Source organism: Oncorhynchus mykiss, chromosome 12 (genome assembly GCF_013265735.2).
Source record: "Oncorhynchus mykiss isolate Arlee chromosome 12, USDA_OmykA_1.1, whole genome shotgun sequence".
Classification (NCBI taxonomy): Eukaryota; Metazoa; Chordata; class Actinopteri; order Salmoniformes; family Salmonidae; genus Oncorhynchus; species Oncorhynchus mykiss.
In genome coordinates, this window is record NC_048576.1 from 81,036,028 (window position 1) to 81,180,206 (window position 144,179).

The 144,179-nt window shown below is 42.4% G+C and overlaps 1 protein-coding gene across 1 annotated transcript; it reads left to right on the forward strand.

Annotated features, from left to right (window-relative positions):
• The first annotated feature begins 6,415 nt into the window (after positions 1-6,415).
• Positions 6,416-83,565, forward strand: cacng2a (calcium channel, voltage-dependent, gamma subunit 2a). Its single transcript, XM_021625502.2, has 4 exons — positions 6,416-8,505; positions 56,214-56,297; positions 78,317-78,457; positions 81,566-83,565. Exons 1-4 carry the CDS (start codon positions 8,280-8,282, stop codon positions 82,096-82,098), a joined length of 984 nt encoding a protein of 327 aa, XP_021481177.1. The 5' UTR covers positions 6,416-8,279; the 3' UTR covers positions 82,099-83,565.
• The last annotated feature ends 60,614 nt before the right edge of the window (positions 83,566-144,179 follow it).

Below are 144,179 nucleotides of genomic sequence, written 5' to 3' on the forward strand. Positions count from 1 at the left end.
ATTTTATTTGAATGCTTTTCTGTTTTTTTGTGTAAATGTTGCCAGCTGAATGCTAATGCTAAATGCTACGTTAGCCATCAATACTGTTACACAAATGCTTGTTTTGCAATGGTTGAGAAGCATATTTTGAAAATCTGAGATGACAGTGTTGTTAACAAAAGGCTAAGCTTGAGAGCTAGCATATTTATTTCATTTCATTTGCGATTTTCATGAATAGTTAACGTTGCGTTATGGTAATGAGCTTGAGTCTGTATTCACGATCCCGGATCCGGGATGGGGAGATCAGAAAGGTTAACCAACACAAAAACATCCTATGGCGTTCTGCATTAGCATCGAACAGCCCCTGTGATATGCCGCTTTTCAGGGAAGCTAGAAACCAATATACACAGGCAGTTAGAGAAGCCAAGCAAGCTTTTTCAAGCAGAAATTTGCTTCCTGCAACACAAACTCAAAAAAGTTCTGGGACACTGTAAAGTCCATGGAGAATAAGAACACCTCCTCCCAGCTGCCCACTGCACGGAGGATAGGAAACACTGTCACCACCAATAAATCCACTATAATTGAGAATTTCAATAAGCATTTTTCTACGGCTGGCCATGCTTTCCACCTGGCTACCCCTACCCCGGTCAACAGCACTGCACCCCCCACAGCAACTCGCCCAAGCCTTCCCCATTTCTCCTTCTCCCAAATCCAGTCAGCTGATGTTCTGAAAGAGCTGCAAAATCTGGACCCATACAAATCAGCCGGGCTAGACAATCTGGACCCTTTCTTTCTAAAATTATCTGCCGAAATTGTTGCAACCCCTATTATTAGCCTGTTCAACCTCTCTTTCGTGTCGTCTGAGATTCCCAAAGATTGGAAAGCAGCTGCGGTCATCCCCCTCTTCAAAGGGGGGGGACACTCTTGACACAAACTGCTACAGACCTACATCTATCCTACCCTGCCTTTCTAAGGTATTCGAAAGCCAAGTAAACAAACAGATTACCGACCATTTCGAATCCCACCATACCTTCTCCGCTATGCAATCTGGTTTCAGAGCTGGTCATGGGTGCACCTCAGCCACACTCAAGGTCCTAAACGATATGTTAATAAGAAACAATACTGTGCAGCCGTATTCATTGACCTGGCCAAGGCTTTCGACTCTATCAATCACCACATCCTCATCGGCAGACTCGATAGCCTTGGTTTCTCAAATGATTGCCTCGCCTGGTTCACCAACTACTTCTCTGACAGAGTTCAGTGTGTCAAATCTGTTGTCCAGGCCTCTGGCAGTCTCTATGGGGGTGCCACAGGGTTCAATTCTTGGACCGACTCTCTTCTCTGTATACATCAATGATGTCGCTCTTGCTGCTGGTGAGTCTCTGATCCACCTCTACGCAGACGACACCATTCTGTATACTTCTGGCCCTTCTTTGGACACTGTGTTAACAACCCTCCAGACGAGCTTCAATGCCTTACAACTCTCCTTCCGTGGCCTCCAATTGCTCTTAAATAAAAGTAAAACTAAATGCATGCTCTTCAACCGATCGCTGCCTGCACCTGCCCGCCCGTCCAACATCACTACTCTGGATGATTGTGACTTAGAATATGTGGACAACTACAAATACCTGGGTGTCTGGTTAGACTGGAAACTCTCCTTCCAGACTCACATCAAACATCTCCAATCCAAAGTTAAATCTAGAATTGGCTTCCTATTTCGCAACAAAGCATCCTTCACTCATGCTGCCAAACATACCCTTGTAAAACTGACCATCCTACCGATCCTCGACTTCGACAATGTCATTTACAAAATAGCCTCCAATAACCTACTCAACAAATTGGATGCAGTCTATCACAGTGCAATCCGTTTTGTCACCAAAGCCCCATATACTACCCACCACTGCGACCTGTACGCTCTCATTGGCTGGCCCTAGCTTCATACTCGTCGCCAAACCCACTGGCTCCAGGTCATCTACAAGACCCTGCTAGGTAAAGTCCCCCCTTATCTCTGCTCGCTCGGTACCATAGCAGCACCCACCTATAGCACGCGCTCCAGCAAGTATATCTCTCTGGTCACCCCCAAAACCAATTCTTACTTTGGCCGCCTCTCCTTCCAGTTCTCTGCTGTCAATGACTGGAACGAACTACAAAAATCTCTGAAACTGGAAACACTTATCTCCCTCACTAGCTTTAAGCACAAGCTGTCAGAGCAGTTCACAGATTACTGCACCTGTACATAGCCCATCTATAATTTAGCCTAAACAACTACCTCTCCCCCTACTGTATTTATTTATTTTGCTCCTTTGCACCCCATTATTTCTATCTCTACTTTGCACATTCCTCCACTGCACTCCACTCCAGTGTTTACTTGCTATATTGTATTTACCTTGCCACCATGGCCTTTTTTTTGCCTTTACCTCCCTTATCACACCTCATTTGTTCACATTGTATATAGACTTATTTTTCTACTGTATTATTGACTGTATGTTTGTTTTACTCCATTTGTAACTCTGTGTTGTTGTATGTGTCAAACTGCTTTGCTTTATCTTGGCCAGGTCGCAATTGTAAATTAGAACTTGTTCTCAACTTGCCTACCTGGTTATATAAAGGTGAAATAAAAATAAATAAATAAATAAAAAATATAGACTACAGAAGCACATGATGCACTGTACTGTTAGCCCCTATGGCAGCAGTGCAGCCCTGTCTCTGGGGTCCCTTCCTCCCTGCCTCAGAGCAGAGCTGTAGAGACTAGAGAGATTGGCCCCAGAGACCAAATGGCTCCAGGGGAGAACCTCGCCCAGAGACTCCCACTTAACAGGGATCCCCTTCATTTAACAGGGATTGAGACTAGCGTTTAAAAGGCTGCTGCCTCCTTCAAAGTGGGCCAACACTTTTCTTCCCTCTCCTCCCTCTCCTCCATCTTTTTTTACTCCAGAGCACAATTTACTTAAAGCATTCCTTAAGCCAATGCTCCAGGGGTGCTTTACCAAGGCCCTGATTAGGCCGGACCTACAGAGTCCATTTGGGAGTTGTGTGGGTGCGGAACTGGGCTCCCTCTGATTGGTGTAGGCTCGCCTGTCAGGGGTAATTGTTTAATAAACGCGAGGGTGTCCCAAATCCTGGCCGCGGCGGCGAATCAGAGAGGTCTTTAGTCAGAGCACAAGGCCCCCCTCCCAGCTGGGTAGTGGTAGTGTGAGTGAGTGAGGGATCCAGATTGGATGAAGAGAGGGGAAGGGCAAGCAAAAGAAGACACAGAAAGACAGATGAAAAATACACACAAATATGAGGGTGAAATGAAGGTGCTGTTTATTGACTTAGGAAAAATTGCATTTTCCACAGGACTAGGGATTGCAAAGACTAAGCATTTTTCATCTTGACCCAGATGAGGGGAATGGAGGAAGAAATAAGTAAAGGAGAGAGAGGACACAGTGAGCTGAGAAAAAAGTATGTGAGGTTTCCATTCAGAGCAAGACTCCGATGAAAATTGTTAATCTCAGTCGCACATTAAAGACCTACAGTGTGAGGGAGTGTTTCTCTGTTCAGAACTGATAAATGCTGAAGTAAGAGAAACACACATCACCTTGTCCAAACGTGTCACGGAGACATTGGCCACAGCTCATAACCTAATGCTCGGGAAGAAGATGATGATGACTTTTCTTTTATGATGAAACTCCCAGCTATTCAACCTGCACAGACCAGATGACAGAGCCAGTGGTATATGTGTGTGCCAGGGCCAGGTTTCTGCTCACCTTATAGGCTCAAGTGTTTATTTGATAATAAAATTAATTGCCCAGGAAAGTCTCTTGGCCCAGTTAGGTTGTACCTAAAACTAGGCCCAGAGTTTTTCCAGATCATGTCGATCTTGTGTTGACATCTCACTCCAACCCTATGCAACAGTCGCTGTGTACCCAATACCCAGTTCCCAGTCCCCAGCTCCCAGTCCCCAGCTCCCAGCTCCCAGTCCCCAGCTCCCAGCTCCCAGCTCCCAGCTCCCAGTCCCAATCCATTGTTCATGCATCAGTTTATTTGCTCCATCGGTTTGTTGAGATCACAGAGTCCCTGGCCAAAACTAGCAGTGCTATTTGTTTGCTAATTGCTCGGTAAAGCCACTGCGACACGGGCTAATGGGCCCCCAGATCTGTGTACATGGCTGGGTTGGGTAAACATTAGAGATGAGTGATGGAGGGAGAAGCCTGCCATAGTTGAAGAGTTGAACTGAAGAATCACCAGGAAGATCAAATGAATGGGCCTTATTGCGAGGAGCAAGAGTCGACACGACTCCACCCTAATGGAATGGCAGAAAAATATCCATACGCAAACTATAGCCATACATTGCATGAGTTAATTGCACAAATGTATGGTAGGCCTATGGTTGGTTCTCTAAGGCAGTCCAGAGAGCACATATTAATACAACAATTATTGCATTGTTATGTCGAGATCACAACTTATTTATCTTCTGATCACGACATAACCAAAGTTGTTTTGTCGAGATCACAAGATAAACTCTATAAATATGAGTGGATTTCTTGACGATAGATTGACAGCAGTGTCATAGTGGACCAAAGGCAGTAAGACTACAAAGATCTAAGATCTTTGATTAGAGCACAACTGTTGTCAGTATCCTATAGGCCTGAGCCTTTTTATCAAAGCTCCAGCAATATAAGACAAACTGAGGAATTACAAACTGTACATGTTACAGTATGGAAATTGGATACCTAGTCAGTAGGACAACTGAATGCATTCAACCGAAATGGGTCTTCCGAATTCAACCCAACCCCTCTGAATCAGAGAGAGATGCCTGGGGCTGCCTTGATCAATGCCATCTGCACAGTGGTTTTTGGGGGTAAACTGCTTTTCTCAAGCGCAGAACAGCAGTTTTTTCCTACCTTGCCAGCTCGGGGATTCAAACAATATGACCTTTCAGTTACTGGCCCAACGCTCTTAACTGGTAGGCTACCTGCCGCCCGAAATGTGTCAGTGAGATCATTTTTATAACAGGTCCTTCAGTAACACAACATTTTGCCCACCATTTAAGGCTGAATTGAGAATGTTTGAGTATTTAGAAACCTCAACATGTGATTCACTTCACCTGTTTTACTAGTTGTATTTTTCTGTACTAGTTTTTAATTGTTGTTTGTGACTGTGTTTGGCTGCCATTGACAGGACAACCTCCCTGTTAAAACTATTCAAGAAATTCAAATAAACTTTCATTGGTAGTCTGCAACCACAAACCTCAATGTTAACTTTTCTTGCCATAAACATTCAACATTCAATTTAAAACAGTAGTGCAACATCACTTTTACATCTTTAAAATTGGGTTGTACTGTAGCCAAAACTGGAAGCAATATATAACCGCCAGACAAAATGCTATTTCTGCCTGGGTTAATCCCTTATCAATATAAAAATAGATGCATTGATCCACCCTTGGCTCTGCCTTAGCCATATTGTCAAGCTATCGTCAATACATCCACTCCTATGTATAGAGTTCATCTCGTGAACTCGACAGAACAACGTTTGTTATGTAATGATTCACTAAAAAATGACCTTGTGAACTCGACAAAACAACGTCTGATATTTCATGATCACAAGAAAATATCTTCACAATAGGAGGGAATATTTTTTTTATTCATATGTCCTCTCTGGATTTCCGTAGTTCTTTCTTTTGCTGTTGGAATGAAAAGCTCAATTGCAGTTACGGCACATGATAGCTAGGGGGAGACACGCTCCTGAACACTGAACGACGATTACGGCGCGCGGAGAGAGCTGTCCTTTCAGCACTTTGAGAGTGGACCACACATTCAAGAGCAGTGGCGGACAACCCGCGCGCGTTTCTCTGGCTTCCTACTGCATAGTTCCCCATTCAGAGTTATTGCAGTAAAGGTGCATGGAGTAATTACATGTATTGGACCGAAAAAATATTTTGCTGGCAGTGGCAGGAGCTAATAAATCTGATTGCTTTGCAATGATAAATGACACTGTGATTGTTTGGATCAAAATAGCCAAGTCTGAAAACAGCCCAAAAGCGAGTCCAAAAGCGTCAAAATATGGAAATGTTATTTGGTAATTAAACAAATTATAATAGATGGAGAGAAACCAAAATCTGAGAAATTGGCACCCAAAATCCAATCCAAGCGAGCATGAAAAATAGTAGAGTCACGCAATTCAGGCTCAATCCAATAAATCATTTTGGGGGATTATTTTAGGAACATTATGGGCACCATGAATAGACTATCATAAAAACCTGGGGTGGCGATAACCCAAAGCACGTCGGGGTTTATAATGCTAATGCATTAATATAAAATACAGTCCTCCATAATCCTTCAACCAGTTCCAACTAACCCCACCCCCTCTGTTCACACACACACACACACACACACACACATACACAAAACCAGCCCGAAACCCTCGCACCCCCTACTCACCCCTCCCTCCACTCCAGAAATGGAATTAAAATCTTTAATAGGCTGTCTTTCCAGCATCGGTGGACGAGCACTGTAGCCTACTAAAGCCAGAGTATAGCATCAGTCAATGTGGGAAGAAAATATACTCATAATCTTCAGCACTACAATCAGCATTCAAACACTGACATTAACCATCGTTTTAGAGGAGAAAACCTCAATTAAATGCATAGCGCTGACACTGACATCCAGAATATACGGACTCCAATTTGCACCCCTCTCAAAGGCTCTGTGGATCTGTGCTGTTGGGTCGGCGTGGCGTGCTGTCGGTCTCTTCCTCCGGTTGTGTAATATTTTTCTAGCCCAGCTACACACTCCTACACCCTCAGAAGAAAAACTCCGCTGTCATCTGAACGAACAACGGAAGGAACAAGGATTGGAACATATACTGTCGTTTTTTGCTTTGATTTGCTACTGAGTTTTCTATCAGATTATTTTCGATTTACATGGCGCAAGGGCTATGCAAGTGGGAAGGTTCTGGTTCCGGTTCTGGGTGTGATACAACCGTGCATTTGGATATCCAAGTAACTACAGTATTAACAGTGGTACTAAAACGGATCAGTTCCAGCGGCATACCCAACTCCTCTTTCTCCTCTTCCCGGCTCTATGTCGAGTAATGGTCGGCTTGCCTTGCTGGATGCACCCCGCTCTCTCCGGATGGTCGACTGCACCCTTTCCAACCGCAAATCCCCATTTTCAGCGGAAACCTTCAAAGAGCTAAGGGCTACATATGGAAACTGGGGATCAGAATTTTAGGAAAAAGGAAATCTAGCGCTTGTTTAATTTGTTTTCGACCCGATTTATCGGTTTCTTTACTAATTAATGAATGAATTAATTGGGCATGATTTCTTCATTCCATTGATGGTTGATATATCAAATTGATGCAATCCCTATAGTATTTTACTTTCTTATATAATATAGACCCCAGGGTTATTTTCATTTGTTTCCACTGGACTTAAATCGTCCATTTATTTACAATTGCTTTTCTTATTTTCCCTGTCCTTCATTTCCCGTCCCTGTTTCTCTCCTTGCTTTTCCATCTTGACTATAATAGCCCTGACATAGGGTTATTCAAACATAACTAAACATAAAATATATACAAATTCAGCATTATATGCCAACAATAATTGTCATTAATTTCGCATCTAAGAGACGTATTGACTTGCCAGGCAGGATTGTTGTAAGCCTACCATTACTCTAACACCACCCCCACCCTATTTTCTTCATCCATTTCAGCTCATATTCATTCAGTGCTGTCCATAGAATAGTACTTATTTTTAAAACCTTGCATATCAAGAAACACATTGCCAGCGATCTACATGTGTTGAATGCTACATTGTAAAGCACGAGACAAAAGCTAGTCTCAAAGCGTAATAGCCTACTGAATTTTGATTGACGCTATCCCCTTTTCCATTTATATTACAGTCTCTCTCTACCTATCACTTACGGTGATTGTATAGTATACATAATATTATCTTTACATTAGTAGGTTTATGCTGCAACTGCCAGTGTAGGCTAGTTGTAGTCATAGGGATAACAGTTGACGCTATAGTCCATTTTAGAGGCCATTACCTTGTCCATAATTCTTATATTTGGGGTAACATTTAGTAAGAACCCATCTGGGGAGAGAGACACTGCGTCCTCCTCCCCAAACTACCCTAAAAGGAAACCCAATTTCTCTTAGTCAGTCCTCAACCAAACGCAACCATAAGGTTCCTACCGCATCCACCTCCTTCCCCCTCCTTTCGTTCAAATATATCCCATTTTTTTAGTTTGGTTTGGTCCCGTAAATTTTCAAATATTTATTTCCTATATATCAAGAGGAAAGGGGGTCCCCCTTTCATGGAATGCGGAAATATGGGTCTGTTTGACCGCGGAGTTCAGATGCTATTGACCACGGTCGGCGCATTTGCCGCCTTCAGTCTCATGACCATCGCGGTTGGCACGGACTACTGGCTGTACTCGCGCGGCACGTGCAAGTCAAAGTCGGTCAGCGATAACGAGACCAGCAAGAAGAACGAAGAGGTGATGACCCATTCGGGATTGTGGAGGACGTGTTGCTTAGAAGGTAATTGAGCCACATGCGTTTTGCAGTCACTTTATTTTCTCCATGTCAGTATACCATAGTGAACCTTTTAACCTTTAGCTACATGTAGTAAAACCTATCCCACTCGTTGACGTTATAACTTTTATCCCTTTCTTTGCTTTTCTACTGACATATGCCATGTGGATCAGGTTTATCTTAAGCCCCATACAGTGTATCAAATACAGAATTGGGCCAATGAACTACTGTAAGAACCCTCCATTTCACACCTCTTAGGCCTATACACAATCCCCAAGCCACACCATCAAAACATGACTTTTCTACATTCTTTGCCACCAGTCGATTGTATTGTTCAAAACAGCACTAAGTGACCATGCCATTCTTCAAACATTTCTAATTGTGAAAACATATGATAATGACCAGTGCACAAGAGCAACAGAGAGTCAGCCATTCCTGTCAAAGGTCTATTTCCATTTGACCTCGGTTTGATGGGGTACCTTAACAGTGCTTGTCATTTACCCTTTGACCTGGCAGTGCTTAGTATTTTCTGAGTTGTCAAACACAGTCACCTCTCAAGCGCAGGTTCAAGACCACCTCCCACGTCTTGACTTGACACACAGCGGGGTCTTGTTTCCTGTCATGCTCTGGCGGAGGCGTCAGATGCTGACTTTGAGCGTAACCTTGTGAGGTTACGCAGCGTTACATCTTCTTAGCAGAGAGATTCACACAGGCCTCCTGTCTCTCTGCACACTCCTCTGTCATTTGATAAGCAGTAAGCAGTCAGTCTCAGGTCAGATCTCTGCTCTAACAGCCTGAGGTGAAGTCAGCCCCAGGAAGTGGTTGATGAAAATAATGTCAGTGCCACTCAACTGTAAAGATCTGATGATTTGAACTCTTCAAAATGTGAATGTTTGCACAGAATAAAGTTGTGCTTTTTGGCATGTTAAATTCACATAGGCAAAAATGTATAAAAAATTGGAAATTACAGGGATGTATTTTTATTTAGAGAGTTTCCTGGGCAATAAAAGTACTGTTGTATGTTCATTTATTCATCGACATTACTGGGTGATTTTGACCAAGGTAGGATGGCTGACGTTGGCCATATCTGTCAGGGCGTCTTAAGCATCTGCTTAAGGTTTGTTCAAGGACTGTCTGACACCCTGCAGCTACCCTTTCCAGGAGCTCTCTGCACCTGTTCTCCAGTGCTAGCCAGGACATACAGTGGGAGAGCCATTTTATGTCACAATTTGACCCATCACTGGTTAACTACAGCTGTGAAGAGGTTTTCAAAGACTAGAGGTTTTTAACATTGGTTGAAAATTCACACTTATCTGTGAAGGTGGAGAAAATCAGTGGTGTGATATGACTGGCCTTTGCCTTAGTCAGGCTGTTATGTAATTAACAGACAGTTGTTCATAGTCCAGACCTGACCAAAATCTCCTATACTTGGCACAAGGTGAATTACAATTACAAAGCCCATATGCCGCAGCTTCTCTTTTGTGGCAAGATAACAGCCACCCTCCTTTGAATTGGTGATCCAAATAGCAGGAAATGAACACTGATTTGTAATTTGCGATTCATGAATGGTCTCAGGCCTTGATGAGGGGAGGAAGCGGAGAACGGCACCATCGCATTTACACATCGAGGTCAGATTCATTTGAATACCAATCCAAACGACTTCCTGCTGTGGAAATTGGGCTTAAAAAAACGCAATCGGGTAAATTTATTCATGGGTAATTAGCACAATTTATACCGAAATCTGTGATATTGAAAAATAGGAAGTAAACTGCAGAGCCGGATCCAGCTGCAGTGGAGTGTAAGCAGCAGCTCAGCCACAAGAAGCTCCTGCTACAGACCAGGTGTGGTGCTGCTCTGTCTGCCATCTCAGGTGGATACTGTAACTACAGCATGAAGAGGTTCATGCCAATGCTGAAATCAAGTGGGTACTTTGTATGGAAAATCATCATCCTACACCTTGTGTCTCATATATCGGTAGCTGCCTTGTTGCGATGGATGATGATGCATCCTGTCTGTATCACAACTGACAATGCAGACAGTGATTTGCTGTAGCCCAGCTCTGGCCCAATCATACAGCTCATGTTGTGTGCCCAGGTGGGCGAGGGGTTGTGTTTGTTTAATCAGCTCCTGGAGAGGAGAGCCACTGATCACAGAGGGGAATGCCCACACAGCCATATACCATTCTACTGCTCACTCCAGTCACTGTAATACCATACATAGCCTCACCCATGAGAAAGTAACCATACAGGCTGAGTGTGAGTGTGAGTGTGAGTGTGAGTGTGAGTGCGTGCGTGTTTAAAGGTAGAGGCACTTCTCACTGATCTCTCCAGTCACTGTAATACCATACATAGCCTCACCCATGAGAAAGTAACCATACAGGCTGAGTGTGAGTGTGAGTGTGAGTGTGAGTGTGAGTGTGTGCGTGTTTAAAGGTAGAGGCACTTCTCACTGATCTCTCCTCCGGTGAACATTCAGGTCCTTTTCCCTCTCCAGCACTGGAAAGAGACTGGAGCACTTCGATGGTTCCAGAAAATATGGTTTATATAGATGTTGTACATTTACACTTGTTTTCACTAGTTGCCTGTGCTATCAGTCGTACAATAGCATATGCCATTGCCAAAGCATGCAATTCATTTGTGAAATCTCACATTGCCCTTGGAGCTGGTTCATATGAATGCTGAGTCCCTTGATCTGTTGCAGTATTTGATTCAATTGTCCTGACATCAGAGAAACCAAAAGATGTGTGCTATCAGCAAAAATCCCTCCACAAGATTTGGCAACAATGTGCCCCTGGCTTACTATTTGGGCAAACAACATCTAACAGGAGTAACACAGTCCATTACGAGGAATGTCAAAGATTAGAGTTCAGCATACATCACAGTTCTATGCTTGCTTCACTCATTCACATCAAATGAGACGCAGTCATTTTAATATGTTTTGTATTGTAATGTGCACTGTATTATACAGTATATTGTATTATGTAGGTGGGTGGCCTTGTGAGAGCGTGAGGTAGAGGCAGGAGGTTATGTAGTACTATGTAGTGTTAAGTATGTTATTCACATTTACATGTTAGTCAGTTAGCAGACGCTCTTATCCACAGTGACTTACAGTACATATATGTTCATACATTTTCGTACGGGTCCCCAAGGGAATCGAACCCACAAGCCATGCTCTACCAACAGGGGGATTATGTATATTATATTATGAATTTTAGGTATTTTATTTGTTGTTTTGTTTCCTGTTTGGACCCGAGGAAGAGTAATTAGGGATCCCAATACAATACGAAATACTAAATTCCTCTTCTATAGTGAGAAATACATTTCCAAGACTACATTTTAAACAGAGTTAAATCCTTTGGAACCTCTATTGTAATAGTTTAAACTTCTTCACAACAGTATCTCGGACCTGCCTGGTGTGTTCCTTGTTCTTCATGATGCTCTCTGCGCTTTTAACGGACCTCTGAGACTATCACAGTGCAGGTGCATTTATACGGAGACTTGATTACACACAGGTGGATTGTATTTATCATCATTAGTCATTTAGGTCAACATTGGATCATTCAGAGATCCTCACTGAACTTCTGGAGAGAGTTTGCTTCACTGAAAGTAAAGGGGCTGAATCATTTTGCACGCCCAATTTTTCAGTTTTTGATTTGTTAAAAAAGTTTGAAATATCCAATAAATGTCGTTCCACTTCATGATTGTGTCCCACTTGTTGTTGATTCTTCACAAAAAAAATAAAGTTTTATATCTTTATGTTTGAAGCCTGAAATGTGGAAAAAGGTTGCAAAGTTCAAGGGGGCCGAATACTTTCGCAAGGCACTGTATACTGGCAGTTATACTGGCAGTTATACTGGCCTATGCTTTGGAAGTCCTAGTCTGTGCAAACTAGTCTGTGTATTATTGTCATACTAAGGCAGAGCCATACAAAGGGGATGAGGTAATGGGATTTGTCTGGGTCTATGTTCTGTGTGTGTTAAGCATTCAGTAAACATGTGTGGTGCTAATGGATTGAGCCCCAGAGGGAGGGGGGAACACTGCTCCATTCTGTCTGGGCTGGACGACTGCCTACCGGAGCATCCACGTCGGTCGGCACGGCCTCCTCTCCTCACATCCAGGTATAGCACACCGCCACGCCTCGCTCCAAGCTAATCTGCCCCATTCATCTTCATTACAGCGCCCCCCTCTGCCTCAGCTATAGGAGGAGAAACGGAGGAAGGGAGGAGGAGGGGGTGCGGGCAGGAGGTGCAAAAGAAGATGGGAAAATCCTTTGACAAAAGAGGGCTACTTTGGTGGCTGTGTTTCCCCCCCTTTCCCCGTATCACCTGTTGTATGAGTGGTTTTCTTCAGTAAGACCAATAATTCACCCCCTGCCTCGGGGTTCACTGGCAGAGCCGTTTCCCATGAAGGACTTTCAGCAATAGAGGGAATACATGCTTTCTTTGCTACCTCGATGCCGCTTGGAAGAGTAGTCCAATACTTTGTGATGCCATATGAATGAAAATATATGGGGGCCAGCTCTACTCTCTGCATGAAAAAAACTTGAAATCCATCCACTTAGTACCCTTTCCTGGTTTTTCAGTTGTGGAAATGGACTGGTGCTGAAGAGAATGGATGTAGGATGGTTGAGGAAATGAATGACCAAACTCCAGGACTTGTTTGTGTGGCCTCCCTCGGTTCCTTACTGTCAATCACCCTGAGACTATACCCGTGTGTGTGTACAGGCACTGTATCTTATGGTTTTCTACATGAGTAAGTGGGTGTAGCGTTTTGAACAGGTGGGAGTAATCTACGAGTGTTTTCTCCATGTGTATGTTTTTGTTGGTGTATGTGTGTTTGAGCCTGAGCACTTGTTTGTGTGTGTGTACATGTTTGTGTGTGTGTCTGTGTGTGTGTGGGTGTGCGTGTGAATGTTTACACGCGCGTGTGCGTACATGCATGTGTATATATCCGGCATATGTGTGTGTGTGTGTGTGTGTGTGTGTGTGTGTGTGTGTGTTTGTGTGTGTGTGTAAGAGAGAGACACAGAATGAGAGATAGTGCAGAGATTGTTGGGCTGGGCAGTGCCAGTGCTCCAGGATTAGTCTCATAGTCCAATCAGATAAGGATTACACCGGCTGGCACAGGCCCACCCAGGCTAATGACCCGACCCTAAAGTGACATTAGGCTGTATTATGACACAGCTCCACTGTACACCCAGCTGCATGAACAGGATAACATGCCCGCATATCCGCCATCAAGGAACCCAAGCGTAGCCACGCACACCAGTGTACTGGATGGCATATCAAGTTGAATACAGAGTACTATATCCGTGGCAATTCAGAGTGGTCTGGTCTTCAACCACTTGTTGAGATAGGGGCAATAGGGGTTCATGGACAATCCCTCTCTTAGTGTTTCATTGGACTGGCTATCCACACTCGGAGGGTTGTGGAATGACATCTGCCCCAGTCACATCCCTCCTCTAAGCTGCTATCTAAGTGACTGGGCTCTATTGCACTGTCACCTCTCCCAGAGCCCATAGATAGATGTGATTCATTTAGCTCTGACCTGTCTGCCGCTGTGGCTACAGTAGCTCTGCTCTGCTGGGACTGCAGACAGACACTACTGGTCTGGACTGTTTTATTGGTCTGTACACTGGTCCGTTCTATTGGCCACTAAGGCCTGATTATTACAGTACAGTCATTACTAGATGGGGCTGTGTGAGACTCAATCACCTTCATTACAGTAGTACAGTGTCTGTGGCGTCAGTCTGTGTCAGTCTGTCTGTCATTGTCCCACTGTGGAGATGGCCATGTACTGTAGTTCTACTCCTTTATAATGTACTGTCCATTGCCTTGGGGTTTCCACTTATTGGAGAGAGAGTGAATAGTGGGAGTGATTATGGTTCAGTACAGTCTTATATGCTGTTGCAGTGTTTTGGTCATGTGTAGGTCAATCACTAAGCCCCTCCTTTCTGATGTTATAACATGCTTTAGTACAGTGAAGGTTATATCACTTTCCTATCTGGTTTTCTCATTCTCATTCTATGCTCCAGTATAGTGGAGGTGTGTAGTATGTAGGAGTCTCCATGCTATTCTGAATCTCGCCTCCCCCACACTTAGCTAACTGTACCTGCCAGAGAAGGCCTCTCCTGGCTTGGCAGTGGTGTGAAGCGGCATAATCCTCATCTTCTTCTCCTCTATGTGCCCGTGTTTTGTGATGGGCTATGGAGATAACATAGGAATTGGATTAGGGTATGATTAATGGCACTGATGGCTTTGATCGATGGGAGATGTGCTGTAAACTTTGGTAGCCCTGTCCCATAAAAGCCGTTGTCGTGTCTTTGGCTATGCCGGATTAAGTGATATGACATGCTATTCCATAAAATAATTTCTCCGTAATTAATATCACCTGATTGTGCTAATCATGTAAATGTAATTAACTAGAGAGTCGGGCACCACAAAATAATATTTATAGAGCTGTTATCTTCCGAATAAACTCTTAAAGACCTAGTAATATTTTACATCAGTAGCAGTCAATATTTATCGTCCTCTTAATTCAGTCTCATCTGAAAGTTGTAAATTCTTCGTTATCTGCACAAACCCTGGCTAACAATTTGAATCAGTAATACAAAATTGGGTTTAATCATTTATTTACTAAATACCTAACTAATCACACAGAATTACACATACCCATAATTAAATCATAACTTGATTACAAATTACGTCATAAAGGAAAACGTCCCTAGCGGGCGGAACAGATATGACAGCTTGTTACACAAAGGAAAAGGGCTGGGGTTGAGTGAAAGAGCGGGAAGACTGAGGAACAAAGGAAAGAAGCTGTGCTATCGTAAATACAGTATCTTATGCATTCTAAATTACCGCCCATTTGGAAAAGGAATATTTACTCTGAGCTGGGAGTAGATGGCCATGTTGCCAAACCGAGTCCATTGATCCATCTGGTTCTCAATTGGATACGTTGTAGTAACATCGTTGGGTGATAGATGGGATACTCTGTCTGTTCCTTCCTAACCCTCGTTGCATCTGCTGTTGCTAACTCAACGGCTAGGAGGTATCACTTCTGTAGTGAATAAGAGTTCAAAGTTCATACCATCAGCAAACCAAAGCTCACGCTGATGTTGGCTTCATTCTGTAGTTATTATATGAACCATTTTGACATAGGACCATCGTCCTACATCCTCGGAACAGATAGTTATATTGTCGTCAAGGGCTTATATAGGAAGGGAGAGGAGGGCGTGTTTGAAATTTTTTATAGCCCATGTCCCTTCACAGGGCGGGCCACTGATTGAGCAGCCCTATCTTATGAAAACTCAAATCTCACATTTTAGAAGCTAAAATCACATTTCATCCCATCACAAATAATTTCATATTCAAACATTTAAATTGAACAACAATTCCATGTGAATCCGATAACTCTGATGTGTAGACTTTCCACTGTAGAGTTTATGTCATCTGATCATTGATGAGAATGTCTCAGATGACAAACGAACTGACATCATATTCATTAAGTACCATATGTTCAATTGGTCGCATTACCAGAATATAGTTCATTTCCCCCCACCTTCTGATGTTCCCCGAATCTCTATGTTAACCAAGGGTTTTGCAAATGTAACCTCAGTAGGGTAGAGAGAGGAAAAAGGGGGGAAGAGGTATTTATGACTGTCATAAACCTACCCCCCAGGCCAAAGTCATGACAATGCCCTCCTGCACGCCCACCTGCCTGCCCGCCTGCCTGTCCGCCTGCCTGCCCGCCTGCCTGCCCGCCTGCCTGCCTGCCTGCCCGCCTGCCTGCCTGCCCACCTGCCTGCCCACCTACCTGCCTGCCCGCCTGCCTGCCCACCTGCCTGCGCACCTACCTGCCTGCCTGCCCACCTGCCTGCCCACTTGCCCACTCAGCATGTAGGAGTCCCCCTGCTCCACTAAACGAGAGGGCCAGTCGTAAATTAGAAAAAAAGGACACATGTCAAAGAGAGGACGGCGTCCGGGTCACCACATGATAATTACATCAGTCCTCTCCAGTCACTGAAACTTGCGTGTGTGTGTGTGTGTGTGTGTGTGTGTGTGTGTGTGTGTGTGTGTGTGTGTGTGTGTGTGTGTGTGTGTGCGTGTGTGTGTGTGTGTGTGTGTGTGTGTGTGTGTGTGTGTGTGTGTGTGTGTGTGTGTGTGTGTGTGGGGCTCTCGCCTTCATTTACACATGTTATTTTTAGCTGCAGTCAGTTGTGTTGAGGGGGAGTCTATCTTTATCCTGCATGGCCAGGGAACAAATCAGTAGTGCATATGGGCTGGGCAGCTGGGCCAGACATACCCTGGGCCAGTCATACCCTGGGACAGTCATAGTCTGGGCCAGTCATACCCTGGGACAGTCATTATACCCTGGGACAGTCATCATATCCTGGGATAGTCATACCCTGTGTCAGTCATACCCTGTGCCAGTCACACCCTAGGCCAGTCATACCCTGTGCCAGTCACACCGTGGGCCATTCACACCCTGGGCTAGTCTCTGTAACACTATTGAGTGGACAGGGGGCACTAGACTCTGGCTGCCAATATAGATGTTATTGTACCGATTACAGTTGACTGTTATAGTACACAAACTTGATGAAAATACATGTGATGCACTGGCACCAGAAACAGTGAGATGAGACTGAAAGAAATGAATGTATCCTGGCAGGATATTGCATGGTTACAGGCACAAATGAATAGTTCACTGCTCCTAACAACACAGTAGTCTCTTACCTTGGTTCCACATCAGCCATTTCCTTAAGCAGTGGAAATCTCCTAAAGAGACCCAATAGTAAATAATAATTAACCTCAGATACAATCCATTCATTTTAAGGAGGTGAGATCCACTCCTTTTTCCTGCGATAGTGAGGAGAAACTACAGCAATCTGCCTTTTGATTAATTGGTGGTGTCCACAGCGCAGTTCATTTGCCATCTATTACACCGTATTTGCTTTGTGTCAGCGCGGAGCCCAAACACACTGCATCATCCCAGAGAGTGGGAGTGGGTAGACTTCTGTCTGCTCCCCAACACCCTGCCATACTGTATGGGGTGTGAGGTGAGCCTGCACCTGCACCTGGATCCAGTAAGACCAAGGCCCCGGTCCTTCACGGGGTTACGACTCCAGCCCTAGCACAACAGGCTCTCAGTGTTGCTGTGGAGAGGAGAATGAGATATTCCCATATTCCCACCTGACAGCTCCACTCCCTGCCTGGTCCAGGTATATTTACTGTAGATAGCGTAACTCCAGTTTCATATACTCTGCAATCAATGTGTTTTAGGTATAACAATACAATGGAGCTAGACAGAGTTGTAATATGAGATGTACAGAGTTTTGAGGGTATTGGATTTCTGCACAGCTAAAGAGTTGAGTCCTGACTGCAGGGCAGATAGAGTCATGATTTTGTTGTACTCACCTGAGCCCCTCGTTTCTTTTTTCATTGTCTATCGACCCGGGTCAGAGAGAGTAATGTCACATTTTGACAACGTTATTGACAAGTAACATTTGAGGTTGCAAAGGCAAATGGAAATCTTTCTCACAGCACACTGACTGAAGGTATCCTGTGCCTTACCTCCTTTAAGGGGATGTCGGTGGCCATGTTTGTATGGGGGCCTGCAGAGGCGATACTTAGCTCTGACTGTGTGTCAATCTCCAAAGACGGGACTGGCCACTGTATGTGTAAGACTGTGTGTGTGTGTGTGTGTGTGTGTGTGTGTGTGTGTGTGTGTGTGTGTGTGTGTGTGTGTGCGTGCGTGCGCGCGCGCGCGTGTGTGTGTGTGTGTGTGTGTGTGTGTGTGTGTGTGTGTACTCACGCATGTGTGTGCAAGGCTAATCTGAAAACAAGACTCCCCAAATTTTATCAGCATATCGATTGCGCAACCAGGGGAGGAAAGACCTTGGATCATTGTTACTCTAACTTCCGCGACGCATATAAGGCCCTGCCCCGCCCCCCTTTCGGAAAAGCTGACCACGACTCCATTTTGTTGATCCCTGCCTACAGACAGAAACTAAAACAAGAGGCTCCCACGCTGAGGTCTGTCCAACGCTGGTCCGACCAAGCTGACTCCACACTCCAAGACTGCTTCCATCACGTGGACTGGGAGATGTTTCGTATTGCGTCAGATAACAACATTGACGAATACGCTGATTCGGTGTGCGAGTTCATTAGAACTTGCGTTGAAGATGTCGTTCCCATAGCAACGATTAAAACATTCCCTAACCAGAAACCGTGGATTGATGGCAGCATTCGTGTGAAACTGAAAGCGCGAACCACTGCTTTTAATCAGGGCAAGGTGTCTGGTAACATGACCGAATACAAACAGTGCAGCTATTCCCTCCGCAAGGCTATCAAACAAGCTAAGCGCCAGTACAGAGACAAAGTAGAATCTCAATTCAACGGCTCAGACACAAGAGGCATGTGGCAGGGTCTACAGTCAATCACGGACTACAGGAAGAAATCCAGCCCAGTCACGGACCAGGATGTCTTGCTCCCAGGCAGACTAAATAACTTTTTTGCCCGCTTTGAGGACAATACAGTGCCACTGACACGGCCTGCAACGAAAACGTGCGGTCTCTCCTTCACTGCAGCCGAGGTGAGTAAGACATTTAAACGTGTTAACCCTCGCAAGGCTGCAGGCCCAGACGGCATCCCCAGCCGCGCCCTCAGAGCATGCGCAGACCAGCTGGCCGGTGTGTTTACGGACATATTCAATCAATCCCTATACCAGTCTGCTGTTCCCACATGCTTCAAGAGGGCCACCATTGTTCCTGTTCCCAAGAAAGCTAAGGTAACTGAGCTAAACGACTACCGCCCCGTAGCACTCACATCCGTCATCATGAAGTGCTTTGAGAGACTAGTCAAGGACCATATCACCTCCACCCTACCTGACACCCTAGACCCACTCCAATTTGCTTACCGCCCAAATAGGTCCACAGACGATGCAATCTCAACCACACTGCACACTGCCCTAACCCATCTGGACAAGAGGAATACCTATGTGAGAATGCTGTTCATCGACTACAGCTCGGCATTCAACACCATAGTACCCTCCAAGCTCGTCATCAAGCTCGAGACCCTGGGTCTCGACCCCGCCCTGTGCAACTGGGTACTGGACTTCCTGACGGGCCGCCCCCAGGTGGTGAGGGTAGGCAACAACATCTCCTCCCCGCTGATCCTCAACACTGGGGCCCCACAAGGGTGCGTTCTGAGCCCTCTCCTGTACTCCCTGTTCACCCACGACTGCGTGGCCACGCACGCCTCCAACTCAATCATCAAGTTTGCAGGCGACAAAACAGTGGTAGGCTTGATTACCAACAACGATGAGACGGCCTACAGGGAGGAGGTGAGGGCCCTCGGAGTGTGGTGTCAGGAAAATAACCTCACACTCAACGTCAACAAAACTAAGGAGATGATTGTGGACTTCAGGAAACAGCAGAGGGAACACCCCCCTATCCACACCGATGGAACAGTAGTGGAGAGGGTAGCAAGTTTTAAGTTCCTCGGCGTACACATCACAGACAAACTGAATTGGTCCACTCACACAGACAGCATCGTGAAGAAGGCGCAGCAGCGCCTCTTCAACCTCAGGAGGCTGAAGAAATTCGGCTTGTCACCAAAAGCACTCACAAACTTCTACAGATGCACAATCGAGAGCATCCTGGCGGGCTGTATCACCGCCTGGTATGGCAACTGCACCGCCCTCAACCGTAAGGCTCTCCAGAGGGTAGTGAGGTCTGCACAACGCATCATCGGGGGCAAACTACCTGCCCTCCAGGACACCTACACCACCCGATGTCACAGGAAGGCCATAAAGATCATCAAGGACATCAACCACCCGAGCCACTGCCTGTTCACCCCGCTATCATCCAGAAGGCGAGGTCAGTACAGGTGCATCAAAGCTGGGACCGAGAGACTGAAAAACAGCTTCTATCTCAAGGCCATCAGACTGTTAAACAGCCACCACTAACACTGACACTGACTCAACTCCAGCCACTTTAATAATGGGAATTAATGGGAAATGACGTAAATATATCACTAGCCACTTTAAACAATGCTACCTTATATAAATGTTACTTACCCTACATTATTCATCTCATATGCATACGTATATACTGTACTCTATATCATCGACGGTATCCTTATGTAATACATGTATCACTAGCCACTTTATACTATACTATGCCACTTTGTTTACATACTCATCTCATTTGTACATACTGTACTCGATACCATCTACTGTATCTTGCCTATGCTGCTCTGTACCATCACTCATTCATATATCCTTATGTACATATTCTTTATCCCCTTACACTGTGTACAAGACAGTAGTTTTGGAATTGTTAGTTAGATTACTTGTTATTACTGCATTGTCGGAACTAGAAGCACAAGCATTTCGCTACACTCGCACTAACATCTGCTAACCATGTGTATGTGACAAATAAAATTTGATTTGATTTGATTTGATTTGATAAGCATGTGGGGCTGTTCAGATGGTCCTGTTAACTACACCCCAGAGTGAGTTTTTACTGTAGCCGACAGAGCTGGCAGACCCCACTGTCACAGCAAATGGTGCTGTTGGGAAAACAAACACTTGTAATGAGACTCTATCTGTCAAATGAGACCATCAGAAACTGCTCCAAGCTAAGAAAAAAATGGAAGGTGGTGATGTCACCGGCTGACTTGTGTGGGAGTAATGATGTTGACAAGGTCAAAGGGAGACTGCTGAACATTTGATTATTGGTCAAAAAAAGATATATATATATTTATAGTTATGCAATCCAAATATTTATTTTTAAACAGATAAACATTATTAAAGCCATCCCATTTTAACCTACACAAACTTTGTGTAAGTTACACTCAATGTTATTTCATAATGAATCTTACCTGTGAACTGTAGCTTTAGCAGTGACGGAGTGAGTCGGGGGTTAATCTGAAGGCTGATGATGGAATATGTTCTCTACAGGAAATGATGTAAACCTGGTGTCCAGGTATGGCTGACACTCGATTATTCATGTCTATGGAGGGATAATGTATGTGTTCTGACTCTGAAGCTCAGCCACAGCCTTAGCCAAAATGCTGACAACGCATCTGATTTTCCTGAAGATGAAAGACAATGCTACGGTAATCTCCAGATCAGGTCGAATCAGGAAGATTGTCAAAATTAAGGTGCTACATACTGATGTAGCTGGGGATAAGGCTCTGCTAAATCACAGAGGAAGATGATGCAACACTTCCTGTCCAGCCCATCACGTTTAACCCCTTCTGTCCCACTCCTTTGTGTGTGTGTGTGTGTGTGTGTGTGTGTGTGTGTGTGTGTGTGTGTGTGTGTGTATGCTCATTGCCTGTGTGCAGTAAGGAACAGTATGAATTTTTAATGGCGAGCAGCGTGGCTTTTCTTTGCTCTCTCAGATCGTTTTCCAGGACAGGAGTCTCTCATGAGTTCACAACAGCATGCACATGGACTGCTCCTGTGCCATAACACACACACACATTCACAACCAGGGTCAGGAAGGAATTATTCTCTATCCCAGCTAGTGTGCACCGCTACTCTTACTGACACGCATACCTGACAAACACATGCATACAGAGAGGGAGAAATACAGCAGCCTGTGCTTGAACCAGCCTAAAGGTAACCACCATACCCCAGACCTGCTGGTCTCATGTTGCTGTAACCACCATACCCCAGACCTGCTGGTCTCATGTTGCTGTAACCACCATACCCCAGACCTGCTGGTCTCATGTTGCTGTAACCACCATACCCCAGACCTGCTGGTCTCATGTTGCTGTAACCACCATACCTCATACCTGCTGGTCTCATGTTGCTGTAACCACCATACCCCAGACCTGCTGGTCTCATGTTGCTGTAACCACCATACCCCAGACCTGCTGGTCTCATGTTGCTGTAACCACCATACCCCAGACCTGCTGGTCTCATGTTGCTGTAACCACCATACCCCAGACCTGCTGGTCTCATGTTGCTGTAACCACCATACCTCATACCTGCTGGTCTCATGTTGCTGTAACCACCATACCCCAGACCTGCTGGTCTCATGTTGCTGTAACCACCATACCCCAGACCTGCTGGTCTCATGTTGCTGTAACCACCATACCCCAGACCTGCTGGTCTCATGGTGCTGTAACCACCATACCCCAGACCTGCTGGTCTCATGGTGCTGTAACCACCATACCCCAGACCTGCTGGTCTCATGGTGCTGTAACCACCATACCCCAGACCTGCTGGTCTCATGTTGCTGTAACCACCATACCCCAGACCTGCTGGTCTCATGTTGCTGTAACCACCATACCCCAGACCTGCTGCTCTCATGTTGCTGTAACCACCATACCCCAGACCTGCTGGTCTCATGTTGCTGTAACCACCATACCCCAGACCTGCTGGTCTCATGTTGCTGTAACCACCATACCCCAGACCTGCTGCTCTCATGTTGCTGTAACCACCATACCCCAGACCTGCTGGTCTCATGGTGCTGTAACCACCATACCCCAGACCTGCTGGTCTCATGGTGCTGTAACCACCATACCCCAGACCTGATGGTCTCATGGTGCTGTAACCACCATACCCCAGACCTGCTGGTCTCATGGTGCTGTAACCACCATACCCCAGACCTGCTGGTCTCATGGTGCTGTAACCACCATACCCCAGACCTGCTGGTCTCATGTTGCTGTAACCACCATACCCCAGACCTGCTGGTCTCATGTTGCTGTAACCACCATACCCCAGACCTGCTGGTCTCATGGTGCTGTAACCACCATACCCCAGACCTGCTGGTCTCATGTTGCTGTAACCACCATACCCCAGACCTGCTGGTCTCATGGTGCTGTAACCACCATACCCCAGACCTGCTGCTCTCATGTTGCTGTAACCACCATACCCCAGACCTGCTGGTCTCATGGTGCTGTAACCACCATACCCCAGACCTGCTGGTCTCATGGTGCTGTAACCACCATACCCCAGACCTGATGGTCTCATGGTGCTGTAACCACCATACCCCAGACCTGCTGGTCTCATGGTGCTGTAACCACCATACCCCAGACCTGCTGGTCTCATGGTGCTGTAACCACCATACCCCAGACTTGCTGGTCTCATGGGGTTGCACAAGTCAAAACTGAACATATTGTATCAAAATTAAGCTAAGTTGCGATGATGGGCTGTAAGGAGCCTGGCTTTTATATTTTGTTTCCCCTCAGTACGCCTCATACCACCTGTTGGAGAACTCCGCGGCAGATGGCAGACCAAGGCTCAGAACACAACACTGTATTACTGTCGGCCTCAGTGTCTGCTACTGACAATGTCAGTATCACTTATACAATTGACTGAATATTTCACTGGCTCACTATATCTGTGTAGGAATGACATCCTATGGCAACCCTGTAACCAAGTTAGCCATTGTCATATGTGTCTACAGTGGAAAGGTGAGACTCTCACAAACACATACATGTTGGTTGTTTTGCTCTAGGACGCCCACAGGCCTCACAAGGCCCCCGGTATCGGTTGGAAACATTAATGGAAAAACAGTATACTGTATATTGAGACTGTTTGCTGTCAAAAATAAGGGGTTAAATATATGTAAAAAAAAAAAATACAAAAGTGATGGTCATTATATTTCTTATATCTCTCAGATAAGACAGACACTTCAGAACAAACTGCCTTTAGATTTTTTGGGGGGGATTATCTGTTGTTCCATGCAGTGAATCTGTTATTCAATGCATTTGTATGGGCTAATAGCAGTAAGGCCAAATGACATTTTTTATCAAATACATTATTATATACTGTATATTGATTTTTTTATACTTCAAGGGGTCTTAAAATCAAATAGCTAAATGATCCTTGGTATGACCTTCTTAAAACAATTCCATATACAGTGCATTCGGGAAGTGTTCAGATCCCTTGGCTTTTTTCACATTTTGGAAGGGTACCAAAACATTTCTGCAGCATTGAAGGTGCCCAAGAACACAGTGGCCTCCATCATTCTTAAATGGAAGAAGTTTGGAACCACCAAGACTCTTCCTAGAGCTGGCCGCCAGCCAAACTGAGCACTCTGGGCAGAAGGGCCTTGGTCAGGGATCTGACCTAGAACCCGAAGGTCAGTCTGACAGAGCTCCAGAGTTCCGCTGTGGAGATGGGAGAACCTTTCAGAAGGACAACCATCTCTACAGCACTCCACCAATCAGGCCTTTATGGTAGAGTGGCCAGACGGAAGCCACTCCTCAGTAAAAGGCACATGACAGCCCGCTTGGTGTTTGCCAAAAGGCACCTAGAGGACTCTCAGACCACGAGAAACAAGATTATCTGGTCTGATGAAACCAAGATTGAACTCTTTGGCCTGAATGCCATCCCTACTGTGAAGCAGGTGGTGGCAGCATCATGCTGTGGGGATGTTTTTCTGCGACAGGGACTGGGAGAGTAGTCAGGATCGAGTGAAAGAGAGATCCTTGATGAAAACCTGCTCCAGAGTGCTCAGGACCTCAGACTGGGGTGGAGGCTCACCTTCCAACAGGACAACAACCCTAAGCACACAGCCAATAGAACACAGGAGTGGCATCAGGACAAGTCTCGGAATGTCCTTAAGTGGCCCAGCCAGAGCCCAGCCAGAGCCCAAAAACCTGTTTTTTCTTTGTCATTATGATGTATTGTGTGTAGATTGATGGGAAAAAAACGATTAAATACATTTTAGAACAAGGCTGTAACGTAACAAAATGTGGAAAAAGTCAAGGGGTCTGAATACTTTCCGAATGCACTGTAGCTTAGTGGATCCCTTAGACAGGGCTTAGACTTTATAGTGTTAACCCTAATTGCTCCAGGTTTGCCGTTGATAATGGCAGACCCTGGCTGTGAGGGTGTCTCAGGTAGAGTTGGGATATGCCAAAAACACATTTCTAATTCACACATGTGAAGTGTGTGAAATAGGAAAAATATAAGCACCCACCAAATTATTATTATTACTATTATAATAAAATGTGCTTATACTATGTGAAGTGTTTTCACACACAGGAAGTGTTACCCAGAGGCCTAATTAAAACATTAATCAAGTAAATTAAGTAGAGATCACACACAGCCTTACCATTGCCCCCCGGGCCAAATGCTGACCATTGCTAGACTACTTTTCTGCTCTAATGCTAATGCTAACCGCACACTGCTTGCTCTTGCTCCTTTGCTAGCCTCGTTTCCTTATGTCTGTCTGATTTTGATCAATGTTGGTGCTAATGCTGTTTGCCCTCTGTGTTTCGAAGATAAGCGGTGTGTAACAAACTCTAGAGCTGGAGTCAGAAGCTTAGCCCATCATGTTGTGTGACTTGCTGCAGGGCCCCCATGTTTGTTCACAGTACAGAATAATTGAATTGGTTCGCAAGGCTGCAGTGCTATGCTATCCGGATAGCTAGAGGCTAAAGGCTCCCGCATACTGGATTTGGTTTGCTCCTAGCAGAACTCGGCTAGGCGAAGTGAACGTCTGTAACTCGCATACTCCCTTAAAAGACCTTCGCTTCAAAAACTAGAAAAAATGGCAATGTTACTGTTTGTCCCCTTTGAGACGCTGTAGCATCAACAAAGCCAGTATACACGTCCTCAAAAAAGTCTGAATTAATCTAAGATAAACCAAGAAATCTGTAATTCCTTTTGACGTTTTTGCTGAGGTCTCAAGCCACATTTCAAACCACCTTCATTGGTGGTTTAAAGTCAGATACAAATCTGATCCCCAGCCATGCAACTTGTGTCTGAATAGTCAAATCTGATCCCCAGCCATGCAACTTGTGTCTGAATAGTCAAATCTGATCCCCAGCCATGCAACTTGTGTCTGAATAGTCAAATCTGATCCCCAGCCATGCAACTTGTGTCTGAATAGTCAAATCTGATCCCCAGCCATGCAACTTGTGTCTGAATAGTCAAATCTGATCCCCAGCCATGCAACTTGTGTCTGAATAGTCAAATCTGATCCCCAGCCATGCAACTTGTGTCTGAATAGTCAAATCTGATCCCCAGCCATGCAACTTGTGTCTGAATAGTCAAATCTGATCCCCAGCCATGCAACTTGTGTCTGAATAGTCAAATCTGATCCCCAGCCATGCAACTTGTGTCTGAATAGTCAAATCTGATCCCCAGCCATGCAACTTGTGTCTGAATAGTCAAATCTGATCCCCAGCCATGCAACTTGTGTCTGAATAGTCAAATCTGATATATTTGCCCTTGCAGGGTTTTTAGACTGTTATTTGGCATATCTTGTTGCTTGCTAGCAACTCTGTTGACAGTTTTACAAGAACATGTGGTAGCTAACTAGCTTGTTAATTGTTTACTTGGCTCATCGCGCTCTAGCGACTCCTTGTGGCGGGCCGGACGCCTGCAGGCTGACGTCGGTTGTCAGTTGAACAGTGTTTCCTCGGACACATTGGTGCGGCTGGCTTCCGGGTTAAGCAGGGGATTGTTAACCTGTTATGGCTGCAATCCCGATATCGCGATTGATATGACAACTACCAGTGAAAATAGAGGGCGCCAAATTCAAACCACAGAAATCTCATAATTACAATTCCTAAAACATACATGTGTCTTATATCATTTTAAAGCTATTCTCGTTGTTAATCCCACCAAAGTGTCCGATTTCAAATAGGCTTTTCAGCGAAAGCACTACAAACGATTGTGTTAGGTCTCCACCAAACCACAATAAGCACAGCCATTTTCTGGCAAAATATAGCATTCACAAAAAGCATAAATAAAGATAAAATGAATCACTAACCTTGAATTATCTTCATCAGATGACACTCATAGGCCTTCATGTTACACAATACATGCATGTTTTGTTTGATAAAGTTCAAATTTATATAAAAAATCTGAGTTTACATTGGCTATTTAGATTCACTAGTTCCAAAAACATCAAGTGATTTTGCATAGCCACATCCTTTCAACAGAAATACTCATCATAAATGTAGATGATAATACAAGTTATACACATGGAATTATAGATATATCTCTCCTTAATGCAACCGCTGTGTCAGATTTCAAAAAAAGTTTACGGAAAAAGCAACCCATGCAATAATCTGAGACGGCACTCAGAACAGTAGCCAAATTAGCCTCCATGTTGGAGTCAACAGAAACCAGAAAATACATGCTAAATATTTCCTTACCTTTGATGAACTTCATCAGAATACAGTCCTAGAAATCCCAGGTAAATGCTTGATTTGTTCGAAAATGGCCGTTATTTATGTCCAATTAGCTACTTTGGTTAGCGAGTTTGGTAAACAATTCCAAAGTCACAAAGCGCGTCCACTATAACGTGACGAAATGTCCAAAAGTTCCGTAACAGTCAGTAGAAACATGTCAAACGATATACTGAATCAATCTTTAGAATGTTGTTTACATATGTCTTGATTAACGTTCCAACCGGAGAATTAGAATTACTTGAGATGAGCGGTGGAACGCAAGTCCTTCCCCTGTGAACGCGCCTGGTGAAAGCATGGTCCACTCATGGCTGTGGTGACTATTTCCTGTGTCAGTCGATCCTCCTTCACATTAGAGTCATCAGACAAAGTTCTATTGACTGCTGACATCTAGTGGAAGGCGTAGGAAGTGAAAACTCATCCATATCTCGCTGTAATTTCAATGAGACCTTGGTTGAAAATCTGCCACCTCCAGAAAAAAAATAACAGGAAGTGGAATTTCTCAGCTTTTTGCCTGCTATATGAGTTCTGTTATACTCACAGACATAATTCAAACAGTTTTAGAAACTTCAGAGTGTTTTCTATCCAATACTAATAATAATATGCAAATATTAGCAACTATGACTGAGGAGCAGGCCGTTTGATATGGGCACCTTTCATCCAAGCTACTCAATACTGCCCCTGCAGCCATAAAAAGTTAAGAAGCGTGGTTTGCCAGGGGGGGCTTTACTTGGCTCATCATGCTCTAGCGACTTCTTGTGGCGGGCCCGGCGCCTGCAGGCTGACCTAGGTCGTTAGTTGAACGGTGTTTCCTCCGACACATTGGTGTGGATAGCTTCCGGGTTAGGCAGGTGGGTGTTAAGAAGTGCGGTTTGGCGGGTCATGTTTCAGAAGACACATGACTCGACCTTCGCCTCCCGTGAGCGTTGGTGAGTTGCAGTGATGAGACAGATCAACATTGGAGAGAAAAAGGGGGTGCATTTTTTAAAATAAATAAATACTGATTTGAGCATTAAGGCCTGCAGTGTGAACAACGCTTTAGTCGTGCAATCTAACTAAGATGTTTGGTGCAGTATGTCTCAAGTGAAAACATTTGCATGAAAACTAGTCATCTCTCGATGAATGACAACAAACACTTCCTTGAAGAATCCCCTTTGAGTAGTACTGTCGACCAATCACTGACGAAGCGGTGTAGACTTCAGTTACCAAATTTCGACTTGCCTCAACAAAATAATTTGTGTGCGTGAAAAACTGCCAAACACCAAAACAAACAAAAATATCACAACATTTTGTCATAATATATGCACAAACTGTTTCGACTGGGATCAAGAGAACAGGTCATATGGCTGCTGCTTCCCTCTGCCAAGCTACATTTTGATGAGAAGACAGTGTCATATGGGTTCATAGCAACACTGTCAGCGCAGAAAGAGGAACAGAGACACTGATAGGTGGAATGAAACACTGTATTACAGCCAATTAAGATATTATATTCCCCTGTAAAAGATTCATACGGACTTTTGGGGGATTCGGTTGAAGGCAAAGCGGCAAAAGAAAAGAGAAAGGGGGAGAGAAAGAACAACAGCAAGAAAGACAGAGAGAGACAGGGAGTGATATATCAGAGAGCACTGATGTGTCTGAGAAGCTGCTTGTCTTGTATGTGTTTGGGGACTCAAGGAGGGAGAAAGCAAACACAAATCCAGCGACATTTACATAGATGTAATAAAACAGGGAAATAGATTAATACCCTCCTCCACCCACCCCGCCATCTTGCCTGCCCTAACCCACCCTCCCTACTCCCCATCCCTCGCTCTCCCTTCCGCTGCAGCAGGGCAGAAGATGACATGTGGACACTCAGTGAATTGCCAATTGCCAGAGAGAGGAGAAAGGAGAGAGAGAGAGAGGGAGAGAGAGAGAGAGAGAGAGAGAGAGAGAGAGAGGAGGTGGTTTGACGCATCCAGACTGCAACCATTGGCTTTTTTTCCTACATTAAAGATCAGAAAAAAAGAACTGCAGAGAAGCACTACACTGAATACTGGATGTATTCTTCTCTCTCTCACACACTCTCTCTGTCCCTCACTCTCTCTCACACACACAAACACACACTCTTTCTCTGTCTTACACACACCCACATTTTTTTTCATTCTCTCTCAGCCTCTCTCACACGTGCTCTCACTCTCTCACTCTCTCCCACTCTCTCTCTCTCTCGCTCACATACTTTCAGCTCAGAAAGAGAAATCAATAGCCACAAATTAATCATTGTGCCTTAGGCAGTCCGTGAGATAGGGGGAGGGGATGAGCCAGGGAGAGAGAGTGTGTCATTTAGAGAATTGAGGGGTAGAGAATTGAGGGTTTTTTGGACCACACACACATACACATGTGAACAAACACACACACCCTTATGTCAGTGAATTTGATCATCAGGGTCCAGATTTGTCAAGGCTTAGTTAATAACAAGGTATTTCAATGAAACTGTCACACCCTGATCTGTTTCACCTGTCGTTGTGCTTGTCTGCACCCCCCTCCAGGTGTCACCCATCTTCCCCATTGTACCCAGTGTATTTATACATGTGTTCTCTGTTTGTCTGTTGCCAGTTCGTCTTGTCAAGACTACCAGCGTGTTTTGCCATGCTTCTGGATTTCCTAGTCTCTGTTTTCTTTCTCCCGGTTCCGACCTGTTCTGCCTGCCCTGACACTGAGCCCACCTGCCTGACCATTCAGCCTGCCCTGACACTGAGCCCACCTGCCTGACCATTCAGCCTGCCCTGACACTGAGCCCACCTGCCTGACCATTCAGCCTGCCCTGACCTCTAGCCTGCCTGCATCTCCTGTACCTTTCGGACTCTGATCTAGTTAATGAACTTCTGCCTGTCCTTGACCTGCCTATTGCCTGCCCCTTGTATTTTAATAAATATCAGACTCAAACCATCTGCCTCATGTGTCTGCATCTGGGTCTCGCCCTGTGCCGTTATAGAAACATTAGAGGTAGCACACATTTTTGCTATTTGAATTAGCTACTGTATTGAATATAATCTTGCTCATTGCTGAAAACTGGTTAACAATTCAATGTCCATGTAGCTGCCTGAAAGCACGTCTTCACCAAGACTCACCATTAGTTAAATATGTAGAGACGTACCTGAATTCACCTGATAGAATATATATTTTTCATTTTAGCATGACTCTATAGTGCTCCATTTTTCCTCCTGCAAAGACTTTGTTATCTACGCTGAATAACCTTATCTTCCAAACTACACAAGTGTTGCTGAGGAATGCAATTTTAAGGAGCAAGGGAATTTTGATGGAATTATTTAAATTCAATGAGACTTCGATTTAAATCTTGATTTTTTGACGCCAGTGTATTAAGTACTTAGACACACTGGAATGTACTGCGCATAGACAGATACACTTGCCTGCATACAGGTAAGCATATGTCACCGCGTGTGCATGCAACCACACACACACACAAACACACACACACATGATCCTCTGACACTTTCATAACATTTACCCTGCACATAGCCTAGTGACCTGGGGTGCACATAGCCTAGTGACCTGGGATGCACATAGCCTAGTGACCTGGGGTGCACATAGCCTAGTGACTTGGGGTGCACATAGCCTAGTGACTTGGGGTGCACATAGCCTAGTGACCTGGGGTGCACATAGCCTAGTGACTTGGGGTGCACATAGCCTAGTGACTTGGGGTGCACATAGCCTAGTGACTTGGGGTGCACATAGCCTAGTGACCTGGGGTGCACATAGCCTAGTGACTTGGGGTGCACATAGCCTAGTGACTTGGGGTGCACATAGCCTAGTGACCTGGGGTGCACATAGCCTAGTGACCTGGGATGCACATAGCCTAGTGACCTGGGGTGCACATAGCCTAGTGACCTGGGGTGCACATAGCCTAGTGACTTGGGGTGCACATAGCCTAGTGACCTGGGGTGCACATAGCCTAGTGACCTGGGGTGCACATAGCCTAGTGACCTGGGGTGCACATAGCCTAGTGACTTGGGGTGCACGTAGCCTAGTGACCTGGGGTGCACGTAGCCTAGTGACCTGGGGTGTACGTAGCCTAGTGACCTGGGGTGCACGTAGCCTAGTGACTTGGGGTGCACGTAGCCTAGTGACCTGGGGTGCACGTAGCCTAGTGACCTGGGGTGCACGTAGCCTAGTGACCTGGGGTGCACGTAGCCTAGTGACCTGGGGTGCACATAGCCTAGTGACCTGGGGTGCACATAGCCTAGTGACTTGGGGTGCACATAGCCTAGTGACTTGGGGTGCACATAGCCTAGTGACCTGGGATGCACATAGCCTAGTGGCCTGGGGTGCACATAGCCTAGTGACTTGGGGTGCACATAGCCTAGTGACTTGGGGTGCACATAGCCTAGTGACCTGGGATGCACATAGCCTAGTGGCCTGGGGTGCACATAGCCTAGTGACCTGGGGTGCACATAGCCTAGTGACTTGGGGTGCACATAGCCTAGTGACCTGGGATGCACATAGCCTAGTGACCTGGGGTGCACATAGCCTAGTGACCTGGGGTGCACATAGCCTAGTGACCTGGGGTGCACATAGCCTAGTGACTTGGGGTGCACATAGCCTAGTGACTTGGGGTGCACATAGCCTAGTGACTTGGGGTGCACATAGCCTAGTGACCTGGGGTGCACATAGCCTAGTGACCTGGGGTGCACATAGCCTAGTGACCTGGGGTGCACGTAGCCTAGTGACCTGGGGTGCACATAGCCTAGTGACCTGGGGTGCACATAGCCTAGTGACCTGGGGTGCACATAGCCTAGTGACCTGGGGTGCACGTAGCCTAGTGACCTGGGGTGCACATAGCCTAGTGACCTGGGGTGCACGTAGCCTAGTGACCTGGGGTTGGTGCTTGAAGCGGTGGTACTGTCTCCACCACCACAGTGTGTAGATGTGACCTGGGGTCTCACGTACAGAGAACACCTCTCAAGACATAACCCTTGAGAAATCTGCATGAAATTTCCCCAGCTAGACCTGAAGCCGGCGTCCAAAACGGGTGTTCCCCATCTGCCAGTTCTCACTCCACTCAAAACCACAAGTACTTATTTCGCCTGGGGAAATGCTTCGCTTCTCTCTCACTGTGTTGGTGGGAGTGATCTTTTACCAGACACTTCTGAGAGGAAGAGAAAGAGGGGAAGGGGAGAGGAATGGGGAGGTAGAGAGGCCATTTGAGAGAGGGGGAAGGGGATTTAAGATTAAAAAGAGGGAAAGATTCATATCATATCTGTGCAGAAAGAGGAGAAAGCAGGAAAGAGAGACAGAAAGAGGAGAAAGCAGGAAAGAGAGACAGAAAGAGTGGGAGAGAGAAGGCGAGTGAAGAAGACCAACAGATGTATATGTTTATAATGCCTCATGCTTGTAACATGTATCTATTTGCGTCATATACATACAGTATGTGGATGGAGGTATATATATATGAGATATGATTTATGAGAGACATATGAGTGATGTATAGAAGACAACAGGTCTCAACAGTGATTCATTTAGCTTTGTGCTATTCTGAAAACAATGTGGCCTCCTCACACAGGTAGCATACGTGCTTGCATACATGACTGTTTGTGTGTGTTTGTGTGTAATGCATGCATGATGGATAGGGAGTAATTGCTCATGTTGAAGGTATGGCATACAGGCCTTTATTATACACAGTTAACAGTTTTCTTTCACCCTCTCAAGCTGTTGGCAGCCATCCATGTCTTTATGAGATCTCTTCAATACGATGTAATTGATGATGACTTATTAGTGAAGGAGAGAATACCAAACACCACCCCTCACGGACATGAAGGAGTCACTGCCTACTCGGTCTAGAATGTTACTTTTGTGAAAAAAGTAAACGTGCTGAAGCTAATATTGGCCGATGGTTCTGCTATACAGAAATTATATGTTTTAGGAATAGATTGCTGATTCCTGCAAAATGCATAAATGTACTGTATTACACTGTATTACTGGTGTCATCACTCCCAGTGAAATAACATGGTATACGCCATCCTTTCTAAAGCCAGTCACTCTACATGTGAGCTCAGCCCTGTTTTACAACATAGTATATTGGCCTACATAGGGAAAGGGAAAGGGGATACCTAGTCAGTTCAGCAACTGAATGCATTCAACCAGAATGTGTCTTCCACATTGAACCCCTATGAATCAGCGCATGAAGTGAAGTGCTTTCTCAGCCGTGTGGGTCCCAGTGTCACCCAATGGTCTTTCTGGCAACCAACCTAAAGAGGTCTACAGTAACAACATCAACAGCTACAACAAATCAACACTGTGTTCTGCACCATTAGCTCCGTCAGCTGAATGGCGTGACTCGGCTTGGCCGGGCTTGGCTCTGTGTGCAGCGTGGGGATAACCGGATATGTCACTGGTGCTGTTGCTGGCAGAAGCCTAACTGAGGAGACGAGGCAAGTGGGAGAATGGAGGCTTCCTAGAGTATACTGGCAGACAAGACAAGTAGGCTCTGGAGAGTTGAGTCTGGAGCAAGATCTCGGTTCTCAACCCTGTCTAGCAGCACCTTGCAGTTGGATGGGAGAGTATTTGTGTGTGAATAGTGGTAATAGTTGGTGTTATTTTATTATTTTGTAGGTGTATAGGTTGAGTTAGGTACTGTGTGTGTGTGCGTGTGTGTGTATGTGTGTGTGTGTGTGTGCGTGTGCGTGTGCGTGTGTGTGTGTGTTGATTTATGTGTGTATGGGTGTATTTGGGTAGCATCCATCCCTGACAGCAGTGCTGAAATGTGTGAAGCAGGAGAGTGTACTGAACCCAGGAGTCCCAGCGCAGTGACTCACTCTACTGCTGTGTTCCTCTCCTGCACTGAGTCAATGAAGATGCTCATGGACACACACACACGAATGGACACAGACACAAACATCACACACACATTACCGCGCACACACACACACACACACACACACACACACACACACACACACACACACACACACACACACATCTTATGCAATTACAGAAATAAACATTCACATAGAAATGAACATAAACAAAGCCCAAGTCCACATTGAGGACGACTTAATTGGCAAATCACACTCTGACATCAATCTGTATTTGTCCCACTCACATAGTGATGGCAGGCAGTGTGATCGTAGTGATGTCATCATCAGTTCAGTAATCAGGGGGATTCAGGGGGCAGGAAGTCTCCCATGATGACACACCAGTGGTGACTGCTGAGGGGAGGACGGCTCATAATATTGTTTGGAATGGAGTCATTGGAAAGGTATTCAACACATCAAACGTCAAAGGAATGGTTGATACCTTTCCATTGACTCCATTCCAGATGATATTATGAGCCGTCCTCCCCTCTCTCCCTCCCTCTCTCTTTCACTCTCTCCCTCTCTCTTTCACTCTCTCCCTCTCTCTTTCTCTCTCTCGCTCTCTCTCTCTCTCTCTCTCTCTCTCTCTCTCTCTCTTTAATCCTCCCTCTCTTTCTTTAACCCGTCCCTTCCATACTTCTCCCATCTTCACATGCCCCCAGCTCTCTATCATTCTCCCTCCCTCTCTCTCTTTCGCTTTCTCTCTCTGTGGGTCAGTGCTCATACAGTCATCTTTATAATCTAGTGAAACAGCTGCATCGACCGCCTTTGATTTGTGATCTTTTATAGTCTCTAGTAAAAGTAACCCCCCCGCCCAGATCTATCCTGAAGTGTTCACACTCTTATTAATGTTGGTTGGAAATCCAATTGATTTAGATAAGAGTACGGCACGTCCTAAGATCAATGGCCAGCTGTTTTAAGGGTGAATTTATGATGCTCAGCCACTGCCTCGCTGTGCTCACTGTGCAGATTTTACACTGATAGCATGAGCTCACTTCCACAGCGATAATGTAAATCATAGCAAAGGGTGGCAGAGGGGTCAAATCGCTTAGGTTTTCATGAGAGTATATGAGCCTCGGCCACAGCTTTATCACCTCTGTAGCACAGCGAACAATCTGCCTTGTAGATTGGGTTCTGTTACCAGCTGTTTATTAAATGAAATTGCCTTTGTGTGTTAACATGACTGGGCTGTGAACACATTGGTTAATGTGCGTCTTGCAGAAAAAAGTCTTATACAATACAGGCTTTTTATCACTTTGTATGTGCTACATTTTCACAACTCTAAGCACAGAAATCTAAACAGATCATTAACGTGGCTCATGTTTCACAACTCTAAGCACACAAATCTTAACAGATCATTAACGTGGCTCATGACTGAGTAGAACAAAAACTCACAAATCACTCGATCAGTTTGGATACATATTCAATCTGTATCTGCTTTTCACTTGACTTTTGACCTTCACATCACCCTGCTCCAAACAGATAACTACTGAGCTTATTTACTCTACATGTTCAAAAGTATGTGGACACCTGCTCGTCGAACATCTCATTCCAAAATCATGGGCATTATTAGGAAGTTGGTCCCCCCTTTGCTGCTATAACATTCTCCACTCTTCTGGGAAGGCTTTCCACTAGATGTTGGAACATTGCTGCAGGGACCATTCAGCCACAAGAGCATAAGTGAGGTCGGGCACTGATGTTGGGCGATTAGGCCTGGCTCACAATCGGCTTTCCAATTCATCCCAAAGGTGTTCGATGGGGTTGAGGTCAGCGCTCTGTGCAGGACAGTCAAGTTCTTCCACACTGATCTCGGCAAACCATTTCTGTATGGACATTGCCTTGTGCACGGGGCCATTGCCATTCTGAAACAGGAAAGCACCTTCCCCAAACTGTTGCCACAAAGTTGGAAGCACAGAATCGTCTAGAATGTCATTGTATGCTGTAGCGTTAAGACTACCCTTCACTGGAACTAAGGGGCCTAGCCCAAACCATGAAAAACAGCCCCAGACCACTGCTTGGCCATGGAAACCCATTTGAATGAAGCTCCTGACAAGCAGTTATTGTGCCAACGTTGCTTCCAGAGGCAGTTTGGAACTCGGTAGTGAGTGTTGCAACCGAGGACAGACCATTTTTACGCGCTATGCGTTTCAGCACTCAGCAGTCCTGTTCTGTGAGCTTGTGTGGCCTACCATTTCGCGGCTGAGCCGTTGTTACTCTGAGACTTTTCCACTTCACAATAACAACACTTACAGTTAACCAGGGCAGCTCTAGCAGGGCAGGAATTTTACGAACTGACTTGATGAAAATGTGGCATCCTATGACGGTGCCACATTGAAAATCACTGAGCTCTTCAGTAAGGCCGTTCTACTGCCAATGTTTGTCTACGGAGATTACATGGCTGTGTGCTCGATAGCAGAATCCAATCATTTGAAGGTGTGTCCACATACTTTTGTATATATAATGCATGTAATTTGATACCTGCTGAACACTGTGCATTTTTATATTTTTACCTCAGAAATGTGTCAATTTGAAATCAATTTATGTTGGAAGTTAAAACCAAATCTTATATGGATGTGGCTGTAACTACTACATCATCATTCTCCATCAGCCAGTGTGCTTGAATAGAACAAAGTGGAAAGAGTCACTCTATGTGCTACATATATTGGTGACCAAACTTAATGTTCTCATGGTATTTCACAGAAAACTTAGATTTTACATGGATGACTCAGGGGTGAAAGATGTGTGAAACCCCAATGAATGCACAAGATTCTGAACATAAAATAGGGGCATTACAAGTGTTTAGTTTAGAGTTTTGCACTTAGAGTTTTGAAAATATACCACTTACACCTGAAAAATGGGCCTAACTGATTGAAAAAAATGAACAGTGTTGTGAGTAAATGTGTGTGTAGACGTGTGTGTGTGTGTGTTGTGTGTGCATGCGTCCGTGCGTACATGCACGTGTTACTTTAATGTGTGTGTACACTTAATTGTGTGTTTACACAATATGACATCCATGCTGGATAGAGGCATCACGCGGGATAAAGCGGTTGTCCAATGGGGAAGGCAGCACTGCTACTGTATAATGCTAATCAATTAGCCCTGCTAGGGACTTGGCCAGGTCTTAGCCTTCTAATGAGAGCAGCACAGCCACTCACCTGCTGGCTTAACAAATAACTGGCTATAGCCAGATGACATCACAGCCCCAGAGATGCCCTCTGTGTGTGTGTGTGTGTGTGTGTGTGTGTGTGTGTGTGTGTGTGTGTGTGTGTGTGTGTGTGTGTGTGTGTGTGTGTGTGTGTGTGTGTGTGTGTGTGTGTGTGTGTGTGTGTGTGTGTGTGTGTGTGTGTGTGTGTGCTCTGACCACGATGCTGTGTGTATCTGAGTTCACAGACTATGCTCAATAGGGGCCAAATGTACACTTTTATTAAAACATCCCCAAAAGGCTCTGACTGCATATGTGGATGTGGATACGCAGAACCGCCAGCTACTGCGGCCCCTCATGACGAGTTCAGATTTTTTGTGGCCCCCACCCCCATCAAAGTTGTCCATCCCTGATGTAGGCCCTGTGTGCATGTAGGTGTAATAATTTGCATTCTGTGTATCAGATGAGGGAGCTGAATGTATCACTGGTGCCCAAGTCACTTCTGGACCATTAACTCAGGGATTAGTCTGTGTGGGTATGGTTGAGCTTGGTTCCATGCTCCAAGCTTCAGCCTACTCATGCAGAGGGGAGTGTTTGGGTCCTGTGGCGGAGCAGGGAGGAGGGCCTAACGGCAGAACCTAGCCCAGACTCAGAGCTCCATCTCCTGCCTGTTGACACAGAGACAGCAGGGATAGGGACAGAGGCAGACAGGGCCAAGGACAGAGAAAGAGACAGACAGGGACAGAGACAGACAGGGACAGAGACAGCAGGGATAGGGACAGAGGCAGACAGGGCCAAGGACAGAGAAAGAGACAGACAGGGACAGATACAGAGACAGACAGGGACAGAGACAAAGACAAAGAGAAAGGGACTGAGACAGAGACAGGGACAGAGACAGACAGGGAAAGACAGGGACAGAGACAGAGAAAGACAGGGACAGAGACAGGGATATGGACAGAGACAGAGACAAAGACAAATAGAAAGGGACCAAGACAGAGACAGGGACAGAGATAGAGACAGACAGAGACAGACAGGGCCAGGGACAGAGACAGAAACAGAAACAAAGACAGAGACATGGACAGGGGACAGAGACAGGGATAGAGGCATTGTCATGCTGAAACAGGAAAAGGCCTTCCCCAAACTGTTGCCACAAAGTTGGAAGCTCAGAATCATCTAGAATGTCATTGTATGCTGTAGCGTTAAGATTTCCCTTCACTGGAACTAATGGACTTAGCCCAAACCATGATAAACAGCCCCAGAGACAGATAGGGCCAGGGACATGGTCAGAGACAGATAGGGCCAGGGACATGGACATGGACAGAGACAGATAGGGCCAGGGACATGGACAGAGACAGATAGGGCCAGGGACATGGACAGAGACAGATAGGACCAGGGACATGGACAGAGACAGATAGGACCAGGGACATGGACAGAGACAGAGACAGATAGGGCCAGGGACATGGACAGAGACAGATAGGGCCAGGGACATGGACAGAGACAGATAAGGCCAGGGACATGGACAGAGACAGAGACAGAGACAGGGATAGGGACTGAGACAGAGATAGACACAGGGATAGGGACTGAGATAGAGACAGAGACAGAGACATGGACCGATACAGAGACAGAGAGAGACAGAGACAGACAGAGACAGAGGGACCGATACAGAGATGGGAAAATAGACAGGGACATAGACAGAGACAGAGACAGAGGAACATAGACAGGGACAGAGACAGGAACAGAGACAGGGACAGAGATAGGAACAGACAGGGACAGAGACTGAGAAAGGGACAGAGAGACAGAGACCCTTCACTCTTCTCTCTCGCCTCTATTTCTACCTCTCCCTCACCAGCTGTTTTTAGAACGCCCTACAGTCCCTGTTGACTGTGTGCTCCTCTTCCTCTCCTCCCAGTCCTGGAATCCCCTTTCTGTCTCTCTCTCTCTCTACAGTTCCTTCCTAACTCTGTACTATTGTGTTGAAGGTGAGAAATGAATCGGGGGCGACCTAAAAAAGTTTCCATCCTAACTGGGATACAAGTAGTTGTTGGATTTAGAATGTGTCTGTCTACAGAAGACTATGATCGAGGAGTCTGCTTTAAAACAAGCTAGATAAAACCACATATAAAAACCGGGTTGATATGACATGCCCTATTTTGTCTGCACATTTGACTCAGAGGAAAATAGAACAGTAGAGCTCCATCCTATTTAGTCTAATATGCATACTGGCTCAGATAGTACACTATATATACAAAAGTATGTGGACAACCCTTCAAATTAGTGGATTCGGCTATTTCAGCCTGTCGTGTCTTTGGCTATGCCGGATTAAGTGAGATGACATGCTATTCCAAAAAATAATTTATCCGTAATTAATATTACCTGATTGAGCTACTCATCTAAATGTAATTAACTAGAGAGTTTGGCACCACAAAAGAATATCTATAGAGATGTTATCTTCCGAATAAACTCTTAAAGACCTAGTAATATTTGACATCAATAGCAGTCAATATTTATCGTCATCTTAATTCAGTCTCATCTGAAAGTTGTAAATTCTTGGTTATCTGCACGAACCCTTGCTAACAATTTGAATCAGCAATACAAAATTGGGTTTAATCATTTTATTTACTAAATACCTAACTAATCACACAGAATTACACATACACATAATAAAATCATAACTTGATTACAAATTACGTCATAAAGGAAATGTCCCTAGCGGGCGGAACAAATATGACAGCTTGTTACACAAAAGAAAAGGGGCTGGGTTTGAGTGAAGGAGTGGGAAGACTGAAGAACAAAGGCCGAAGCTGTGCTATCGTAAATACAGTATCTTATGCATTCTAAATTACCGCCCATTTGGAAAAGGAAAATGCAATAAATATTTACTCTGAGCTGCGCTTCGGTAGGTTGGTGGTAGATGGAAGGCCGTGTTGCCAAACCGAGTCCTTTGAAGAATGTCTCTGGTTGTCAATTGGATACGTTGTAGTAACGTCGTTGTGTGGTAGACAGGATACTCTGTCTGTTCCTTCCTAACCTGCGTTTGCAGCTGCTGTTGCTAAATCAACAGCTAGGAGGTATCATTTCTGTAGTGAATAAGAGTTCAAAGTTCATACCATTCGCAACCAAAGCTCACGCTGATGTTGGCTTCATTCTGTAGTTATTATCTGAACCATTCTGACATCGAACCGTTGTCCTACATCCTTGGAACAGGAGGTTACATTGTCGTCAAGGGCTTATATAGGAAGGGAGAGGAGGGCGTGTTTGAAAAGTTTTATAGCCCATGTCCCTTCACAGGGCGGGCCACTGATTGAGCAGCCCTATCTTATGAAAACTCAAATCTCACATTTTAGAAGCAAAAATCACATTTCATCCCATCACAAATAATTTCATATTCAAACATTTAAATTGAACAACAATTCCATGTGAATCCGGTAACTCTGATGTGTAGACTTTCCACTGTTGAGTTTCAGATGACAACCGAACTGACATCATATTCATATTCATATTCATTAAGTACCACCTCATGGTTTCCATGGCAGCCGCACACAAGCCTTAGATCACCATGTGCAATGCCAAGCGTCAGCAGGAGTGGTGTAAAGCTCACCGCCATTGTACTCTGGAGCAGTGGAAACACGTTCTCTGGAGTGATGAATCACACTTCACCATCTGGCAGTCAGACAGACGAATCTGGGTTTGGCGGATGCCAGGGGGACAGTACCTGCCCCAATGCATTATTCCAACTTTAAAGTTTGGTGGAGGAGGAATAATGGTCTGGGGCTGTTTTTCATGGTTCGGACTAGGCTCCTTAGTTCCAGTGAATGGAAATATTAATGCTACAGCGTACAATGAGATTCTAGACGATTCTGTGCTTCCAACTTTGTGGCAACAGTTTGGGGAAGGCCTTTTCCTGTTTCAGCATCAAAATTCCCCGGTGCACAAAGCGAGGTGCCTACAGAAATGGTTTGTTGATATCGGTGTGGAAGAACTTGACTGGCCTGCACAGAGCCTTGATCTCAACCCCATCGAACACCGTTGGGATCAATTGAAACGCTGACTGCGAGCCAAGCCTAATCGCCTAACATCAGTGCCCGACCTCACTAATGCTCTTGTGGCTGAATGGAAGCAAGTCCCTGCAGCAATGTTGCAACATCTAGTGGAAAGCCTTCCCAGAAGAGGAGGCTGTTCCAGCAGCAAAGGGGGGACCAATTCCATATTCATTCCATGGTTTTGGAATGAGATCTTCCATGTACTTTGATCATCTAGTGTATTAATTGACTTTGCACATGGATAATAATAGACACAAGTCTCCCATGTGGAGATAATGAGATGGTTGTGATTGGCATAGGTGGGTTGTCGTTGATAGTGTTGTTGTTGTTTACTCTGATCTTTGTTCCGAGAATGTCCTTGTCTCTCTCTGTGTGCTAGCCAGCGTTGAAGGACTCTTCTTCTGAGAAAGGGACGTCTGTGGCTCTGACTTTGTCTGACCAGAATGCAGTGACGCACCCCACTTAGACACCCGTTACTCACTGACTCACTGTTCCTGGATCTGTGAAATCTCATCACTCACTCTCTCTCTCAGCTCCCATCATGCCCCTTCATGACCTCACTTCCCCCAAAAGTGTCAAGATTCTCAGCTGGGCTCAGTCATCATGGAGTCCTATGGGCAGTCAGGAGGAATCCGTCACTCCACTCTCTCACTTCTCTCCCCTCTTTCCCTTCTCTCCCTCTCTCCCCTCTCTCCCCCTCTCTCCCTCTCTCCCCTCTCTCCCTCTCTCTCCCTCTCTCCCCTCTCTCACCTCTCTCCCTCGCTCCCTTCTCCCCCCTCTCTCAGCTCTTTCCCATCTCTCTCCTCTCTCTCCCTCTCTCCCCTCTCTCCCTCTCTCCTCTCTCTCATAGGGGCAGACACAAAAGAGTCGGAAAAGAGGGGAGAGAAAAACTTGATAGGTTGAGGAGACTATAAATCATTGTATTTGTATTTGTATTTTGTATTTATTATGGATCCCCATTCAGCTCCTCTTCCTGGGGTCCAGCAAAATTAAGGCAGTTTATACCATTTAAAAACAAATACAATACAATACATACCTCAGGCCCCTTCTCCTTCACTACCACATATATACAGTACACAATCCATGTGTATGTGTGTATGGTACATATGCTCTAGTGTGTGTGTGTGTGTGTATGCTTCACATTCCCCGCTGTTCCATAAGGTGTTTTTTATCTGTTTTTTAAATCTAATTTTACTGCTTGCATGAGTTACTTGATGTGGAATAGAGTTCCATGTAGTCATGGCTCCTTTTAGTACTGTGTGCCTCCCAAAGTATGTTCTGGACTTGGGGACTGTGAAGAGACCTCTTGTGGCATGTCTTGTGGGGTATGCATGGGTGTCTGAGCTGTGTGCCAGTAGTTTAGACAGACAGCTCGATGCAACCAATATGTCAATACCTCTCATAAATACAAGTATCCCCCCTATATCCCCCTGTATCCCCCCTGTATCCTCCCATGTATCCCCCTATATACACCTGTATCCCCCCTATATACCCCTGTATCCCCCCATATACCCATATATACCACTGTATCCTCCCTATATACCCCTATATACCCCTGTATCCCCCCTATATACCCCTGTATCCCCCTATATACCCATATATACCCTGTATCCCCCCTATATACCCTTATATTCCCCTGTATCCCCCCTATATACCCCTGTATCCCCCTATATACCCATATATACCCCTGTATCCCCCCTATATACCCATATATACCCCTGTGTCCCCCCTATATACCCCTATATACCCCTGTACCCCCCCCCCCTATATACCCCTATATACACCTGGATCCCCCCTATATATCCTTGTATCCCCCCATATACCCATATATACCCCTGTATCCCCCCTATATACCCATATATACCCCTGTGTCCCCCCTATATACCCATATATACCCCTGTATCCCCCCTATATACCCATATATACCCCTGTGTCCCCCCTATATACCCCTATATACCCCTGTACCCCCCCCCCCTATATACCCCTATATACACCTGTATCCCCCCTATATATCCTTGTATCCCCCCATATACCCATATATACCCCTGTATCCCCCCTATATACCCATATATACCCCTGTGTCCCCCCTATATACCCATATATACCCCTGTATCCCCCTATATACCCATATATATCCCTGTATCCCCCCTATATACCCTTATATACCCCTGTATTCCCCTATATACCTATATATCCCCCTGTATCCCCCCTGTATCCCACCTTGTATCCCCCTGTATCCCCCCTATATACCCATATATCCCCTTGTATTCCCCCTGTATACCCATGTATACCCCTGTATCCCCCCTATATACCCTTATATACCCCTGTATCCCCCCTATATACCCATATATACCCCTGTATCCCCCCTATATACCTTTATATACCCCTGTATCCCCTCTATATACCCTTAATACCCTTGTATCCCCCCTATATACCCCTGTATCCCCCCTATATACCCTTAAATACCCCTGTATCCCCCCTATATACCCTTGTACCCCCCTGTATCCCCCTATATACCCTTATATACCCCTGTATCCCACCTTGTATCTCCCTGTATCCCCGCTATATTCTCCCTGTATCCCCGCTATATCCCCCCTGTATCCCCTTTGTCCCCCTATATCCCCCCTGTATTCCCCCGTATCCCCCTTTTACCCCCCTACATCCCCCCTACATCCACTTGTATCCCCCTTGTATCCCATGTATCCCCTCTACACTACCTCCATCAACACATCATCACACAAGTAAACACTGAGACACAACCCGTCTTCAAGTCCCTACACGTTCCTCCATCTTCTACTGTACAGATAGTGTATAACTACTGTGTCTGTACATCAGAAACACTTCCAATCCCACAGCTAAGGGCAGGAATCACAGATTCTGAAAGACAGTCTGTAGGAAAATATCTGCCTAAATGTATAGTCAGCGTTCTTCAAAGAGGATGATATGTAGATGTTTTGCAAAGAGAAGCCAGGATTGTCAAATCAGTCTGATCAATCCATCAAACATCAAGCAGTATTAGCACAGTAGAGAGAGCTATAGCTTATCCACAGCATACTGACTTGTATTCCATTGCAGATTAGCAGCTACAACAGTCAAATATGTATTTACAGTATGCTTTATCCAACACAATCATTATCATCCCCATGTCGCTCCCTTTCCTGTGTGTGTGTGTTTTGTGTTTGTTTGTGTGTGCGCGCCTGAATGCCTGTGTGTGCATGAGTGTATGTGCACGTATGTGTGCGTCTGTGTGACGCTGCACTAGGCTCCCACCTTAGCAGGGTCATTATGAAGATGAATAGCGTGATTATAAGGATGAATAGTGTGATTATAAGAATGAATACAGTGATTAGGCCTGTTGTCCTTGCTGCTGGGTGCTGGGGCTGCCTACACCTCATTAAGGAGGGACGTAAGCGTGCCTACCATGCCCCGCACACATTAACCACCTTACCCAGTCATCCTTGGGTACACATCCATTGGGTATATATCCATAGGGTACACATCCATAGGGTACACATCCATAGGGTACACATCCATAGGGTACATATCCATAGGGTACACATCCATAGGGTACATATCCACAGGGTACACATCCATAGGGTACACATCCATAGGGTACATATCCATAGGGTACGCCTCCATAGGGTACACATCCATAGGGTACATATCCATAGGGTACACATCCATAGGGTACATATCCATAGGGTACACATCCATAGGATACACATCCATAGGGTACACATCCATAGGGTACACAGCCATAGGGTACACATCCATAGAGTACACAGCCATAGGGTACATATCCATAGGGTACACATCCATAGGGTACACATCCATAGGGTGCACAGCCATAGGGTACATATCCATAGGGTACATATCCATAGGGTACACATCCATAGGGTACATATCCATAGGGTACACAGCCATAGGGTACATATCCATAGGGTACACAGCCATAGGGTACATATCCATAGGGTACATATCCATAGCGTAGACTTTAAAGACTTTTGAAAGACTAGCCCTTGGGTTTAAAGAGATCCTAATAAAATCTAAATCAAATTAAACTACGGTTTGGGGATGCCTCCCTCTGTCAGTGTGATACCAGGACAAGGGAGATTCATTATGTTCAGCTGAGTGCTGAGCTCTAGTCATGTCCTTAGTAGCTGTTTTGTATGTTTGCTGCTAAATAATACTACAGTGAGCTCCAAAAGTATTGGGACAGTGACATGTTTTGTTGTTGTTTTGTCTCTGTACTCCAGAACTATGGATTTGAAATGATACATTGACTATGAGGTTAAAGTGCAGACTGTCAGCTTTAATCTGAGGGTATTGTTATCCATATTGGGTGAACTGTTTAGAAATTACAGCACTTTTTGTACATAGTCCCACCATTTTAGGGGACTAAAAGTAATGGGACAAATTCACTTACATGTGTATTAAAGTTGTCAGAAGTTTAGTATTTGATCCAATATTCATGGCATGCAATGACTACATCAAGCTTTGATTCTACAAATTAGCTGTTTGTTTTGGTTGAGTTTCAGATTATTTTGTGCCCAATAGAAATTAATGGTTAATAATGTATTGTGTCATTTTGGAGTCACTTTTATTGTAAATAAGTGTAGAATATGTGACTAAACACTTCTACATTCACGTGAATGCTACCATGGTTACGGATAATCCTGAATGAATCGTGAATAATGATATTTGTGAGTTTATAACTTTCTCAGTCATCATTATTTACAATTCATTCAGGATTATCTGTAACCATGGTAGCATCCACATTAATGTGTGGTAGCATCCAACACATCTGTAGAGTCACAAGCGTGATGTAGTCCAAAGTGCAGGAGAAGAAAGACAAAACTGTATATGTTATTGTAAGTTGTAAACAACTTGTAAACAACTTACAATAACATATACAGTGAGCTCCAAAAGTATTGGAATAGTGACACATTTTTGGTTGTTTTGTCTTTGTACTCCAGCAGTCGACAGACATTATTCCAAATGTGTTCTTTCATAGTTTTGATGTCTTCACTTTTATTCTACAATGTAGAAAATAGTAAAAATAAAGGAAAACCCTTGAATGAGTAGCTGTGTCCAAACGTTTGACTGGTACTGTATATTATGTTAAACAAATCAAAATATATTTTATACTTTTGATTCTTCAAAGTAGCCACCCTTCGCCTTGATGATATGCTTTTCCAACAGTCCTGAAGGACTTCCTTCACTCTGCAGTCCAACTCATCCCAAACCATCTCAATTGGGTTGAGGTCAAGTGATTGTGGAGGCCAGGTCGTCTGATGCAGCACCATCACTCTCCTTCTACGTCAAATAGCCCTTACACAGCCTGGAGGTGTGTTGGGTCATTATCCTGTTGAAAAACAGTGATAGCCTCCCAGGTGGCGCAATGGTCTAGGGCACTGCATCGCAGCACTAGCTGTGCCACCAGAGACTCTGGGTTCGCGCCCAGGCTCTGTCGCAGCCGGCCGCGACTGGGAGGTCCGTGGGGCGACGCACAATTGGCCTAGCGTCGTCCGGGTTAGGGAGGGTTTGGCCGGTAGGGATATCCTTGTCTCATCGCGCACCAGCGACTCCTGTGGCGGGCCGGGTGCAGTGCGCGCTAACCAAGGTCGCCAGGTGCACAGTGTTTCCTCATTGGTGTGGCTGGCTTGTGGCCAGCCACAAGAAGCATTGTGGCTTGGTTGGGTTGTGTTTCGGAGGACGCATGACTTTCAACCTTCGTCTCTCCCGAGCCCGTACGAGAGTTGTAGCGATGAGACAAGATAGTAACTAATAATAATTCGATACTATGAAATTGGGGAGAAAAAGGGGGTAAAAAATAAAATAAATAAAAACAAATGATAGTCCCACTAAGCTCAAACCAGATGGGATGGTGTATTGCTGAAGAATCCTGTGGTAGCCAGAGTCTCTGATGTGCCTTGAATTCTAAATAAATCACTGGCAGTGAGTGTCACCAGCAAAGCACCCCCACACCATCACACCTCCTCCTCCATGCTTCACGGTGGGAACCACACATGCGGAGATCATCCGTTCACCTGCTCTGCGTCTCACAAAGACACAGTGGTTGGAACAAAAAAGCTCAAATTTAGACTCATCAGACCAAAGGACAAATTTCCACTGGTCTAATTGCTCGTGTTTCCTGGCCAAAGCAAGTCTCTTCTTCTTATTGGTGTCCTTTAGTAATGGTTTCTTTGCAGCAATTCAACCATGAAGGCTTGATGTTGAGATGTGTCAGTTACTTGAACTCTGTGAAGCATTTATTTGGGCTGCAATTTCTGAGGCTGGTAGCTCTAATAAACTTATCCTCTGCAGCAAAGGTAACTCTGGGCCTTCCTTTCCTGTGGCGGTCCTTATGGGAGCCAGTTTAATCATAGTGCTTGATGGTTTTTGTGACTCCACTTGAAGAAACTTTCAAAGTTCTTGAACTTTTCCGTATTGGCTGACCTTCATGTCTTAAAGTAACGATGGACTATCCAGGATGTGGGGGATGTGTGGGGGATGTGTGGGGGTGGCTGCTGCTGACGCACTAGGTGGCTGCCTACAAACTTTTCCAAAATTCCGCCCACCGACTCAGTAGTAAGCACTCGGCTGAAATCCGGTGCACCAAGCTGCGTTTCCTCTCTCTTTTTCTCTCTGTCTGTCTCTCAACCTCGAACAACGCCTCCTACTTGAACCAGGCCTGTTGACCCTCCCTTCTTCATCCAACCACAGTACCTCATAGCACCTCCTCCATGGTTATGTCCCAGAACAACAAACTACTGCCTGTGTTTCGGGAGCTGTGGTGGTGACACTACTGTTAGGAGGTCAGTGTGTGTGGGCGGGCCCTCCTGTGTGTCTGTCTGTGGCTAGGGGTCTGGGGATTGGCCGGTTCTCTATGTTCTGTTCTGTTGTGTCCTAAGGGAATCTCTGGAGTCTTAGACACCACTGATGGATGACAGCAGCAGCAGCAGCAGTAGAGGGGGTGGTTAAGGAAGAGGAGGAATGCTTAGCTCTCTCACCTGTGTCCATACACACCCACACACACACATTTACTCCCATATTGTCAAGGATGAGTGTTTTAGTCTTTCTTTAACAGGACTAAGCTGACAGTTTCAAGATCCTGTCTAGACATTGTTGTTTTTGTTTGGGCACAAGTGTCACATCCAAAATGTATTACACATGTAGTAGGGAGAGCATTTCCAGATGTCATATTAGTTGAGGAAGTTGAGGGGGGAGGTGGGAGGAGGTGGGTCAGTTGGTAATTGAACACTCCCAATTATCTTGAATAATCCCTCAGTAATCTTTTCCTGTGAATGGAAATTGTGTGGAAAGAAAATGTGTTGGGAGTCAAAGATTATAATGAAAATAAAAATCACCATTTCTTCTGTCGTAATTTGGCCCATTGTATCTGGTGGCTCCCCGGGTTTTATGGGCCAGTGCTTATTTCTATCAGCCGGACGTTGGGAGAGAGAGCGAAAAAGAGAGAGAGGGGGAAAGAGAGTAAGAGAGAGGGGAGAGACAGAGAGAGAGAAAAAGAGAGAGAGGGGGAAAGAGAGTAAGAGAGAGGGGAGAGACAGAGAGAGAGAAAAAGAGAGAGAGGGGGAAAGAGAGTAAGAGATAGGGGAGAGACAGAGAGAGAGAAAAAGAGAGAGAGGGGGAAAGAGAGTAAGAGAGAGGGGAGAGACAGAGAGAGAGAAAAAGAGAGAGAGGGGGAAAGAGAGTAAGAGAGAGGGGAGAGACAGAGAGAGAGAAAAAGAGAGAGAGGGGGAAAGAGAGTAAGAGAGAGGGGAGAGACAGAGAGAGAGAAAAAGAGAGAGAGGGGGAAAGAGAGTAAGAGAGAGGGGAGAGACAGAGAGAGAGAAAAAAGAGAGAGAGGGGGAAAGAGAGTAAGAGAGAGGGGAGAGACAGAGAGAGAGAAAGAGAGAGAGAGGGGGAAAGAGAGTAAGAGAGAGGGGAGAGACAGAGAGAGAGAAAAAGAGAGAGGGGGGAAGAGAGTAAGAGAGAGGGGAGAGACAGAGAGAGAGAAAAAGAGAGAGAGGGGGAAAGAGAGTAAGAGAGAGGGGAGAGACAGAGAGAGAGAAAAAGAGAGAGAGGGGGAAAGAGAGTAAGAGAGAGGGGAGAGACAGAGAGAGAGAAAAAGAGAGAGAGGGGGAAAGAGAGTAAGAGAGAGGGGAGAGACAGAGAGAGAGGGGGGGAAAGAGAGTAAGAGAGAGGGGAGAGACAGAGAGAGAGAAAAAGAGAGAGAGGGGAGAGACAGAGAGAGAGAAAAAGAGAGAGAGGGGGAAAGAGAGTAAGCGAGAGGGGAGAGACAGAGAGAGAGAAAAAGAGAGAGAGGGGGAAAGAGAGTAAGAGAGAGGGGAGAGACAGAGAGAGAGAGAAAGAGAGAGAGGGGGAAAGAGAGTAAGAGATAGGGGAGAGACAGAGAGAGAGAAAAAGAGAGAGAGGGGGAAAGAGAGTAAGAGATAGGGGAGAGACAGAGAGAGAGAAAAAGAGAGAGAGGGGGAAAGAGAGTAAGAGAGAGGGGAGAGACAGAGAGAGAGAAAAAGAGAGAGAGGGGGAAAGAGAGTAAGAGAGAGGGGAGAGACAGAGAGAGAGAAAGAGAGAGAGAGGGGGAAAGAGAGTAAGAGAGAGGGGAGAGACAGAGAGAGAGAAAAAGAGAGAGGGGGGAAGAGAGTAAGAGAGAGGGGAGAGACAGAGAGAGAGAAAAAGAGAGAGAGGGGGAAAGAGAGTAAGAGAGAGGGGAGAGACAGAGAGAGAGAAAAAAGAGAGAGAGGGGGAAAGAGAGTAAGAGAGAGGGGAGAGACAGAGAGAGAGAAAAAGAGAGAGAGGGGGAAAGAGAGTAAGAGAGAGGGGAGAGACAGAGAAAGAGAAAAAGAGAGAGAGGGGGAAAGAGAGTAAGAGAGAGGGGAGAGACAGAGAGAGAGAAAAAGAGAGAGAGAGGGAAAGAGAGTAAGAGAGAGGGGAGAGACAGAGAGAGAGAAAAAGAGAGAGAGGGGAAAGAGAGTAAGAGAGAGGGGAGAGACAGAGAGAGAGAAAAATAGAGAGAGAGGGAAAGAGAGTAAGAGAGAGGGGAGAGACAGAGAGAGAGAAAAAGAGAGAGAGGGGGAAAGAGAGTAAGAGAGAGGGGAGAGACAGAGAGAGAGAAAAAGAGAGAGAGGGGGAAAGAGAGTAAGAGAGAGGGGAGAGACAGAGAGAGAGATAAAGGAGTGTGAGAGTACGGTTTCCGTCCAAGTGGGGAAAGTCACAGCCGACTTAAACCGTCAAAAAATCCAAAGCACCGGGGCCAAGAATCCTCTCCTCAGTGAAAGCCAGAGAGAAAAATGGAACTTTTCTCACTCTAGCTTGAGCCCAGCAGGGGTTGTGTTTGTGGCTTCAGTAGCATTGGAAAAAGTGCCTCTGTGTGATTCTTAAACAGTTAACCCCGACCTTGGAATGTATTGATTTCAATATGAATATTTTTATTCAGAATGTTGATCCCAACATGACGGTCTTGCCAATAGAGTAGGACTCCCCAGAGCAGAGGCCAATTTACAACTCACAGCCTCATCACTGGAATCTCCCCATGAAGACACAACCTTGGAGACATACTATACAGCCATCTCGAGGGAACAGAAAATGGGGGAACATCGACCGGAAAATCCAGGTGCTGAGCAGACCAGGAGCCTCTGTGGGATGGGCGATTGTAAATCTACACCCACCCACCAGCCCCACTCACTTGACCTTGTCCACCTCCCTCTTACCTTCTTCTGGATCTCAGTCTCATCCTGGTCTGCTCTAGTATTAAAGTGCTTTATGGTAGTGTGGGGCAGGGAGGACAGGAAAGGACCTAGGTTTTAGGCCATAGCTCATCCCCACAGTAGGGGTCATGGTGGCCAGTGGTCGTTAGGGGGATTGAGAAAGTCCAGCGCTGATCCCTAGTATGGAGCCAGTTGATGGGACCCAGTGGGTCGGTCCCATGGCCTGGTGCTGCTCTTAATGCTAACTGCTTTATAAATTATTAGCACAAGACTTATACACCCAGCTAGAAGGCTACCTATACTTACAATGCCTTGGTTGCTTTTTAACACCAAGCACTTTCAACAGGGCTGAGTATGTACTGACATGATGCTATTGTAGTACTACAGCTTGCTATAGTGAGCAACCCTCAGATAGAGGTAACATAGTGGATACTATGGCCTGTCTGTAAACGCTGAATGAAGATGTCGTGACACACCAGACCCACCTGTTGTGGGTCCCCTGCCAGATGGGCCTCCCCCTCTGCCCCCTACTCTCCCCCCTCCGCCCTCCTCCCTTCCTCCCCCTCTCCCCCCTCCACCCTCCTCCACCCTTCCTCCCCCCTCCCCCTCCTCCCTCCCCCTCCCTTCCTCCCCCTCTCCCCACTCCACCCTCCTCCACCCTTCCCTTCCCTCCCCTTCTCCCCCCTCTGCTCTCCTCCTCCCTTCTCTCCCCCTCTCCCCCCTCCACCCTTCACCTTTCCCACGGTCACACACTTTTGTACGGGAGGTTTCTGAAAAATAATAATGTTAGTATAAAACATTTACCAGCGTGCTGAGTTGACATGTCTGACAAGAACATTACAGTTTGGAGCGGCTAAGTGTCACATAAGTCTTTCAGCGCACTAATTGAAGTGGTTCCCCCAATAGGCTACTCTCTGCAGCTGCATGAACAAGTGACACAACTGTGGACGGGACAGGCAGCTAACTATACCATTCTCCCACTCTGTGATGTCAGCTGTTTTTTTATTTATTTTATTTTGATTTCACCTTTATTTAACCAGGTAGGAGAACAAATTTGCAATTGCGACCTGGCCAAGATAAAGCGTAGCAATTCGACACATACAACAACACAGACTTACACATGGAATAAACTAAACATACAGTCAATAATACAGTGGAACAAAAGAAGACAAAAAGTCTATATACAGTGAGTGCAAATGAGGTAAGTTAAGGAAATAAATAGGCCATGCTGGCGAAGTAATTACAATATAGCAATTAAACACTGGAATGGTAGATCGGCAGAAGATGAATGTGCAGGTAGAGATACTGGGGTGCAAAGGAGCAAAATAAATAAATAAATTAATAAATACCAGTATGGGGATGAGGTAGGTAGATAGATGGGCTGTTTACAGATAGGCTATGTACAGGTGCAGTGATCTGTGAGCTGCTCTGACAGCTGGTGCTTAAAGCAAGTGAGGGAGATATGAGTCTCCAGCTTCAGAGATTTTTGCAATTCGTTCCAGTCATGGGCAGCAGAGACTTGGAAGGAAAGACGACCAAAGGAGGAATTGGCTTTGGGGGTGACCAGTGAGATATACCTGCTGGAGCGCATGCTACGAGTGGGTGCTGCTATGGTGACCAGTGAGCTGAGATAAGGCGGGGCTTTACCTAGCAGGGACTTGTAGATAACCTGTAGCCAGTGGGTTTGGCGACGAGTATGAAGCGAGGGCCAACCAACGAGAGCGTACAGGTCGCAATGGTGGGTAGTGTATGGGGCTTTGGTGACAAGGCGGATGGCACTGTGATAGACTGCATCCAGTTTGTTGAGTAGAGTGTTGGAGGCTATTTTATAGATGACATCACCGAAGTCGAGGATCGGTAGGATGGTCAGTTTTACGAGGGTATGTTTGGCAGCATGAGTGAAGGATGCTTTGTTGCGATATAGGAAGCCAATTCTAGATTTAATTTTGAATTGGAGATGCTTAATGTGAGTCTGGAAGGAGAGTTTACAGTCTAACCAGACACCCAGGTATTTGTAGTTGTCCACGTATTCTAAGTCAGAGCCGTCCAGAGTAGTGATGTTGGACGGGCGAGCAGGTGCGGGCAGTGATCGATTGAAAAGCATGCATGAAAAGCTGTTGATAAGACAGACACGTGGTGCACTGTGGGTGGATGCTGTGTTCTCAATGTTATACGTTTTGTTCCGACAACTCCGTGGCGACTGTGCTGTGTAACTACATAAACGTATCCTTGTTGAAATGGATTTGAAATGAAAGAGTTCAGGATATTCCTTATTTTTCTCCTTCACTGCTTCACTGCATTTGACCCACTTCTTGATAGATGTTATTTATTGTGGAGGCTCAGTGGCTGTACTGTGGTGTCAGTGGTGGTAAGAGTCGCACACTGAGTTTGATATGCTTTTTAGGCCTATGAGTTTCGATCCAACAATGATGAAAGTGTGACAATGGAAGCAGATCTATCCCCCTGTCTTCTGGACTTCAACCTTCTCTCTGTTCATTGCCCTTCCTCTGCCTCTCCCTCTTTCCCATATATTCCTCCCTGTCTCTTGTTAATTGCCGCAGAGCTTGTTGATGGAAATCAATGAGTGCTTTTTGATTATGAGCCAGAGCTGGGGAAGGTGAGAGAGAAGTGGACACACACACACACCGTCAGCACTTTGGACTCTGTCCACCGAGGAAGGATTAGTGTGTGTTTCACACGGAGGTTCCCACATTCCTCTGCTGCGGCCCAAATCTAGGCCTCTGCCAACCGCTCGGTCAAAACTCAATGACATTGGAACAATCACAACAAACTCTCCTCTGATGAAACCTTAACTACCCTCAGACAGTTAACAGACAGTTACCTCTGTGGTATTAAACACTGTCTCCCCTCAGCCTTCTGTGAGCCCTACCACACACAGTGTGCACAGAAGGAAGAGCAGTGTTAAGTCTGTCTTATAGCTCTTCCTTCAGACACCAGTCGCTCTCATATCCGAGCGGTTCTCGCCGGGGGTCCATTCTCCGTACGTGGGGTCCATTCACAGAACCAGCACCCCACCCAGCCGCACCCGCAGCACCCATCCTGCCTTCCCGCCATCTTCACCTCGGCAACACCTGGCACCCGGCTAACAAACACCTGTTCACCTAATTAGACAGACACTGGAGGGAGAAGGAGATGAATAAGTTAATGAGACAGTAATCTGGCCCAATCACAAGCCCCGGCGTCTGCTTCCTCCTCGTCTGTTTCCTCCTCGGCAGCAGGGGTGCAGTAATGACCTCTGTATTGGGTATTGGTATTCCTTCGCCGTGCGACCTTGAGTGACCCCATCACGGATGGACCTTCTGTGGTACCACAGCATGGAGGAATGGAGGGATGAAGGTTTAGAGAAAAGTGGGAAGTGGGAAGAAGGACAGGCCAGGCAGGATGCTTCCTGAAAGGACAGAGTGAGTGACTTGGCAGCCTGGGCACTGAGGCGTCAGCCAAATGAATGAGCATTAGGAGATGAGGTTCCCACTGCACAGCAGTTGGAGCCGCTCCAGGTCTCACCAGCTGTGCCACTCTTGTTTACAAGCCGCCACCTGCTGCCGGAGAGGCTTCCATTCTGACTAGCAACCTCAGGCTCGCATGACCACCAAAGCCAGACCAGGGCATGTGCTGCCTGGGCTAGGGAAACCCAGTCCCTGGTGCTTATGAGAAGGGCAGAGCGCCCACTCCTCTGTGGAGTTTCATCCTCATGTTTCCTAACATCGCTGTGTGTTACATTTACATACATACATACATACATACATACAGGCAGGGGTGCAACTTTGGTTTTAGAAGTGAGTGGGACATATTATTATCCAGGCAGATAAAAAAACGTGACCGGGAGACCCATGGGGCAGCGCACAATTGGCCCAGCATCATCCGGGTTAGAGGAGGGTTTGGCTGGCAGGGATGTCCTTGTCCCATCGCGCTCTAGCGCCTCCTGTGGCGGGCATGCGCTGACACGGTCGCCAGGTGTACGGTGTTTCCTCCAACACATTGGTGTGGCTGGCTTCCGGCTTAAGTGGGCATTGTGTCAAGAAGCAGTTTTGCTTGGTTGGATCGGCTTGGTTGTATCGTGTTTCGGAGGACGCATGGCTCTCGACCTTCTCATCTCCCGAGTCCGTACGCGAGTTGCAGCGATGAGACAAGACTGTAACTACCAATTGGATACCATGAAATTGGGTAGAAAAATATTATGTTATATTATATATACAAAAAAAAATCACAAAATAGCTAAGTTGGGTCGGAGCTTGCAAAACGGCAGCCATCTAGAACGGATGTAATGACTAAATGTCCAGGAGCCTATCACTCATTATATATTCATCTCTCTGCTGCCCACACAAACAAATCACTGGCCCATATGTTTCACACACCGGAACTGGATCCACATCCTCCTCCATTCCTCTGTGCTCCAGGTATCCCCAAAACACGCATCCATTCATCCATCCCTCCCTCCCTTCATCACTTGACCTCCTCCCGTGTCTCACCATCCCTTCCTTCCTGCAGGTGTACAATACCTTCACTTAAGTGCTGTGTTGCTCCATAATAATTCATCTGTTCTATTCAAATCTTCCTGTGGATCTCACAAGCCCTTTCTTTATGTTGTTATGTTATGGTGGTGTTTCCTTTATTTTGGCAGTTACCTGTACACTCATAACTACATGGGTTTGAACTGACTCGGGTCACTCTTTGTGTTGCCATGGCGTTTCTCTTGGTTCTATTATTATTTTTCCTCTGTGACTGCTTTTCTGACCCTGTGTGTTTTCTCTCTTGTTTCTCCTCCAGGGAACTTTAAAGGGATGTGTAAACAGATAGATCACTTTCCTGAGGACACGGACTATGAAGCGGACACCTCTGAGTACTTCTTACGTGAGTCTCCTCTCTTTGGCTTTCACTTTTACAGTACAGAGGAACCAGTGAGCCTCAAGGGATAGTGTGGTCTGGGCATCCCATCTGCGCATTTGATACTGTATTGTAGTGAATAGTGTAAATACTACACAAAACTACACAAATGTACAACTGTGTACTTTCTAATCTTGTTAAGAGAGGGTCGTATTTAATATGAGGTAACCAATCAGGTGACAAGGTGGGACAGAAATCAGCCAGCAACGCCTCCTCTTACTTCCACTGACAACTTGTTCATATTTAATACCTGAGTCCACTTTCCCCACCCAGCCCCTGACAGTCAATACAGTGACAGTAGTTCTGGTGGGCCTGTGTGTTATTTTAGATATCTCTAAACTGTATCCTGCTTTTAGTGAGTGCCTGTCTGTCTGGTCTGAACTCCTCCTCTCCTGGCTGTTTTTACTGCCTGCCATGTGTAACGTAACGTGCAGTATTACAGTCCACTGTGTACCCTGTAAACTCACCACATTGATTTGTGCTCTGTTTTCCTCACTGCTAGCAAGACAAATAATCCTAAAATTACATGATTTCTATGCCAACAGAAATTGTATTTGAATTCCATAATTTATTCATATTTTAGAATTTGTAATGCACATACTTGTATTTCATGATTTGAAACCGAATTGAGTGAATATTGCATTCAGTTTTAAAATTAAATGTACATGTAATTGAATATTCAAATTCAATATTTATATATTCAGTTTCAATATGATAGATATTGCATACATTGTCTGTGTATTAAGTTACCAAACTATCATTTCAAGTTTACAAAAGTTTTATATATGAAACTTCTCAGATGCTTTTAGATTCAGTTTTTAAGTTCATGTCTCTAAATTCAGATTCAAAACCAGAGACAACATCCTGATCCTTTGCCAGCCAGGAAAACAGATAGATTGAAACGCTCAATGTGATTACAGTTTTTTACGATTGCTTACACACTAAAATTGTACTTTTCCCACAATTAGCAAAACCTTACACTCAAGGAGCAAAACACAAGGCTAGATTTGCACAACTGTAAGCACATTGTCAGCTTCACACTATTTGTAAAACATTACACACAGGGATTTGCAAAACACTAAACACACTTGTATACATCAGACACAGAAGTACAGTGGGGTAAAAAAGTATTTAGTCAGCCACCAATTGTGCAAGTTCTCCCACTTAAAAAGATGAGAGAGGCCTGTAATTTTCATCATAGGTACACTTCAACTATGACAGACAAAATAGGGAAAAGAAATCCAGAAAATCACATTGTAGGATTTTTAATGAATTTATTTGCAAATGATGGTGGAAAATAAGTATTTGGTCACCTTCAAACAAGCAAGATTTATGGCTCTCACAGGCCTGTAACTTCTTCTTTAAGAGGCTCCTCTGTCCTCCACTCGTTACCTGTATTAATGGCACCTGTTTGAACTTATTATCAGTATTAAAGACACCTGTCCACAACCTCAAAAAGTCACACTCCAAACTCCACTATGGCCAAGACCAAAGAGCTGTCAAAGGACACCAGAAACAAAATTGTAGACCTGCACCAGGCTGGGAAGACTGAATCTGCAATAGGTAAGCAGCTTGGTTTGAAGAAATCAACTGTGGGAGCAATTATTAGAAAATGGAAGACATACAAGACCACTGATAATCTCCCTCGATCTGGGGCTCCACGCAAGATCTCACCCCGTGGGGTCAAAATGATCACAAGAACGGTGAGCAAAAATCCCAGAACCACACAGGGGGACCAAGTGAATGACCTACAGAGAGCTGGGACCAAAGTAACAAGGCCTACCATCAGTAACACACTACGTCGCCAGGGACTCAAATCCTGCAGTGCCAGACGTGTTCCCCTGCTTAAGCCAGTACAGATCCAGGCCCATCTGAAGTTTGCTAGAGAGCATTTGGATGATCCAGAAAAAGATTGGGAGAATGTCATATGGTCAGATGAAACCAAAATATTACTTTTTGGTAAAAACTCAACTCGTTGTGTTTGGAGGACAAAGAATGCTGAGTTGCATCCAAAGAACACCATACCTACTGTGAAGCATGGGGGTGGAAACAAGATGCTTTGGGGCTGTTTTTCTGCAAAGGGACCAGGACGACTGATCCGTGTAAAGGAAATAATGAATGGGGCCATGTATCGTGAGATTTTGAGTGAAAAGCCCCTTCCATCAGCAAGGGCATTGAAGATGAAACGTGGCTGGGTCTTTCAGCATGACAATGATCCCAAACACACCGCCCGGGCAACGAAGGACTGGCTTTGTAAGAAGCATTTCAAGGTCCTGGAGTGGCCTAGCCAGTCTCCAGATCTCAACCCCATAGAAAATCTTTGGAGGGAGTTGAAAGTCCGTGTTGCCCAGCAACAGCCCCAAAACATCACTGCTCTAGAGGAGATCTGCATGGAGGAATGGGCCAAAATACCAGCAACAGTGTGTGAAAACCTTGTGAAGACTTACAGAAAACGTTTGACCTCTGCCATTGCCAACAAAGGGTATATAACAAAGTATTGAGATAAACTTTTGTTATTGACCAAATACTTATTTTCCACCATAATTTGCAAATAAATTCATTAAAAATCCTACAATGTGATTTTCTGGATTTTTTTTCTCATTTTGTCTGTCATAGTTGAAGTGTACCTATGATGAAAATTACAGGCCTCTCTCATATTTTTAAGTGGGAGAACTTGCACAATTTGTGGCTGACTAAATACTTTTTTGCCCCACTGTATATCATGGTGTCACTTCCTTGCAATTCTAAAGCACTGACTGTCAAATTACCACACCTATGAGCCAATCTGTTAAACACAGCCATCAGGTGCACAAACACATGATTGCTAAATTGTAGACACACCAATCAGGTTTAAGCACTATAAAAATGCAGCAGGTAGGTTCACCTGCCTTCAACCAAAATGGAAGGAGTCAGAAGAAGAGTGAGGGTGAGAGGAGAAGTACACAGAGAAGGAGGTAGAGGCAGAGGCCGAGCCAGAGGTCGGGGAAGACCTGAAGCAAAAGGAGAACGTGCACAAAGAAGAGGACCAAACTTATCAAATGACATTCGTGCAACACTAGTGGACCATGTTGTGAACCACGGATTGACGCTGAGGCAGGCTGGACTGAGAGTTCAGCCAAATCTTAGCAGATATACAGTGGCATCTGTCATAAGGACTTTTCGACAGGAAAACAGGTAGAAGATCTGTCTACAGTTACAGTGATCAGCCGCTTATTGTCAGCACCATATCAGCACTTGTGATACCCCTTCCTGTGACATTGTACAGTAAGTTACATGTATTATTCTCTACATAGGATTGAGGGTCAGGAACAACAAGGTGGAATGGGGCCCATATTCACGCAAGAACAAGAGAGAGAGATAATAAACAGCATTATTGGCCAAAACCAAATCAGGCTCAGAACTACAAGCCAACATTATCGGTGACCATGCCATTTTCAATAATGTCCATCAGGTCTCTCAGTCAACACTGGCAACCACCCTGAAAAGACATCAGGTTCAAATGAAACAACTTTATCGAGTGCCTTTTGAGCGGAATTGAGGGTCAAACGGCTGCGGCATTAGTATGTGGAGGTTTGTATTGTTCACTTTAGCACTGTGATGTTGCATACTGCACACATGACTTTTTTTACATTGACGTTATACTAGACCTATCCTGAACTACACAATCTTGTCTTTCACTGTATTTCAGGGAGTTTTGCAGATGGATGCTGAGGAAATCCTGCATGAATCATATATATTGATGAGGCAGGGTTCAACCTCACAAAAGCAAGTAGGCGAGGCAGAAATATCATTGGCCACAGGGCTATAATCAATGTCCCAGGGCAACGTGGGGGTAACATCACCCTTTGCGCTGCCATTTCACAGCATGGGGTTGTCCTCCGTCATGCCAACATGGGCCCTTACAACACACCTCACATTCTCACATTTTTGGACCGATTGCACCACATCGTCACAGCAGGTAATGAAATGCACCAGATGCAATACATGGTCATCTGGGACAATGTGTCATTCCACCGCTCTGCTTTGGTCCAGAACTGGTTTCAACACCATCCACAGTTGACAGTACTATACCTTCCACCATACTCTCCGTTTCTAAACCCTATCGAAGACTGTTCTCTGCATGGTGGTGGAAGGTTTACGATCTCCAGCCCCAGGCTCAGGTACCCCTCATTCAGGACATGGAGGACGCCTGTGACCAAGTCGACGCCTCAGCTGTTGGATTCGACATTCAAGACACTTCTTCCCGCGTTGTCTTGCTAATGACGATATTGCTTGTGATGTTGAAATTCTCTGGCCAGATCCAGCTAGGCGAAGAGATAATGTATAGTATGTTTACTGTAGTATTTTCTGTACAATATTGTCAGTTTTTTTCAGATGATTTTTTATGTTGTTATTTACTGTAATTGTAACCTGTACTGGATACAGTATTTTACGTTTGTCTGTTTGCTGAGCTAACAGTGTTATACACACTACTGTAGTAGCATGGAAACTGACATGTTTTGTTGTGATTCTCCATGTTGGCATGTTGACTGATTTGGGTATATGGAGAGAAATAAATGATGTTTTCCTCAGTCTGCAGCATTGGTCTTGTGTATAGTTGCACTTTCTCTGTGCACTTCATTTACAGCACTCTAATCACTGACAATTAGACTTGCTAAAAGTGTTTTAGGTTAGCAACAGCAGTGTGTAACTGGTTCAAAAAGATTGAAGTCATAAGAAATGTTTCGTATGGTAACAAAATATTGTTTGTATGAAGTCATGAATAGTTTTGACAAGTGTTCCATTTTGCAAATGATCTGAAGTGTTGTGCTACTTTGGTGTAAGGTTGTGCTAATTGTGTGTAGTGTTTTGACAAACTGGGCCCTGTTTTCAAAATTGTGCTTCTGAAGTCAATGTGGCATGTTGAATTTATTTTTTCCTATGAATTTGGCTCTAGCATTTGAAACGTTTTGGCTGAGCTCTTATGACCCCATTCCTGAAAGACTCTGGAACATGGTCATGCCTTCTGTTTCCCTCTATGATTGCAGGCCTTGTTAGAAGGGAGTGTCACAAGAACTGCAATTTGGCCCCAATAAGAACATACTGTAGTTGAATAGCCCTCAATAGTCCTATCCTTCTAAGGATAGGATCCCTATTTAATGTTTCTCTTGGGACTAACTGGGATCAAAACATGTCTCCTGCATCTCACAAGATTCCTGTGACTGTGACTTTGAAGTGTACAGTATTGAAAGTTTCAAACAAATGAGTTAAACTAACACTACCTCTGCATATTGACCTAGTACATTCAAAAAGACCTGCAAGGTCCCCTCCTTTTTCCCCTGAACACTTCTCTCAAAGTATAGGAAAAGGAATTGATTAGCACACATTTCCATGTTACGAGCAGTGCCTCGGCCCCACGCCTGTTTAACAATGCTCCAGACATTTGACCCCTCCCTTCCCCCACCCAGTGATGCTCAGCTGAACTGGATTCAGGTTGTGTTCATCTCCTGGTCTCCATCAGAACAGACAGTAATTGAAGCCCACTCTGACAGAAGAGGAGAACGGAGCAGTGTGTGTTACTGCCAGTCCTGGAGATGAAGCCTAACCAATTAGGCTGTGTTTGACTTAACGCTCTGAGCGACTGTGCTCGTCCATATGTGCCGGAGAGGATGGTTATGGTTATGGCCTCAGACCATGTACCCAAGTGTGTGTGTGTGTGCGTGCGTGCGTGCATGGCTGTGTGCGTGCGTGTTTGTGTGCTTTAACCGCTTCCTGCTCTGTGATTGGACGAGAGGGCCGCAGTGCTCCCAGTTGCTTGCCAATTAGGACACTCACATCCATAAATATTTCAGCCTCCTTCCTATATAGGTCAGGCCTCTATCACTCTCTCTCTCTTTCTCCCTCTCTCTCCCCGAACACCCGTCTGTGACTGGCATGTCTTTTTAGTCTGGAGTTGTACCTCTGTACTTTAGTGACAAAGTGAGCCCCCATTCAGGCCACTCAGTGTGTCTGTGTGTCTGCGTTTTTATGTTTGCGTTACATTTGTGTGTTCTTTTATGTGAAGGTCGGGCAGGGTGAGGTCATGAGGGTACAGTAGGCCACATTGGGACAGGTTCAGAGAGAGGTGGATGTCATACTGTAGCTTTACTATCTCCGCTGCCTGTTTCATCGTAGCCAGGATGATGTGGTCTGTGAAGGGAATTTGTTTATATACTTAGCCCATTTGACTTTGGTGGAGGACACACAGCTGGTATTTCCATAATGAGGTGTTGCACAGAGCATCTGGAGAGAGACCAAAGAGAGAGAGAGTATGCCAGCCACTTACAGGGTAGAACGAGAGGGGAAGGGTTATTACCTCAGGTAAAAACCCACCGGAAGTGGCATCAGAGGGAGTTCACACTCAGACTGAGGGGACTCGTATATGATGTATGTAATCCTGTGATTCAGCACCTGCTAGCTCACAGTACACCAGCCTACACCAGTATTGGAAGTGAGCAAATCTGACATATGCAGAAGAAAGGCACAGAATGTTCTTGAATACGTACGTACACCACCCCTCCCCCATACTTGAACACACACAGACAGACACAGACACACACAGACACACACATAGCACAGACAGACATCCCCAAACGCACACACTGTAGTGACTGTGATTCCTCGGCTCTCCCCGTAGCCAGGCGGTTCACACATCCACACACGGTTATATAACCCAGCTGAGGCATACTAAAGCGCCAGTGGGTTTTTAGAACATGCCTGGTCCGGGCTCCCAGCATCCACTACTGTACTGGGCGCTAAGCAGCAGAGAGAGAAAGAGAGAGAAGAGAGGAGTAAAAGAAAACACCCAGTTATGCAAGAAACGGTTGATGCAGGAGGAATTAGAACACCTAAATACATTACTGTGATAACCACACTTACACATAGAGAGAGATAAAGAGAGAGATACAGAAAGAGAGAGATACAGAGCGAGAGAGAGATACAGAAAGAGAGCAATACAGAGAGAGGGAGATACAGAAAGAGAGAGAGATCGATACAGAGAGAGAGATACAGAGAGAGAGAGATACAGAAAGAGAGAGAGAGATACAGAGAGAGATACAGAAAGAGAGAGATACAGAGAGAGATACAGAAAGAGAACAAGAGAGATACAGAGAGAGATACAGAGAGAGAGATACAGAAAGAGAGCAATACAGAGAGCGAGAGATACAGAAAGAGAGAGATCGATACAGAGAGAGAGATACAGAAAGAGAGAGAGAGAGATACAGAGAGAGAGATACAGAAAGAGAGAGCGAGATACAGAGAGAGAGATACAGAGAGAGAGGATACAGAAAGCGAGAGAGAGAGAGATACAGAGAGAGAGAGAGATACAGAAAGAGAGTGATACAGAGTTAGAGAGATACAGAAAGAGAGAGAGAGAGAGAGATACAGAGAGAGAAACAGAAAGAGAGAAACAGAGATACAGAAAGAGAGAGAGCGATACAGAGAGAGATACAGAGGGAGAAAGAGAGATACACAGAGAGAGAGATAGAGATACAGAGAGAGAGATACAGAAAGAGAGAGAGAGATACAGAGAGAGAGAGATACAGACGGAGCGATACAGACAAAGCGATACAGAGAGAGAGAGAGAGATACTGAGCGAGAGAGATACTGAGAGAGAGATATATTGAGAGAGAGTGAGAGAGACAGAGACAGAGAGTCAGATTGAGTAGAACATTGTAGTCTTGTTGTAGCTATAGTGGATGTTCTGCCAGTAGTGACAACGATGGCAGTCTGTGGTAAAGATGTCTCATGTTTGTGGATCCTAGCCAGGGTTCACTAGGGGTCAGAGTATGGTGTGATGAGCTACATAGTTAATACAGAGAGGGGGGCCGGATTCTGGCCTGATCTGTCCCAATAAAATCAATGGGTCTGGGGTAGGACACACACAGGGGGCTTGCATGTGTGGGACAGTGGGAACGATGGGGCGATGGGGGGTGTAGGCGACATTGGGGAGATCATTGGTTGTGGCCCAGCATGGGAGTTCCAGACCAGCTCCAAGGGGGGATGGACAGCCGGTCGCTCGGCCCTGAGCCCTGGTGGGTCACACCGGTTCCACCTGAGGCCAGGACCATGGACCATGGTCACAGCCATTGGACCAGAGGGAGGGTCACACCACATAACCTCCACTGCCTCGGTAGAGGATAGTCATCAGGATAATGTGTTAATCATGAGTGACACACTTAAAGGGATTCTATTACAGACTATTATTACTATGACTGTCCATTTGGATTTACTGTGTGGTGTTAGGTAGCTGGAGAGAGATGTCACAGTGTAGCTGTCTAACAGTGGTGGCCTAGGCGACAGATATGGAGTCCATCGATAGATACGTAAACACATACAGGCCCATAAAGGAAAAGGCAATCATTTTAGTGGCCTGGTGGAGCGAGCAAGTACCAGCGCTCTGACTACACATCTCATTAAGGCTGGAAATATGGAAGACTCCTCTTATAAACTCAGAGGTGAGAGAATGTACAGTATCTCGTAAACAAAAGGACAGTAACACAGAGATTACACAACCGTTATTTGTGACTGCATATGGACACTTGTTAGCCTTCCTTCACACACACATTGACATATCCACATTGAATACTGACCCATGTTAGTCTGTGCTGTGGTACTATGCTAACAGTGGCGTATCGTGACATAAACCACAGTATTACCAGTCTTATCCATATGTATTGGAGCATCTCTCTGTGCTATCATGCTGTTGTACCAAGCTAATTTTAAATTGAGCTTCCTCTGCCCTGTGCTCTGGGCTACTAATCAGCTTTTCTGGCTACTAAGCTAGCTAACAGACAAAGCAAGGTTACTGTTCAGTTTGTTCAAACCTCTACCCTGTGTTAGTCTATGGGCTACTATGCTGTTTGTGTAAACGCTAAGGCTAAGCTAACACAGACAGCAGTGATTATGTAGGCTACTGTGTCAATGCTAAGCTAACAGAGAGGGAGTAGTGATTCTGGGCTGTTGGTGCTAAGCTAACCCAGAGCAGCTAGCTATGGCACCGTGCTGTCAGGCAGGCAGGCAGATGGGCAGGCCTGATCTATGGGGACATCAGCAGTGGAGTGGAGGGTAATTACAGTAATTGAAATGTGGTCTTTAATTGTCTGAGCAGTCCTGTCATGTGAAGGAACTTCAATGTGTCGGGTGGCCCAGATTCTTTTCCACCGTGCTCCAGTGACCAGTCTGTGTGTGGATGAGTGTGTGAGGGGTGTGTGGGGATAGGGATTTTGCTGTGTGATATGTTATGTTAGTATGACAGAGTGATATTCAGTGGGGGACTGCAGTGTCAGAGAGCATGCAGCCCACTTTAGGCCTATGTCGTACAGTACTTTTCTGTGTTAGACAAAAATGGAGAAAATTAAACTTTGGTTGTGTGCATATAGAGAGTGTACGTGTATAGTGGCTGTGTGCATATAGAGAGTGTACGTGTATAGTGGCTGTGTGCATATAGAGAGTGTACGTGTATAGTGGCTGTGTGCATATAGAGAGTGTACGTGTATAGTGGCTGTGTGGATATAGAGAGTGTACGTGTATAGTGGCTGTGTGCATATAGAGAGTGTACGTGTATAGTGGCTGTGTGCATATAGAGAGTGTACGTGTATAGTGGCTGTGTGCATATAGAGAGTGTACGTGTATAGTGGCTGTGTGCATATAGAGAGTGTACGTGTATAGTGGCTGTGTGCATATATAGAGTGTACGTGTATAGTGGCTGTGTGCATATAGAGAGCGTACGTGTATAGTGGCTGTGTGCATATAGAGAGTGTACGTGTATAGTGGCTGTGTGCATATAGAGAGTGTACGTGTATAGTGGCTGTGTGCATATAGAGAGTGTACGTGTATAGTGGCTGTGTGCATATAGAGAGTGTACGTGTATAGTGGCTGTGTGCATATAGAGAGTGTACGTGTATAGTGGCTGTGTGCATATAGAGAGTGTACGTGTATAGTGGTTGTGTGCATATAGAGAGTGTACGTGTATAGTGGCTGTGTGTGGCTGTGTGCATATAGAGAGTGTATGTGTATAGTGGCTGTGTGCATATAGAGAGTGTACGTGTATAGTGACTGTGTGCATATAGAGAGTGTACGTGTATAGTGGCTGTGTGCATATAGAGAGTGTACGTGTATAGTGGCTGTGTGCATATAGAGAGTGTACGTGTATAGTGGCTGTGTGCATATAGAGAGTGTACGTGTATAGTGGCTGTGTGCATATAGAGAGTGTACGTGTATAGTGGCTGTGTGCATATAGAGAGTGTACGTGTATAGTGGCTGTGTGCATATAGAGAGTGTACGTGTATAGTGGCTGTGTGCATATAGAGAGTGTACGTGTATAGTGGCTGTGTGCATATAGAGAGTGTACGTGTATAGTGGCTGTGTGCATATAGAGAGTGTACGTGTATAGTGGCTGTGTGCATATAGAGAGTGTACGTGTATAGTGGCTGTGTGCATATAGAGAGTGTACGTGTATAGTGGCTGTGTGCATATAGAGAGTGTACGTGTATAGTGGCTGTGTGCATATAGAGAGTGTACGTGTATAGTGGCTGTGTGCATATAGAGAGTGTACGTGTATAGTGGAAAGTCTATATACAATCTGAGCAAATGAGGTGAGATAAGGGAGGTAAAGGCAATAAATAGGCCATGGCGGTGAAGTAAAAACAATATAGCAATTAAAACACTGGAATGGTAGATTTGACAGTATATGAGTTTGCAAAGTAGAAATAATGGGTGCAAAGGAGCAAAATAAATAAATACAGTAGGGGGAGAGGTAGTTGTTTGGGCTAAATTATAGATGGGCTATGTACAGGTGCAGTGATCTGTGAGCTGCTCTGACAGCTGTTGCTTAAAGCTAGTGAGGGAGATATGAGTCTCCAGTTTCAGAGATTTTTGTAGTTTGTTCCAATCAATGGCAGCAGAGAACTGGAAGGAGAGGCGGCTAAAGTAAGAATTGGTTTTGGGGATGACCAGAGAGATATACCTGCTGGAGCACGTGCTGCGGGTGGGTGCTGCTATGGTGACCAGCGAGCAGAGATAAGGCGGGACTTTACCTAGCAGGGTCTTGTAGATGACCTGGAGCCAGTGAGTTTGGCGACAAGTATGAAGCGAGGGCCAGCCAACAAGAGCGTACAGGTCACATGATAACTTTGTGTGCATATGTGTGTCACGGGCGGCGGGTGGCACCGTAATTTGGAAGGACAGGAGGATAGTAATGGCTGGAACGGCGTAAATGGAATGGTATTAAACACAGCAAACACGCTGTTTCCATGTGTTTGATACCATTCCATTTCAGGCATTAATATGAGCCATCCTCCCCTCACCTCCTGCAGGAGGCTTCTTGGTTGAGGAGTATTGAGGAGGAGGAGGGCGAGGCTGGATTAATAAGTGTTTGTAGTTTTAAATCAATGTGCCTGGGAGCTGAGGCACCTGATTAGCATGACCCTGTCCTGCACATCAGCACATTCAGTGCTGGGGGAGGCTGATTAAGAGCCAATGCTAATTTCCTCTCACAATGCTGTCAATGAGAGAGAAGAGAGAAGAGAAGAAGGTTCAAAGAGATGCCTTTGTCAAGAGAACTCTGCATATTCATTGGTATATGTACATGTGTGTGTGTGTGTGTGTGTGTGTGTGTGTGTGTGTGCGTTCATGCATACATGCGTTTTTCTGTGTGTATACAACCTACTATTTGGTTTATATGCTGAAGCCATAAACTGGAAATGTACTGGTAAATGGACATGATGTTAAGTGTGAATATGTGTTATGTGGCATTAATGCAATAGAGTGATCCCTGGTTGTGAGTCACTGTGAGTCACTCTGGAGCTGTGTTGGGTAGTGTTGGTAGGGGACAATGTGGTAAGCTGGCTGTGAGTCACTGTGAGTCACTCTGGAGCTGTGTTGGGTAGTGTTGGTAGGGGAGAATGGGGTAAGCTGGCTGTGAGTCACTGTGAGTCACTCTGGAGCTGTGTTGGGTAGTGTTGGTAGGGGAGAATGGGGTAAGCTGGCTGTGAGTCACTGTGAGTCACTCTGGAGCTGTGTTGGGTAGTGTTGGTAGGGGACAATGTGGTAAGCTGGCTGTGAGTCACTGTGAGTCACTATGGAGCTGTGTTGGGTAGTGTTGGTAGGGGAGAATGGGGTAAGCTGGCTGTGAGTCACTGTGAGTCACTCTGGAGCTGTGTTGGGTAGTGTTGGTAGGGGAGAATGGGGTAAGCTGGCTGTGAGTCACTGTGAGTCACTGTGAGTCACTCTGGAGCTGTGTTGGGTAGTGTTGGTAGGGGAGAATGGGGTAAGCTGGCTGTGAGTCACTGTGAGTCACTCTGGAGCTGTGTTGGGTAGTGTTGGTAGGGGAGAATGGGGTAAGCTGGCTGTGAGTCACTGTGAGTCACTCTGGAGCTGTGTTGGGTAGTGTTGGTAGGGGAGAATGGGGTAAGCTGGCTGTGAGTCACTGTGAGTCACTCTGGAGCTGTGTTGGGTAGTGTTGGTAGGGGAGAATGGGGTAAGCTGGCTGTGAGTCACTGTGAGTCACTGTGAGTCACTCTGGAGCTGTGTTGGGTAGTGTTGGTAGGGGAGAATGGGGTAAGCTGGCTGTGAGTCACTGTGAGTCACTCTGGAGCTGTGTTGGGTAGTGTTGGTAGGGGAGAATGGGGTAAGCTGGCTGTGAGTCACTGTGAGTCACTCTGGAGCTGTGTTGGGTAGTGTTGGTAGGGGAGAATGGGGTAAGCTGGCTGTGAGTCACTGTGAGTCACTCTGGAGCTGTGTTGGGTAGTGTTGGTAGGGGAGAGTGGGGTAAGCTGGCTGTGAGTCACTGTGAGTCACTCTGGAGCTGTGTTGGGTAGTGTTGGTAGGGGAGAGTGGGGTAAGCTGGCTGTGAGTCACTGTGAGTCACTCTGGAGCTGTGTTGGGTAGTGTTGGTAGGGGAGAGTGGGGTAAGCTGGCTGTGAGTCACTGTGAGTCACTCTGGAGCTGTGTTGGGTAGTGTTGGTAGGGGAGAGTGGGGTAAGCTGGCTGTGAGTCACTGTGAGTCACTCTGGAGCTGTGTTGGGTAGTGTTGGTAGGGGAGAGTGGGGTAAGCTGGCTGTGACTCACTGTGAGTCACTCTGGAGCTGTGTTGGGTAGTGTTGGTAGGGGAGAATGGGGTAAGCTGGCTGTGAGTCACTGTGAGTCACTGTGAGTCACTCTGGAGCTGTGTTGGGTAGTGTTGGTAGGGGAGAATGGGGTAAGCTGGCTGTGAGTCACTGTGAGACACTGTGAGTCACTCTGGAGCTGTGTTGGGTAGTGTTGGTAGGGGAGAATGGGGTAAGCTGGCTGTGAGTCACTGTGAGTCACTCTGGAGCTGTGTTGGGTAGTGTTGGTAGGGGAGAGTGGGGTAAGCTGGCTGTGAGTCACTGTGAGTCACTCTGGAGCTGTGTTGGGTAGTGTTGGTAGGGGAGAATGGGGTAAGCTGGCTGTGAGTCACTGTGAGTCACTGTGAGTCACTCTGGAGCTGTGTTGGGTAGTGTTGGTAGGGGAGAATGTGGTAAGCTGGCTGTGAGTCACTGTGAGTCACTCTGGAGCTGTGTTGGGTAGTGTTGGTAGGGGAGAATGGGGTAAGCTGGCTGTGAGTCACTGTGAGTCACTCTGGAGCTGTGTTGGGTAGTGTTGGTAGGGGAGAATGGGGTAAGCTGGCTGTGAGTCACTGTGAGTCACTCTGGAGCTGTGTTGGGTAGTGTTGGTAGGGGAGAATGGGGTAAGCTGGCTGTGAGTCACTGTGAGTCACTGTGAGTCACTCTGGAGCTGTGTTGGGTAGTGTTGGTAGGGGAGAATGGGGTAAGCTGGCTGTGAGTCACTGTGAGTCACTCTGGAGCTGTGTTGGGTAGTGTTGGTAGGGGAGAATGGGGTAAGCTGGCTGTGAGTCACTGTGAGTCACTCTGGAGCTGTGTTGGGTAGTGTTGGTAGGGGAGAATGTGGTAAGCTGGCTGTGAGTCACTGTGAGTCACTCTGGAGCTGTGTTGGGTAGTGTTGGTAGGGGAGAATGGGGTAAGCTGGCTGTGAGTCACTGTGAGTCACTCTGGAGCTGTGTTGGGTAGTGTTGGTAGGGGAGAATGGGGTAAGCTGGCTGTGAGTCACTGTGAGTCACTGTGAGTCACTCTGGAGCTGTGTTGGGTAGTGTTGGTAGGGGAGAATGGGGTAAGCTGGCTGTGAGTCACTGTGAGTCACTGTGAGTCACTCTGGAGCTGTGTTGGGTAGTGTTGGTAGGGGAGAATGGGGTAAGCTGGCTGTGAGTCACTGTGAGTCACTCTGGAGCTGTGTTGGGTAGTGTTGGTAGGGGAGAGTGGGGTAAGTTGAGCCACCATTGTTTCTAAGACACCATACACAAAATGTCTCATTTGACCAAACATTTAGGAAGAGGTCATAATTTCATGGAGTCTGTGAAGGAAAAAAACACACGGAAAAAGTGGTAAGCAAGTTCGGTCCAAAAAACAGATTTTCACCAAGTCAAATCTATTTATTGTGTTAGGGGTTTGTAGCTGTGTGGGCTAATATAGTCATGTTTGCCTTGGGGTAAGTTGAGCCAATGGTAAATTGAGCAAATGGAAGTGTTTTCTTTCCAGGCATAATGCAAGGAATTATGGCTTGGATATGAAGTAGGGCCTATGTTAAACATGTTTGTTAGGCGTTCAGCCTGTCTTAAAAGATGCTTAAAATGATTCAAATACAAAAAAAGTGATTGGGGTCATGTTGAATTGTGTTTGGGAAATAAAGATAGACCTGGTTTTAAAAAGGTAGTGGTAATATTTCATTCAGTACAGACATTTGTAGCAGCTAAATTTACCCCACGTTTTGTTTTCACTACTGTAAAGTTTACATGAATTCTAATTATTTCTAGGGATACGCAACATCCTGAAATATATGTAGATATCTTTATTAGAATGAATACTATATTTCCCTTGATGGAGAGATGCTGAATGTAAACAAAAGCTCACCTTACCCCCCTCTCCCCTACTACTTCATTATGAGGTGATTAGATACTGTAAAGACACTGATGTGTTATATATGTGTACAATAGGCTGTGTGAAGTCCTGTGTATGAACGGGGTGAGTCAGTGTTCAGGACTGCCACTGCCGCTGCCCAGGTGCCAGCCTAAATTGTAGTTGTGCCAATCAATACAGAGCACACCAGCTCTGTATCTCTGCGGACAGCCTGGCACGCACACTGGCACGCACACTGGCACACACACTGGCACGCACACTGGCACGCACACTGGCACTCACAGACAGGCGGCAAAGCGGGGAAGGGCAGCTCTAACAAGCCACTATCAGTCATCACTACGCCTTTCCCATCCTAATAGGAGCAATGACAGGCAGGGACAGGGACACATCCATCCCAGGCAGGACTGCTTTCTGTCTGTCTAATGAGGCAGGATGGAGGGTATGTGGTAGTGGAGCTGATAAAGGACAGGATAGCATAGGGCTGCTGTGTGTCATTACTTTAATAACCAGCCTGACGGGTAACGCTTTGGGCTTAGCAAGAACACAGGGAGGGGACGAGGTGAGGAGGCAGAGATGCCTCTCCCCAAATAGATCCCAGGCAGAACACAGACAGAAGTGGGCCCTGGCGAGGCTCTTTGTGATAATGACCTCGACCCAAATCAAAACGGTGACCTGACTGATAATCACAGGGTTCCAGAGCGCATTCTCGATTAGCGCTCCGCCTTTCATGTGCCACGTCGCCAAGAGGGACTTCGGAAACACAAGAGGTCGCCGCTGTCTCTGGCTATCAGCAGAGAGGTCAACGCTTTCATTTAGGCAGGGTCATTGTTTTCCAGCTTGATAGATTTCTGAGACACAAGACTCCCCAAAGCCTCCCTCCCAGGACAGGGTCCATAGTCCACCTCCCAGCAGCCCAAAGTCAGAATAATGTGCCGCAGTAGGATAACTAATCACAGGACACATAGTCGGCATACGGTGTGTTGTTGGTTCATAGATTATGTTGAGCTGTTACAGTGAGTGTTACAGTGAGTGTTACAGTGAGTGTACTGTATGTGTTTCATTACACCTGGGAAGTTTAGGGAAAGCTTATTAGAAGTTATGCTCTGAATTGAGCTGTTCAAACACAACTGCTCTTTCTCAATCCGAAACCATCTACTCTCACTCACACAAATCTTACTACTGTCCACTAAAGCCCACTGTTAGCCACACATCACACTGGCATGACTGTGGAGAGGAACCTTCACTTACTGTGATAATCAATCCTATACTCAGCTGGAGAACACGGTCTGTCTGTCCAGCGTCCCGCGGATTATCTGCCATGTTAAAACACACCCCTCCAGGCAGGAGCCAAACCCCTGACAGACGCTTACAAGAACCAAAGAAGATGTGAAACTTCCTATATTTGGCAACACTGAGGTATTTTTCACTGGGTGGAGGTAGCAGCACTCACTGCCTTGGGGCATAGTTATCTCTCCGTCTCCCTCCGAGAATTTCCATCTCCAGCCCTCACTCATGCCCTCACTGGAACGAAGGAACAGGAGCCATCATAGAAACGCCTGTCTGAATTGCATACATCCACTAAGCGAACACTTCACCCACATATTCAACATTATAGTAAAATAGAGTGAGTTCTGGCGTAAGATATCTGCAGGGACCCCAGCCTTTCTTCGTTTCGGAGGTAGAGCGTGCTCAGCCAAACCCAGGGGCACTTGGCGCAGTAAACGGCAGCCTGAACTGAGGGAAGGCACAGCATGCTGGGAGGTTACTGTGAAGGTCAGTGCACTTTGGAGTGCGCTGCTAAGCATGGTGGGTAATATAAAGAGAATACATAGGCACTCTGGGCTGACTGATACCATTATCTTGCCCTTGAAAAGCTCCCCATCAAAAGTCTATACTATAGTTGCTTTCAAGATTTCCCCCTGCGGTCATAACCTAGGGAGTTCTGCCTGGGAGTCCAGCTGCTTCTCAGTCCTGTAAGTGATTCTTAAATCTTTGACTCAAAGCACATTAAATGTAGCAATGCATTTAATAAAGAATGACATTTTTAACAAGGCCCAAATGATAGCTGAACATACCAAAGAACTAAATTATTCAACTCAGCCTAATGTGCAGTTTTTTTTACGCAACGTGGCAAACTTACCCAGCAACCACTGAGCTGACTCTTCTATCTCTCTTTCTCACTTCATCTCTCTCTCTCTCTCTCTCTCTCTCTCTCTCTCTCTCTCTCTCTCTGACTATCTCTCTCTCCCTCTCTCTCTCTCTCTCTCTCTCTCTCTCTCACTCTCTCTCTCCCTCTCTCTCTCTCTCTCACTATCTCTCTCTCTCTCTCTCTCTCTCTCTCTCTCTCTCTCTGACTATCTCTCTCTCCCTCTCTCTCTCTCTCTCTCTCTCTCTCTCACTCTCTCTCTCTCTCTCCCTCTCTCTCTCTCTCTCACTATCTCTCTCTCTCTCTCTCTCTCTCTCTCTCTCATTCTCTCTCTCTCTCACTATCTCTCTCTCCCTCTCTCTCTCTCTCTCTCTCTCTCTCACTATATCTCTCTCTCTCTCTCTCTCTCTCTCTCTCTCTCTCTCTCTCTCTCTCTCTCTCACTCTCTCTCTGAGCTTTCCTTCACATTGGCGTCACCTTGAGAGCTGCAGTATTAAAAACTCTCTCTGTCAACAATCAATACAATTTGTCTGGCCCTTTATCCCTCTTTTGTCGGTGAAAATGAAGCTGATGGATGAGAAAGAGCCCCTCTGCCCTCTCCCAGGTAATGTAGAGTGACTGGCCATTTTAATATCTCCAGGGTTAACGTGAGCCGGATTGGAGGGATGGAGGGAGGAGGGGGAGGTGTGAGAAGGGGGACAAAAGAGCAGGGTCAACTCCCAGGACAACTTCATATTTAATCACCACGCCACCTGTAACTCTACACCCCACTACTCCCTCTGCTCCAAGGACAGGGAGAGGAGGAGGATGAAGGGATGGAGAGAGAGAAAGAAGGGGAAAGGGAGAGAGAGAGCGGGAGAGGGTAAGAGAGGGAGAGAGAGAGAGAGAGAGAGAGAGAGAGAGAGAGAGAGAGAGAGAGAGAGATGAAGAAAGAGATACAGCACTTCAACTAATAATGGCATAAAACACAAATTACACTTCCTACGAGTAATACATAACTCCACAACCACATACAGTATCAATACAGTCTTGATGAACATCCATCCTCAGTACCCTACAGGGCCTTCTCAGTCTCTCCTGTCTCCAGTCTTACTGTAGTTACTGTTGTGGGCCCAGTGGAGGGTGAGTGAGTGATGGTGACCAAGCCAGCCGTGGCCACCACTTGGCCCAGTCCTCCTCAGCTGTCGGCCTGCTGCTGCTACTGCCATCTCCCAGGGTGCCTGTGGGCTCACCGTGGTTCTCCTCTCCCCTACCGTGCATGGAGGGGATTGGAGGCTGTGTGATGTGTGATGTGGCGCGTTAGGGCATGGGGGAAGGATGAGAGGGGAAGGGAGGGAGGCGGGCAGCAGGTAGGCAGGGAAGGCAGTTGGGCCGCCAGGAGCCCTGGGTCCCCGCGGAGGTGCAGGCGGCAGAGTTCAGCGCGCAGCCACCCAGCCCTGACGACTGCGTCAGCATTTTAGGGAGAAGCTGGGGAAAGTGCTGAGGTGGCAGCCGCGCGGAGAGGCAAGGTGAAGTAGTGAAAAACTGGTGGAAAAAATGTGACCAGCCTGATGAAAGTTTAAGTGTGCAAGTTAAACAGGAGAGAGAGAATATGAGGAGAGGGAGGATGGCGGAGTGAGAGAGGAGGGAGGCATAAGGAAGAAGGAAGGAAGGACACGGGTGACCTGAGGAGGTTGAAGTATTGACCTCAGCACCACATTCAGTCTCACTTGTGAGTTCCATCCTCAACACCTTAATGCTCCTCAGTACCTCACCCTTCAGTTCTAGCCCTGTCATCAGTACCTCAACCCTTCAGTTCTAGCCCTGTCATCAGTACCTCAACCCTTCAGTTCTTGCCCTGTCATCAGTACCTCAACCCTTCAGTTCTAGCCCTGTCATCAGTACCTCAACCCTTTCAGTTCTTGCCCTGTCATCAGTACCTCAACCCTTCAGTTCTTGCCCTGTCATCAGTACCTCAACCCTTCAGTTATAGCCCTGTCATCAGTACCTCAACCCTTCAGTTATTGCCCTGTCATCAGTACCTCAACCCTTCAGTTCTAGCTCTGTCATCAGTACCTCAACCCTTCAGTTATAGCTCTGTCATCAGTACCTCAACCCTTCAGTTCTAGCTCTGTCATCAGTACCTCAACCCTTCAGTTCTAGCTCTGTCATCAGTACCTCAACCCTTCAGTTATAGCTCTGTCATCAGTACCTCAACCCTTCAGTTCTTGCCCTGTCATCAGTACCTCAACCCTTCAGTTATAGCCCTGTCATCAGTACCTCAACCCTTCAGTTCTTTCCCTGTCATCAGTACCTCAACCCTTCAGTTCTTGCCCTGTCATCAGTACCTCAACCCTTCAGTTCTTGCCCTGTCATCAGTACCTCAACCCTTCAGTTCTTGCCCTGTCATCAGTACCTCAACCCTTCAGTTATAGCCCTGTCATCAGTACCTCAACCCTTCAGTTATAGCCCTGTCATCAGTACCTCAACCCTTCAGTTCTTGCTCTGGCATCCGTACCTCAACCCTTCAGTTCTAGCTCTGTCATCAGTACCTCAACCCTTCAGTTCTTTCCCTGTCATCAGTACCTCAACCCTTCAGTTCTTGCTCTGGCATCCGTACCTCAACCCTTCAGTTATAGCTCTGTCATCAGTACCTCAACCCTTCAGTTATTGCTCTGTCATCAGTACCTCAACCCTTCAGTTCTTGCCCTGTCATCAGTACCTCAACCCTTCAGTTATAGCTCTGTCATCAGTACCTCAACCCTTCAGTTATAGCCCTGTCATCAGTACCTCAACCCTTCAGTTCTTGCCCTGTCATCAGTACCTCAATCCTTCAGTTCTTTCCCTGTCATCAGTACCTCAACCCTTCAGTTATTGCTCTGTCATCAGTACCTCAACCCTTCAGTTATAGCCCTGTCATCAGTACCTCAACCCTTCAGTTCTTGCCCTGTCATCAGTACCTCAACCCTTCAGTTCTTGCCCTGTCATCAGTACCTCAACCCTTCAGTTATAGCTCTGTCATCAGTACCTCAACCCTTCAGTTATAGCCCTGTCATCAGTACCTCAACCCTTCAGTTCTTGCCCTGTCATCAGTACCTCAACCCTTCAGTTCTAGCTCTGTCATCAGTACCTCAACCCTTCAGTTCTTGCCCTGTCATCAGTACCTCAACCCTTCAGTTCTTGCTCTGGCATCCGTACCTCAACCCTTCAGTTCTAGCCCTGTCATCAGTACCTCAACCCTTCAGTTCTTTCCCTGTCATCAGTACCTCAACCCTTCAGTTCTTCCCCTGTCATCAGTACCTCAACCCTTCAGTTATAGCTCTGTCATCAGTACCTCAACCCTTCAGTTCTAGCCCTGTCATCAGTACCTCAACCCTTCAGTTCTTGCTCTGTCATCAGTACCTCAACCCTTCAGTTCTTGCCCTGTCATCAGTACCTCAACCCTTCAGTTCTTGCTCTGTCATCAGTACCTCAACCCTTCAGTTCTTGCTCTGTCATCAGTACCTCAACCCTTCAGTTCTTGCCCTGTCATCAGTACCTCAACCCTTCAGTTCTTGCTCTGTCATCAGTACCTCAACCCTTCAGTTCTTGCCCTGTCATCAGTACCTCAACCCTTCAGTTCTTTCCCTGTCATCAGTACCTCAACCCTTCAGTTCTTGCTCTGTCATCAGTACCTCAACCCTTCAGTTCTTGCCCTGTCATCAGTACCTCAACCCTTCAGTTCTAGCTCTGTCATCAGTACCTCAACCCTTCAGTTATAGCCCTGTCATCAGTACCTCAACCCTTCAGTTCTTGCCCTGTCATCAGTACCTCAACCCTTCAGTTCTTGCCCTGTCATCAGTACCTCAACCCTTCAGTTATAGCCCTGTCATCAGTACCTCAACCCTTCAGTTCTTTCCCTGTCATCAGTACCTCAACCCTTCAGTTCTAGCCCTGTCATCAGTACCTCAACCCTTCAGTTATAGCCCTGTCATCAGTACCTCAACCCTTCAGTTATAGCCCTGTCATCAGTACCTCAACCCTTCAGTTCTTGCTCTGGCATCCGTACCAGTATCAGCTAAGGACATGAGCTTGGTTTGAAGAGCTTCCCCCCCCCCCCCCCCCCCCCCATCACCCAACATGCTAGGCCCCTGTAACGATCCTCTTCCTGTGAATGACTGGACCAAGGCGCAGCGTGAGACGTGTTCATGATATTTTATTAAAATCAGAACACTAGAACAAAAAATAACAAAGAGGAAAATGAACAGTTCTGTAAGGAAACTAACAATACAGAAAACAACTACCCACAAAACCCATGTGGGCAAGAGCTACCTAAGTATGGTTCCCAATCGGAGACAACGATAGACAGCTGTCCCTGATTGAGAACCATACCCGGCCAAAAACAAAGAAATACAAAAACATAGAAAAAAGAATATAGAAAGCCCACCCTAGTCACTCTCTATGGCCAGGGTGTGACAGCCCCTGGAGCTCTGGTGGAGTTCATGTCATTTGCACTACATGACATGGTGTAATGCAACGCTCCAATCTGGGGAGCTGTGTGTGCTAACTGAGTGTTGTGTTGTGTGTAGTCAGGTGGCGTGATTACATGAAGTTGGGTAACAGAGGCTCACTGAGGGGATACACTCACTGGCTGGTGTTGATCAAGACTTTCACAGCGCTGATGGAGTGTTGATTATGATGTGGCTCAGATAGGGAGCTGATGTTGGGAGTCTAATTTACATTCTCTCTTCTCTCTCCCTCATTTTTCACTGTTCCCCACTCTTATTCTTCCTCACCTATCTCTCTCTCTATATTTACCATTTTATTTAACCTATCTCTCTCTTCTTCTCTATCCCTATATAACCCCCCCTCTCTTTTATTTTCCTCCTCTCCTGTCCTCTATCTGTTCTCAGGTGCTGTGCGAGCTTCCAGCATCTTCCCCATCCTCAGTGTCATTCTGCTCTTCATGGGAGGCCTGTGTATAGCTGCCAGCGAGTTCTACAAGTCACGCCACAACATCATCCTCAGCGCAGGGATCTTCTTTGTGTCTGCAGGTGAGTCTAGAGAGGGAGAGAGAGAGGGGAAGAAAGAGGGGAAGGGAGAAAGGAAGAGAGAGAGGAAAAGAGAGAAGAAGAAAAAGAGGAAGAGAGAGAGGAAGAAAGAGGGGAAGGGAGAAAGGAAGAGAGAGAAGAAGAGAGGAAGAGAGAGATGAAGATAAAGAGGAAGAGAGAGAGGAAGAGATAGAGGGGAAGAGAGAGGAAGAGAGAGTGGAAGAAAGAAAGAAAGAAAGAGAGAGAGTAAAAGAGAGGAAGAGAGAGAAGAAGAAAGAGAGGAAGAGAGGAAGATATAGAGAGGAAGAAAGAGGGGAAGAGAGGAAGAGATAGAGAGGAAGAAAGAAGGGAAGGGAGAAATGAAGAGAGGGAGAGGAATAGAGAGAGGAAGAGAGAGAGGAAGAAAGAGGGGAAGGGAGAAAGGAAGAGAGAGAGGAAGAGAGAGAGGGAGAGAGAGTGGAAGAAAGAGGGGAAGGGAGAAAGGAAGAGAGAGAGGAAGAGAGAGAGGGAGAGAGAGCGGAAAAGAGAGAGGAAGAGAGAGATGAAGAGAGAGAGGAAGAGAGAGAGGAACAAAGAGTGGCAGATAGAGAGGAAGAGAGAGTGGAAGAAAGAAAGGAAGAGAAAGAGGAAGAGAGAGAGGGAGAGAGAGTGGAAGAAAGAAAGGAAGAGAAAGAGGAAGAGAGAGAGTGGAAGAAAGAAAGGAAGAGAAAGAGGAAGAGAGAGAGGGAGAGAGAGTGGAAGAAAGAAAGGAAGAGAAAGAGGAAGAGAGAGAGGGAGAGAGAGTGGAAGAAAGAAAGGAAGAGAAAGAGGAAGAGTGAGAGGGAGAGAGAGTGGAAGAAAGAAAGGAAGAGAAAGAGGAAGAGAGAGAGGGAGAGAGAGTGGAAGAAAGAAAGGAAGAGAAAGAGGAAGAGAGAGAGAGAGTGGAAGAAAGAAAGGAAGAGAAAGAGGAAGAGAGAGAGGGAGAGAGAGTGGAAGAAAGAAAGGAAGAGAAAGAGGAAGAGAGAGAGGGAGAGAGAGTGGAAGAAAGAAAGGAAGAGAAAGAGGAAGAGAGAGGGAGAGAGAGTGGAAGAAAGAAAGGAAGAGAAAGAGGAAGAGAGAGAGGGAGAGAGAGTGGAAGAAAGAAAGGAAGAGAAAGAGGAAGAGAGAGAGGGAGAGAGAGTGGAAGAAAGAAAGGAAGAGAAAGAGGAAGAGAGAGAGGGAGAGAGAGTGGAAGAAAGAAAGGAAGAGAAAGAGGAAGAGAGAGAGGGAGAGAGAGTGGAAGAAAGAAAGGAAGAGAAAGAGGAAGAGAGAGAGGGAGAGAGAGTGGAAGAAAGAAAGGAAGAGAAAGAGGAAGAGAGAGAGGGAGAGAGAGTGGAAGAAAGAAAGGAAGAGAAAGAGGAAGAGAGAGAGGGAGAGAGAGTGGAAGAAAGAAAGGAAGAGAAAGAGGAAGAGAGAGAGGGAGAGAGAGTGGAAGAAAGAAATGCAAAGTGTACACAAATGCAAATGTTTTCAGTCACTACTTTTTAGTCACTAACATGCAATGTTATTATGGTTCACTTATATAGAACAGTTGTACAGATGGATGTAAGTCCAGCAAAGAAGAGACTGTTGACTAATCCAGCTAAGGTGCAGTGCACAAGCAGTCTCTCTCTCTCTGCTGGTCATCCCCAGTACTGCAAGTCCTCAGTCAGCTCTCAGCCTCCACTCAGCAGCAGCCACAAGTCACGCACTCCATTCTTCCCTCTTTATCCACTTATTTTCTCCTGATCTGGGTGCTGGGTTAGAAGCTACCCATTGGGATTCAACTCTATAAATATGGTGTCCCTGACATACTTTCCCAATGATCCATCATCCCAGCTCTACTAAGTCACACACTTCTCTCTCTCCGTGACTAAACTCTACAGTTAAAGTAGATATATATACACTGAGTGTACAAAACATTAGACATCAACATCAGAACAGCCTCAATTTGATGGGGCATGGACTTTACAAGATGTCAAAAGTGCCCTACAGGAATTCTGGCCCATGTTGGCTCCAGTGAGTCACACAGTTCTGTCATGTTGGCTGGTCCCTTGGGTGATGGACCATTCTTGATACACAGAGGAAACTGTTGAGTGTGAAAAACCCAACAGCGTTGTAGCTCTTGAAACACTCAAACCGGTGAGTCTGGCACCTACTACTGTACCCCATTCAAAGGTACTTAAGTATTTTGTCTTTCCCATTCACCCTCTGCATGGCACACATACACAATCCATGTCTAAACTGTCTCAAGGCTTAAAAATACTTATTTAAACTGACTCCTCTCCTTCATCTACACTGATTGAAGTGGATTTAACAAGTGACATCAATAAGGGATCATTGCTTTCACCTGGATTCACCTGGTCAGTCTATGTCATGGAAAGACCAGGTGTTCCTAATGTTTTGAACACTCAGTGTATTTGAGTCTATTATTATTATCCCTATCATAGGATGTGATCCCTATGTGAATCAGATGTATGATCATGTTATGTGCTGTCCCAACTGATCTGACTCAGGATCTCAGTCTTTGTTCTTAAACACTATAAGGGCAGAGGCTCAGGCTTGGGTCATATTTCTGGTTTATATTCAGTCATATTTCTGGTTTATATTCAGTCATATTTCTGGTTTGTATTCAGTCATATTTCTGGTTTGTATTCAGTCATATTTCTGGTTCGTATTCAGTCATATTTCTGGTTTGTATTCAGTCATATTTCTGGTTCGTATTCAGTCATATTTCTGGTTCGTATTCAGTCATATTTCTGGTTCGTATTCAGTCATATTTCTGGTTCGTATTCAGTCATATTTCTGGTTTATATTCAGTCATATTTCTGGTTTGTATTCAGTCATATTTCTGGTTTGTATTCAGTCATATTTCTTGACAGTGAGAAGTACAGTATGTATGTACATTATCCTTTGGTGAGTCCGTGGTACTTGTCTGAAAAGGTTTGTCTTGGTAATGGCGTATTCACTGTGGTGGATAGATGCACTCAGACTACTGCGTATGTGGTATGCCCAGAGAAGGTAAATGTCCTGTCTTAACCGATTGCATAATTCCTGCTCTCTCATCTCGCCCCTCCAACCCCCCAACCCCCCCCTCCCCTCCTCATCCCTCAGGCCTGAGCAACATCATCGGGATCATCGTGTACATATCAGCCAACGCAGGGGACCCCTCTAAGAGCGACTCGAAGAAGAACAGCTACTCCTACGGCTGGTCCTTCTACTTCGGAGCCCTGTCCTTCATAATGGCCGAGATGGTGGGCGTCCTGGCAGCCCACATGTTCATCGACCGCCATCGGCAGCTCCGGGCAGGGGCCAGGGCTGCCGACTACCTCCAGGCCTCGGCCATCACACGCATCCCATCCTACCGTTACCGCTACCGACGCCGCTCGCGCTCCTCCTCCCGGTCCACAGACCCCTCGCACTCCCGCGACACCTCGCCTGTGGGCCTCAAGGGCTTCAGCGCGCTACCCTCTACAGAGATCTCCATGTACACGCTGCCCCGGGACACCCTGAAGGCCGGGGGCACGCCGACTGCCACCTACAACTCGGAGAGGGACCATACCTTCCTGCAGGTCCACAACTGTATTCAGAAGGAAAAAGACTCGGCCAACACCAACACAGCCAACCGCCGCACCACACCAGTATGAGGGAGCCCTGAGAGCAGAGCCCGGGGGAGCGAAGGCAGGGAGGCCCCCACCCAGGTCTCTAATATACCATAGGCCAGGATGAGTTTCCATCTTTATAGAGATTGATGATTTTATTTCATTCAACTGCATGATTTTCCCATCTACCATTGTTGAGAGAGTCCTAAAGAGGTTTGTTGAGTTCCTTTGGAGTAAATGGTTGTACTGGGAGAATGGGGCAGATTGTCCTTAGAGACTGAGTCATTTTAATGGGTGGGGATGGGTAATGAGGGTGGAGCACTTAAAGGGAGGGTTTTGATTTAAATTTGATTCATGATTTCATAACCCTTTGGTTTTGACAGTTTGGCTCCACAGTTTTGGTGGTGCAACATGCTGCTGTACTTTCCCATCATACCACCTGCCATATGCTTCTGATTCGTTGTCATATTTATTCATTTATTTATTTTCTGTATTAAAACTGTGAATTTTTGCAGCTTGGGGTTCAGTAAGAATTAGCCCAGTCTGTAAACTCTAACAAAGGTACTATATGTGTATTACATTTATAAATAAATGATTAAGTTAATAATCAAGAGATACAGACTTTACTGAAGCAAAAAAACTAACAAGTAAACTAAACTAAGTGCTGTTGGTAACACGAGAAAAGACTCTTTTAGGATCTGCTGGAAGGATGACAGAGCCAGAGAGAATGTGCTGTAGGTACACTACACTACGGAGCTGCTGAGACATGGCGAGGGACAGACGCACACAGCCAACAGTAGAAAAATAGAGATTATTTTAATAGAACCTTCTCGCCTTTTTCTGAGTCCCTGTTCGCTTTCTTTTGGGGCTGGGGGGGTCGTCATGGGAGTGTTGAACCCCTCAAGAGAAGCCACCAACAACAACAAGAGGGGTCAAAGTTCAAACCAAGAAAAAAAGACGAAAAAGGAAGGAGGAGAGGGGGAGGAAAAGAAGAGGACGCCAAATACAAAAATAAATACTTGCGTAAAAGGCAAGCAACAAGATAAATATGAAATAGTACAAGAGAAGCTAAGTGAATCAACTTTTCTGAAATTAAATGCATGCTATAAAATTGCAGCAAATCTGCTCTCGAGAAACTGAAGTTTTAAAGGATAATGATAATTAGAAGGGGGAAAAAGTGATGACGCTAACGTTGAAACTAGTAATGTTTCATGAGTATTTTCTCTCTTATGTTTTTTTATTTACTTCATTTTATCTTATGCTTTTGTGAAAGAAACCAAACAATCGACATTGAACATTTAAATGGTTTGGTTTAATTCTTTATATAAATATATATATGTATGTATTTTATTTTTCAAATTCACACAGCCTTAGTCATTTCTTTGTTTCTTTTGATTGTCAATGTGTTGTTCAAATTGAAAATGAAATCTTTAAAGGTGCCAAAACCGAATGATCCTTTACTTGGATGCATCAAGTCCTGATGAATAAAATACCAATCCTAGGGAGAACAAATCAGCCTGTTTCACTGTGTCTCTAACCTACTGTATCCTTACACTTAACCCCCTTGTTCTATGTTTCTGATACCCTCTCACACTGTCTCTCTGTGTGTCTCTACTCTCTACCATGTACTAACACTTGTGTTAACAAGCATGTTTCTGTCTTCAGGCTACAGAATGGGAGAAACCATGATTGTAAAGATAAAACAGCACATAAGACACATCACCGCATGGTGTCTTTCTAGGACATGACATTCCTGGAAAAGGAACACAGGTTTGCAATAAAACCAGGACTCTGTAGGTGGAGCTATCCATGTAGAAATGATATACGACACCTTTCTACACGACCGCCCTAAAAGCATCACTTTCAGGACCTGATGCACCCCTTTTTCTCTGCAATGAGGTGAGAGTGTGTGTGTGTGTGTGTGTGTGTGTGTGTGTGTGTGTGTGTGTGTGTGTGTGTGTGTGTGTGTGTGTGTGTGTGTGTGTGTGTGTGTGTGTGTGTGTGTGTGTGTGTGTGTGTGTGTGTGTGTGTGTGTGTGTGTGTGTGGCAAGCATGAACGTGTGTGTGTTTATGCGAGCACACGTGAGTGTGTGAGGCAGACACGTAATGTCAGGGTCTGAGGCTGTGGCAACATTGGCTGTGTTTGTGTATTTTTAATTTGGAGGGAGCAATAGAGTGATCTCTCTGTCCAGCATGGCTCATGAAGAGGGAGTAATATAGTGGTCTCTGTCCAGCATGGCTCTTGAAGAGGGAGTAAAATTGTGGTCTCTCTGTCCAGCATGGCTCATGAAGAGGGAGCAATAGAGTTATCTCTCTGTCCAGCATGGCTCATGAAGAGGGAGTAATATAGTGGTCTCTGTCCAGCATGGCTCATGAAGGGGGAGTAAAATTGTGGTCTCTCTGTCCAGCATGGCTCATGAAGAGGGAGCAATAGAGTTATCTCTCTGTCCAGCATGGCTCATGAAGAGGGAGCAATAGAGTGATCTCTCTGTCCAGCATGGCTCATGAAGAGGGAGCAATAGAGTGATCTCTCTGTCCAGCATGGCTCATGAAGAGGGAGTAATATAGTGGTCTCTGTTCAGCATGGCTCATGAAGGGGGAGTAAAATTGTGGTCTCTCTGTCCAGCATGGCTCATGAAGAGGGAGCAATAGAGTTATCTCTCTGTCCAGCATGGCTCATGAAGAGGGAGCAATAGAGTGATCTCTCTGTCCAGCATGGCTCATGAAGAGGGAGCAATAGAGTGATCTCTCTGTCCAGCATGGCTCATGAAGAGGGAGTAATAGAGTGATCTCTCTGTCCAGCATGGCTGATGAAGAGGGAGTAATATAATGGTCTCTCTGTCCAGCATGGCTCATGAAGAGGGAGCAATATAGTGGTCTCTCTGTCCAGCATGGCTCATGAAGAGGGAGTAATATAGTGGTCTCTGTCCAGCATGGCTCATGAAGAGGAAGCAATATAGTGGTCTCTGTCCAGCATGGCTCATGAAGAGGGAGTAATATAGTGGTCTCTGTCCAGCATGGCTCATGAAGAGGGAGTAATATAGTGGTCTCTGTCCAGCATGGCTCATAAAGAGGGAGTAATATAGTGGTCTCTCTGTCCAGCATGGCTCATGAAGAGGGAGAAATATAGTGGTCTCTGTCCAGCATGGCTCATGAAGAGGGAGCAATAGAGTGGTCTCTCTGTCCAGCATAGCTAATGAAGATGGAGCAATAGAGTGGTCTCTCTCTCCAGCATGGCTCACGAAGAGGGAGTACTGTAGTGGTCTCTCTGTCCAGCAAGGCTCATGAAGAGGGAGAAATATAGTGATCTCTGTCCAGCATGGCTCATGAAGAGGGAGTAATATAGTGGTCTCTGTCCAGCATGGCTCATGAAGAGGGAGTAATATAGTGGTCTCTCTATCCAGCATGGCTCATGAAGAGGGAGTAATATAGTGGTCTCTGTCCAGCATGGCTCATAAAGAGGGAGTACTGTAGTGGTCTCTGTTCTACATGGCTCATGAAGAGGGAGTAATATAGTGGTCTATGTCCAGCATGGCTCATGAAGAGGGAGTAATATAGTAGTCTCTGTCCAGGATGGCTCATGAAGAGGGTGTAATATAGGAGGGGTCTCTCTGTCCAGCATGGCTCATGAAGAGGTTGTAATATAGTGGTCTCTGTCCAGCATGGCTCATAAAGAGGGAGTAATATTGTGGTCTCTGTCCAGCATGGCTCATTAAGAGGTAGTAATATAGTGGTCTCTGTCCAACATGGCTCATAAATAGGGAGTAATATAGTGGTCTCTGTCCAGCATGACTCATGAAGAGGGAGTAATATAGTGGTCTCTGTCCAGCATGGCTCATAAAGAGGGAGTAATATTGTGGTCTCTGTCCAGCATGGCTCATTAAGAGGGAGTAATATAGTGGTCTCTCTGTCCAGCATGGCTCATAAATAGGGAGTAATATAGTGGTCTCTGTCCAGCATGGCTCATAAAGAGGGAGTAATATTGTGGTCTCTGTCCAGCATGGCTCATTAAGAGGGAGTAATATAGGGGTATCTCTGTCCATCATGGCTCATAAAGAGAGAGTAATGTAGTGGTCTCTGACCAGCATGACTCATGAAGAGGGAGTAATATAGTGGTCTCTGTCCAGCATGGCTCATGAAGTTGGAGTAATATAGTGAGTGGTCTCTCTGTCCAGCATGGCTCATGAAGAGTGAGAAATATAGTGGTCTCTGACCAGCATGACTCATGAATAGGGAGTAATATAGTGGTCTCTTTCCAGCATGACTCATGAAGAGGGAGTAATATAGTGGTCTCTCAGTCCAGCATGGCTCATAAAGAGGGAGTAATATAGTGGTCTCTGTCCAGCATGGCTCATGAAGCGGAAGTAATATAGTGGTCTCTCTGTCCAGCATGGCTCATAAAGAGGGAGTAATATAGTGGTCTCTGTCCAGCATGGCTCATGAAGAAGTAGTAATATAGTGGTCTCTGTCCAGCATGGCTCATAAAGAGAGAGTAATGTAGTGGTCTCTGTCCAGCATGGCTCATAAAGAAGGAGTAATATAGTGGTCTCTCTATCCTGCATGACTCATGAAGAGGGAGTAATATAGTGGTCTCTGTCCAGCATGGCTCATGAAGAAGGAGTAATATAGTGGTCTCTCTATCCTGCATGACTCATGAAGAGGGAGTAATATAGTGGTCTCTGTCCAGCATGGCTCATAAAGAGGGAGTAATATAGTGGTCTCTCTGTCCAGCATGGCTCATGAATAAGGATTAATATAGTGCTCTCTGTCCAGCATGGCTCATGAATAAGGATTAATATAGTGCTCTCTGTCCAGCATGGCTCATAAAGAGGGAGTAATATAGTGGTCTCTCTGTCCAGCATGGCTCATGAATAAGGATTAATATAGTGCTCTCTGTCCAGCATGGCTCATGAATAAGGATTAATATAGTGCTCTCTGTCCAGCATGACTCATGAAGAGGGAGTAATATAGTGGTCTCTGTCCAGCATGGCTCATGATGAGGGAGTAATATAGTGGTCTCTGTCCAGCATGGCTCATGAAGAGGAAGTAATATAATGGTCTCTCTGTCCAGCATGACTCATGAAGAGGGAGTAATATAGTGGTCTCTGTCCAGCATGGCTCATGAAGAGGAAGTAATATAATGGTCTCTCTGTCCAGCATGGCTCATGAAGAGGGAGTAATATAGTGGTCTCTCTATCCAGCATGGCTCATAATGATGGAGTAATATAGTGGTCTCTGTCCAGCATGGCTCATGACGAGGGAGTAATATAGTGGTCTCTGTCCAGCATGGCTCATGAAGAGGGAGTAATATAGTGGTCTCTGTCCAGCATGGCTCATAAAGAGGGAGTAATATAGTGGTCTCTCTGTCCAGCATGGCTCATGAAGAGGGAGTAATATAGTGGTCTCTGTCCAGCATGGCTAATGAAGAGGGAGTAATATAGTGGTCTCTGTCCAGCATGGCTAATGAAGAGGGAGTAATATAGTGGTCTCTCTGTCCAGCATGGCTCATGAAGAGGGAGTAATATAGTGGTCTCTGTCCAGCATGGCTAATGAAGAGGGAGTAATATAGTGGTCTCTGTCCAGCATGACTCATGAAGAGGGAGTAATATAGTGGTCTCTGTCCAGCATGGCTCATGAAGAAGGAGTAATATAGTGGTCTCTGTCCAGCATGACTCATGAAGAGGGAGTAATATAGTGGTCTCTCTGTCTAGCATGGCTCATGAAGTTGGAGTAATATGGTGAGTGGTCTCTCTGTCCAGCATGGATCATGAAGAGCGAGAAATATAGTGGTCTCTGACCAGCATGACTCATGAAGAGGGAGTAATATAGTGATCTCTGTCCAGCATGGCTCATGAAGAGGAAGTAATATAGTGGTCTCTGTCCAGCATAGCTCATGAAGAGGGAGTAATATAGTGGTCTCTGTCCAGCATGGCTCATGAAGAAGGAGTAATATAGTGGTCTCTCTATCCAGCATGACTCATGAAGAGGGAGTAATATAGTGGTCTCTGTCCAGCATGGCTCATGAAGAGGGAGTAATATAGTGGTCTCTGTCCAGCATGGCTCATGAAGAGGGAGTAATATAGTGGTCTCTCTGTCCAGCATGGCTCATGAAGAGGGAGAAATACAATGGTCTCTCTGTCCAGGATGGCTCATGAAGAGGGAGTAATATAGTGGTCTCTCTGTCCAGCATGGCTCATGAAGAGGGAGTAATATAGTGGTCTCTCTGTCCAGCATGGCTCATGAAGAGGGAGTAATATAGTGGTCTCTCTGTCCAGCATGGCTCATGAAGAGGGAGTAATATAGCGGTCTCTCTGTCCAGCATGGCTTATAAAGAGGGAGAGTAATATAGTGATCTCTGTCCAGCATGGCTCATGAAGAGGGAGTTAAATAGTGGTCTCTGTCCAGCATGGCTCATGAAGAGGGACTAATATAGTGGCCTCTATCCAGCATGGCTCATGAAGAGTGAGTAATATAGTGGTCTCTATCCAGCATGGCTCATGAAGAGGGAGTAATATAGTGGTCTCTATATCCAGCATGGCTCATGAAAAGGGAGAAATATAGTGGTCTCTCTGTCCAGCATGGCTCATGAAGAGGGCAAAATATAGTGGTCTCTGACCAGCATGACTCATGAAGAGTGAGTAATATAGTGAGTGGTCTCTCTATCCAGCATGGCTCATGAAGAGGGAGTAATATAGTGGTCTCTGTCAAGCATGGCTCATGAAGAGGAAGTAATATATTGGTCTCTGTCCAGCATGGCTCATAAAGAGGGGGTAATATAGTGGTCTCTGTCCATAATGGCTCATGAAGACGGAGTAATATAGTGGTCTCTGTCCAGCAAGGCTCTTGAAGAGGGAGTAATATAGTGGTCTCTCTGTCCAGCATGGCTCATGAAGAGGGAGTAATATAGTGGTCTCTGTCCAGCATGGCTCATGAAGAGGGAGTAATATAGTGGTCTCTGTCCAGCATCGCTCATGAAGAGGGAGTAATATAGTGGTCTCTGTCCAGCATGGCTCATGAAGAGGGTGTAATAGAGTGGTCTCTGTCCAGCATGGCTCATGAAGAGGGAGTAATATAGTGGTCTCTGTCCAGCATGGCTCATGAAGAGGGTGTAATATAGGGGTCTCTCTATCCAGCATGGCTCATGAAAATTGAGAAATATAGTGGTCTCTCTGTCCAGCATGGCTCATGAAGAGGGCAAAATATAGTGGTCTCTGACCAGCATGGCTCATGAAAAGGGAGTATTATAGTGAATGGTCTCTCTATCCAGCATGGCTCATGAAGAGGGAGTAATATAGTGGTCTCTGTCCAGCATGGCTCATGAAGAGGGAGTAATATAGTGGTCTCTCTGTCCAGCATGGCTCATGAAAAGGGAGTATTATAGTGAATGGTCTCTCTATCCAGCATGGCTCATGAAGAGGGAGTAATATAGTGGTCTCTGTATCCAGCATGGCTCATGAAGGAGTAATATAGTGGTCTCTGTCCAGCATGGCTCATAAAGAGGGAGTAATATAGTGGTCTCTGTCCAGCATGGCTCATGAAGAGGGAGTAATATAGTGGTATCTCTGTCCAGCATGGCTCATAAAGAGGGAGTAATATAGTGGTCTCTGTCCAGCATGACTCATGAAAATGTATTAATATAGTGGTCTCTGTCCAGTTGGCTCATAAAGAGGGAGTAATATAGTGGTCTCTGTCCAGCATGACTCATGAAAATGGATTAATATAGTGGTCTCTGTCCAGCATGGCTCATAAAGAGGGAGTAATATAGTGGTCTCTGTCCAGCATGGCTCATGAAGAGGGAGTAATATAGTGGTCTCTGTCCAGCATGGCTCATGAAGAGGGAGTAATATAGTGGTCTCTGTCCAGCATGACTCATGAAGAGGGAGTAATATAGTGGTATCTCTGTCCAGCATGGCTGATAAAGAGGGAGTAATATAGTGGTCTCTGTCCAGCATGGCTCATGAAGAAGGAGTAATATAGTGGTCTCTGTCCAGCATGACTCATGAAAATGTATTAATATAGTGGTCTCTGTCCAGTTGGCTCATAAAGAGGGAGTAATATAGTGGTCTCTGTCCAGCATGACTCATGAAAATGTATTAATATAGTGGTCTCTGTCCAGTTGGCTCATAAAGAGGGAGTAATATAGTGGTCTCTGTCCAGCATGACTCATGAAAATGGATTAATATAGTGGTCTCTGTCCAGCATGGCTCATAAAGAGGGAGTAATATAGTGGTCTCTGTCCAGCATGGCTCATGAAGAGGGAGTAATATAGTGGTCTCTGTCCAGCATGGCTCATGAAGAGGGAGTAATATAGTGGTCTCTGTCCAGCATGACTCATGAAGAGGGAGTAATATAGTGGTATCTCTGTCCAGCATGGCTCATAAAGAGGGAGTAATATAGTGGTCTCTGTCCAGCATGACTCATGAAGAGGGAGTATTATAGTGGTCTCTGTCCAGCATGGCTCATGAAGAAGGAGTAATATAGTGGTCTCTGTCCAGCATGACTCATGAAGAGGGAGTAATATAGTGGTCTCTGTCCAGCATGGCTCATGAAGAAGGAGTAATATAGTGGTCTCTGTCCAGCATGACTCATGAAGAGGGAGTAATATAGTGGTCTCTGTCCAGCATGGCTCATGAAGAAGGAGTAATATAGTGGTCTCTGTCCAGCATGACTCATGAAGAGGGAGTAATATAGTGGTCTCTGTCCAGCATGGCTCATGAAGAAGGAGTAATATAGTGGTCTCTGTCCAGCATGACTCATGAAGAGGGAGTAATATAGTGGTCTCTCTATCCAGCATGGCTCATGAAGAGGGAGTAATATAGTGGTCTCTGTCCAGCATGGCTCATGAAGAAGGAGTAATATAGTGGTCTCTGTCCAGCATGGCTCATGAAGAGGGAGTAATATAGTGGTCTCTGTCCAGCATGGCTCATGAAGAAGGAGTAATATAGTGGTCTCTGTCCAGCATGGCTCATGAAGAGGGAGTAATATAGTGGTCTCTGTCCAGCATGGCTCATGAAGAAGGAGTAATATAGTGGTCTCTGTCGAGCATGACTCATGACGAGGGAGTAATATAGTGGTCTCTGTCCAGCATGGCTCATAAAGAGGGAGTAATATAGTGGTCTCTGTCCAGCATGGCTCATGAAGAGGGAGTAATATAGTGGTCTCTGTCCAGCATGGCTCATAAAGAGGGAGTAATATAGTGGTCTCTGTCCAGCATGGCTCATGAAGAGGGAGTAATATAGTGGTCTCTTTCCAACATGGCTCATTAAGAAGGAGCAATATAGGGGTCTCTCTGTCCATCATGGCTCATAAAGAGAGAGTAATGTAGTGGTCTCTGTCCAGCATGACTCATGAAGAGGGAGTGATATAGTTGTATCTGTCCAGCAAGGCTCATGAAGGAGTAATATAGTGGTCTCTGTCCAGCATGACTCATGAAGAGGGAGTAATATAGTGGTCTCTGACCAGCATGACTCATGAAGAGGGAGTAATATAGTGGTTTCTCTGTCCAGCATGGCTCATAAAGAGGGAGTAATATAGTGGTCTCTCTGTCCAGCATGGCTCATGAATAGGGATTAATATAGTGCTCTCTGTCCAGCATGGCTCATGATGAGGGAGTAATATAGTGGTCTCTCTGTCCAGCATGGCTCATGATGAGGGAGTAATATAGTGGTCTCTCTGTCCAGCATGGCTCATGGATAGGGATTAATATAGTGCTCTCTGTCCAGCATGGCTCATGATGAGGGAGTAATATAGTGGTCTCTCTATCCAGCATGGCTCATGATGATGGAGTAATATAGTGGTCTCTGTCCAGCATGGCTCATGACGAGGGAGTAATATAGTGGTCTCTGTCCAGCATGGCTCATGAAGAAGGAGTAATATAGTGGTCTCTTTCCAGCATGACTCATGAAGAGGGAGTAATATAGTGGTCTCTCTGTCCAGCATTGCTCATGAAGAGGGAGTTAAATAGTGGTCTCTGTCCAGCATGGCTCATGAAGAGGGACTGATATAGTGGCCTCTATCCAGCATGGCTCATGAAGAGGGAGTAATATAGTGGTCTCTCAATCCAGCATGGCTCATGAAGAGGGAGTAATATAGTGGTTTCTCTGTCCAGCATGGCTCATGAAGAGGGAGTAATATAGTGGTCTCTCTATCCAGCATGGCTCATGAAGAGGGAGTAATATAGTGGTTTCTCTGTCCAGCATGGCTCATGAATAGGGATTAATATAGTGCTCTCTGTCCAGCATGACTCATGAAGAGGGAGTAATATAGTGGTCTCTCTGTCCAGCATGGCTCATAAAGAGGGAGTAATATAGTGGTCTCTGTCCAGCATGGCTCATGAAGAAGGAGTAATATAGTGGTCTCTCTATCCATCATGGCTCATAACGAGAGAGTAATATAGTGGTCTCTCTGTCCAACATGGCTCATAAAGAGGGTGTAATATAGTGGTCTCTCTGTCCAGCATGGCTCATAAAGAGGGAGTAATATAGTGGTCTCTGTCCAGCATGGCTCATAAAGAGGGAGTAATATAGTGGTCTCTGTCCAGCATGGCTCATAAAGAGGGAGTAATATAGTGATCTCTGTCCAGCATGGCTCATAAAGAGGGAGTAATATAGTGATCTCTGTCCAGCATGGCTTATAAAGAGGGAGTAATATAGTGGTCTCTATCCAGCATGGCTCATAAAGAGGGACTAATATAGTGGCCTCTATCCAGCATGGCTCATAAAGAGGGACTAATATAGTGGCCTCTATCCAGCATGGCTCATGAAAAGGGAGAAATATAGGGGTCTCTCTGTCCAGCATTGCTCATGAAATGGGAGTTAAATAGTGGTCTCTGTCCAGCATGGCTCATGAAGAGGGACTAATATAGTGGCCTCTATCCAGCATGGCTCATAAAGAGGGACTAATATAGTGGCCTCTATCCAGCATGGCTCATGAAGAGGGAGTAATATAGTGGTCTCTATCCAGCATGGCTCATGAAGAGGGAGTAATATAGTGGTCTCTCTATCCAGCATGGCTCATGAAAAGGGAGAAATATAGTGGTCTCTCTGTCCAGCATGGCTCATGAAGAGGGCAATCTATAGTGGTCTCTGACCAGCATGACTCATGAAGAGTGAGTAATATATTGGTCTCTGTCCAGCATGGCTCATGAAGATGGAGTAATATAGTGGTCTCTCTGTCCAGCATGGCTCATGAAGATGGAGTAATATAGTGGTCTCTCTGTCCAGCATGGCTCATGAAGAGGGAGTGATATAGTGGTCTCTGTCCAGCATGGCTCATGACGAGGGAGTAATATAGTGGTCTCTGTCCAGCATGGCTCATGAAGAGGGAGTAATATAGTGGTCTCTGTCCAGCATGGCTCATAAAGAGGGAGTAATATAGTGGTCTCTGTCCATCATGGCTCATGAAGACGGAGTAATATAGTGGTCTCTGTCCAGCATGGCTCATGAAGAGGGTATAATAGAGTGGTCTCTGTCCAGCATGGCTCATGATGAAGGAGTAATATAGTGGTCTCTGTCCAGCATGGCTCATAAAGAGGGAATAATATAGTGGTCTCTGTCCATCATGACTCATGAAGAGGGAGTTATATAGTGGTCTCTCTGTCCAACATGGCTCATAAAGAGGGAGTAATATAGTGGTCTCTGTCCATCATGACTCATGAAGAGGGAGTTATATAGTGGTCTCTCTGTCCAACATGGCTCATAAAGAGGGAGTAATATAGTGGTCTCTCTGTCCAGCATGGCTCATGAAGAGGGAGTAATATAGTGGTCTCTGTCCAGCATGGCTCATGAAGAGGGAGTAATATAGTGGTCTCTGTCCAGCATGGCTCATGAAGAGGGTGTAATATAGGGGTCTCTCTGTCCAGCATGGCTCATGAAGAGGGTGTAATATAGGGGTCTCTCTATCCAGCATGGCTCATGAAAATTGAGAAATATAGTGGTCTCTCTGTCCAGCATGGCTCATGAAGAGGGAGTAATATAGTGGTCTCTCTGTCCAGCATGGCTCATGAAGAGGGAGTAATATAGTGGTCTCTGTCCAGCATGGCTCATAAAGAGGGAGTAATATAGTGGTCTCTGTCCAGCATGGCTCATAAAGAGGGAGTAATATAGTGATCTCTGTCCAGCATGGCTCATAAAGAGGGAGTAATATAGTGGTCTCTGTCCAGCAAGGCTCATGAAGAGGGAGTAATATAGTGGTCTCTGTCCAGCATGGCTCATGAAGAGGGAGTAATATAGTGGTCTCTGTCCACCATGACTCATGAAGAGGGAGTAATATAGTGGTCTCTCTGTCTAGCATGGCTCATGAAGAAGGCAAAATATAGTGGTATCTGACCAGCATGACTCATGAAGAGGGAGTAATATAGTGGTCTCTCTGTCCAGCATGGCTCATGAAGAGGGAGTAATATAGTGGTCTCTCTGTCCAGCATGGCTCATGAAGAGGGAGTAATATAGTGGTCTCTCTGTCCAGCATGGCTCATGAAGAGGGAGTAATATATTGGTCTCTGACCAGCATGGCTCATAAAGAGGGAGTAATATAGTGGTCTCTGTCCAGCATGGCTCATGAAGAGGAAGTAATATATTGGTCTCTGTCCAGCATGGCTCATGAAGAGGGAGTAATATAGTGGTCTCTGTCCATCATGGCTCATGAAGAGGAAGTAATATATTGCTCTCTGTCCAGCATGGCTCATGAAGAAGGAGTAATATAGTGGTCTCTGTCCAGCATGACTCATGAAGAGGGAGTAATATAGTGGTCTCTCTGTCCAGCATGGCTAATAAAGAGGGAGTAATATAGTGGTCTCTGTCCAGCATGGCTCATGATGAAGGAGTAATATAGTGGTCTCTGTCCAGCATGGCTCATGAAGACGGAATAATATAGTGGTCTCTGTCCAGCATGGCTCATGAAGAGGGAGTAATATAGTGGTCTCTATCCAGCATGGCTCATGAAGAGGGAGTAATATAGTGGTCTCTGTCCAGCATGGCTCATGAAGAGGGAGTAATATAGTGGTCTCTCTGTCCAGCATGGCTAATAAAGAGGGAGTAATATAGTGGTCTCTGACCAGCATGACTCATGAAGAGGGAGTAATATAGTGGTCTCTCTGTCCAGCATGGCTAATAAAGAGGGAGTAATATAGTGGTCTCTGTCCAGCATGACTCATGAAGAGGGAGTAATATAGTGGTCTCTGTCCAACATGGCTCATGAAGAGGGAGTAATATAGTGGTCTCTGTCCAGCATGGCTCATAAAGATGGAGTAATATAGTGGTCTCTCTGTCTAGCATGGCTCATGAAGAGGGCAAAATATAGTGGTCTCTGACCAGCATGACTCATGAAGAGGGAGTGATATAGTTGTCTCTCTGTCCAACATGGCTCATAAAGAGGGTGTAATATAGTGGTCTCTCTGTCCAGCATGGCTCATAAAGAGGGAGTTATATAGTGGTCTCTGTCCAGCATGGCTCATAAAGAGGGAGTAATATAGTGATCTCTGTCCAGCATGGCTTATAAAGAGGGAGTAATATAGTGATCTCTATCCAGCATGACTCATGAAGAGGGAGTAATATAGTGGTTTCTCTGTCCAGCATGACTCATTAAGAGGGAGTAATATAGGGGTCTCTCTGTCCATCATGGCTCATAAAGAGAGAGTAATATAGTGGTCTCTCTGTCCAACATGGCTCATAAAGAGGGTGTAATATAGTGGTCTCTCTGTCCAGCATGGCTCATAAAGATGGAGTAATATAGTGGTCTCTCTATCCAGCATGGCTCATGAAGAGGGAGTAATATAGTGGTTTCTCTGTCCAGCATGACTCATTAAGAGGGAGTAATATAGGGGTCTCTCTGTCCATCATGGCTCATAAAGAGAGAGTAATATAGTGGTCTCTCTGTCCAACATGGCTCATAAAGAGGGTGTAATATAGTGGTCTCTCTGTCCAGCATGGCTCATAAAGATGGAGTAATATAGTGGTCTCTCTGTCTAGCTTGGCTCATGAAGAGGGCAAAATATAGTGGTCTCTGACCAGCATGACTCATGAAGAGGGAGTGATATAGTTGTCTCTCTGTCCAACATGGCTCATAAAGAGGGTGTAATATAGTGGTCTCTCTGTCCAGCATGGCTCATAAAGAGGGAGTTATATAGTGGTCTCTGTCCAGCATGGCTCATAAAGAGGGAGTAATATAGTGATCTCTGTCCAGCATGGCTTATAAAGAGGGAGTAATATAGTGATCTCTATCCAGCATGGCTCATGAAGAGGGAGTAATATAGTGGTTTCTCTGTCCAGCATGACTCATTAAGAGGGAGTAATATAGGGGTCTCTCTGTCCATCATGGCTCATAAAGAGAGAGTAATATAGTGGTCTCTCTGTCCAACATGGCTCATAAAAGGGAGTAATATAGTGGTCTCTGTCCAGCATGGCTCATAAAGAGGGAGTAATATAGTGATCTCTGTCCAGCATGGCTCATAAAGAGGGAGTAATATAGTGATCTCTGTCCAGCATGGCTCATAAAGAGGGAGTAATATAGTGATCTCTGTCCAGCATGGCTCATAAAGAGGGAGTAATATAGTGATCTCTGTCCAGCATGGCTCATAAAGAGGGAGTAATATAGTGATCTCTGTCCAGCATGGCTTATAAAGAGGGAGTAATATAGTGATCTCTGTCCAGCATGACTCATGAAGAGGGAGTAATATAGTGGTCTCTCTGTCCAGCATTGCTCGTGAAGAGGGAGTTAAATAGTGGTCTCTGTCCAGCATGGCTCATGAAGAGGGACTAATATAGTGGCCTCTATCCAGCATGGCTCATGAAGAGGGAGTAATATAGTGGTCTCTATCCAGCATGGCTCATGAAGAGGGAGTAATATAGTGGTCTCTCTATCCAGCATGGCTCATGAAAAGTGAGAAATATAGTGGTCTCTCTGTCTATCATGGCTCATGAAGAGGGCAAAATATAGTGGTCTCTGACCAGCATGACTCATGAAGAGGGAGTTATATAGTGGTCTCTCTGTCCAGCATGGCTCATGAAGAGGGAGTAATATAGTGGTCTCTCTGTCCAGCATGGCTCATAAAGAGGGAGTAATATAGTGGTCTCTGTACAGCATGGCTCATAAAGAGGGAGTAATATAGTGGTCTCTGTACAGCATGGCTCATGAAGAGGGAGTAATATAGTGGTCTCTGTACAGCATGGCTAATGAAGAGGGAGTCATATAGTGGTCTCTATGTCCAGCATGGCTCATGAAGAGGGAGTAATATGGTGGTCTCTGTCAAGCATGACTCATGAAGAGGGAGTAATATAGTGGTCTCTCTATCCAGCATGGCTCATGATGAGGGAGTAATATAGTGGTCTCTGTACAGCATGGCTAATGAAGAGGGAGTCATATAGTGGTCTCTGTCAAGCATGACTCATGAAGAGGGAGTAATATAGTGGTCTCTCTGTCCAGCATGGCTCATGAAGAGGGAGTAATATAGCGGTCTCTATGTCCATCATGGCTCATGATGATGGAGTAATATAGTGGTCTCTGTCCAGCATGGCTCATGAAGAGGGAGTAATATAGTGGTCTCTGTCCAGCATGGCTCATGAAGAGGGAGTAATATAGTGGTCTCTGTCCAGCATGGCTCATGAAGAGGGAGTAATATAGTGGTCTCTGTCCAGCATGACTCATGAAGACGGAGTAATATAGTGGTCTCTGTCCAGCATGGCTCATGAAGAGGGAGTAATATAGTGGTCTCTGTCCAGCATGACTCATGAAGAGGGAGTAATATAGTGGTCTCTGTCCAGCATGGCTCATGAAGAGGGAGTAATATAGTGGTCTCTGTCCAGCATGACTCATGAAGACGGAGTAATATAGTGGTCTCTATCCAGCATGGCTCATGAAGAGGGAGTATTATAGTGGTCTCTCTGTCCAGCATGGCTCATGAAGAGGGAGTAGTATAGTGGTCTCTCTGTCCAGCATGACTCATGAAGAGGGAGTAATATAGTGGTCTCTGTCAAGCATGGCTCATGAAGAGGGAGTAATATAGTGGTCTCTGTCCAGCATGGCTCATGATGATGGAGTAATATAGTGTTCTCTGTCAAGCATGGCACATGAAGAGGGAGTAATATAGTGGTCTCTGTCCAGCATGGCTCATGAAGAAGGAGTAATATAGTGGTCTCTCTATCCAGCATGGCTCATGAAGAGGGAGTAATATAGTGGTCTCTGTCCAGCATGGCTCATAAAAATGGAGTAATATAGTGGTCTCTGTCCAGCATGGCTCATGAAGAAGGAGTAATATAGTGGTCTCTCTATCCAGCATGGCTCATGAAGAGGGAGTAATATAGTGGTCTCTGTCCAGCATGGCTCATGAAGAAGGAGTAATATAGTGGTCTCTCTATCCAGCATGGCTCATGAAGAGGGAGTAATATAGTGGTCTCTGTCCAGCATGGCTCATAAAAATGGAGTAATATAGTGGTCTCTGTCCAGCATGGCTCATAAAGAGGGAGTAATATAGGGGTCTCTCTGTCCATCATGGCTCATAAAGTGAGAGTAATGTAGGGGCCTCTATCAAGCATGTCTAATGAAGAGGGAGTATTATAGTGGTCTCTCTGTCCAGCATGGCTCATGAAGAGGGAGTAGTATAGTGGCCTCTATCAAGCATGTCTAATGAAGAGGGAGTATTATAGTGGTCTCTCTGTCCAGCATGGCTCATGAAGAGGGAGTAGTATAGTGAGTGGTCTCTCTGTCCAGCATGACTCATGAAGAGGGAGTAATATAGTGGTCTCTCTGTCCAGCATGGCTCATGAAGAGGGAGTAATATAGTTGTCTCTGTCCAGCATGGCTCATGAAGAGGGAGTAATATAGTGGTCTCTCTGTCCAACATGGCTCATGAAGAGGGAGTATTATAGTGGTCTCTGTCCAGCATGGCTCATGATGATGGAGTAATATAGTGTTCTCTGTCAAGCATGGCTCATGAAGAGGGAGTAATATAGTGGTCTCTGTCCAGCATGGCTCATGAAGAAGGAGTAATATAGTGGTCTCTCTATCCAGCATGGCTCATGAAGAGGGAGTAATATAGTGGTCTCTGTCCAGCATGACTCATGAAGAGGGAGTAATATAGTGGTCTCTGTCCAACATGGCTCATGAAGAGGGAGTAATATAGTGGTCTCTGTCCAGCATGGCTCATAAAGAGGGAGTAATATAGTGGTCTCTGTCCTGCATGGCTCATAAAGAGGGAGTAATATAGTGGTCTCTGTCCAGCATGGCTCATTAAGAGGGAGTAATATAGGGGTCTCTGTCCAGCATGACTCATGAAGAGGGAGTAATATAGTGGTCTCTGTCCAGCATGGCTCATAAAGAGGGAGTAATATAGTGGTCTCTGTCCAGCATGGCTCATAAAGAGGGAGTAATATAGTGATCTCTGTCCAGCATGACTCATGAAGAGGGAGTAATATAGTGATCTCTGTCCTGCATGGCTCATAAAGAGGGAGTAATATAGTGGTCTCTGTCCAGCATGGCTCATTAAGAGGGAGTAATATAGGGGTCTCTGTCCAGCATGACTCATGAAGAGGGAGTAATATAGTGGTCTCTGTCCAGCATGGCTCATAAAGAGGGAGTAATATAGTGGTCTCTGTCCAGCATGGCTCATTAAGAGGGAGTAATATAGGGGTCTCTGTCCAGCATGACTCATGAAGAGGGAGTAATATAGTGGTCTCTGTCCAGCATGGCTCATAAAGAGGGAGTAATATAGTGATCTCTGTCCAGCATGACTCATGAAGAGGGAGTAATATAGTGGTCTCTGTCCTGCATGGCTCATAAAGAGGGAGTAATATAGTGGTCTCTGTCCAGCATGGCTCATTAAGAGGGAGTAATATAGGGGTCTCTGTCCAGCATGACTCATGAAGAGGGAGTAATATAGTGGTCTCTGTCCAGCATGGCTCATAAAGAGGGAGTAATATAGTGATCTCTGTCCAGCATGACTCATGAAGAGGGAGTAATATAGTGGTCTCTGTCCTGCATGGCTCATAAAGAGGGAGTAATATAGTGGTCTCTGTCCAGCATGGCTCATTAAGAGGGAGTAATATAGGGGTCTCTCTGTCCATCATGGCTCATAAAGTGAGAGTAATGTAGGGGCCTCTATCAAGCATGTCTAATGAAGAGGGAGTAATATAGGGGTCTCTGTCCAGCATGGCTCATGAAGAGGGAGTTATATAGTGGCCTCTATCAAGCATGTCTAATGAAGAGGGAGTAATATAGTGGTCTCTGTCCATTATGACTCATGAAGAGGGAGTAATATAGTGGTCTCTCTGTCCAGCATGGCTCATAAAGAGGGAGTAATATAGTGGTCTCTGTCCAGCATGACTCATGAAGAGGGAGTAATATAGTGGTCTCTGTCCAGCATGGCTCATGATGAAGGAGTAATATAGTGGTCTCTGTCCAGCATGGCTCATGAAGACGGAATAATATAGTGGTCTCTGTCCAACATGGCTCATGAAGAGGGCAAAATATAGTGGTCTCTGACCAGCATGACTCATGAAGAGGGAGTAATATAGTGGTCTCTGTCCAGCATGGCTCATGAAGAGGGAGTGATATAGTTGTCTCTCTGTCCAGCATGGCTCATGAAGAGGGAGTAATATAGTGGTCTCTGTCCAGCATGTGTCATGAGAAGGGAGTTATATAGTGGTCTCTGTCCAGCATGGCTCATGAAGAGGGAGTAATATAGTGGTCTCTGTCCAGCATGACTCATGAAGAGGGAGTTATATATGGGTCTCTGTCCAGCATGGCTCATGAAGAGGTTGTAATATAGTGGTCTCTGTCCAGCATGGCTCATGAAGAAGGAGTAATATAGTGGTCTTTGTCCAGCATGGCTCATGAAAATGGATTAATATAGTGGTCTCTGTCCAGCATGGCTCATGAAGAGGTTGTAATATAGTGGTCTCTGTCCAGCATGACTCATGAAGAAGGAGTAATATAGTGGTCTCTGTCCAGCATGACTCATGAAAATGGATTAATATAGTGGTCTCTGTCCAGCATGGCTCATGAAATTGATCTCCAGGAGAGCCAATGAAGAGTATGGGATCAGCTCCCGCACAGGCCAGTCAAAGCCCTTCTCTGTCCCATTACTCCAATTGTGGAACCAGTTTCCCCCTGATGCTCGGACAACAGTCCCTTGTTTTATTATTGTATTTTACTACTTGCACTAACTTTGCTGATAACTTCAAGGGATCCTATTATGGTATCTGTGCAGTGTGGGAGCAATGAGCCGTCTGCAATCTTTTTGGGCTCCAACTCTATTCAAATTAAAGGGCCAGCAGGTTCATGGGGAAAAGAAAAAGACCCCAAACTGTTTCTATCAGACAAAGTGCTGAGATCTTGATTCACTGTATTATCTGAGTTCACTGACAAAAGCTTCTCTCCATAAATTTGTCTAAGAATGTGTCCACGAAGCACTCTGAATGAATAGGGCTTTTTTATGTACAGTATAGGCATTTTTATTCAAATTTCATAAGGAGTAGCCATTTTACAAGGCTGGATTACATTAAATCCTAAATGGAGGAGAGGAGATACTTACATTACCATGAAGCCACATTGAGACCTACTAGCCACACACACACACACACACACACACACACACACACACACACGTCAGTTTTTTATGTTTTAGGATTGGACGTTCTCCCTCTCTCTTTTATCTCTGTCTCTGTCCCTCCCTCTCTCACTTCCTCCATCTTGTCTGGCTAACATGCTTGTCCTTAATTTGCCTCTCCTGCACAATCTCTCATTCTCTATCCCTCTGTGATTTACACACTCACATCCTATCTCCTCCCCTCTCCCACCCATCTTCCCCCATTGACTTACGCTTTCTTTTGTTCTTGCTATCACCATGCCTCTAACCACTTATATGCCCCCTCTCCTCTACTTTCTCATCTCTTTCCTCTTCCTCTCTCTCTGTCTGTCTCTCTATGTTCTCTCCCTCTTCTGTTGTTTTTGCTTGCTCTCATGAATGCAGAACATCTCTCTCCCTCTGTCTCTCCTTCCCTCTTCATCTCTCTCTCTCGGTCTTAGAATGCAGGATATGTGATGAAAGGTGGGAAGTGCTGTTGACATCACTGAAATCTAATTGACAGTGTGGCGGTGGTGTCCGTCCATACGAGAGTCCCAGCTCACTGCGGGGGAAGATGCATTTGTGGGCCACACTCCTAATGAGCTCCTTACCACTGGATTCTCTGTGACCTCAACAGCCATCCCCTCTTCATCCCTCTATCCCCGTCTCCCCATCCTGACAGTGGAGAGTTCAAGTCTGGAGTGGCTAGACGTGCCCTTGAAGAGTCAAGTCCGTTCTTGGCAGGCTAACAGAGTTGGACATTCCATGGGGACGTCATGGAGGGTTAACTCTCCGCCCACACCGCAGTGAGAGGAGAGCAAGGCTCCGGCTACACGGCTCCATCATAGGCTGGGTTTCCCATGCTCTGTCGCTGAAGGTTACAAAGTGTGATATCTGTAATGGAGCCAGAGGAGGGAGAGATTTCTCACACTCTAATTGTGTGTGTGATTCTCTCTCTCTACCCTCCCTTTCGCTGTTTCTCCCCTCTCCTACTGTGTGTCAATATCTGCATTTTAGCATGCAAGAAATTAGCCTCTCACTCTGAGTGTCTCTCTTTCTGTGTCCCTCTCCCTCTATCCCTCCCTCCATCCCTCTGGTGTGTCTCTCTGCAGTGTGATCAGAGAAGTGGGGGGGGGGGGGGGGGGGGGGGTTGAGGCCGAAGGAACATACATGTCCCCTTCTGGCTGGGAATACTAAGAGACCATCCTCTTCTCCGGGCTGTCTTTGTGTCTAAGTACAGCAGTCTCCAATGTTACATAACCTCGCATCAAATCAACAATGACCTTTATCTGACTTTAGCAGCCAGCGTTCTGGGACAGAGCACCCCATGGGACCGTCAGGCACGTCACCTGAAGACTCGCCTCTTATCCCCAACGAAAAGGACACCGCAAAAGACAAGGGCTCGGTTGAGCACGGCTGGAAACTGTTCAGCTGAAGAGTGACCCCACAAGGTAGCTGTACAAGACTGTGTGTGTGTGTGTGTGTGTGTGTGTGTGTGTGTGTGTGTGTGTGTGTGTGTGTGTGTGTGTGTGAGTGAGAGCCTCTTGTTTATGCTGACCAGAGAGTTGCTGACTGCGCTCACCTAGGTTATTTTGGGGTCAAGGAGAGGTGAGAGGCTACAGATAGCTAGGCATGGCTCCTCTGCAAGACATGTCACGAGGACAAACAAACACTGAGTTCAAAATGACAAATTCAAATATCACAACAACCACTATACTCAAAACAGAGGGAGGAAACAATAGTTAAGTGCGCAATCTGTACTTTCGCAAAAGCGTTTGAAACAGTAATAGAACATTAACGTTCCTCATGAAGAAACAGTAGTAGAAAAGAAACAGGTTCCTCATATAGAAACAGTAGTAGAAAAGAAACAGGTTCCTCATGAAGAAACAGTAGTAGAAAAGAAAAAGGTTCCTCATATAGAAACAGTAGTAGAAAAGAAACAGGCTCCTCATATAGAAACAGTAGTAGAAAAGAAAAAGGTTCCTCATATAGAAACAGTAGTAGAAAAGAAACAGGTTCCTCATATAGAAACAGTAGTAGAAAAGAAACAGGTTCCTCATATAGAAACAGTAGTAGAAAAGAAACGTTCCTCATGAAGAAACAGTAGTAGAAAAGAAACAGATTCCTCATATAGAAACAGTAGTAGAAAAGAAACAGGTTCCTCATATAGAAACAGTAGTAGAAAAGAAACAGGTTCCTCATATAGAAACAGTAGTAGAAAAGAAAAAGGTTCCTCATATAGAAACAGTAGTAGAAAAGAAACAGGTTCCTCATATAGAAACAGTAGTAGAAAAGAAACAGGTTCCTCATATAGAAACAGTAGTAGAAAAGAAACAGGTTCCTCATATAGAAACAGTAGTAGAAAAGAAACGTTCCTCATGAAGAAACAGTAGTAGAAAAGAAACAGGTTCCTCATATAGAAACAGTAGTAGAAAAGAAACAGGTTCCTCATATAGAAACAGTAGTAGAAAAGAAACAGGTTCCTCATATAGAAACAGTAGTAGAAAAGAAAAAGGTTCCTCATATAGAAACAGTAGTAGAAAAGAAACAGGTTCCTCATATAGAAACAGTAGTAGAAAAGAAACAGGTTCCTCATATAGAAACAGTAGTAGAAAAGAAACAGGTTCCTCATATAGAAACAGTAGTAGAAAAGAAACAGGTTCCTCATATAGAAACAGTAGTAGAAAAGAAAAAGGTTCCTCATGAAGAAACAGTAGTAGAAAAGAAACAGGTTCCTCATATAGAAACAGTAGTAGAAAAGAAACAGGTTCCTCATATAGAAACAGTAGTAGAAAAGAAACAGGTTCCTCATATAGAAACAGTAGTAGAAAAGAAACAGGTTCCTCATATAGAAACAGTAGTAGAAAAGAAACAGGTTCCTCATGAAGAAACAGTAGTAGAAAAGAAACAGGTTCCTCATATAGAAACAGTAGTAGAAAAGAAACAGGTTCCTCATATATAAACAGTAGTAGAAAAGAAACAGGTTCCTCATATAGAAACAGTAGTAGAAAAGAAACAGGTTCCTCGTGAAGAAACAGTAGTAGAAAAGAAACAGGTTCCTCATATAGAAACAGTAGTAGAAAAGAAACAGGTTCCTCATATAGAAACAGTAGTAGAAAAGAAACAGGTTCCTCATATAGAAACAGTAGTAGAAAAGAAACAGGTTCCTCATATAGAAACAGTAGTAGAAAAGAAACAGGTTCCTCGTGAAGAAACAGTAGTAGAAAAGAAACAGGTTCCTCATGAAGAAACAGTAGTAGAAAAGAAACAGGTTCCTCGTGAAGAAACAGTAGCAGAAAAGAAACAGGTTCCTCATGAAGAAACAGTAGTAGAAAAGAAACAGGTTCCTCATGAAGAAACAGTAGTAGAAAATAAACAGGTTCCTCATATAGAAACAGTAGTAGAAAAGACACAGGTTCCTCATATAGAAACAGTAGTAGAAAAGAAACAGGTTCCTCATGAAGAAACAGTAGTAGAAAAGAAAAAGGTTCCTCATTTAGAAACAGTAGTAGAAAAGAAACAGGTTCCTCATATAGAAACAGTAGTAGAAAAGAAAAAGGTTCCTCATATAGAAACTAGCAGAAAAGAAAAAGGTTCCTCATATATAAACAGTAGTAGAAAAGAAACAGGTTCCTCATAAAGAAACAGTAGTAGAAAAGAAACGTTCCTCGTGAAGAACCAGTAGTAGAAAAGAAACAGGTTCCTCATATAGAAACAGTAGTAGAAAAGAAACAGGTTCCTCATATAGAAACAGTAGTAGAAAAGAAACAGGTTCCTCATATAGAAACAGTAGTAGAAAAGAAACAGGTTCCTCATATAGAAACAGTAGTAGAAAAGAAACGTTCCTCATGAAGAAACAGTAGTAGAAAAGAAACAGGTTCCTCATATAGAAACAGTAGTAGGAAAGAAACAGGTTCCTCATATAGAAACAGTAGTAGAAAAGAAACTTTCCTCATGAAGAAACAGTAGTAGAAAAGAAACAGGTTCCTCGTGAAGAAACAGTAGTAGAAAAGAAACAAGTTCCTCATATAGAAACAGTAGTAGAAAAGAAACAGGTTCCTCATATAGAAACAGTAGTAGAAAAGAAACGTTCCTCATGAAGAAACAGTAGTAGAAAAGAAATGTTCCTCATGAAGAAACAGTAGTAGAAAAGAAGCAGGTTCCTCAAAAAGAAACAGTAGTAGAAAAGAAACAGTTTCCTCATGAAGAAACAGTAGTAGAAAAGAAACGTTCCTCATGAAGAAACAGTAGTAGAAAAGAAACAGGTTCCTCATATAGAAACAGTAATAGAAAAGAAACAGGTTCCTCATGAAGAAACAGTAGTAGAAAAGAAACAGGTTCCTCATATAGAAACAGTAGTAGAAAAGAAACAGGTTCCTCGTGAAGAAACAGTAGCAGAAAAGAAACAGGTTCCTCATGAAGAAACAGTAGTAGAAAAGAAACAAGTTCCTCATATAGAAACAGTAGTAGAAAAGAAACAGGTTCCTCATATAGAAACAGTAGTAGAAAAGAAAAAGGTTCCTCATATAGAAACAGTAGCAGAAAAGAAAAAGGTTCCTCATATAGAAACAGTAGTAGAAAAGAAACGTTCCTCATGAAGAACCAGTAGTAGAAAAGAAACAGGTTCCTCATATAGAAACAGTAGTAGAAAAGAAACAGGTTCCTCATATAGAAACAGTAGTAGAAAATAAACAGGTTCCTCATATAGAAACAGTAGTAGAAAAGAAACAGGTTCCTCATATAGAAACAATAGTAGAAAAGAAACGTTCCTCATGAAGAAACAATAGTAGAAAAGAAACAGGTTCCTCATATAGAAACAGTAGTAGAAAAGAAACAGGTTCCTCATATAGAAACAGTAGTAGAAAAGAAACGTTCCTCATGAAGAAACAGTAGTAGAAAAGAAACAGGTTCCTTGTGAAGAAAAAGTAGTAGAAAAGAAACATGTTCCTCATATAGAAACAGTAGTAGAAAAGAAACAGGTTCCTCATATAGAAACAGTAGTAGAAAAGAAACGTTCCTCATGAAGAAACAGTAGTAGAAAAGAAACGTTCCTCATGAAGAAACAGTATTAGAAAAGAAGCAGGTTCTTCATAAAGAAACAGTAGTAGAAAAGAAACAGGTTCCTCATGAAGAAACAGTAGTAGAAAAGAAACGTTCCTCATGAAGAAACAGTAGTAGAAAAGAAACAGGTTCCTCATGTAGAAACAGTAATAGAAAAGAAACAGGTTCCTCATGAAGAAACAGTAGTAGAAAAGAAACAGGTTCCTCATATAGAAACAGCAGTAGAAAAGAAACAGGTTCCTCATATAGAAACAGTAATAGAAAATAAACGTTCCTCATGAAGAAACAGTAGTAGAAAAGAAACAGGTTCCTCATATAGAAACAGCAGTAGAAAAGAAACAGGTTCCTCAAATAGAAACAGTAGTAGAAAAGAAACAGGTTCCTCATATAGAAACAGTAATAGAAAAGAAACGTTCCTCATGAAGAAACAGTAGTAGAAAAGAAACAGGTTCCTCATAAAGAAACAGTAGTAGAAAAGAAACAGGTTCCTCATATAGAAACAGTAGTAGAAAAGAAACGTTCCTCATGAAAAAACAGTAGTAGAAAAGAAACAGGTTCCTTGTGAAGAAAAAGTAGTAGAAAAGAAACAGGTTCCTCATATAGAAACAGTAGTAGAAAAGAAACAGGTTCCTCATATAGAAACAGTAGTAGAAAAGAAACGTTCCTCATGAAGAAACAGTAGTAGAAAAGAAACGTTCCTCATGAAGAAACAGTATTAGAAAAGAAGCAGGTTCTTCATTAAGAAACAGTAGTAGAAAAGAAACAGGTTCCTCATGAAGAAACAGTAGTAGAAAAGAAACGTTCCTCATGAAGAAACAGTAGTAGAAAAGAAACAGGTTCCTCATGAAGAAACAGTAGTAGAAAAGAAACAGGTTCCTCATATAGAAACAGCAGTAGAAAAGAAACAGGTTCCTCATATAGAAACAGTAATAGAAAATAAACGTTCCTCATGAAGAAACAGTAGTAGAAAAGAAACAGGTTCCTCATATAGAAACAGTAGTAGAAAAGAAACAGGTTCCTCATATAGAAACAGTAGTAGAAAAGAAACGTTCCTCATGAAGAAACAGTAGTAGAAAAGAAACAGGTTCCTCATATAGAAACAGTAGTAGAAAAGAAACGTTCCTCATGAAGAAACAGTAGTAGAAAAGAAACAGGTTCCTCATATAGAAACAGTAGTAGAAAAGAAACAGGTTCCTCATATAGAAACAGTAGTAGAAAAGAAATGTTCCTCATGAAGAAACAGTAGTAGAAAATAAACGTTCCTCATGAAGAAACAGTAGTAGAAAAGAAACAGGTTCCTCATATAGAAACAGCAGTAGAAAAGAAACAGGTTCCTCATATAGAAACAGTAGTAGAAAAGAAACAGGTTCCTCATATAGAAACAGTAATAGAAAAGAAACATTCCTCATGAAGAAACAGTAGTAGAAAAGAAACAGGTTACTCATATAGAAACAGTAGTAGAAAAGAAAAAGGTTCCTCATATAGAAACAGTAGTAGAAAAGAAACAGGCTCCTCATATAGAAACAGTAGTAGAAAAGAAAAAGGTTCCTCATATAGAAACAGTAGTAGAAAAGAAACAGGTTCCTCATATAGAAACAGTAGTAGAAAAGAAACAGGTTCCTCATATAGAAACAGTAGTAGAAAAGAAACGTTCCTCATGAAGAAACAGTAGTAGAAAAGAAACAGATTCCTCATATAGAAACAGTAGTAGAAAAGAAACAGGTTCCTCATATAGAAACAGTAGTAGAAAAGAAACAGGTTCCTCATATAGAAACAGTAGTAGAAAAGAAAAAGGTTCCTCATATAGAAACAGTAGTAGAAAAGAAACAGGTTCCTCATATAGAAACAGTAGTAGAAAAGAAACAGGTTCCTCATATAGAAACAGTAGTAGAAAAGAAACAGGTTCCTCATATAGAAACAGTAGTAGAAAAGAAACGTTCCTCATGAAGAAACAGTAGTAGAAAAGAAACAGGTTCCTCATATAGAAACAGTAGTAGAAAAGAAACAGGTTCCTCATATAGAAACAGTAGTAGAAAAGAAACAGGTTCCTCATATAGAAACAGTAGTAGAAAAGAAACAGGTTCCTCATATAGAAACAGTAGTAGAAAAGAAACAGGTTCCTCATATAGAAACAGTAGTAGAAAAGAAACAGGTTCCTCATATAGAAACAGTAGTAGAAAAGAAACAGGTTCCTCATATAGAAACAGTAGTAGAAAAGAAACAGGTTCCTCATATAGAAACAGTAGTAGAAAAGAAACAGGTTCCTCATGAAGAAACAGTAGTAGAAAAGAAACAGGTTCCTCATATAGAAACAGTAGTAGAAAAGAAACAGGTTCCTCATATAGAAACAGTAGTAGAAAAGAAACAGGTTCCTCATATAGAAACAGTAGTAGAAAAGAAACAGGTTCCTCATATAGAAACAGTAGTAGAAAAGAAACAGGTTCCTCATATAGAAACAGTAGTAGAAAAGAAACAGGTTCCTCATGAAGAAACAGTAGTAGAAAAGAAACAGGTTCCTCATATAGAAACAGTAGTAGAAAAGAAACAGGTTCCTCATATAGAAACAGTAGTAAAAAAGAAACAGGTTCCTCATATAGAAACAGTAGTAGAAAAGAAACAGGTTCCTCGTGAAGAAACAGTAGTAGAAAAGAAACAGGTTCCTCATATAGAAACAGTAGTAGAAAAGAAACAGGTTCCTCATATAGAAACAGTAGTAGAAAAGAAACAGGTTCCTCATATAGAAACAGTAGTAGAAAAGAAACAGGTTCCTCATATAGAAACAGTAGTAGAAAAGAAACAGGTTCCTCGTGAAGAAACAGTAGTAGAAAAGAAACAGGTTCCTCATGAAGAAACAGTAGTAGAAAAGAAACAGGTTCCTCGTGAAGAAACAGTAGCAGAAAATAAACAGGTTCCTCATGAAGAAACAGTAGTAGAAAAGAAACAGGTTCCTCATGAAGAAACAGTAGTAGAAAATAAACAGGTTCCTCATATAGAAACAGTAGTAGAAAAGAAACAGGTTCCTCATATAGAAACAGTAGTAGAAAAGAAACAGGTTCCTCATGAAGAAACAGTAGTAGAAAAGAAAAAGGTTCCTCATTTAGAAACAGTAGTAGAAAAGAAACAGGTTCCTCATATAGAAACAGTAGTAGAAAAGAAAAAGGTTCCTCATATAGAAACTAGCAGAAAAGAAAAAGGTTCCTCATATATAAACAGTAGTAGAAAAGAAACAGGTTCCTCATATAGAAACAGTAGTAGAAAAGAAATGTTCCTCGTGAAGAACCAGTAGTAGAAAAGAAACAGGTTCCTCATATAGAAACAGTAGTAGAAAAGAAACAGGTTCCTCATATAGAAACAGTAGTAGAAAAGAAACAGGTTCCTCATATAGAAACAGTAGTAGAAAAGAAACAGGTTCCTCATATAGAAACAGTAGTAGAAAAGAAACGTTCCTCATGAAGAAACAGTAGTAGAAAAGAAACAGGTTCCTCATATAGAAACAGTAGTAGGAAAGAAACAGGTTCCTCATATAGAAACAGTAGTAGAAAAGAAACTTTCCTCATGAAGAAACAGTAGTAGAAAAGAAACAGGTTCCTCGTGAAGAAACAGTAGTAGAAAAGAAACAAGTTCCTCATATAGAAACAGTAGTAGAAAAGAAACAGGTTCCTCATATAGAAACAGTAGTAGAAAAGAAACGTTCCTCATGAAGAAACAGTAGTAGAAAAGAAATGTTCCTCATGAAGAAACAGTAGTAGAAAAGAAGCAGGTTCCTCAAAAAGAAACAGTAGTAGAAAAGAAACAGTTTCCTCATGAAGAAACAGTAGTAGAAAAGAAACGTTCCTCATGAAGAAACAGTAGTAGAAAAGAAACAGGTTCCTCATATAGAAACAGTAATAGAAAAGAAACAGGTTCCTCATGAAGAAACAGTAGTAGAAAAGAAACAGGTTCCTCATATAGAAACAGTAGTAGAAAAGAAACAGGTTCCTCGTGAAGAAACAGTAGCAGAAAAGAAACAGGTTCCTCATGAAGAAACAGTAGTAGAAAAGAAACAAGTTCCTCATATAGAAACAGTAGTAGAAAAGAAACAGGTTCCTCATATAGAAACAGTAGTAGAAAAGAAAAAGGTTCCTCATATAGAAACAGTAGCAGAAAAGAAAAAGGTTCCTCATATAGAAACAGTAGTAGAAAAGAAACGTTCCTCATGAAGAACCAGTAGTAGAAAAGAAACAGGTTCCTCATATAGAAACAGTAGTAGAAAAGAAACAGGTTCCTCATATAGAAACAGTAGTAGAAAAGAAACAGGTTCCTCATATAGAAACAGTAGTAGAAAAGAAACAGGTTCCTCATATAGAAACAGTAGTAGAAAAGAAACGTTCCTCATGAAGAAACAGTAGTAGAAAAGAAACAGGTTCCTCATATAGAAACAGTAGTAGGAAAGAAACAGGTTCCTCATATAGAAACAGTAGTAGAAAAGAAACTTTCCTCATGAAGAAACAGTAGTAGAAAAGAAACAGGTTCCTCGTGAAGAAACAGTAGTAGAAAAGAAACAAGTTCCTCATATAGAAACAGTAGTAGAAAAGAAACAGGTTCCTCATATAGAAACAGTAGTAGAAAAGAAACGTTCCTCATGAAGAAACAGTAGTAGAAAAGAAATGTTCCTCATGAAGAAACAGTAGTAGAAAAGAAGCAGGTTCCTCAAAAAGAAACAGTAGTAGAAAAGAAACAGTTTCCTCATGAAGAAACAGTAGTAGAAAAGAAACGTTCCTCATGAAGAAACAGTAGTAGAAAAGAAACAGGTTCCTCATATAGAAACAGTAATAGAAAAGAAACAGGTTCCTCATGAAGAAACAGTAGTAGAAAAGAAACAGGTTCCTCATATAGAAACAGTAGTAGAAAAGAAACAGGTTCCTCGTGAAGAAACAGTAGCAGAAAAGAAACAGGTTCCTCATGAAGAAACAGTAGTAGAAAAGAAACAAGTTCCTCATATAGAAACAGTAGTAGAAAAGAAACAGGTTCCTCATATAGAAACAGTAGTAGAAAAGAAAAAGGTTCCTCATATAGAAACAGTAGCAGAAAAGAAAAAGGTTCCTCATATAGAAACAGTAGTAGAAAAGAAACGTTCCTCATGAAGAACCAGTAGTAGAAAAGAAACAGGTTCCTCATATAGAAACAGTAGTAGAAAAGAAACAGGTTCCTCATATAGAAACAGTAGTAGAAAAGAAACAGGTTCCTCATATAGAAACAGTAGTAGAAAAGAAACAGGTTCCTCATATAGAAACAGTAGTAGAAAAGAAACGTTCCTCATGAAGAAACAGTAGTAGAAAAGAAACAGGTTCCTCATATAGAAACAGTAGTAGAAAAGAAACAGGTTCCTCATATAGAAACAGTAGTAGAAAAGAAACGTTCCTCATGAAGAAACAGTAGTAGAAAAGAAACAGGTTCCTTGTGAAGAAAAAGTAGTAGAAAAGAAACAGGTTCCTCATATAGAAACAGTAGTAGAAAAGAAACAGGTTCCTCATATAGAAACAGTAGTAGAAAAGAAACGTTCCTCATGAAGAAACAGTAGTAGAAAAGAAACGTTCCTCATGAAGAAACAGTATTAGAAAAGAAGCAGGTTCTTCATAAAGAAACAGTAGTAGAAAAGAAACAGGTTCCTCATGAAGAAACAGTAGTAGAAAAGAAACGTTCCTCATGAAGAAACAGTAGTAGAAAAGAAACAGGTTCCTCATGTAGAAACAGTAATAGAAAAGAAACAGGTTCCTCATGAAGAAACAGTAGTAGAAAAGAAACAGGTTCCTCATATAGAAACAGCAGTAGAAAAGAAACAGGTTCCTCATATAGAAACAGTAATAGAAAATAAACGTTCCTCATGAAGAAACAGTAGTAGAAAAGAAACAGGTTCCTCATATAGAAACAGCAGTAGAAAAGAAACAGGTTCCTCAAATAGAAACAGTAGTAGAAAAGAAACAGGTTCCTCATATAGAAACAGTAATAGAAAAGAAACGTTCCTCATGAAGAAACAGTAGTAGAAAAGAAACAGGTTCCTCATAAAGAAACAGTAGTAGAAAAGAAACAGGTACCTCATATAGAAACAGTAGTAGAAAAGAAACGTTCCTCATGAAAAAACAGTAGTAGAAAAGAAACAGGTTCCTTGTGAAGAAAAAGTAGTAGAAAAGAAACAGGTTCCTCATATAGAAACAGTAGTAGAAAAGAAACAGGTTCCTCATATAGAAACAGTAGTAGAAAAGAAACGTTCCTCATGAAGAAACAGTAGTAGAAAAGAAACGTTCCTCATGAAGAAACAGTATTAGAAAAGAAGCAGGTTCTTCATTAAGAAACAGTAGTAGAAAAGAAACAGGTTCCTCATGAAGAAACAGTAGTAGAAAAGAAACGTTCCTCATGAAGAAACAGTAGTAGAAAAGAAACAGGTTCCTCATGAAGAAACAGTAGTAGAAAAGAAACAGGTTCCTCATATAGAAACAGCAGTAGAAAAGAAACAGGTTCCTCATATAGAAACAGTAATAGAAAATAAACGTTCCTCATGAAGAAACAGTAGTAGAAAAGAAACAGGTTCCTCATATAGAAACAGCAGTAGAAAAGAAACAGGTTCCTCATATAGAAACAGTAGTAGAAAAGAAACAGGTTCCTCATATAGAAACAGTAATAGAAAAGAAACGTTCCTCATGAAGAAACAGTAGTAGAAAAGAAACAGGTTCCTCATAAAGAAACAGTAGTAGAAAAGAAACAGGTTCCTCATATAGAAACAGTAGTAGAAAAGAAACGTTCCTCATGAAGAAACAGTAGTAGAAAAGAAACAGGTTCCTCATATAGAAACAGTAGTAGAAAAGAAACGTTCCTCATGAAGAAACAGTAGTAGAAAAGAAACAGGTTCCTCATATAGAAACAGTAGTAGAAAAGAAACAGGTTCCTCATATAGAAACAGTAGTAGAAAAGAAATGTTCCTCATGAAGAAACAGTAGTAGAAAATAAACGTTCCTCATGAAGAAACAGTAGTAGAAAAGAAACAGGTTCCTCATATAGAAACAGCAGTAGAAAAGAAACAGGTTCCTCATATATAAACAGTAGTAGAAAAGAAACAGGTTCCTCATATAGAAACAGTAATAGAAAAGAAACATTCCTCATGAAGAAACAGTAGTAGAAAAGAAACAGGTTCCTCATAAAGAAACAGTAGTAGAAAAGAAACAGGTTCCTCATATAGAAACAGTAGTAGAAAAGAAACGTTCCTCATGAAGAAACAGTAGTAGAAAAGAAACAGGTTCCTCATACAGAAACAGTAGTAGAAAATAAACGTTCCTCATGAAGAAACAGTAGTAGAAAAGAAACAGGTTCCTCATATAGAAACAGTAGTAGAAAAGAAACAGGTTCCTCGTGAAGAAACAGTAGCAGAAAAGAAACAGGTTCCTCATGAAGAAACAGTAGTAGAAAAGAAACAAGTTCCTCATATAGAAACAGTAGTAGAAAAGAAACAGGTTCCTCATATAGAAACAGTAGTAGAAAAGAAAAAGGTTCCTCATATAGAAACAGTAGCAGAAAAGAAAAAGGTTCCTCATATAGAAACAGTAGTAGAAAAGAAACAGGTTCCTCATATAGAAACAGTAGTAGAAAAGAAACGTTCCTCATGAAGAACCAGTAGTAGAAAAGAAACAGGTTCCTCATATAGAAACAGTAGTAGAAAAGAAACAGGTTCCTCATATAGAAACAGTAGTAGAAAAGAAACAGGTTCCTCATATAGAAACAGTAGTAGAAAAGAAACAGGTTCCTCATATAGAAACAGTAGTAGAAAAGAAACGTTCCTCATGAAGAAACAGTAGTAGAAAAGAAACAGGTTCCTCATATAGAAACAGTAGTAGAAAAGAAACAGGTTCCTCATATAGAAACAGTAGTAGAAAAGAAACGTTCCTCATGAAGAAACAGTAGTAGAAAAGAAACAGGTTCCTTGTGAAGAAAAAGTAGTAGAAAAGAAACAGGTTCCTCATATAGAAACAGTAGTAGAAAAGAAACAGGTTCCTCATATAGAAACAGTAGTAGAAAAGAAACGTTCCTCATGAAGAAACAGTAGTAGAAAAGAAACGTTCCTCATGAAGAAACAGTATTAGAAAAGAAGCAGGTTCTTCATAAAGAAACAGTAGTAGAAAAGAAACAGGTTCCTCATGAAGAAACAGTAGTAGAAAAGAAACGTTCCTCATGAAGAAACAGTAGTAGAAAAGAAACAGGTTCCTCATGTAGAAACAGTAATAGAAAAGAAACAGGTTCCTCATGAAGAAACAGTAGTAGAAAAGAAACAGGTTCCTCATATAGAAACAGCAGTAGAAAAGAAACAGGTTCCTCATATAGAAACAGTAATAGAAAATAAACGTTGCTCATGAAGAAACAGTAGTAGAAAAGAAACAGGTTCCTCATATAGAAACAGCAGTAGAAAAGAAACAGGTTCCTCAAATAGAAACAGTAGTAGAAAAGAAACAGGTTCCTCATATAGAAACAGTAATAGAAAAGAAACGTTCCTCATGAAGAAACAGTAGTAGAAAAGAAACAGGTTCCTAATAAAGAAACAGTAGTAGAAAAGAAACAGGTTCCTCATATAGAAACAGTAGTAGAAAAGAAACGTTCCTCATGAAGAAACAGTAGTAGAAAAGAAACAGGTTCCTTGTGAAGAAAAAGTAGTAGAAAAGAAACAGGTTCCTCATATAGAAACAGTAGTAGAAAAGAAACAGGTTCCTCATATAGAAACAGTAGTAGAAAAGAAACGTTCCTCATGAAGAAACAGTAGTAGAAAAGAAACGTTCCTCATGAAGAAACAGTATTAGAAAAGAAGCAGGTTCTTCATTAAGAAACAGTAGTAGAAAAGAAACAGGTTCCTCATGAAGAAACAGTAGTAGAAAAGAAACGTTCCTCATGAAGAAACTGTAGTAGAAAAGAAACAGGTTCCTCATGAAGAAACAGTAGTAGAAAAGAAACAGGTTCCTCATATAGAAACAGCAGTAGAAAAGAAACAGGTTCCTCATATAGAAACAGTAATAGAAAATAAACGTTCCTCATGAAGAAACAGTAGTAGAAAAGAAACAGGTTCCTCATATAGAAACAGCAGTAGAAAAGAAACAGGTTCCTCATATAGAAACAGTAGTAGAAAAGAAACAGGTTCCTCATATAGAAACAGTAATAGAAAAGAAACGTTCCTCATGAAGAAACAGTAGTAGAAAAGAAACAGGTTCCTCATAAAGAAACAGTAGTAGAAAAGAAACAGGTTCCTCATATAGAAACAGTAGTAGAAAAGAAACGTTCCTCATGAAGAAACAGTAGTAGAAAAGAAACAGGTTCCTCATATAGAAACAGTAGTAGAAAAGAAACGTTCCTCATGAAGAAACAGTAGTAGAAAAGAAACAGGTTCCTCATATAGAAACAGTAGTAGAAAAGAAACAGGTTCCTCATATAGAAACAGTAGTAGAAAAGAAATGTTCCTCATGAAGAAACAGTAGTAGAAAATAAACGTTCCTCATGAAGAAACAGTAGTAGAAAAGAAACAGGTTCCTCATATAGAAACAGCAGTAGAAAAGAAACAGGTTCCTCATATAGAAACAGTAGTAGAAAAGAAACAGGTTCCTCATATAGAAACAGTAATATAAAAGAAACATTCCTCATGAAGAAACAGTAGTAGAAAAGAAACAGGTTCCTCATAAAGAAACAGTAGTAGAAAAGAAACAGGTTCCTCATATAGAAACAGTAGTAGAAAAGAAACGTTCCTCATGAAGAAACAGTAGTAGAAAAGAAACAGGTTCCTCATATAGAAACAGTAGTAGAAAAGAAACGTTCCTCATGAAGAAACAGTAGTAGAAAAGAAACAGGTTCCTCATATAGAAACAGTAGTAGAAAATAAACGTTCCTCATGAAGAAACAGTAGTAGAAAAGAAACAGGTTCCTCATATAGAAACAGTAGTAGAAAAGAAAAAGGTTCCTCATATAGAAACAGTAGTAGAAAAGAAACAGGTTCCTCATATAGAAACAGTAGTAGAAAAGAAAAAGGTTCCTCATATAGAAACAGTAGTAGAAAAGAAACAGGTTCCTCATATAGAAACAGTAGTAGAAAAGAAACGTTCCTCATATAGAAACAGTAGTAGAAAAGAAACAGGTTCCTCATATAGAAACAGTAGTAGAAAAGAAAAAGGTTCCTCATATAGAAACAGTAGCAGAAAAGAAAAAGGTTCCTCATATAGAAACAGTAGTAGAAAAGAAACAGGTTCCTCATATAGAAACAGTAGTAGAAAAGAAACGTTCCTCATGAAGAACCAGTAGTAGAAAAGAAACAGGTTCCTCATATAGAAACAGTAGTAGAAAAGAAACAGGTTCCTCATATAGAAACAGTAGTAGAAAAGAAACAGGTTCCTCATATAGAAACAGTAGTAGAAAAGAAACAGGTTCCTCATATAGAAACAGTAGTAGAAAAGAAACGTTCCTCATGAAGAAACAGTAGTAGAAAAGAAACAGGTTCCTCATATAGAAACAGTAGTAGAAAAGAAACAGGTTCCTCATATAGAAACAGTAGTAGAAAAGAAACGTTCCTCATGAAGAAACAGTAGTAGAAAAGAAACAGGTTCCTTGTGAAGAAAAAGTAGTAGAAAAGAAACAGGTTCCTCATATAGAAACAGTAGTAGAAAAGAAACAGGTTCCTCATATAGAAACAGTAGTAGAAAAGAAACGTTCCTCATGAAGAAACAGTAGTAGAAAAGAAACGTTCCTCATGAAGAAACAGTATTAGAAAAGAAGCAGGTTCTTCATAAAGAAACAGTAGTAGAAAAGAAACAGGTTCCTCATGAAGAAACAGTAGTAGAAAAGAAACGTTCCTCATGAAGAAACAGTAGTAGAAAAGAAACAGGTTCCTCATGTAGAAACAGTAATAGAAAAGAAACAGGTTCCTCATGAAGAAACAGTAGTAGAAAAGAAACAGGTTCCTCATATAGAAACAGCAGTAGAAAAGAAACAGGTTCCTCATATAGAAACAGTAATAGAAAATAAACGTTGCTCATGAAGAAACAGTAGTAGAAAAGAAACAGGTTCCTCATATAGAAACAGCAGTAGAAAAGAAACAGGTTCCTCAAATAGAAACAGTAGTAGAAAAGAAACAGGTTCCTCATATAGAAACAGTAATAGAAAAGAAACGTTCCTCATGAAGAAACAGTAGTAGAAAAGAAACAGGTTCCTCATAAAGAAACAGTAGTAGAAAAGAAACAGGTTCCTCGTATAGAAACAGTAGTAGAAAAGAAACGTTCCTCATGAAGAAACAGTAGTAGAAAAGAAACAGGTTCCTTGTGAAGAAAAAGTAGTAGAAAAGAAACAGGTTCCTCATATAGAAACAGTAGTAGAAAAGAAACAGGTTCCTCATATAGAAACAGTAGTAGAAAAGAAACGTTCCTCGTGAAGAAACAGTAGTAGAAAAGAAACGTTCCTCATGAAGAAACAGTATTAGAAAAGAAGCAGGTTCTTCATTAAGAAACAGTAGTAGAAAAGAAACAGGTTCCTCATGAAGAAACAGTAGTAGAAAAGAAACGTTCCTCATGAAGAAACTGTAGTAGAAAAGAAACAGGTTCCTCATGAAGAAACAGTAGTAGAAAAGAAACAGGTTCCTCATATAGAAACAGCAGTAGAAAAGAAACAGGTTCCTCATATAGAAACAGTAATAGAAAATAAACGTTCCTCATGAAGAAACAGTAGTAGAAAAGAAACAGGTTCCTCATATAGAAACAGCAGTAGAAAAGAAACAGGTTCCTCATATAGAAACAGTAGTAGAAAAGAAACAGGTTCCTCATATAGAAACAGTAATAGAAAAGAAACGTTCCTCATGAAGAAACAGTAGTAGAAAAGAAACAGGTTCCTCATAAAGAAACAGTAGTAGAAAAGAAACAGGTTCCTCATATAGAAACAGTAGTAGAAAAGAAACGTTCCTCATGAAGAAACAGTAGTAGAAAAGAAACAGGTTCCTCATATAGAAACAGTAGTAGAAAAGAAACGTTCCTCATGAAGAAACAGTAGTAGAAAAGAAACAGGTTCCTCATATAGAAACAGTAGTAGAAAAGAAACAGGTTCCTCATATAGAAACAGTAGTAGAAAAGAAATGTTCCTCATGAAGAAACAGTAGTAGAAAATAAACGTTCCTCATGAAGAAACAGTAGTAGAAAAGAAACAGGTTCCTCATATAGAAACAGCAGTAGAAAAGAAACAGGTTCCTCATATATAAACAGTAGTAGAAAAGAAACAGGTTCCTCATATAGAAACAGTAATAGAAAAGAAACATTCCTCATGAAGAAACAGTAGTAGAAAAGAAACAGGTTCCTCATAAAGAAACAGTAGTAGAAAAGAAACAGGTTCCTCATATAGAAACAGTAGTAGAAAAGAAACGTTCCTCATGAAGAAACAGTAGTAGAAAAGAAACAGGTTCCTCATACAGAAACAGTAGTAGAAAATAAACGTTCCTCATGAAGAAACAGTAGTAGAAAAGAAACAGGTTCCTCATATAGAAACAGTAGTAGAAAAGAAACAGGTTCCTCGTGAAGAAACAGTAGCAGAAAAGAAACAGGTTCCTCATGAAGAAACAGTAGTAGAAAAGAAACAAGTTCCTCATATAGAAACAGTAGTAGAAAAGAAACAGGTTCCTCATATAGAAACAGTAGTAGAAAAGAAAAAGGTTCCTCATATAGAAACAGTAGCAGAAAAGAAAAAGGTTCCTCATATAGAAACAGTAGTAGAAAAGAAACAGGTTCCTCATATAGAAACAGTAGTAGAAAAGAAACAGGTTCCTCATATAGAAACAGTAATAGAAAAGAAACATTCCTCATGAAGAAACAGTAGTAGAAAAGAAACAGGTTCCTCATAAAGAAACAGTAGTAGAAAAGAAACAGGTTCCTCATATAGAAACAGTAGTAGAAAAGAAACGTTCCTCATGAAGAAACAGTAGTAGAAAAGAAACAGGTTCCTCATATAGAAACAGTAGTAGAAAAGAAACGTTCCTCATGAAGAAACAGTAGTAGAAAAGAAACAGGTTCCTCATATAGAAACAGTAGTAGAAAATAAACGTTCCTCATGAAGAAACAGTAGTAGAAAAGAAACAGGTTCCTCATATAGAAACAGTAGTAGAAAAGAAAAAGGTTCCTCATATAGAAACAGTAGTAGAAAAGAAACAGGTTCCTCATATAGAAACAGTAGTAGAAAAGAAAAAGGTTCCTCATATAGAAACAGTAGTAGAAAAGAAACAGGTTCCTCATATAGAAACAGTAGTAGAAAAGAAACGTTCCTCATGAAGAAACAGTAGTAGAAAAGAAACAGGTTCCTCATGAAGAAACAGTAGTAGAAAAGAAAAAGGTTCCTCGTGAAGAAACAGTAGTAGAAAAGAAACAGGTTCCTCGTGAAGAAACAGTAGTAGAAAAGAAACAGGTTCCTCATATAGAAACAGTAGTAGAAAAGAAACAGGTTCCTCATGAAGAAACAGTAGTAGAAAAGAAACGTTCCTCATGAAGAAACAGTAGTAGAAAAGAAACAGGTTCCTCATGAAGAAACAGTAGTAGAAAAGAAACAGGTTCCTCATATAGAAACAGTAGTAGAAAAGAAACAGGTTCCTCGTGAAGAAACAGTAGTAGAAAAGAAACAGGTTCCTCATATAGAAACAGTAGTAGAAAAGAAACAGGTTCCTCATATAGAAACAGTAGTAGAAAAGAAACAGGTTCCTCATATAGAAACAGTAGTAGAAAAGAAACGTTCCTCATGAAGAAACAGTAGTAGAAAAGAAACGTTCCTCATGAAGAAACAGTATTAGAAAAGAAGCAGGTTCTTCATTAAGAAACAGTAGTAGAAAAGAAACAGGTTCCTCATGAAGAAACAGTAGTAGAAAAGAAACGTTTCTCATGAAGAAACAGTAGTAGAAAAGAAACAGGTTCCTCATGAAGAAACAGTAGTAGAAAAGAAACAGGTTCCTCATATAGAAACAGCAGTAGAAAAGAAACAGGTTCCTCATATAGAAACAGTAATAGAAAATAAACGTTCCTCATGAAGAAACAGTAGTAGAAAAGAAACAGGTTCCTCATATAGAAACAGCAGTAGAAAAGAAACAGGTTCCTCATATAGAAACAGTAGTAGAAAAGAAACAGGTTCCTCATATAGAAACAGTAATAGAAAAGAAACGTTCCTCATGAAGAAACAGTAGTAGAAAAGAAACAGGTTCCTCATAAAGAAACAGTAGTAGAAAAGAAACAGGTTCCTCATATAGAAACAGTAGTAGAAAAGAAACGTTCCTCATGAAGAAACAGTAGTAGAAAAGAAACAGGTTCCTCATATAGAAACAGTAGTAGAAAAGAAACGTTCCTCATGAAGAAACAGTAGTAGAAAAGAAACAGGTTCCTCATATAGAAACAGTAGTAGAAAAGAAACAGGTTCCTCATATAGAAACAGTAGTAGAAAATAAATGTTCCTCAGGAAGAAACAGTAGTAGAAAATAAACGTTCCTCATGAAGAAACAGTAGTAGAAAAGAAACAGGTTCCTCATATAGAAACAGCAGTAGAAAAGAAACAGGTTCCTCATATAGAAAAAGTAGTAGAAAAGAAACAGGTTCCTCATATAGAAACAGTAATAGAAAAGAAACATTCCTCATGAAGAAACAGTAGTAGAAAAGAAACAGGTTCCTCATAAAGAAACAGTAGTAGAAAAGAAACAGGTTCCTCATATAGAAACAGTAGTAGAAAAGAAACGTTCCTCATGAAGAAACAGTAGTAGAAAAGAAACAGGTTCCTCATGTAGAAACAGTAATAGAAAAGAAACAGGTTCCTCATGAAGAAACAGTAGTAGAAAAGAAACAGGTTCCTCATATAGAAACAGCAGTAGAAAAGAAACAGGTTCCTCATATAGAAACAGTAATAGAAAATAAACGTTGCTCATGAAGAAACAGTAGTAGAAAAGAAACAGGTTCCTCATATAGAAACAGCAGTAGAAAAGAAACAGGTTCCTCAAATAGAAACAGTAGTAGAAAAGAAACAGGTTCCTCATATAGAAACAGTAATAGAAAAGAAACGTTCCTCATGAAGAAACAGTAGTAGAAAAGAAACAGGTTCCTCATAAAGAAACAGTAGTAGAAAAGAAACAGGTTCCTCATATAGAAACAGTAGTAGAAAAGAAACGTTCCTCATGAAGAAACAGTAGTAGAAAAGAAACAGGTTCCTTGTGAAGAAAAAGTAGTAGAAAAGAAACAGGTTCCTCATATAGAAACAGTAGTAGAAAAGAAACAGGTTCCTCATATAGAAACAGTAGTAGAAAAGAAACGTTCCTCATGAAGAAACAGTAGTAGAAAAGAAACGTTCCTCATGAAGAAACAGTATTAGAAAAGAAGCAGGTTCTTCATTAAGAAACAGTAGTAGAAAAGAAACAGGTTCCTCATGAAGAAACAGTAGTAGAAAAGAAACGTTCCTCATGAAGAAACAGTAGTAGAAAAGAAACAGGTTCCTCATGAAGAAACAGTAGTAGAAAAGAAACAGGTTCCTCATATAGAAACAGCAGTAGAAAAGAAACAGGTTCCTCATATAGAAACAGTAATAGAAAATAAACGTTCCTCATGAAGAAACAGTAGTAGAAAAGAAACAGGTTCCTCATATAGAAACAGCAGTAGAAAAGAAACAGGTTCCTCATATAGAAACAGTAGTAGAAAAGAAACAGGTTCCTCATATAGAAACAGTAATAGAAAATAAACGTTCCTCATGAAGAAACAGTAGTAGAAAAGAAACAGGTTCCTCATAAAGAAACAGTAGTAGAAAAGAAACAGGTTCCTCATATAGAAACAGTAGTAGAAAAGAAACGTTCCTCATGAAGAAACAGTAGTAGAAAAGAAACAGGTTCCTCATATAGAAACAGTAGTAGAAAAGAAACGTTCCTCATGAAGAAACAGTAGTAGAAAAGAAACAGGTTCCTCATATAGAAACAGTAGTAGAAAAGAAACAGGTTCCTCATATAGAAACAGTAGTAGAAAAGAAATGTTCCTCATGAAGAAACAGTAGTAGAAAATAAACGTTCCTCATGAAGAAACAGTAGTAGAAAAGAAACAGGTTCCTCATATAGAAACAGCAGTAGAAAAGAAACAGGTTCCTCATATAGAAACAGTAGTAGAAAAGAAACAGGTTCCTCATATAGAAACAGTAATAGAAAAGAAACATTCCTCATGAAGAAACAGTAGTAGAAAAGAAACAGGTTCCTCATAAAGAAACAGTAGTAGAAAAGAAACAGGTTCCTCATATAGAAACAGTAGTAGAAAAGAAACGTTCCTCATGAAGAAACAGTAGTAGAAAAGAAACAGGTTCCTCATATAGAAACAGTAGTAGAAAAGAAACGTTCCTCATGAAGAAACAGTAGTAGAAAAGAAACAGGTTCCTCATATAGAAACAGTAGTAGAAAATAAACGTTCCTCATGAAGAAACAGTAGTAGAAAAGAAACAGGTTCCTCATATAGAAACAGTAGTAGAAAAGAAAAAGGTTCCTCATATAGAAACAGTAGTAGAAAAGAAACAGGTTCCTCATATAGAAACAGTAGTAGAAAAGAAAAAGGTTCCTCATATAGAAACAGTAGTAGAAAAGAAACAGGTTCCTCATATAGAAACAGTAGTAGAAAAGAAACGTTCCTCATGAAGAAACAGTAGTAGAAAAGAAACAGGTTCCTCATGAAGAAACAGTAGTAGAAAAGAAAAAGGTTCCTCGTGAAGAAACAGTAGTAGAAAAGAAACAGGTTCCTCGTGAAGAAACAGTAGTAGAAAAGAAACAGGTTCCTCATATAGAAACAGTAGTAGAAAAGAAACAGGTTCCTCATGAAGAAACAGTAGTAGAAAAGAAACGTTCCTCATGAAGAAACAGTAGTAGAAAAGAAACAGGTTCCTCATGAAGAAACAGTAGTAGAAAAGAAACAGGTTCCTCATATAGAAACAGTAGTAGAAAAGAAACAGGTTCCTCGTGAAGAAACAGTAGTAGAAAAGAAACAGGTTCCTCATATAGAAACAGTAGTAGAAAAGAAACAGGTTCCTCATATAGAAACAGTAGTAGAAAAGAAACAGGTTCCTCATATAGAAACAGTAGTAGAAAAGAAACGTTCCTCATGAAGAAACAGTAGTAGAAAAGAAACGTTCCTCATGAAGAAACAGTATTAGAAAAGAAGCAGGTTCTTCATTAAGAAACAGTAGTAGAAAAGAAACAGGTTCCTCATGAAGAAACAGTAGTAGAAAAGAAACGTTCCTCATGAAGAAACAGTAGTAGAAAAGAAACAGGTTCCTCATGAAGAAACAGTAGTAGAAAAGAAACAGGTTCCTCATATAGAAACAGCAGTAGAAAAGAAACAGGTTCCTCATATAGAAACAGTAATAGAAAATAAACGTTCCTCATGAAGAAACAGTAGTAGAAAAGAAACAGGTTCCTCATATAGAAACAGCAGTAGAAAAGAAACAGGTTCCTCATATAGAAACAGTAGTAGAAAAGAAACAGGTTCCTCATATAGAAACAGTAATAGAAAAGAAACGTTCCTCATGAAGAAACAGTAGTAGAAAAGAAACAGGTTCCTCATAAAGAAACAGTAGTAGAAAAGAAACAGGTTCCTCATATAGAAACAGTAGTAGAAAAGAAACGTTCCTCATGAAGAAACAGTAGTAGAAAAGAAACAGGTTCCTCATATAGAAACAGTAGTAGAAAAGAAACGTTCCTCATGAAGAAACAGTAGTAGAAAAGAAACAGGTTCCTCATATAGAAACAGTAGTAGAAAAGAAACAGGTTCCTCATATAGAAACAGTAGTAGAAAATAAATGTTCCTCAGGAAGAAACAGTAGTAGAAAATAAACGTTCCTCATGAAGAAACAGTAGTAGAAAAGAAACAGGTTCCTCATATAGAAACAGCAGTAGAAAAGAAACAGGTTCCTCATATAGAAAAAGTAGTAGAAAAGAAACAGGTTCCTCATATAGAAACAGTAATAGAAAAGAAACATTCCTCATGAAGAAACAGTAGTAGAAAAGAAACAGGTTCCTCATAAAGAAACAGTAGTAGAAAAAAAACAGGTTCCTCATATAGAAACAGTAGTAGAAAAGAAACGTTCCTCATGAAGAAACAGTAGTAGAAAAGAAACAGGTTCCTCATATAGAAACAGTAGTAGAAAAGAAACGTTCCTCATGAAGAAACAGTAGTAGAAAAGAAACAGGTTCCTCATATAGAAACAGTAGTAGAAAATAAACGTTCCTCATGAAGAAACAGTAGTAGAAAAGAAACAGGTTCCTCATATAGAAACAGTAGTAGAAAAGAAAAAGGTTCCTCATATAGAAACAGTAGTAGAAAAGAAACAGGTTCCTCATATAGAAACAGTAGTAGAAAAGAAAAAGGTTCCTCATATAGAAACAGTAGTAGAAAAGAAACAGGTTCCTCATATAGAAACAGTAGTAGAAAAGAAACGTTCCTCATGAAGAAACAGTAGTAGAAAAGAAACAGGTTCCTCATGAAGAAACAGTAGTAGAAAAGAAAAAGGTTCCTCGTGAAGAAACAGTAGTAGAAAAGAAACAGGTTCCTCGTGAAGAAACAGTAGTAGAAAAGAAACAGGTTCCTCATATAGAAACAGTAGTAGAAAAGAAACAGGTTCCTCATGAAGAAACAGTAGTAGAAAAGAAACGTTCCTCATGAAGAAACAGTAGTAGAAAAGAAACAGGTTCCTCATGAAGAAACAGTAGTAGAAAAGAAACAGGTTCCTCATATAGAAACAGTAGTAGAAAAGAAACAGGTTCCTCGTGAAGAAACAGTAGTAGAAAAGAAACAGGTTCCTCATATAGAAACAGTAGTAGAAAAGAAACAGGTTCCTCATATAGAAACAGTAGTAGAAAAGAAACAGGTTCCTCATATAGAAACAGTAGTAGAAAAGAAAAAGGTTCCTCATATAGAAACAGTAGTAGAAAATAAACAGGTTCCTCATATAGAAACAGTAGTAGAAAAGAAACGTTCATCATGAAGAAACAGTAGTAGAAAAGAAAAAGGTTCCTCATGAAGAAACAGTAGTAGAAAAGAAACAGGTTCCTCATGAAGAAACAGTAGTAGAAAAGAAACAGGTTCCTCATGAAGAAACAGTAGTAGAAAATAAAAAGGTTACTCATATAGAAACAGTAGTAGAAAAGAAACAGGTTCCTCATATAGAAACAGTAGTAGAAAAGAAAAAGGTTCCTCATATAGAAACAGTAGTAGAAAAGAAACAGGTTCCTCATGAAGAAACAGTAGTAGAAAAGAAACGTTCCTCATGAAGAAACAGTAGTAGAAAAGAAACAGGTTCCTCATGAAGAAACAGTAGTAGAAAAGAAACAGGTTCCTCATATAGAAACAGTAGTAGAAAAGAAACAGGTTCCTCGTGAAGAAACAGTAGTAGAAAAGAAACAGGTTCCTCATATAGAAACAGTAGTAGAAAAGAAACAGGTTCCTCATATAGAAACAGTAGTAGAAAAGAAACAGGTTCCTCATATAGAAACAGTAGTAGAAAAGAAACGTTCCTCATGAAGAAACAGTAGTAGAAAAGAAACGTTCCTCATGAAGAAACAGTATTAGAAAAGAAGCAGGTTCTTCATTAAGAAACAGTAGTAGAAAAGAAACAGGTTCCTCATGAAGAAACAGTAGTAGAAAAGAAACGTTCCTCATGAAGAAACAGTAGTAGAAAAGAAACAGGTTCCTCATGAAGAAACAGTAGTAGAAAAGAAACAGGTTCCTCATATAGAAACAGCAGTAGAAAAGAAACAGGTTCCTCATATAGAAACAGTAATAGAAAATAAACGTTCCTCATGAAGAAACAGTAGTAGAAAAGAAACAGGTTCCTCATATAGAAACAGCAGTAGAAAAGAAACAGGTTCCTCATATAGAAACAGTAGTAGAAAAGAAACAGGTTCCTCATATAGAAACAGTAATAGAAAAGAAACGTTCCTCATGAAGAAACAGTAGTAGAAAAGAAACAGGTTCCTCATAAAGAAACAGTAGTAGAAAAGAAACAGGTTCCTCATATAGAAACAGTAGTAGAAAAGAAACGTTCCTCATGAAGAAACAGTAGTAGAAAAGAAACAGGTTCCTCATATAGAAACAGTAGTAGAAAAGAAACGTTCCTCATGAAGAAACAGTAGTAGAAAAGAAACAGGTTCCTCATATAGAAACAGTAGTAGAAAAGAAACAGGTTCCTCATATAGAAACAGTAGTAGAAAATAAATGTTCCTCAGGAAGAAACAGTAGTAGAAAATAAACGTTCCTCATGAAGAAACAGTAGTAGAAAAGAAACAGGTTCCTCATATAGAAACAGCAGTAGAAAAGAAACAGGTTCCTCATATAGAAAAAGTAGTAGAAAAGAAACAGGTTCCTCATATAGAAACAGTAATAGAAAAGAAACATTCCTCATGAAGAAACAGTAGTAGAAAAGAAACAGGTTCCTCATAAAGAAACAGTAGTAGAAAAGAAACAGGTTCCTCATATAGAAACAGTAGTAGAAAAGAAACGTTCCTCATGAAGAAACAGTAGTAGAAAAGAAACAGGTTCCTCATGTAGAAACAGTAATAGAAAAGAAACAGGTTCCTCATGAAGAAACAGTAGTAGAAAAGAAACAGGTTCCTCATATAGAAACAGCAGTAGAAAAGAAACAGGTTCCTCATATAGAAACAGTAATAGAAAATAAACGTTGCTCATGAAGAAACAGTAGTAGAAAAGAAACAGGTTCCTCATATAGAAACAGCAGTAGAAAAGAAACAGGTTCCTCAAATAGAAACAGTAGTAGAAAAGAAACAGGTTCCTCATATAGAAACAGTAATAGAAAAGAAACGTTCCTCATGAAGAAACAGTAGTAGAAAAGAAACAGGTTCCTCATAAAGAAACAGTAGTAGAAAAGAAACAGGTTCCTCATATAGAAACAGTAGTAGAAAAGAAACGTTCCTCATGAAGAAACAGTAGTAGAAAAGAAACAGGTTCCTTGTGAAGAAAAAGTAGTAGAAAAGAAACAGGTTCCTCATATAGAAACAGTAGTAGAAAAGAAACAGGTTCCTCATATAGAAACAGTAGTAGAAAAGAAACGTTCCTCATGAAGAAACAGTAGTAGAAAAGAAACGTTCCTCATGAAGAAACAGTATTAGAAAAGAAGCAGGTTCTTCATTAGGAAACAGTAGTAGAAAAGAAACAGGTTCCTCATGAAGAAACAGTAGTAGAAAAGAAACGTTCCTCATGAAGAAACAGTAGTAGAAAAGAAACAGGTTCCTCATGAAGAAACAGTAGTAGAAAAGAAACAGGTTCCTCATATAGAAACAGCAGTAGAAAAGAAACAGGTTCCTCATATAGAAACAGTAATAGAAAATAAACGTTCCTCATGAAGAAACAGTAGTAGAAAAGAAACAGGTTCCTCATATAGAAACAGCAGTAGAAAAGAAACAGGTTCCTCATATAGAAACAGTAGTAGAAAAGAAACAGGTTCCTCATATAGAAACAGTAATAGAAAATAAACGTTCCTCATGAAGAAACAGTAGTAGAAAAGAAACAGGTTCCTCATAAAGAAACAGTAGTAGAAAAGAAACAGGTTCCTCATATAGAAACAGTAGTAGAAAAGAAACGTTCCTCATGAAGAAACAGTAGTAGAAAAGAAACAGGTTCCTCATATAGAAACAGTAGTAGAAAAGAAACAGGTTCCTCATATAGAAACAGTAGTAGAAAATAAATGTTCCTCATGAAGAAACAGTAGTAGAAAATAAACGTTCCTCATGAAGAAACAGTAGTAGAAAAGAAACAGGTTCCTCATATAGAAACAGCAGTAGAAAAGAAACAGGTTCCTCATATAGAAACAGTAGTAGAAAAGAAACAGGTTCCTCATATAGAAACAGTAATAGAAAAGAAACATTCCTCATGAAGAAACAGTAGTAGAAAAGAAACAGGTTCCTCATAAAGAAACAGTAGTAGAAAAGAAACAGGTTCCTCATATAGAAACAGTAGTAGAAAAGAAACGTTCCTCATGAAGAAACAGTAGTAGAAAAGAAACAGGTTCCTCATATAGAAACAGTAGTAGAAAAGAAACGTTCCTCATGAAGAAACAGTAGTAGAAAAGAAACAGGTTCCTCATATAGAAACAGTAGTAGAAAATAAACGTTCCTCATGAAGAAACAGTAGTAGAAAAGAAACAGGTTCCTCATATAGAAACAGTAGTAGAAAAGAAAAAGGTTCCTCATATAGAAACAGTAGTAGAAAAGAAACAGGTTCCTCATATAGAAACAGTAGTAGAAAAGAAAAAGGTTCCTCATATAGAAACAGTAGTAGAAAAGAAACAGGTTCCTCATATAGAAACAGTAGTAGAAAAGAAACGTTCCTCATGAAGAAACAGTAGTAGAAAAGAAACAGGTTCCTCATGAAGAAACAGTAGTAGAAAAGAAAAAGGTTCCTCGTGAAGAAACAGTAGTAGAAAAGAAACAGGTTCCTCGTGAAGAAACAGTAGTAGAAAAGAAACAGGTTCCTCATATAGAAACAGTAGTAGAAAAGAAACAGGTTCCTCATGAAGAAACAGTAGTAGAAAAGAAACGTTCCTCATGAAGAAACAGTAGTAGAAAAGAAACAGGTTCCTCATGAAGAAACAGTAGTAGAAAAGAAACAGGTTCCTCATATAGAAACAGTAGTAGAAAAGAAACAGGTTCCTCGTGAAGAAACAGTAGTAGAAAAGAAACAGGTTCCTCATATAGAAACAGTAGTAGAAAAGAAACAGGTTCCTCATATAGAAACAGTAGTAGAAAAGAAACAGGTTCCTCATATAGAAACAGTAGTAGAAAAGAAACGTTCCTCATGAAGAAACAGTAGTAGAAAAGAAACGTTCCTCATGAAGAAACAGTATTAGAAAAGAAGCAGGTTCTTCATTAAGAAACAGTAGTAGAAAAGAAACAGGTTCCTCATGAAGAAACAGTAGTAGAAAAGAAACTTTCCTCATGAAGAAACAGTAGTAGAAAAGAAACAGGTTCCTCATGAAGAAACAGTAGTAGAAAAGAAACAGGTTCCTCATATAGAAACAGCAGTAGAAAAGAAACAGGTTCCTCATATAGAAACAGTAATAGAAAATAAACGTTCCTCATGAAGAAACAGTAGTAGAAAAGAAACAGGTTCCTCATATAGAAACAGCAGTAGAAAAGAAACAGGTTCCTCATATAGAAACAGTAGTAGAAAAGAAACAGGTTCCTCATATAGAAACAGTAATAGAAAAGAAACGTTCCTCATGAAGAAACAGTAGTAGAAAAGAAACAGGTTCCTCATAAAGAAACAGTAGTAGAAAAGAAACAGGTTCCTCATATAGAAACAGTAGTAGATAAGAAACGTTCCTCATGAAGAAACAGTAGTAGAAAAGAAACAGGTTCCTCATATAGAAACAGTAGTAGAAAAGAAACGTTCCTCATGAAGAAACAGTAGTAGAAAAGAAACAGGTTCCTCATATAGAAACAGTAGTAGAAAAGAAACAGGTTCCTCATATAGAAACAGTAGTAGAAAATAAATGTTCCTCAGGAAGAAACAGTAGTAGAAAATAAACGTTCCTCATGAAGAAACAGTAGTAGAAAAGAAACAGGTTCCTCATATAGAAACAGCAGTAGAAAAGAAACAGGTTCCTCATATAGAAAAAGTAGTAGAAAAGAAACAGGTTCCTCATATAGAAACAGTAATAGAAAAGAAACATTCCTCATGAAGAAACAGTAGTAGAAAAGAAACAGGTTCCTCATAAAGAAACAGTAGTAGAAAAAAAACAGGTTCCTCATATAGAAACAGTAGTAGAAAAGAAACGTTCCTCATGAAGAAACAGTAGTAGAAAAGAAACAGGTTCCTCATATAGAAACAGTAGTAGAAAAGAAACGTTCCTCATGAAGAAACAGTAGTAGAAAAGAAACAGGTTCCTCATATAGAAACAGTAGTAGAAAATAAACGTTCCTCATGAAGAAACAGTAGTAGAAAAGAAACAGGTTCCTCATATAGAAACAGTAGTAGAAAAGAAAAAGGTTCCTCATATAGAAACAGTAGTAGAAAAGAAACAGGTTCCTCATATAGAAACAGTAGTAGAAAAGAAAAAGGTTCCTCATATAGAAACAGTAGTAGAAAAGAAACAGGTTCCTCATATAGAAACAGTAGTAGAAAAGAAACGTTCCTCATGAAGAAACAGTAGTAGAAAAGAAACAGGTTCCTCATGAAGAAACAGTAGTAGAAAAGAAAAAGGTTCCTCGTGAAGAAACAGTAGTAGAAAAGAAACAGGTTCCTCGTGAAGAAACAGTAGTAGAAAAGAAACAGGTTCCTCATATAGAAACAGTAGTAGAAAAGAAACAGGTTCCTCATGAAGAAACAGTAGTAGAAAAGAAACGTTCCTCATGAAGAAACAGTAGTAGAAAAGAAACAGGTTCCTCATGAAGAAACAGTAGTAGAAAAGAAACAGGTTCCTCATATAGAAACAGTAGTAGAAAAGAAACAGGTTCCTCGTGAAGAAACAGTAGTAGAAAAGAAACAGGTTCCTCATATAGAAACAGTAGTAGAAAAGAAACAGGTTCCTCATATAGAAACAGTAGTAGAAAAGAAACAGGTTCCTCATATAGAAACAGTAGTAGAAAAGAAAAAGGTTCCTCATATAGAAACAGTAGTAGAAAATAAACAGGTTCCTCATATAGAAACAGTAGTAGAAAAGAAACGTTCATCATGAAGAAACAGTAGTAGAAAAGAAAAAGGTTCCTCATGAAGAAACAGTAGTAGAAAAGAAACAGGTTCCTCATGAAGAAACAGTAGTAGAAAAGAAACAGGTTCCTCATGAAGAAACAGTAGTAGAAAATAAAAAGGTTACTCATATAGAAACAGTAGTAGAAAAGAAACAGGTTCCTCATATAGAAACAGTAGTAGAAAAGAAAAAGGTTCCTCATATAGAAACAGTAGTAGAAAAGAAACAGGTTCCTCATATAGAAACAGTAGTAGAAAAGAAAAAGGTTCCTCATATAGAAACAGTAGTAGAAAAGAAACAGGTTCCTCATATAGAAACAGTAGTAGAAAATAAACGTTCCTCATGAAGAAACAGTAGTAGAAAAGAAACAGGTTCCTCATATAGAAACAGTAGTAGAAAAGAAAAAGGTTCCTCATATAGAAACAGTAGTAGAAAAGAAACAGGTTCCTCATATAGAAACAGTAGTAGAAAAGAAAAAGGTTCCTCATATAGAAACAGTAGTAGAAAAGAAACAGGTTCCTCATATAGAAACAGTAGTAGAAAAGAAACGTTCCTCATGAAGAAACAGTAGTAGAAAAGAAACAGGTTCCTCATGAAGAAACAGTAGTAGAAAAGAAAAAGGTTCCTCGTGAAGAAACAGTAGTAGAAAAGAAACAGGTTCCTCGTGAAGAAACAGTAGTAGAAAAGAAACAGGTTCCTCATATAGAAACAGTAGTAGAAAAGAAACAGGTTCCTCATGAAGAAACAGTAGTAGAAAAGAAACGTTCCTCATGAAGAAACAGTAGTAGAAAAGAAACAGGTTCCTCATGAAGAAACAGTAGTAGCAAAGAAACAGGTTCCTCATATAGAAACAGTAGTAGAAAAGAAACAGGTTCCTCGTGAAGAAACAGTAGTAGAAAAGAAACAGGTTCCTCATATAGAAACAGTAGTAGAAAAGAAACAGGTTCCTCATATAGAAACAGTAGTAGAAAAGAAACAGGTTCCTCATATAGAAACAGTAGTAGAAAAGAAACGTTCCTCATGAAGAAACAGTAGTAGAAAAGAAACGTTCCTCATGAAGAAACAGTATTAGAAAAGAAGCAGGTTCTTCATTAAGAAACAGTAGTAGAAAAGAAACAGGTTCCTCATGAAGAAACAGTAGTAGAAAAGAAACGTTCCTCATGAAGAAACAGTAGTAGAAAAGAAACAGGTTCCTCATGAAGAAACAGTAGTAGAAAAGAAACAGGTTCCTCATATAGAAACAGCAGTAGAAAAGAAACAGGTTCCTCATATAGAAACAGTAATAGAAAATAAACGTTCCTCATGAAGAAACAGTAGTAGAAAAGAAACAGGTTCCTCATATAGAAACAGCAGTAGAAAAGAAACAGGTTCCTCATATAGAAACAGTAGTAGAAAAGAAACAGGTTCCTCATATAGAAACAGTAATAGAAAAGAAACGTTCCTCATGAAGAAACAGTAGTAGAAAAGAAACAGGTTCCTCATAAAGAAACAGTAGTAGAAAAGAAACAGGTTCCTCATATAGAAACAGTAGTAGAAAAGAAACGTTCCTCATGAAGAAACAGTAGTAGAAAAGAAACAGGTTCCTCATATAGAAACAGTAGTAGAAAAGAAACGTTCCTCATGAAGAAACAGTAGTAGAAAAGAAACAGGTTCCTCATATAGAAACAGTAGTAGAAAAGAAACAGGTTCCTCATATAGAAACAGTAGTAGAAAAGAAATGTTCCTCATGAAGAAACAGTAGTAGAAAATAAAAAGGTTACTCATATAGAAACAGTAGTAGAAAAGAAACAGGTTCCTCATATAGAAACAGTAGTAGAAAAGAAAAAGGTTCCTCATATAGAAACAGTAGTAGAAAAGAAACAGGTTCCTCATATAGAAACAGTAATAGAAAAGAAACATTCCTCATGAAGAAACAGTAGTAGAAAAGAAACAGGTTCCTCATAAAGAAACAGTAGTAGAAAAGAAACAGGTTCCTCATATAGAAACAGTAGTAGAAAAGAAACGTTCCTCATGAAGAAACAGTAGTAGAAAAGAAACAGGTTCCTCATATAGAAACAGTAGTAGAAAAGAAACGTTCCTCATGAAGAAACAGTAGTAGAAAAGAAACAGGTTCCTCATATAGAAACAGTAGTAGAAAATAAACGTTCCTCATGAAGAAACAGTAGTAGAAAAGAAACAGGTTCCTCATATAGAAACAGTAGTAGAAAAGAAAAAGGTTCCTCATATAGAAACAGTAGTAGAAAAGAAACAGGTTCCTCATATAGAAACAGTAGTAGAAAAGAAAAAGGTTCCTCATATAGAAACAGTAGTAGAAAAGAAACAGGTTCCTCATATAGAAACAGTAGTAGAAAAGAAACGTTCCTCATGAAGAAACAGTAGTAGAAAAGAAACAGGTTCCTCATGAAGAAACAGTAGTAGAAAAGAAAAAGGTTCCTCGTGAAGAAACAGTAGTAGAAAAGAAACAGGTTCCTCGTGAAGAAACAGTAGTAGAAAAGAAACAGGTTCCTCATATAGAAACAGTAGTAGAAAAGAAACAGGTTCCTCATGAAGAAACAGTAGTAGAAAAGAAACGTTCCTCATGAAGAAACAGTAGTAGAAAAGAAACAGGTTCCTCATGAAGAAACAGTAGTAGAAAAGAAACAGGTTCCTCATATAGAAACAGTAGTAGAAAAGAAACAGGTTCCTCGTGAAGAAACAGTAGTAGAAAAGAAACAGGTTCCTCATATAGAAACAGTAGTAGAAAAGAAACAGGTTCCTCATATAGAAACAGTAGTAGAAAAGAAACAGGTTCCTCATATAGAAACAGTAGTAGAAAAGAAAAAGGTTCCTCATATAGAAACAGTAGTAGAAAATAAACAGGTTCCTCATATAGAAACAGTAGTAGAAAAGAAACGTTCATCATGAAGAAACAGTAGTAGAAAAGAAAAAGGTTCCTCATGAAGAAACAGTAGTAGAAAAGAAACAGGTTCCTCATGAAGAAACAGTAGTAGAAAAGAAACAGGTTCCTCATGAAGAAACAGTAGTAGAAAATAAAAAGGTTACTCATATAGAAACAGTAGTAGAAAAGAAACAGGTTCCTCATATAGAAACAGTAGTAGAAAAGAAAAAGGTTCCTCATATAGAAACAGTAGTAGAAAAGAAACAGGTTCCTCATATAGAAACAGTAGTAGAAAAGAAAAAGGTTCCTCATATAGAAACAGTAGTAGAAAAGAAACAGGTTCCTCATATAGAAACAGTAGTAGAAAATAAACGTTCCTCATGAAGAAACAGTAGTAGAAAAGAAACAGGTTCCTCATGAAGAAACAGTAGTAGAAAATAAAAAGGTTACTCATATAGAAACAGTAGTAGAAAAGAAACAGGTTCCTCATGAAGAAACAGTAGTAGAAAAGAAACAGGTTCCTCATGAAGAAACAGTAGTAGAAAATAAAAAGGTTACTCATATAGAAACAGTAGTAGAAAAGAAACAGGTTCCTCATATAGAAACAGTAGTAGAAAAGAAAAAGGTTCCTCATATAGAAACAGTAGTAGAAAAGAAACAGGTTCCTCATATAGAAACAGTAGTAGAAAAGAAACGTTCATCATGAAGAAACAGTAGTAGAAAAGAAAAAGGTTCCTCATGAAGAAACAGTAGTAGAAAAGAAACAGGTTCCTCATGAAGAAACAGTAGTAGAAAAGAAACAGGTTCCTCATGAAGAAACAGTAGTAGAAAATAAAAAGGTTACTCATATAGAAACAGTAGTAGAAAAGAAACAGGTTCCTCATATAGAAACAGTAGTAGAAAAGAAAAAGGTTCCTCATATAGAAACAGTAGTAGAAAAGAAACAGGTTCCTCATATAGAAACAGTAGTAGAAAAGAAAAAGGTTCCTCATATAGAAACAGTAGTAGAAAAGAAACAGGTTCCTCATATAGAAACAGTAGTAGAAAATAAACGTTCCTCATGAAGAAACAGTAGTAGAAAAGAAACAGGTTCCTCATATAGAAACAGTAGTAGAAAAGAAAAAGGTTCCTCATATAGAAACAGTAGTAGAAAAGAAACGTTCCTCATGAAGAAACAGTAGTAGAAAAGAAACAGGTTCCTCATATAGAAACAGTAGTAGAAAAGAAACAGGTTCCTCATATAGAAACAGTAGTAGAAAAGAAATGTTCCTCATGAAGAAACAGTAGTAGAAAATAAACGTTCCTCATGAAGAAACAGTAGTAGAAAAGAAACAGGTTCCTCATATAGAAACAGCAGTAGAAAAGAAACAGGTTCCTCATATAGAAAAAGTAGTAGAAAAGAAACAGGTTCCTCATATAGAAACAGTAATAGAAAAGAAACATTCCTCATGAAGAAACAGTAGTAGAAAAGAAACAGGTTCCTCATAAAGAAACAGTAGTAGAAAAGAAACAGGTTCCTCATATAGAAACAGTAGTAGAAAAGAAACGTTCCTCATGAAGAAACAGTAGTAGAAAAGAAACAGGTTCCTCATATAGAAACAGTAGTAGAAAAGAAACGTTCCTCATGAAGAAACAGTAGTAGAAAAGAAACAGGTTCCTCATATAGAAACAGTAGTAGAAAATAAACGTTCCTCATGAAGAAACAGTAGTAGAAAAGAAACAGGTTCCTCATATAGAAACAGTAGTAGAAAAGAAAAAGGTTCCTCATATAGAAACAGTAGTAGAAAAGAAACAGGTTCCTCATATAGAAACAGTAGTAGAAAAGAAAAAGGTTCCTCATATAGAAACAGTAGTAGAAAAGAAACAGGTTCCTCATATAGAAACAGTAGTAGAAAAGAAACGTTCCTCATGAAGAAACAGTAGTAGAAAAGAAACAGGTTCCTCATGAAGAAACAGTAGTAGAAAAGAAAAAGGTTCCTCGTGAAGAAACAGTAGTAGAAAAGAAACAGGTTCCTCGTGAAGAAACAGTAGTAGAAAAGAAACAGGTTCCTCATATAGAAACAGTAGTAGAAAAGAAACAGGTTCCTCATGAAGAAACAGTAGTAGAAAAGAAACGTTCCTCATGAAGAAACAGTAGTAGAAAAGAAACAGGTTCCTCATGAAGAAACAGTAGTAGAAAAGAAACAGGTTCCTCATATAGAAACAGTAGTAGAAAAGAAACAGGTTCCTCGTGAAGAAACAGTAGTAGAAAAGAAACAGGTTCCTCATATAGAAACAGTAGTAGAAAAGAAACAGGTTCCTCATATAGAAACAGTAGTAGAAAAGAAACAGGTTCCTCATATAGAAACAGTAGTAGAAAAGAAAAAGGTTCCTCATATAGAAACAGTAGTAGAAAATAAACAGGTTCCTCATATAGAAACAGTAGTAGAAAAGAAACATTCATCATGAAGAAACAGTAGTAGAAAAGAAAAAGGTTCCTCATGAAGAAACAGTAGTAGAAAAGAAACAGGTTCCTCATGAAGAAACAGTAGTAGAAAAGAAACAGGTTCCTCATGAAGAAACAGTAGTAGAAAATAAAAAGGTTACTCATGAAGAAACAGTAGTAGAAAAGAAACAGGTTCCTCATATAGAAACAGTAGTAGAAAAGAAAAAGGTTCCTCATATAGAAACAGTAGTAGAAAAGAAACAGGTTCCTCATATAGAAACAGTAGTAGAAAAGAAAAAGGTTCCTCATATAGAAACAGTAGTAGAAAAGAAACAGGTTCCTCATATAGAAACAGTAGTAGAAAATAAACGTTCCTCATGAAGAAACAGTAGTAGAAAAGAAACAGGTTCCTCATATAGAAACAGTAGTAGAAAAGAAAAAGGTTCCTCATATAGAAACAGTAGTAGAAAAGAAACAGGTTCCTCATATAGAAACAGTAGTAGAAAAGAAAAAGGTTCCTCATATAGAAACAGTAGTAGAAAAGAAACAGGTTCCTCATATAGAAACAGTAGTAGAAAAGAAACGTTCCTCATGAAGAAACAGTAGTAGAAAAGAAACAGGTTCCTCATGAAGAAACAGTAGTAGAAAAGAAAAAGGTTCCTCGTGAAGAAAAAGTAGTAGAAAAGAAACAGGTTCCTCGTGAAGAAGCAGTAGTAGAAAAGAAACAGGTTCCTCATATAGAAACAGTAGTAGAAAAGAAACAGGTTCCTCATGAAGAAACAGTAGTAGAAAAGAAACGTTCCTCATGAAGAAACAGTAGTAGAAAAGAAACAGGTTCCTCATGAAGAAACAGTAGTAGCAAAGAAACAGGTTCCTCATATAGAAACAGTAGTAGAAAAGAAACAGGTTCCTCATGAAGAAACAGTAGTAGAAAAGAAACGTTCCTCATGAAGAAACAGTAGTAGAAAAGAAACAGGTTCCTCATGAAGAAACAGTAGTAGAAAAGAAACAGGTTCCTCATATAGAAACAGTAGTAGAAAAGAAACAGGTTCCTCGTGAAGAAACAGTAGTAGAAAAGAAACAGGTTCCTCATATAGAAACAGTAGTAGAAAAGAAACAGGTTCCTCATATAGAAACAGTAGTAGAAAAGAAACAGGTTCCTCATATAGAAACAGTAGTAGAAAAGAAAAAGGTTCCTCATATAGAAACAGTAGTAGAAAATAAACAGGTTCCTCATATAGAAACAGTAGTAGAAAAGAAACGTTCATCATGAAGAAACAGTAGTAGAAAAGAAAAAGGTTCCTCATGAAGAAACAGTAGTAGAAAAGAAACAGGTTCCTCATGAAGAAACAGTAGTAGAAAAGAAACAGGTTCCTCATGAAGAAACAGTAGTAGAAAATAAAAAGGTTACTCATATAGAAACAGTAGTAGAAAAGAAACAGGTTCCTCATATAGAAACAGTAGTAGAAAAGAAAAAGGTTCCTCATATAGAAACAGTAGTAGAAAAGAAACAGGTTCCTCATATAGAAACAGTAGTAGAAAAGAAAAAGGTTCCTCATATAGAAACAGTAGTAGAAAAGAAACAGGTTCCTCATATAGAAACAGTAGTAGAAAATAAACGTTCCTCATGAAGAAACAGTAGTAGAAAAGAAACAGGTTCCTCATGAAGAAACAGTAGTAGAAAATAAAAAGGTTACTCATATAGAAACAGTAGTAGAAAAGAAACAGGTTCCTCATGAAGAAACAGTAGTAGAAAAGAAACAGGTTCCTCATGAAGAAACAGTAGTAGAAAATAAAAAGGTTACTCATATAGAAACAGTAGTAGAAAAGAAACAGGTTCCTCATATAGAAACAGTAGTAGAAAAGAAAAAGGTTCCTCATATAGAAACAGTAGTAGAAAAGAAACAGGTTCCTCATATAGAAACAGTAGTAGAAAAGAAACGTTCATCATGAAGAAACAGTAGTAGAAAAGAAAAAGGTTCCTCATGAAGAAACAGTAGTAGAAAAGAAACAGGTTCCTCATGAAGAAACAGTAGTAGAAAAGAAACAGGTTCCTCATGAAGAAACAGTAGTAGAAAATAAAAAGGTTACTCATATAGAAACAGTAGTAGAAAAGAAACAGGTTCCTCATATAGAAACAGTAGTAGAAAAGAAAAAGGTTCCTCATATAGAAACAGTAGTAGAAAAGAAACAGGTTCCTCATATAGAAACAGTAGTAGAAAAGAAAAAGGTTCCTCATATAGAAACAGTAGTAGAAAAGAAACAGGTTCCTCATATAGAAACAGTAGTAGAAAATAAACGTTCCTCATGAAGAAACAGTAGTAGAAAAGAAACAGGTTCCTCATATAGAAACAGTAGTAGAAAAGAAAAAGGTTCCTCATATAGAAACAGTAGTAGAAAAGAAACGTTCCTCATGAAGAAACAGTAGTAGAAAAGAAACAGGTTCCTCATATAGAAACAGTAGTAGAAAAGAAACAGGTTCCTCATATAGAAACAGTAGTAGAAAAGAAATGTTCCTCATGAAGAAACAGTAGTAGAAAATAAACGTTCCTCATGAAGAAACAGTAGTAGAAAAGAAACAGGTTCCTCATATAGAAACAGCAGTAGAAAAGAAACAGGTTCCTCATATAGAAAAAGTAGTAGAAAAGAAACAGGTTCCTCATATAGAAACAGTAATAGAAAAGAAACATTCCTCATGAAGAAACAGTAGTAGAAAAGAAACAGGTTCCTCATAAAGAAACAGTAGTAGAAAAGAAACAGGTTCCTCATATAGAAACAGTAGTAGAAAAGAAACGTTCCTCATGAAGAAACAGTAGTAGAAAAGAAACAGGTTCCTCATATAGAAACAGTAGTAGAAAAGAAACGTTCCTCATGAAGAAACAGTAGTAGAAAAGAAACAGGTTCCTCATATAGAAACAGTAGTAGAAAATAAACGTTCCTCATGAAGAAACAGTAGTAGAAAAGAAACAGGTTCCTCATATAGAAACAGTAGTAGAAAAGAAAAAGGTTCCTCATATAGAAACAGTAGTAGAAAAGAAACAGGTTCCTCATATAGAAACAGTAGTAGAAAAGAAAAAGGTTCCTCATATAGAAACAGTAGTAGAAAAGAAACAGGTTCCTCATATAGAAACAGTAGTAGAAAAGAAACGTTCCTCATGAAGAAACAGTAGTAGAAAAGAAACAGGTTCCTCATGAAGAAACAGTAGTAGAAAAGAAAAAGGTTCCTCGTGAAGAAACAGTAGTAGAAAAGAAACAGGTTCCTCGTGAAGAAACAGTAGTAGAAAAGAAACAGGTTCCTCATATAGAAACAGTAGTAGAAAAGAAACAGGTTCCTCATGAAGAAACAGTAGTAGAAAAGAAACGTTCCTCATGAAGAAACAGTAGTAGAAAAGAAACAGGTTCCTCATGAAGAAACAGTAGTAGAAAAGAAACAGGTTCCTCATATAGAAACAGTAGTAGAAAAGAAACAGGTTCCTCGTGAAGAAACAGTAGTAGAAAAGAAACAGGTTCCTCATATAGAAACAGTAGTAGAAAAGAAACAGGTTCCTCATATAGAAACAGTAGTAGAAAAGAAACAGGTTCCTCATATAGAAACAGTAGTAGAAAAGAAAAAGGTTCCTCATATAGAAACAGTAGTAGAAAATAAACAGGTTCCTCATATAGAAACAGTAGTAGAAAAGAAACATTCATCATGAAGAAACAGTAGTAGAAAAGAAAAAGGTTCCTCATGAAGAAACAGTAGTAGAAAAGAAACAGGTTCCTCATGAAGAAACAGTAGTAGAAAAGAAACAGGTTCCTCATGAAGAAACAGTAGTAGAAAATAAAAAGGTTACTCATGAAGAAACAGTAGTAGAAAAGAAACAGGTTCCTCATATAGAAACAGTAGTAGAAAAGAAAAAGGTTCCTCATATAGAAACAGTAGTAGAAAAGAAACAGGTTCCTCATATAGAAACAGTAGTAGAAAAGAAAAAGGTTCCTCATATAGAAACAGTAGTAGAAAAGAAACAGGTTCCTCATATAGAAACAGTAGTAGAAAATAAACGTTCCTCATGAAGAAACAGTAGTAGAAAAGAAACAGGTTCCTCATATAGAAACAGTAGTAGAAAAGAAAAAGGTTCCTCATATAGAAACAGTAGTAGAAAAGAAACAGGTTCCTCATATAGAAACAGTAGTAGAAAAGAAAAAGGTTCCTCATATAGAAACAGTAGTAGAAAAGAAACAGGTTCCTCATATAGAAACAGTAGTAGAAAAGAAACGTTCCTCATGAAGAAACAGTAGTAGAAAAGAAACAGGTTCCTCATGAAGAAACAGTAGTAGAAAAGAAAAAGGTTCCTCGTGAAGAAACAGTAGTAGAAAAGAAACAGGTTCCTCGTGAAGAAGCAGTAGTAGAAAAGAAACAGGTTCCTCATATAGAAACAGTAGTAGAAAAGAAACAGGTTCCTCATGAAGAAACAGTAGTAGAAAAGAAACGTTCCTCATGAAGAAACAGTAGTAGAAAAGAAACAGGTTCCTCATGAAGAAACAGTAGTAGCAAAGAAACAGGTTCCTCATATAGAAACAGTAGTAGAAAAGAAACAGGTTCCTCGTGAAGAAACAGTAGTAGAAAAGAAACAGGTTCCTCATATAGAAACAGTAGTAGAAAAGAAACAGGTTCCTCATATAGAAACAGTAGTAGAAAAGAAACAGGTTCCTCATATAGAAACAGTAGTAGAAAAGAAAAAGGTTCCTCATATAGAAACAGTAGTAGAAAATAAACAGGTTCCTCATATAGAAACAGTAGTAGAAAAGAAACGTTCATCATGAAGAAACAGTAGTAGAAAAGAAAAAGGTTCCTCATGAAGAAACAGTAGTAGAAAAGAAACAGGTTCCTCATGAAGAAACAGTAGTAGAAAAGAAACAGGTTCCTCATGAAGAAACAGTAGTAGAAAATAAAAAGGTTACTCATATAGAAACAGTAGTAGAAAAGAAACAGGTTCCTCATATAGAAACAGTAGTAGAAAAGAAAAAGGTTCCTCATATAGAAACAGTAGTAGAAAAGAAACAGGTTCCTCATATAGAAACAGTAGTAGAAAAGAAAAAGGTTCCTCATATAGAAACAGTAGTAGAAAAGAAACAGGTTCCTCATATAGAAACAGTAGTAGAAAAGAAACGTTCCTCATGAAGAAACAGTAGTAGAAAAGAAACAGGTTCCTCATGAAGAAACAGTAGTAGAAAAGAAAAAGGTTCCTCGTGAAGAAACAGTAGTAGAAAAGAAACAGGTTCCTTGTGAAGAAACAGTAGTAGAAAAGAAACAGGTTCCTCATATAGAAACAGTAGTAGAAAAGAAACAGGTTCCTCATGAAGAAACAGTAGTAGAAAAGAAACGTTCCTCATGAAGAAACAGTAGTAGAAAAGAAACAGGTTCCTCATGAAGAAACAGTAGTAGAAAAGAAACAGGTTCCTCATATAGAAACAGTAGTAGAAAAGAAACAGGTTCCTCGTGAAGAAACAGTAGTAGAAAAGAAACAGGTTCCTCATGAAGAAACAGTAGTAGAAAAGAAACAGGTTCCTCATATAGAAACAGTAGTAGAAAAGAAACGTTCATCATGAAGAAACAGTAGTAGAAAAGAAAAAGGTTCCTCATGAAGAAACAGTAGTAGAAAAGAAACAGGTTCCTCATGAAGAAACAGTAGTAGAAAAGAAACAGGTTCCTCATATAGAAACAGTAGTAGAAAAGAAACAGGTTCCTCGTGAAGAAACAGTAGTAGAAAAGAAACAGGTTCCTCATAAAGAAACAGTAGCAGAAAAGAAACAGGTTCCTCATATAGAAACAGTAGTAGAAAAGAAACAGGTTCCTCGTGAAGAAACAGTAGTAGAAAAGAAACAGGTTCCTCATAAAGAAACAGTAGCAGAAAAGAAACAGGTTCCTCATGAAGAAACAGTAGTAGAAAAGAAAAAGGTTCCTCATATAGAAACAGTCGTAGAAAAGAAACAGGTTCCTCGTGAAGAAACAGTAGTAGAAAAGAAACAGGTTCCTCATATAGAAACAGTAGTAGAAAAGAAACAGGTTCCTCATGAAGAAACAGTAGTAGAAAAGAAACAGGTTCCTCATATAGAAACAGTAGTAGAAAAGAAACAGGTTCCTCATATAGAAACAGTAGTTGAAAAGAAACAGGTTCCTCATATAGAAACAGTAGTAGAATAGAAACAGGTTCCTCATGAAGAAACAGTAGTAGAAAATAAACAGGTTCCTCATGAAGAAACAGTAGTAGAAAATAAACAGGTTCCTCATATAGAAACAGTAGTAGAAAAGAAACAGGTTCCTCATATAGAAACAGTAGTAGAAAAGAAACAGGTTCCTCATGAAGAAACAGTAGTAGAAAAAAAACAGGTTCCTCATATAGAAACAGTAGTAGAAAAGAAACAGGTTCCTCATGAAGAAACAGTAGCAGAAAAGAAACGGTAGAACCACTAGACAGCATGACAGGGATTTTTTTTAAAGACATTGGAGGAAATGGGCCATGATATCCTATCCATCCTGCACTCTGGTGGTGAGAGGCAGTACTTCATGCAGGGAGGAAGGGCACTCCTGCTCCTATAAGCTTGGGGAAGAAAGGAAAGCTGTGTCCATGGGAACGGGCTTGGAATACTGATGCCACAGTGCAGGGGTGCATTGGAGCTGCAGTCTATTCTGGCAAGCTCAGGCTAAGGCCTTAGGTATTCTCATTACAGCTGTCCTCTAAATGTCTTAAGGCTATCATCAAATCTTGCCATTTTGTCAAAACTTGGCTTACAAAGTATCCCCTGACACTATTATTCGAATATCTTAAAGATAATAAAGATAATAATATAACATTGATCAAATAGCAGCAGTGAAATAGTCTCTCATCATGTCCACATTGCTTTTGTCACTAAGCTTGTCAAAGTCCCCAGTCAGTCCTTCTGGTCCCCATAAGGGATTGTATGATTTGTGACCCACTGTCTCTAAATGTTGAAAGTAAAGAGACATTAGACGAAAATGCACCATGAACTCCTTCTTTTCCTCCACTGATAACGGCCGTGGCCAAACTTGGAGGTGGTGTCGATGAACTTAAGGTCGATCTTCTCCAGGGCAAGATGGCTCGACTGCACCAATAGACTGAAAACAGAAGTTAATCAATATGACATTTTGCAACCACACATGCCTTTCACATATATAGGTGTATGATTTGTGATCTATCATCTACTAATGAGATTCCATGTTTTTATTCTTCAACTGTCTTCAACAGTTCATGTTTCAGCATGTTGAAATATTGTACTGTATCGTCCCTCTATTACCTGCTGGATGAGGGACGGGGGAGTCAGGGCCTCCTTCAGACAGACAGACTCCTGACCCCATCCTCTCCATGAGACCTGAGTGTGAGGTCCTCCCTGATGGTCTGTCTCCCTGGCTGTCAGACTCCCTGCCATAGTGCCACAGTCAGTTACATCACCCTGTAGGACAACACTGACTCTCTGCCAGCCTA

Excerpts from the sequence above, each read along its gene's own strand:
- cacng2a (XM_021625502.2), top strand. The coding sequence starts at position 8,280 with ATGGAATGCGGAAATATGGGTCTGTTTGACCGCGGAGTTCAGATGCTA. Across the intron at positions 56,298-78,316 it reads CACCTCTGAGTACTTCTTAC|GTGCTGTGCGAGCTTCCAGC; the intron begins GTGAGTCTCCTC and ends ATCTGTTCTCAG. Across the intron at positions 78,458-81,565 it reads GATCTTCTTTGTGTCTGCAG|GCCTGAGCAACATCATCGGG; the intron begins GTGAGTCTAGAG and ends CTCATCCCTCAG.